Consider the following 144179-nt stretch of genomic DNA (forward strand, 5'->3'; position numbering starts at 1 on the left):
TCCGCATTGCTTTTCTTTGAAATAAGCGCTGGAGAGCTGCATTTCACAGAAAGCCAAGCACTTTTTAATTTTGCTTTTATCAGTTGTGATGTTCAGGCATTTAATAGACTTCTTTCGTTCAAGAAGTTGTGAGACCTACATTAGTTTCTTTTGTAGGCATCAGAGTTTGAAACACTACCATTTACTGTTGGCAATAATGAAAAAAAAACAACTATTTGAACAAAGTAAATGTTTATGCTTAACTTGCTTATGCTTCTTGAGGTTTAACAATTTATTGCAATGACAATTATAAAAACCTTTTTATTTAATGTATTTTAAAAATTGTGCCAGTTTATTTTGTATTTATATGGATTTCACTGATTAACTTGATTGCAAATATACATTTGGAGCTGAGAGGTGTTGCGCTGTCAAACATTCTTACTGTGAGAATTGGACATGTAATCTACAATGCAATAGTGTTTTGAATGTAAATCATTTATAAGAGGCTATTATTTTAGTTTGGTTTGTGAAATGTTTTGATTTTCCAGAGTCCAAACTGATGCTTTTGTATCTCCTGGAGTTTCTAATTAAAAGTTAGCATGAAATGAAAAAAGTTAGCATGAAATGAAAATAAACTCTATTTTGTAAATGCATCTTATTGATCATATTGTGTGAAAAATCATGTTTGTTTTGGCCTCATAATGATTCATTAAAATGTCATAACTGGATCTTCCGATGAGAATGACAGACTGGTGACACATGCAGGTCCCTTCCACATTCAAGTGCAAGCCTGCATTCATTTTTTCTTTTTTTTTTTTTTTTTTTTGATAATCCATTACACTCGGATGTACGTCACAATAAAGAAGAAAAGATTTGTTGCTACTTCAGTTTCATCGTGACTTTAACGCAGAAAACAAACACATCTTGTGCTTCCCTTATGAACACTGCCAAACAAATGAAACAAAATTTATGGATAAAATTCTTATGGCAGTTTACAGTGTTTTTGACAAGAAAAGTCTAAAGCCTGGAACACAGCAAGCTGATGGTCGGCCGACTTAGTTTTCTTCCGAAGTGTGTTCCGCACCATCGGCTGAAGTTGGTCCTCATCTGCTTTTTTTTCAGCCGATTTGATATGTTGAATTGTGTCGGAGCTCATTGGTCAGTCGGGCCATCTGATCATTCTGATTGGCTGTTCAGCTACTGCCACCTGCATGGAAAGGCATTTCTTCTTACGCAGGCGCAGAACGGAAGTGCTACTTGGCTGTCGAGTGTCGGTTTGGTGCGTCAGGGCAACTTTGGACCCAGACACTGCCGACGTGAGCCAACCCCAAAGTCTGCTTTCGTCGCCACTAGTTGGTGTGTTCCGGGCTTAAGAGAAATTTGCTTAGTTGTACCCTTTTAGCGGTCAAACTATCTGCCGACAGAGAATGGCCTGTGTCTGTAGTGAAGAATGAGTATCAGCATGTTTGTCTGTTCTGAATGTCAAGATGCAAAACATGTTCATTTCTTTTTCTTTTTTTACTTACAAAATATTCTATGAAATACAATACCATTTACTGCATCTCCTTTGTCAAAAAACAAACAGTATGACAAATTTTAGTTTTCTGAATTTCTATGAAAACACTGAAATATAAAACAGCGGGCAGAAGGGGAAATCTTCAGGTGACGAAATACATTGAGAGTGAGAGCTGAAGCTCTTCAGAAGTGAGCAGTTACTCTGTCAATCTCCAGAAGATCATCCAAGATCTGAAACAAATACAGAGCAGACAAGCTCAAGAACAGGAAGGATAGAAGCACATGATAAGATTATTGCTGTCACAGATGTTCAGTGCTACTCTTAAGGTAAATTAGTGTAGAATCTGTGTAAAGTATAATTAAATAATTGTTCTGGTTTATATTTATTTATTTACTTATCAAGGACAATGCACAGAAAAACAATCTCAAGTAGAGAGAAGATGCTCTGCACCAGATTTAGCTATTAGCTAATTTGCATCTGTAGTCCTTGGGCAGGTCACTAGATAAACAATTTCTCTAACAAAAATAACATACACAAATTTCATAAAAACAATACCCTCTAAAATTATCATGAGCACTTCAGTTCACCAATAATGACAATTTCATCAATAAGACTAAAAATACAAATTTGATCCGAGCGTAACTGAAAAAAACTCTTAATGGAGGGGCAGCAGTGTTATGCAAGATTTTAAACAGCAGACGCATTTCAGAATAATAGATCATATGATCAAAATTTAGCAATTTGTATCCATTTAATATATTACAATGATGGTAATTCAATGATCTTTTGTCAAATGATTTTAAAGAATGTTTAAAAAGTCTTTCCGGTTTCTTTCGTAATGTTTTAGCAGCCTGTGACCAGCGGGTAAGACAATATTGTAAATGTGAAAAAAATCATGGCATGGAGAAATACCTTTGAAGCCTCTATGTTTAGAGAGTTTCGAATATGTCTAAAATTGGCAATACTACATTTTAATACTTTACTTAGATGTTTAGCTTGTTTTGTTGAAGGTCAAGGTTGAGTCTAAATACATTCCCAAATACTTGACTTCCTTGACATTCTTAATAATTTGCCCTGATATGCTAAGCTGAGGGCCAAAAATTTGTTTCTTACTGAAATACATTGTCACTGTTTTTTAGTATTTAGCGGCATGAGTTTTGTATCCATTGAGCAATTTTATCAAGTGCTAATGAGAGCTTATCAGCCACTTCAGTCACATTTCTCCAATAGGTATATATGACGTGTTCTCTAATTGAACTGGCATTCAGCAAGTGCTGATATGAATAATTTGTTTCATTTATATAGTGCTTTTCTGGGTACTGAAAGCGCTTTACATAGGGATATTTGGATATAATATGGATATTTAATGCTGCCTTCATATGCTACCGAAATTATTGCAAGATTCTTAGTAGGAAACTGGATTTGGAAACTCTCGAGATAATTTTGATACTTAATTTTGTTACTATGGTTAACTAAAACCAGAAAAAAAAAGGAAAACTATTTTTAGATTAAAACTATTAACATATTTTTAAAAAATTCACAACCATAACTAAAATAAAATAAACAAAAAAATGACTGGCTGTATATTTATAAAATCAGAACACTCTAAATTTCAGTCTAAGTTTAAAATGAAAAGCATTTATTTGACTGAATTTCTAGAATTGACAGCAAGCTATCTAGAATTAGCGCTATATTTACAGTTGGGTACGGAAAGCATTCAGACTCCCTTAAATATTTCACTCTGTTATATTGCAGCCATTTGCTAAAATCATTTTAAGTTCATTTTTTTCTTAATGTACACACAGCACCCCATATTGACAGAAAAACACAGAATTGTTGACATTTTTGCAGATTTATTAAAAAAAAGAAAAACTGAAATATCACATGGTCCTAAGTATTCAGACCCTTTGCTGTGACACTCATATATTTAACTCAGATGCTGTCCATTTCTTCTGATCATCCTTGAGATGGTTCTACACCTTCATTTGAGTCCAGCTGTGTTTGATTATACTGACTGGACTTGATTAGGAAAGCCACACACCTGTCTATATAATACCTTACAGCTCACAGTGCATGTCAGAGCAAATGAGAATCATGAGGTCAAAGGAACTGCCTGAAGAGCTCAGAGACAGAATTGTGGCAAGGCACAGATCTGGCCAAGGTTACACAAAAAATTCTGCTGCACTTAAGGATCCTAAGAGCACAGTGGCCTCCATAATCCTTAAATGGAAGACGTTTGGGACAACCAGAACCCTTCCTAGAGCTAACTGTCCAGCCAAACTGAGCTATCAGGGGAGAAGAGCCTTGGGGAGAGGGGTAAAGAAGAACCCAAAGATCACTGTGGCTGAGCTCCAGAGATGCAGTCGGGAGATGGGAGAAAGTTGTAGAAAGTCAACCATCACTGCAGCCCTCCACCAGTCAGGGTTTTATGGCAGAGTGGCCCGACGGAAGCCTCTCCTCAGTGCAAGACACATGAAAGCCTGCATGGAGTTTGCCAAGATGGTGAGAAATAAGATTCTCTGGTCTGATGAGACCAAGATAGAACTTTTTGGCCTTAATTCTAAGCGGTATGTGTGGAGAAAACCAGGCACTGCTCATCACCTGTCCAATACAGTCCCAACAGTGAAGCATGGTGGTGGCAGCATCATGCTGTGGGGGTGTTTTTCAGCTGCAGGGACAGGACGGCTGGTTGCAATCAAGGGAAAGATGAATGCGGCCAAGTACAGGGATATCCTTGACGAAAACCTTCTCCAGCACACAGCTAAAATAACGAAGGAGTGGCTTCACAACAGCTCCGTGACTGTTCTTGAATGGCCCAGCCAGAGCCCTAACTTAAACCCAATTGAGCATCTCTGGACTGGAGAGACCTAAAAATGGCTGTCCACCAACGTTTACCATCCAACCTGACAGAACTGGAGAGGATCTGCAAGGAGGAATAGCAGAGGATTCCCAAATCCAGGTGTGAAAAACTTGTTGCATCTTTCCCAAAAAGACTCATGGCTGTATTAGATCAAAAGGGTGCTTCTACTAAATACTGAGCAAAGGGTCTGAATACTTAGGACCATGTGATATTTCAGTTTTTCTTTTTTAATAAATCTGCAAAAATGTCAACAATTGTGTTTTTCTGTCAATATGGGGTGCTGTGTGTACATTAATGAGGAAAAAAAATAAACTTAAATGATTTTAGCAAATGGCTGCAATATAACAAAGAGTTAAAATTTTAAGGGGGTCTGAATACTTTCCGTACCCACTGTATATTCAACTCTATTGAATATTGACTACACATTTTATATAAATTTTGACTTTAAATTTCCCCAAGAAATAGGCAAGAATGAACCTGCTGCCCTCCATAATTCCTATTCTTTCCAACAACAAAACACTTGAATGCGACAAACTCATAATTACGATCAGAAGTGGGAAGTAGGACAGTTCTGATAGCAAATGAAGACAGAATTAGTGTTTGTAACAGCATGGGACTGTTGTTTGTTTTTTGGCCAGGTTCAGCTGAGTGCTTTGGCTTCTTTTGGAACTATTTTCATTGCCAGAGGGGAAAAAAGCTGATTTTTTTTTTCTGAAGCAAGGGTTAATTTATATCAAGTTCTTGTAAATATATTCAATATATTTCCATAACTTATGTATAATTGTAATTTCCTCTGTCCAGCCCTGAGATAAAGTTTGACAATAAGTAACCGAGTTCAGCACTCACAATGTCTGCCGTTGTGCCAATCTTCTTGGCCAGTTCACTTCGCTCCATGGTGCTGAGGTACAGGTACTTATTCAGCAGCTCTCCATCCAGAATGTTCTTCACAGCGTTCTGCAACATCCGCCGATCATAGTGCAGCATCCTGAATTTTTAAAAATAGTTTTAATTTAAAAATAGACAGGAAATGCTGAGAGGGTGCAAAGAAGTGCACTATAATATGCAACAGAAATGTCAAATCTGGCCTGGAAATGTCTCTCACTAATTTTTTTGATATCCTCTGCTCTAAAATATTTTTTTGCCTTATGTAGAGTAAAATTTGCTCACACATCTGTCCATTGAGGGTCTCATTTGTACAATATTAAATATTTATTAATTAATATTAATTGTTTAAATCTGTTCCAAAGAAAAAGATGATTCCAGAATTGCAAACAAATTCCCTGAGATGCAACTGGAAATCTACACCTATCTCTAAAAACAATTCTTAAAAAGGTCATGGAAATTCATTGGTCATGAAAAAGTGGGGTAAAGCAATGACATGCTGGAATGTTTTAGGCAGGGCCTAAAACTTTTTGCCACACCTGCCAAGTGACTTAAAGAAAATGTATCGGCCGTAAATATTTTTTACCAGCCGTGAAACAGGTTAATCCTTATTAAAGTTACGAAAGTTATTCAGTCTAGAGCAGTGAGTGATTTTTCTTTGTCTTTTGTTGTTTTGATTGACATTAAAAACAGCAGGAATATTAGGTTTCTGTCACTTTAGGAGCTAATGCGCGGATCAAATTTACTGATACGCATGCGTTTTCTTTCGTTCTGTTTATGTTTACTTAAAGGTGATAAAGAGGATCTTTTCGTAGACTGAGAAACCAAAGATTGTTACTGAGTTTTTGAAATGAGCGCATGCGGAAGAACAACCCCCCTCCTTTTGAGGGAATGCCTCCCAATACTCGTGCACAAGTACTGGAACACGAATGTTTACCACCGGTATTCACTGTATCGTGTTAGTGGATTCATTATGTCGCACTCACCGCAGATAACTCATAATCTGCAGTTGTTACTCCTGTCTCCGGACAAAAACATTGCATGCGGCGCCTGTGGAGTGTGGAAAGTTACTGGAGCGTGCAGCCGCCTTCGTCTCTCACAAGGAACGTCACGGCAGTGACTGACAAGCCAGAGGGCCAATCCGCGCTCCTCTCTCACAAGGAACGTAATGGCGGTGATTGACAAGCCAGAGGGCCAATCGTTTACATGATGATGTAAACGAAGGGCCTTAAAAACATGATGTTTTTAAGGCCCTACCTCGTGCACAGATTATGTATATTAATATTATTCCTTTCAGTGCACCTAATAAATAGTCATTTATCAGTTAGTAAAGACAGTTTCAAGTAATATTGCAAAAATGTATAAAACAAAACATCCTCTTTAGCACCTTTAAGACGGAACTGACTATGTATACGAGTATATTTGCCAAGATGGACCTTTTTTGCCTGGCAAGTCCAGAATGATATATCTTTTACAAGATATATTAGTCTGGTCAGTCTGCTCTCCGTCGCGATTCGAGTCAACTCCAAACTGTAACGTGCAATCAGATTAGTTTATTTCAGTGACACAAACAGCATCACTCTAGTGCGGCAAAAGTCCCTTCAATATCAACAAAGATTGCACACGCGAGACCCGAGAGTTTGTTCTATTCAGCCGCGAATTCAGTTTTAAATGACCAAAAACACATTAATGATTTACTTTTCGCTGTTGACTCTCTTGTCGCTTTGCTAACGTCATATCTGCCCTTCTCTGATTGGTTTACTCCGCTTCCTGTTTGCTCTGCCCTAGAAATCGAATTGATTCAATGGCGACCAGACTTATCCGCTGGTACAGCGGTGAGGCTGGATTTTCCAGGCAAGAACATTTTGACAATTTTGTTAGATTATATCTGTTCAAGCGCAAGATGATGTGAAAGAGATCTCAATTCAGTATCGCGCACTGAGACGCAGATTTCTGGCTAATGAATTGAGTTCCCTTTCGCATCTTGTGCTTGAATATTTAAATGGCAAGGGTTAAACTTTCATGAAGATGCAGCACTGGCCTATAAACTGTCCCAAGCGTCGTTCACATTCTCAATATTGCATTGTTGGAATTCATAAAAATGTTACAGACCAACATAAAATTGTTACTCTGCAACATTTTTACTCGCATTTTACGCTTGGCGAGAGTTAATTTTAGGCCTAGGTTATAGGGTTTCTCTGATTTACGTCTCTCTGGATGTCTGCAGAACTAAGTTAGTACCTGAAGGCCTTTGGGTTGAGTCCAGCATGATGTGGCAGCATGGTGGTGAGGGCATTCTGCAACATCAACAGTCTGCGGTACGTCTTTTCCTGCATGGGCAGAAGCAGGCCAACGCCACCGTCCAACGTAGCTGCACAGACACAGAGAATCACAGTTAGGTTTCTCATGAACTGGTTTAACTAGTTGTAAAGTAACTATGGTTCAATGATCATGTTTCATGAATGTTGGTAGCTAGGGTGCGAAGGTGTTCAAAAGCCTCCAGAGAAGCTTGTAATAGGACCCACCGAACCAGGTGATGTGTTTGTTGTCCCAGGTGAGTGCCTTCTTGCTGGCCGTGTCCAGAGTGCCGCGGCACGGCATCCTCCAGAAGGCGTTCACGTGAGCGCCAACGTTAAAGTCTGCTCGCCGTAGCAAACGCATGCCCCCAAAACTCTCTTTGGCTAAAGATGGTAGAATGAAGGTCATACATATGATATCAGACACTGGGAAAGAGCAAAGTCTGAAGGTATTGCAGAAAGGATCAAATAATTAACTCACCTTCTGGCAGATACATGTAGACCAACAGGTTTTTGTCTCTGTCTGAAACTAAGCGAGGGTTTAAGAGGTCAAATGAGTGACGCCTACAAGTGTCAAACAATTTTTTTTAGCATAAAACTAATAAGACAGAAAAAGATTCTAGAAGAAGGTAAGTTACTTACCTAGAAAGCCAAGCTGGTTATTGTCCACCATAAATTCAATGCTATAAACCTCCAGGGGCTTTGCATCCTACGACGAAACAAAAACATGAAACAATGAGACCTGCCAACCTGTACACATTACACCTCATTTTCAAATGTATGAAAAATAACAGCATGAACATTCTGTTAAACTTACTTTGTATTTCACAAAAGAAACATATTTGTTTGGAATAAGTAAATCATGGCAGAATGTTCATTTTTGGGTGAACTACATCTTTAAATCCAACTACATCAAAAAAGGAATTGACTGATATTTGACTGCAAACTCATGGTACCCTGCTGACGAGCGAGAGTGTCTTGCTCTCTTCCTGGTAGCGCAGCAGAGAGATGCTCTTCATGACATCAGCAGCGAGGATGAAGTTCTTGATGCTGTACATCTGATGGATATAGAGCTGTGTGTCGATGAAGGCCATGCCAGTCAGATCATTATCCCTCAGGCTCCATAAGAAGATCTGCACAGAGACAACTCCATCATACAGAAGGAACAGAAATAGCATTCTATTTAATGTGACGCAGCACATCTGAAAGTGTGGTACCTTCTGTCCGATGGCAGACACCAGGTATCCACTGCAGTGACAGAGAGCCGTAACAGGCCCCTTCTGCTCCTTCTCATACAGCACTTTAAACTTATTCTTGGTGAGGGGCTGACCGGGCTCTGGCACTACCTCAATCACATCCACAATCAGGATCTGTCAGACAGAATGAACCCAGATCAGAAGTTGGATGAAAAGGATTTACAGAAGCAGGTTAAGACTTAAAAGAGACCAAAAGGTTGGGCTGCATGATTTGAAGAAAAAATTGAATTGCATTTTTTCTGATTGCAATTTTCTGTGGGGGACTCCAGGTTTGCTGTGATTGTTTGTGCTTGCTGTGCTTGCTTGCTGTGTTTGTTTGCTGTGCTTGTTTGTGCTTGCTGTGCTTGTTTGTGTTTGCTGTGCTTGTTTTGCACATTATTTTGTTTTGTTTTTGCGCACAAAAAGTATTCTTGTCGCTTCATAACACTAAGGTTAAACCATTGTAGTCACGTTGACTATTTTAACAATGTCTTTATTACTTTTCTAGACCTTGAATGTGGTAATTTCACTGCTTTCTATGGGGGATTAAAAAAACACATGAACGAAGGCCTTACAGGTTTGGAACGTCATGATGGTGAGTAATTAAGAATTTTCATTTTTGGGTGAACTAACCCTTTAACTGTCGTTAGATCTTGTGAATCTAACATGATCAGCAATATTACTTTCTTTATCTTTCAGTTGTGGAGTAAAGTCGTGTGCATCAAATGTGCCTGTAAACAAGATATTTCTTCAATGGAATTTTGTCAATCTATTCCATTAATGTACTACTACTAACTGCACCTGTCAGGAGTGTTTACGGATGTGTGTAAGTGAAGACTCACTCTGCCCCTACAGGTGACCTCCTCTCCCTGCATGAGGCACGTGCCCACTGCCACGTATCCCTTCAGTCCTGATACAGTCTCCTGACTCTTCAGAGCCACTGTCTTCATGCACGTCACATGCTCCCACTCCTCCAGGTCAATGCTGATGAAGACAGTGCAATAATGTTATACAAACAGTTCTATTTATTTTTTGTGATCGTCATCATTTACTCATGCCATTCCAACCTCATAAGACTTTAGTTTAACTTTGAAACAAAAATGAAGATATTTTATCATTTTAAAATTTCTGTCCTTCTAATGAAAGTCCATGCAACCAAAACTTTACGCTTAATAAACAAACATTAAATAAAGTAAACTGAAGCTCAGTTGTACTTGCTTGATGTATGAAAACCAATGAGGTTTGAGCTTCCGTTAACCATATTTGATTTGAACTTTTTATATGCATTGCATTGTAATGTTTAAATGTGAATAAAAGCCTAAATCAAATCTGTTTATGATATAAAGCGATCATGTCTCCTCAGAAGACTTTTATGAAATGAAGGGACATTAATCTCTCAGGTTTCAAAAACAATCTCTCCATTTAGGTTTCAAAGATGATCTAACCTCTCATGTCATTTCAAACTCATAAGAGTTGAGTAAATGCTGACAGAATTTTTATTTTTTGGGTGAACTAATCCTTTAAGTGAAACACGAAGGTGGTTCTCACCGTGTGTTTGGGATGGCCTCCCAGCTGACCGGAGAGATGAGCTGAATGGAGAATTTGTCCTGCTGAGGGTGTATGTACCGCTCATCTGAGAGAACAATCAAACTATTAAGACCACATTAAAGCAGACACATTCACTGTATCCACGTACACATCCGAACAAACAGTGTCACACCTCTTTCAATGGTCTCAAACTCTTTCTCTTCTCCAGTCATTCTGGGAATACGAGTGCACTGCTCTTTAACACTGCTGCAAACAGCATACACCTGAAACACACACGATTAATCACATATGAACACATGAATGCAAACACATAACACTAATTCAATGATGAAAACTATTTTTATTTATGCAAAGAACTTAGTCAATCATAACAAATCTCATTTGCATATGAAATCTTAAAGGTACAGAGGCAAAAACAACCAGCTTAATTCTAAAGATGCAGTCACAATAGCAAAATTTTGCAGCAAAAAAGCCCACTGTTCTTTGCCATTAGAGTAGCGATGCATAATAATATGCATTCATAGTTCACACAGAAATTACTTTCAAATGAAGCAGCTTTCTGTTAGTCAACCCAGCCAATTTTGTGTGACCAACTTGAACATGAGCAAAATATGCAAAAAATTTTAAACCTAACACGAAATTTCAGATCGCATTGTATTTTTGCCAATACAATGGAAGTCAATGTTCACCAAAAGTGTTTGGTTACCAACATTCTTTAAAACATCTTCTTCTATGTTCCACCAAAGAAAAACATGAGAGTTAGTAAATGATGACAGAATATAGATTTTTGCGTTAACTGTCCCTTTAAATGTCATAGAATAGTTTAAAGTTAAAAGTTTAAAAATGGTCAAGAAGAGCTAAATTATGACTACATTCAGTGAACTCCTCATCTACAGCCCACAGCATTTGCATTACCTTGGATTCCACGTGGTACGACACATAGTGGACGGTACACCTGAGTGGAATCTTGCGGACAGGCCAGGGAGCATCGTATGAGAGGTAAGTGGGTAACACACTAATCCTCAGTTCGCCCTAGAGGAGCAAATGCACTTCAGTTACACATTTAACCCGTCAAGATCATCTTCCCAAGATATCCAGATACATTGGAGGGTGAATAACACTTTTTACATTTTGAGAAGTCATTTAACATCCCATACCAAATGCTATTGTGCATTTTAGAGCTTGTTTGTACCTGTTTGTTGAAGTAGAGGAATCCTTTGGGGCAGTTGATATTATGAAAGGGAGAGAAGGACTCAATAGCTCCATCTATTGTCATGGGGTGGAGCCGCATCGCCCCACGAGATGTCACCAACATCCAGTGAGGAGACGGCCCACAGATAAACACCTGAAAAACAGTGCCGACATATATTTAATGCTTGTCTTACAAATTTAAGCTTGGCTTGAGGGGGACAAAATTGCGTAAACTGTTCAAATCGGTGTCAATGACTTATATGTCAGCTCTGATAACTTGCCAGCAGTTTTGTTATTGTTAACAAATCTATTGAAAATAATTTTTGGTAATTGAATCAATTTTAAACCAAGTCACAGACAGACGTACCCCTGCGTATCCTGAGATGTCCTGGAAGTATCTGAATCTGGCCACACGACCCTTGACCCCCAGAGTCTCCTCTCCCTGTCCCTCAGGCTTCTTGTCTTTTCTAATTTTGGACTTCTTCTCTCTAAAGTTAATATTATGAGGCATCTGACAGGAATAAAACAACACCATCAGTCATCATAGTTTACACATCATTAGAGTAAATGTCCTGAGGAGAGTATTTACTGTTGGCTTGTACCTTCTTAAAGCGCACTTTCAGGTTGCACTGAGCTTGCTGCTGGTCGTATGGAAAGGCCTCGTAAATGAGAAGCTCTTGATCGACATGTGCCTGTTAAAATTTAATTGATAAATTCAGTAAAATTAAACTTCAACTCCTCCAGAAGAGAAGATTCATGTGATAAACTCACCAGCAGGTAAGGACGGCTGTGGTTGTAGCCTAAAGACACAAGAGCAACTTCTTTGACCAATGGGATTTCTCCCTGTCTTGTCACTTCCTCCTTTTTAAGCTCCCCTTGAGTAGCCGATTGGCTAGCAGAGCTGTCAACCAAAACACGCTGACCAACAGGGAAATTTTTCACCAGGAAAACCAAGCGCCAGTCGGGAAGCTGGTAGATCTGATTAAGAAATGACAAAAGAATTTTAACAACTGATAATAAGAACAAAAAAACAGATTTTATGTTTTGTGCTATATGGAAGCTTATACCATGAAATAGCCCCTAATGACTAGATAGACTTTTCATTTTTGGTTAAGTTATATGGATTTTTAGAGTCATAAAAAAGGACATTTGAATATTTAATTAGGGCCCAAGCGAAAATTCGCGCAGGGCCCTCTTGTTTTTCTAAGGATTATTAGGGCCCAAGCGAAAATTCGCGCAGGGCCCTCTTGTTCCTCTGAGGATTATTATTATTTTATTTTTATTTATTTTTTTTTTTATTTTTTTTTTTTCGTCTTCCGGGGCTTTTTGGGGGCCTTAACATGCTCAAAAACTCACACACATTGGAATCCGCGGCCATTAGGACGCCGGAGAGGCTGGTACCCGGGCGTGGCAGGGGGGCTCGACAGCGCCCCCTTGAAAAAAGTCTGAAAATTTGGTCCATATATTAAACATGCTTGCACGTATTAGTATGAAACTCAGTACACATATAGACCTCATCGGGCCGAACAACTTTCGTGCTCTAAGTTAAACACCACGCCAACAGGAAGTCAGCTATTAAGGGTTGTTTGAAAAATGCATGCTCTGGAATTTGATATACTCCTCCTAGACGATTAATCCGATCGCCACCAAACTCGGTCAGCATGAAGTCAAGACACTGATGATTAAAAATTGCCAGGGGATTTTTGATATCTCGAACGGTTTGGCCGTGGCGAGGCAACGAATTTATGGCGAGAAAAAGGAAACAGGAAATGTGTTATAACATCTTAATACATATATTGATATATTGAAACTTCACGAGTGTGTTCGTTATAGGAGTCTGATCACATGGATGTGACTATTGTGAGTCAAAGTTATAGCGCCACCAACTGGCAGCAGGAAGTGTATCACTTTTTGAAATGTTTTGAGATCACCCTCTTATTTTTACCTGATTTGCTTCAAACTTCATCAGTGTAATGTCAATATTTGATATTTGAAATATTGTTGCCATGGCAACAGGTCAAACTGTAATAATATTCTTGATTGTTTTTGAGGCTCTTAACATGCTTCAAATTGCATGAAACTCGACACACACATCAATATTGTCAACCAGTAGACATGGACAAAGCCATAGAAATGGGCGTGGTGGAGGGGCTCAGTAGCGCCACCTTTTGACAAAAGTGGGGGGGTTAGTTTTTCCTACAGTCACCAAACTCGGTACACATATTATTCTCATCAAGCCGGACAATTTTCTAATTTACATTCATTAGCTAATTTACATTCATAAAATAAGAGGGTGATCTCAAAACATTTCAAAAAGTGATACACTTCCTGCTGCCAACAGGAAGTCAGCTATTTTGGTTTGAATGTTAATTTTTTGAAAAAACAGGCTATGAATTTTATACTACTACTCCTACAGGGTTTATCCAATTTACACCAAGCTTTTTTTAACTTGTTGCTAACACATTGAAGTTGTTTAATTGCAAACGGATTTTGGATATCTCAAACGGTTTGGCTGTGGCGAGGCAACAAATTTATGGCAAGAAAAGGGAAACAAAGTGTTATAACTTATGCATACATTAATTGATTTTGATGAAACTTTGGCTTAGTCTTCGTTGTACAAGGCTGATCACATGGATTTGACTATTGTGATTCAAAGTCATAGCGCCACCAACTGGAAGCAGAAAATGTGTCACTTTCAGCATACATTGAGATCACCCTCTTATTTTTACCTGATTTGCTTCAAAATTCATCAGAATAATGTTAAAACTTGGCACATGTAATCCTTTGAAAATGGGCAGGGAGGAGGGGCTCTATAACGGCACCTTGTAGTGCAGTAAATGTGGAGTGAATTTGACATAGTCCTTTGATGTTTAACCGTTTTAAGTGCCTATTGCCCGCTGTGCACAGTTGCCCTGAAGCCACCGGGGTGACGGTGCCACCGGGCTTGGGCCCGCCATCGCTGCTCGCAGCTATATTATTCAATTTGAAATAATAAAAACAGTAAAAAAAAAAAAATAATAATACATAAAAAAATACTTGTATTTCAATATTCAATATTACAAAACATTATTTTCACCATGAATACAACCTAAATCAATACAGCTCTTTTGAGGAAATCTCTGTAAATCAGTGTGTATGTTCGTTACCTCCATAACTCCATTCTCTCTGACCAGCAGGCACCAGTGTGACGGATCCTGTCTGCTCTGGCCGCCCTCTCTTCCTGTCTGAGTTGAGTTCACTCCTGCAGAACCACGGCTGGACTCTTCTTTATTAGGGCTCGTCAAAGGGTTCGACTCCCCATAAAGCATCTCCTCCTCATCATCCACCGCATTACTGACAGAGAACATGAGGGAAAGAAAGTAAAATAAGAGTAATTTTAGACAAAAGTCACAAGACTGGAAATAGGAGCATTTTTTTTTTCTAAATGAGTGAGTGGACACCTGATGTCCTGGATAATGGTCTCTGTCTCTGATTGGGTTCTGATGACAGTTTCCTCTTTGGCCAGGAAGTTGACCTTGTTCTCAGTGGTGAACATGCCACTGACGTCACGATATGCACATAACGTAATAACACGTGATTGCTGGAAAAAATTTGAGAAGACTTTAAAAAGTATTCAACAATGAAAAATGACTATTTCAGTAAAGAGAAACGTTCAAAAGTCTGGGGACAGTAGTTTTAAAGAAATGAATACTTTCATTCAGCAAATATGCATTAAACTGATCAAAAGTGATGGTAAAGACAATTATAATGTAATTTAAAAAAATCTATTATTTCAAACAAATGCAGTTCATTTGAACTTCCTATTCATTATAATTCTGCAAAAAAAAAAAAATTATCATCAAAGTTTCCACATAAATAAAACTGTTTTCAACACTGATAATAAAAAAATGTTTCTTAAGCAGCAAATCAGCATATTAGAATGATTTCCAAAGGATCATGTGATACTGAAGACCACTGAAGTAATGGCAGCTGAAAATTCAGCCTTGTCATCAAATTTTAAATATTTAAATAGAAAACAGTTATTTAAAACTGTAATAATATTTCACAATATTATTTAACTGTATTTTTGATCAAATAAATGCATCACTTTGGTGAGTACAAGAGACATATTTCAAAAACATTTTAAAAGTCTTAGTCTTGCCCAAACATTCGAACGGTAGTTTATAAGATGTCTGCATGGTCTGACCGTGTGGATTTGTGGTTTCTGCAGTGCCAGGCGGTGACTCTTCCCCATGTACGAGTCACTCTTCAACACAAACATGGTGACCACTCCCTCTGCTGTCATGATGACCACGTAAGGATCAGCCACAGCGCAGTGCACTATGGGAGAGCCCAGGTCCACAGGTATAAAGTGGAGCTGTGTCACTAAGTGCAAAGAGAAAAAGAGACCAGATGAAACACAGGCCATTCCTTATTTTGGTCATAGTTAGAAAAACACTGATGTGTTCCCTTACCTCCCTCTAGCAGTCTGATGCCCATAGGAGACACCTGGATGATATATTTATTGTCTCCGATGTTGCCCGCATACACAGTGGGACCCTGTGTGGCGAAACCACTAGTGTCCAGCTCCATAATCTCCTGACCAGTCTGCAGGATCTGAACACACAGAGAGCAAGAACAATGAAACACTGTAAAGCGAGGTTACATTGGCAAAATTATGGCGAGATTTTACAGGCAAGTGAATGCAAGCATTATGATTGTCTGAAGAGTATCAAATGAGCTTGAAGCACATATGAGATTAGTGATGGGAATATCTGTCTGCATGGAATGAATGACATACTAGCATACTGCTTACTACATATTATATAGTTTATTGAAAATAACTCTTGGCAGTCCAATAAAAAAATAGTCAATGAGAGGTTAAAAATTGTGGCTGATTACTTTCAGTACCTTATTAAGGGAAGGTCAAGTGCATTGTATTGTGGGTTACAATACTGCAGTGTGCTCTATTCTGTGCCCAATACAGTAAATTTGCATACTGTGCACTGCACTGTATATACTGCATACAGTATTATGCAGTATTATGGTTGTATGTTAGAATATAATCTGTGAATACCATGGTGGAGTCTTCTCTACTAAGGATGAGGAAGCCATGTTTGTTCTTGTCATCCTCCACTGTGGGCTCATGCTTCTCCTCCTCAGGACCCTCACTGTCGCCTTCTGCCGGAGACTATAGACATAGGGAGTTTCAAAGTAAAGCAGTTGCAATAAAACATCTAAACAAGACTATTGTGTGTGATTTATCAAATAGAAGAAAAGTGACAGGGGCTGTAACAAATCACCTTTTCAGGTTTCTCCTCACAGTATATGACTGTCCACATGTCATGGCATCCAGGAAGTTCAAACGTTGTGACCACCTGTGGTCTGATGCTTTTCTATAGACCAGCAAAATATATTACAAATTTAATATAATAAAGTAATAATGGATGGCCTATATGCACTTTTCAATTGCCAGAGGCCAATATATCGTCAACATATACAGTATGTGAGGCCTATAATGCCAAAACTGCAAAAAGTACTTTTCTTATTCAGTATTTTTCTTGTTTTGCAGTATAAATAAATAAACACTCTTAAATCAAGAGATATTTATTTGAAATGCAAAATGACGTTAGATAAGAATACATTAGATCCATTTCAAGACTTCTTGTCCTACATCTTACGTTACATTTTCCAAACTGTCTGTTGATTTAAGAATGTTTCGATTTTGACAAAAATCCTATTTAAGAAAATTTCTTTTTGCAGTGAAAGTATTTAGGCTAATAAAATGTAATTACAGCAAATTAGATGTACACATATACAATACAATTAAAGAAACATTTACCTGAAATTCACTAAAAATACTTAAAAACATAAATCATTATCCATTGACGTAGATATGAGAACTGGCACAATGGAAAGTTAACGCTTCTGTTAATTAGTCAAGCATCAAACATGATTATTGGGCAATGTTGACCATTTCAAAATTCCAAAATTATTAGCCGATTTATGTCTGGCACTAATAGTAAAACTAAGCATTTCGTTTAAATGTTACAAACACAAATATTTCACCACAATAAACATAAGCCTTATCCAATCATCAACATGATAAAAACAATAAGATTCATCATAATAAGCCAGGGGTGTCAATCCCAATCAACTTATATAAAAAAAATGATAGGGCAATATCTAACATATGTAAAACATCACATCAAACTGAAGTAATAAATCCCAAAAAACATACATTTGTAACTTCTCAAATCTGCTTCATCAGTCATGCTGAAAACTTGCATGACAAAAATGCAGTTGTACTTCATTCACACCAGAATCATTTGCTGTTGTGATCTAATTTCTGTGTGAATGAAAACTGTGTGAACTCTTTACTTGATCTGTGCCTGTACAGTAAGCAGATTCAGGCCATGTTCACACCTGATACTAACATCTGTCTTGTGAGAACAAAACTGGTCAGTTGAGACAGATCACCATTCTTCAGTTTTTATATGCATCTCCTGAGACTTGCCATCCGATTTTGAAGGATGGGTCTCTACCCTAGCAGACAAAAGTTTGGGCACAACTTTTCATTCTTTATTACCGTTTTCCACATTTAAAGAATAACAGTAAAGTCGTTAAAACTATTAAACATAAATCAGAAATTATGCAGTGACCAAAACTACTGTCTATTTTTTTCTTCGTCAAAGTCATTTTTTAAGTAATTTGAGATCAAACCACCTGAGATTCATGTTAATACCAGGTGTAAATGGGGCCTCATAATGAACAAATTTGCGCTTAGACAAATAACACTAGTTTCATGCATCCTGTGTGAAATGCATGAGCGGTGCATCAGCAGTGTGCCTCTGCTGTATCTCGGGTGTTTTAAAGGCCTCTCCAACCATCTCTGAGGCAGCCCTGGTAAAGCCCAGACGTCACTGTAGCACCGGCACCAACCTGCGGCAGATGAGCCTCACCGCCGCAGGACAGAGTGCTGTGCATTTCTGCTTCAAACAGATCCAGCTGCAGTGCATGCGCATGCAATTGAATGCAATTGCTGTCCACAATTACAAGAACAGAAGGTACACAGGTGGCAGTGTCGGCAGTGATAGTCATACCTGAAGTACAGAAAGAGCTCCATTCTTGCCATATCCTGAGCACACCACCACCTCCAGATCCGGCTCTGGATTATTTTGAAACTGATGGAAGAATTGATATTGCATCACAATTAATAATAAAAAACACAATATTTTTTCCCAACCTAACTGTTAAATGGAACTAATAATGTTTGAGATTAAATATGTCTCACTTTTTATGCTGTGTCTCAAAGTTCAGTATTAAATACCTCGCTGATCTCAACTGCAAGAGTGCCAAAATCAAGAAACGATTTGCATTTTAGCACTTCCGGTTCCATCATCCTGAAGTCAATGTTTTTTTTGAATGGGTTTTTAGTTAAATGCCTAATTTGAACAAACACAGTTCAGTATTTTACGGGTGTGACAGCCGCATTCTACAACCAAATTAACTCTCGAAAAATGCAGGTAGTGACAACAGCATTTACAATCAATCAATACAGTGTGTAATGCCGTATTTAAAGGTGCAACAGGTAATTCTCTACAGAAACATTTTTTGTTATACCGATGAAAGTCTCCTTAAATCCTGATAGCTATCTCTATGTTAAACGGTCTAAATGTATTTTTATAAATATATATCGTCTGTGGAAGGTGTAGGACCATAAAATGTTCATCCAATCATTATATTCGGTCCGAATGAAATAATATAATGTCCTACCTGCATTTCAATGTATGTTTTTACATACCTTCACGCACCGTTTGCACAGACATCATACGTCATCAGTCAGTTTCAAACTATGCAGTTTTTGTAGACAGACATCAGTCACGGAGCACCGCAAACAAACAACTGCCACTTTTTACAGTTCTTACTGCATCAAAACAATGAGCTTGCTCATGCCATAACTGCCGTAATTAGGAGATGGCAACCCGTGACATAACCGGAGCCGTTCACGTACTCAGACTTGGAATTATGGGTTTCCATGTCAACAGTATCAACGCCGAAACGAATCTGCAGCAGTCGGGTACAAGCTCTCTTAGTTGTTTATGTTCATTATTATTGTAATGTTATGTGCTTTGAGAAATTAAGTAGTTTAACATTGTCTTGTGACACTTTGCCGAGAGCAGCTGTGTGTGTGCCTTCATGTGTTTTAGAGGAGGCATGGCTTTGGAGAGCACTCTGAAGGGAGAGTGGGATGCTATGATTTGAAAGCTGGCTTGCTATTGCTAGCCTCTCTGAAAATGACCTATTGCACCTTTAAATGTCCACAGGGAAAGTGGTACAAGCTTTGACTCATTTATGTTGCCAGATCTTGCTAGAGAAAAAAAAGCTAACAAGAACAAGCCCATAATAACCAGAGATAAACCCAAATGTATTACATTGAAAACAAGATCAAAATATCACAATCTGCACCTGCTCATTTTAATATCCCAATAAACTTGATCGCTTTATGAACCAAACCCAAACAACAAGCCCCAAATCGCTTATAATAAGTGGACATGGCAACACTTTTAGAATGCAGTGTATGAAGAAGTCTTACAAAAAGAAACAATACAGAACATAACAAGTCTTTGGTAGCTTTAATATTAAGGCCTTTGTCCTGCAGAGTTCAGCTCCAACCCCAATTTAACTCACCTGAACCAGCTAATCAAGGTCTTACTAAGCATACTAGAAACTTAAAGGCACGTGTGCTGAGGCAAGTTGGAGCTAAACTCTGCAGGACAGGTTTGGAGTTTGGACACCCCTGATTTAGGGGATTATTAAAATGCGGTTGACGCTGAAGTAATGCAACCGTGGTGTAGTTCGTTTAGTAGTTTTGACTTACATTTAGCTTTTTACAACTGGTGACTGAATTTAAGCTTCAAAATCCATAAAAGTTGTGTTCATTTGTGAAGATTATCATGATAAAACAATCAAAAAATGTAGTTGGTCACGGAGCTTATTTTCTACAATAATCCAAATGACAATGGAAAAATCCTATTGGGATTTTGTCAAGGGAACCAGGGTGATGCAAACATGGGTAAGTTTACAAAAATACGTCACCACTGTATCGCGATATAGAGAAAATAAAAGGTACCTCTTCAGACAGGAAGGCCGGTTCTCCCATGGAGGCACTGGCACAAGGTCCAATGTTCAGTATGCTGTCACAAACCTGGACATAAACATATAAGCAGATAAGCCATCAAATCTAGTTCAATACATGCATTTCGCACAGGCAACAACATTTGAAATGTACATATTTGGTATTCACATTCCTTAATTTTGTAAATGAAATGTGTTATTGAGATAAGATTAAATAGGACCTCACCTCAAATGAGTATGTAGCCAACTGAGTGCCTGACTGAGCCTCACTCCCGTACACCTCAATTTCATCAAGCTCATCAGGTAGATTCGCCTTACCTGAACACAGCAACTCACACATATATACAAAACACACTAACACAAATATCTGTCCATGTACAACACTGCGATTAGTTACACTACCTGCCCAGTTAGCCACGGAATCCACACGCTTTTTTTTATTTGGAGGCTCTTCCTGGAAGATAGAGGCATTTAATATGAGAAAGATTTTTTACTTTTTTACAAAAGATTTTAAATGCTTAAAGGGAACATTTCATGAAAAAAATATTGTGACAGACAAAACTATTCTTTGGCTGGATCTCAGCTTTAGGAAAGAGTGTCTAAAGGTTATTTTAACAAGATATTTATCATTTTGGTGAAATCTTTTATGTGACTGGCAAAACCGGTAGTGTATGATGACAACTGCAGTGATGGGTAACTTACTGCTGCAGCATATATGCATTCATTCCTTTAAGAAAAAGAAGCACTGTACTCAATGTGTACTTCTAAATGCACTACAACAGTATATATTTTTATATATATATATATATATATATATATATATATATATATATATATATATATATATATATATATATATATATATATTATATATATATATATATATATATATATATATATTATATATTATATATATATTATATATATATATATATTATATATATATTATATATATATATATATATATATGCAGATAATATTATGTTAATTAAATAAAAGGCCACTTAAGTGTACTTAGAGAACACACTTTCCATGACTGTTTCACTTTCTAAGTGCACTTTCTAATAATGTAAAATTAAAAGATTGTTTTAAAGTACATTTTAAATCATTATGTCTTAATCTTATGTTGTGCTTTATTGAAATGTACACTTGTTTTGATGTTGACTAACATACTAAAGCTCATGTAAAGTACTTGATTATAATTTAACTGTTCTGTGTTATTCAATAACATTTTATTTAAAGTTAATATACTTTAAATGTAGTAAATTGTTATTACAAATGTGTAATTACAAATATATTTAAATATATTTTAGTTTACCATAACTGCTTATCAGTGTATTTGGCAGCGCACTTTAACCATATTTCAAAAAGAAAACAGAAGTAATTTTGAAATTACATATAAAGATGCAAGTCCAACTTAAGTAGGTCAAAAACACTCTAAAGTTCAGCTAATTGCATTTAATATAAATTTAAACGAATACATTTTCATTTAATTGCAATTGACATTAGATTACTTGTCAAACCTTGTTCTATTAACAATTAACCTGCAATTAAGTGTGTGAATTTATTTTGCACTGAAGTAAATTCTTTAAAAGTTCTCTTCACTGGCATTCGATCTGTCTTTTACAACAAACTTCTACTAGCTCCAGACAATGGAGAGAATTTGGCTGGAAGAACTTGGTGAGATGCTTTATTACACCCCACATTAAAAGTATAATTAAAATTAATTAAATTAAAAATCCCCCAACAGTGTTGGAGACTCTGCGGGGATGTCAATGTCAATCATTCCCATGTATTTCGGACATTCCCCTACTGGGAATCTATTGTAACAGAAATGGAGAAAATTTGGGGTTACAAAACACCGAATGATCCACAGACTCTGTATTTAGGCCTGTCAACTAAAGATGTTATTAGAGGGGAAGACATTTACCTATTCAAAGTGATGCTGATAACAAGTAAGAAAGCTATAACAAGGAATTGGTTGAAAAGTGAGCCTTTGAGTCTGGACCATTGGAGGAATATCATGGAGGAAATCTTTGCAATGGAAAAAATAACTCATGACCTGAGATAGGAAGCACATAAATGTAAACTACGATGGTGGAAATGGACCTGCTATGTAACTCACTGAAATGTATGAAACAAATGGTAGATTTGTATGTGTAGTACCCTACCAGTTGTTATTTTGTTCATTGTGAAAATTTAAAAAATGCAAAAAAAAAATGCAGAAAAAAAAAAAAAAAAAAAAAAAAAAAGGTTTTAAACACAAAAGTTCACACACACCTGTTTCTCTTTCTCCTCATTCTCTTTGCCCTCTTCCATTGGTGTTTCCTGAAGTTTCTCAGTGTACCTGAGCAGCAGTGAGTTGCCCAGACGAGAGCCCAAGAACAGATAACCTGGCTCCATTGTCATCATCTGAGAAGAGAGAGATGGAGGGAGCGTGTGAGTGTCTGTGACTGTGCAGTATATTTTGAGTGGATTTGACACAGCTAAACACTCACACATGTGGCCAGGACGCTGGCGGCAGCCTTATCAAAGTGGAACGCCCGCACACTCCTCATGCCATCTGTGATGAGCGTCAACACGTAACTGCACACACAACAAGACACTCAGTCCAGAAACACATGGACAAAACTCTGATACAAATGACCAGTTTACACCAATCCAGCTTGTATGTGACATAAAACATGGGAGATATTATGGTCATAAAAACAAAAGATCTCACATTTCTCCTCCTTTGAGTGAGATGACCATCTTATCAGAGGTAATGAAGGATGCTTGAGAACAATCCAGTGTGATCTTCACTTCCTCCTGTGACCCTGAAGAGCAAAAAAGATTGAATGGAAATATCAAAGTGAACAAAAATCATCTATTCGTAATCATAAATTTGACTCTGAGGACTGTATTTTTGGGCAAAGAGTCCCAGAAGAACTTACGCAAGGGGAACGCTGTGGTGCCGTTGGTCTGACTGTTGAGTGACACTCCAAACGGAGGAACACTCTGGTTTAGATAGAGCAAAGAATTCACCGCGAACACCACAACTCCACCTGAAGAAAAAACACAACATTATCATGCAAAGAGCTTCACGAGTTGGATGCTGGGATGCTGGGATGTTTTGAAGCAGCATTGAAGCAGTTTGCATGTACACTGGACACTTGACTGACTGCTCTTCCTTCATTTTTTGGTAAAAAATAAAATAAAAATCACTTAATTTATACATGTCTACAAACCTAATTTCATTTTATGCAAAAAATAAAACTAGGGCTTAGTTAATAAAACTAGGGCTCAAATACGGTTGTGGACAATGAGGATATCTGCAGGGTTTTTAAAATCAAATTTAAGGGTTTTTAAGACCTCCACAAATAATATTAATACCATATGGGTGGGATAGAGACCTCTTGAAATGATAATTAAGACTTTTATTGCTTTAAATTTGATACAACTGATATTAAGACTTTTAAAGGACCCATGGTGACATAAAACCAGAGATCAATGTCTATATGACGCTCTTGCAGGTGCAGTAACAGTAGATGTGAATATGGATGATATTTTACCAATGGGTTTGGGAACAGCCATGACCTGAGTGCAGTCAAAGGGCAGATTACTCAGTGACCAAATGACAGGATGAACCTTCTGCATGATGTTTAGAGAGATTGCCACGATACTGCACGTGTCCTGACGCACTGCTACACGCCTAAACACAACAAACAACACATCTGTTTATCAGCACGTGGAGAGGTGCCTTAATAAAACAAAGTGTAGATATTCAGATAAACAGTCATACCCTGGCCACGTCTGATTGGGCTCAAACAGAATAAGCAGTGTGGGCTCATAGTAACCATGAAGAAACTTCATATCGATGATGTTTAGGAGCTTCTCATCCAATTCACGAACATCAATTATGTAACTGGGTAGAAAACTCGATTTCTGCCTGAAAGAGGAGAAACATTTTAATTGAGAAATTGCAAAAAATTACTAGTTTACTTGTAATAGAGTCTAAAAGATACACTGCTGTTCAAAAGTTTGGGCTCTTTTTTGAAAGAAATGAACATCTTTATTCCAACAAAGATGCATTAAATAGATCAAAAGTGATAGTAAAGACATTTATATTATTACAAAAGAACCAAGAAATGTTCTTTTGTTCTTTTGAACTTTCTATTCCTCAAAGAATCCTGAAAAGAATCAGGGTTTCCACAAAATTATTAAGCAGCACAGCTGTTTGTAACATTGATAATAATAAGAAATGTTTATTGAGCAGTAAATCATCATATTACAATGATTTCTGAAGGATCATGTGGAGTAATAATGCTGAAAATTCAGCATTGCCATCACAGCAATACATTGCATTTTAACAATACATTAAAGCAGAAAACAGTTGTTATAATATTTCAGAATGTTACTGTGTTACTGTATTTTTGATCAGGTAAATGCAACTTCATACAGTAACATAAAAAACATAGCAAATTTTTGAACGGAAGTGTAATCATTTTACAACGTGTGTAAATATTTAGAAAATATTTGTTCATACCCCTCTCCCACAATCCCTTCTTGTTCATCGGTCAGCGTGTCCTTCCTGAAGGGCAGAACCACCAGGCATGTGCCGTACACCAGCATGACAGCGCAGCGGTTCTCTGGGTCCACTCGCACCATGGGAATGTGCACATTCTGAACAAACCCATCCTAAAATGATCCAAACATACAGCACAGATCTATCAAAACATACATCTTCACAAAACAGCAGTTCAACACATCCTCATGAACGCAGTACACACTCTCAACTCAGGTTCCTCAAAATAGTGCAGTGACAGAGTCTTGAGATCATGAGTGCCTGGATCATACTCCACAATTGAGAGCTGGAAGGGGGGGAAAAAAAACACACAAACATTAGCTTGACTTACTATTTAAACTTTTTTACTTTTTAGCTTTGATGTAGTGAAATGTACCTTGGCATCTTTGAAGCTTAGAAGCAAGGCATCTCTGTTGGTGCCCACGAGCTGAACGCTGGCCATGGACATCACATTTCCGAAGAGAGAGAAAGACGCCACCTGCTCCAGTTTCTCTTTACGGCTCTTGGCATCTGTAAGGTTTATTATTGAACATAATAATAATAAAATTAATCTTAATCTACAGAATACTTGATTATGGCTAATGAAAATTAAAAGTCCTACCTGATGACTTTTCTGATTTGGAAGTGCTCTAGAATGAAATTAGAACAAATGATTAATGACTCATATACTGTAAACCAAAGCAAACCGAACAAAACGGCATTCATTTTACAGTAAAATCACTTACACACACTTCAGGTTTAAAATTATAAAAACAAAAATTTGTATGTTTTTGAAAGAAGCCTTCTATGCTCACGAAGGCTACATTTATTTTGTCAGAAATACAGCAAAGACTTATTTTTGTGAAAACTCTGATACATGTTTTTTCATGATTTAATGATGAATACAAAGTTCAAAAGAAAAGCATTTATTAGAAATAGAAATATTTTGTAACAAATGTATTTACTGTCAATTTTGAATGGTATGATTTCCACACACAAAAAAAACATAAGGCCTTGGTGAAAATAAGAGACTTCTTTTAAAACAAACACACACACATACACATATACATACACATGCATACATATTTGTCGTTCCTCTGCTCGGGTACATGTGTTAACTGACTTCATACATTCACTTATTCACTTAAATGACATTTGTTGTATCTAAATATCTCCATACATTTCATTTCACAGTTTTACTTAAGCAGAGACATTAAAACACTTTCCATCCTCACCTCCACATCATAAATGATCCTGTAGACATACAGCTGAGATGTCCCTGCCACCACCAGGTTTTTCTCTTGGCTGGAAATGAAGTTACAGTACACGGCAAACTCCACAGCAGTGGGCGGATGAGCCTGACGGTAAACTGCATACATGATGAAGAGCAGCTCCTCTCAGCACCTTACGAAGAAAACACAGTGTGAATACTACTGTTTCATACTGATGCTGTTGGCTTCATCTGACTCTTTACAAACTGCACAGAGGGACTTTATATTCTCCGACTAATACACAACTTATAATGGGCTAAACACAAATTTGCTGATTTCTTGTATCGATTTATTGATTTCTACGCACATTTTAACGTTTTATTGACATTATTTGCATCTCAAGCCTATCCTGCTAATATGCTAGCTAGCTGTGTTTGATCATAATAAACATGATATGTAGATGCAAAATAAACTGTAACATACCAGCGAATTATTATGCAAATTCCCAAATGAGCCCTTTAACCACTGGGTCTCATGAATATAGATATTTAATACTGAACTCAGCACATTATCAGCACACTGGACAGCACTTTTTCATTCATTACACATCCCAGAACGACTCGCGCCAGCAGTGCAGCGCTGAAATGTGTCCGATATGCGCAATGTGCGCAAATTGAGTTCCTGCCACTACGAGGAATAATGCGCATTTTCAGAGATAGATAGATAGATAGATAGATAGATAGATAGATAGATAGATAGATAGATAGATAGATAGATAGATAGATAGATAGATAGATAGATAGATAGATAGATAGATAGATAGATAGATAGATAGATAGATAGATAGATAGATAGATAGATAGATAGATAGATAGATAGATAGATAGATAGATAGATAGATACTATAGTAATTTATAGTAAATACTAGTGTTTTTAACCATGCTATGGTAAATTACTTGAATTAATTTGTTGTGGTAATTCTATAGTTACTGTGGTAATATAACAACTATAGTAATATAAACAAATTACATTACCCAATATTGTACTGTTTTCTTTAATCTATAGGGTATATTATTCTACATATTATATTACACTACCGTTTACTGTAGTAAAAACTAAAGTATACTACAGTATTTATTAGTTTATCAGTTCAATATAATTAATATTACAGTATGCTGTAGCATTCATTAACAAAGTGTTGTTAATACTATAATATATACAATATACTACAAAGTTCAAAAACACTATAGTATTTACTATAAATTACTATAGTATTTTTTCACCTAGATAGATAGAACATTTATCAATTACATTATGCATACTGTTATTACAGTATATAATCATTGTAAAGATATTTACTTCATTCCAGCATTTTACTTTATTTATTGACATTCAAAACATATTAATGGGAGTGATGTAAATCTGACAGGCTTAAAGCAAAAAATATCATTTATGATTGAATACATTTGTTTAAAAACCAGCAATGACTAATTATTCACATATTATTCACAAAATAAAAAATAAAAAAGTGACAACACCCAACTGTTGTTCAGACAAGATCTTGTTTAAAGTAAAAACATCAACAGTAAAGTAAGTGCAGTCCATAAACCCCAGTTTAATGATTAGACATGACTGCCAGCAATATGAATGCATGCCAACATAAGATTTAGAAATGTATGTAATTAACTGTAGATCTTCTTGCAGGTGATAAGGTATTGTGGATAAGACTGTGTGTCATTGAAGATGACAAATAAAGTCGGGGTGTTGATATTATCCGTCACGCTGTGGTATCTGAACGGTATGGCAGAATTCTCCTTGAGCGGAGCCGTTTTCATCTCGTGTTTGCCCACGGTGAACTCTCCGGTGAGAACTTTGGCCACGAAAATAAACTTGTGCCCATCTGCATTGGGTGGGGAGTAGGTGTCTGACACAGAGAGCGCGGCATTTACCGCAAAGTACACACCCTGACCATACACAGTCGCTGTGAGGGAAAAGAGAAAATTCATTCGTTATTTTGAAAATTCATAGTGTTATTTCACAGAATTGATTTTATTTTTAGTTTTTCTGTTTTCCTTTACATTTTTAAGTTTTAGTCGTTTTGTTGCGTTTTTGTCATTTTTATTAGTTTTTCTTTATATATATATTTGTACGTTTTTTTTTTTTTTTTTTTGATTATTTAGATTTACCAATTTTAGTACTTCTACTTAAACTAAATGAGAAACGGAGCCCTGGTAACTAGCTGAAATAAAATGGAGCAATAAAAGAAATTACTTTTTTTGTTTTTCTCAGTTCATGTGTATTTTATTTCAAGTAATTGCTATTTTTCAAAAATGGCTGCCCACTGTTTTGCGTGTGTGTTCACTACTCACTACTCCTAATGTGTGTGTACTAATTGGATGGGTTAAGTGCAGAAGACGAATTCCTTCATCCTTGATATGTCACTTTCACTTTCACCAATGTGCTGCCAAGAGGTTGTTAGGATGTTTTCTTAAAAATAAAGGTTATATAAATGTTTATTGCCATTGATGGTTCCATGAAGAACCTTTAATATTCATGGAATCTTTCCATTCCACAAAAGGTTCCTTGTAGTGATAAATGTTCTTAAAATGTTCTTCACACTTAGCAAAAATGGTTCTTTTATGAACTGTTCACATGATGGTTCTCCCATGGAGACATGGAGGTTCTTCCGTGGTTCTTCCCCCCCTTTTAGAACCTTTATTTTTATGAGTGTAACAACTTTCTATGCATTTGGATGATTAGGATGTTCCTGGGCCGTTGCTCATTCAAATCCCAATGTACGAGTAATGTTAACAGTAATGCTTGGTTTAGCAAACACCAGCATATTTAACAGCATACCATTTTTTCCACAGAAGCTCCTGTTGAAGCCATGAATGCATATCTCCTTCACACTGGTTTCACTGGTGCCGTGGTAAAGGGTGCGTTCCACCTGCGGCTCTGAGGAGTTCCGTTCAATACTGGCCTTTTTCAGCCTGTACTGGTCATTCAGCAGTTTATTCTTGAGCTTCTCAACCTAAAAAAAAAAACATTATAGAGTCAGTGTGAGAATGAACAGTCAAGAAGATTTCCAAAGCAGTTCATTCCTAACCCATAATTCAATGAGCAAACATTTTGATTCTGAACATAATAGTAAATTCACAGGTTTTTACCTAGAAAACTGTCTTGTTTACAGAAAAAACCCTCTCAACTACACAATACCTAAGTGTGATTTGAGAAGGGGTGTGAGGGGATGGCATATCCCTTGTTGAAAAAAATGACAACAAGCATCCCCCCTGTAAAACCACCATCCCCCTTATCATCCCTATTAGATTAACAGTGTTTTTGTATAATGTAAACCTTATCATGCAGATTTAATATTAAAATTCTATACATATGATAATTAACGAACTATAAAGAACAGCAACTGACCAATCGGAATTCAATATTGTAATGAGATGCGCACTCTCAAACAAGCTTTCGTCATTTTTCGCACTGTTCAAAATGGCTAGGGAAACGGTTCAAGTGCATCTTTTGACATTATTTAATAATAAGGGAACAGAAGGTGTAATATTTCTTTGATTAGTGTTTAAGGACATTCCCCTGACACATTACAAAGAATAAGGAACAGAGCTAAAGTGCGTGGATTTAGTAAGGGATCGTTGTCAATGTTGCATTGATTTATTGCAACTTGGGGGTGTGTAATGCTATTTCATGCATTTGGACTTATTTGCACTGTTAAAGAGTTGGTTTTCCATGTTAAACATGGCCAAAGTTTCAAAACACAAGTTGAACGTATGACGGAGTATTTCTACTTACGGTTTCAGTACAGGATTCTGAGAGTTTTTTTCGAGTGTGTCCTGTATGACGTCAAAAGAGAGCGGAATTCCTTGTATAGGCACTTCTCCCCTGACACGCCCATCAACGCGCTTCATTAGGGATACGGAAGCTGAGAGATTTTGAAGTCTTTGGAGTCTCATTTAAGAAAAATAACCGTTAGATTGCAACGTTAGAACCCAACGTTCAGGGAACAGAGGATGAAGTTTGTTTTTCCGAGGCAGCAACGGAGTTGTGCATGTATGTTTGTTTGTTCCCGGGAATTCAGTGATGAATACTTTGTAAACAAGTCCCAGTTTGGCATTGGATTTGCAGATCGGGGGTGGTGAGTAAAGCTGCATCAAATGTCTGTTTTTTGTTGGCAATCAGCACGCAAGTGCATATAATGTGAACAACACGAACATTTTTGTTCCCTTTTTATTTATAATGATGTCGCAGCTAGCAGACAATCTCTACACAAAAGCTGCATGCGCTCATGACTCTTTAGCTCCGCCCACACCACTGACGGCAGACACAACTTCAGGATCTCTGCTTTTTTGGAAAGACTCAGTTTAGCGCATCTATCTTTTATAAAATACATGACAAAACTAAAGACTTTTCGGAGATATGAAGGATGCATTGTTACTCTATATGTACTCAAGATTAACATGAGATTTGCAGAAACTGTGTGTGATACCCCCACCTCCCCTTTAAAGTGAATGCAGTTACTGAGGTGATAATTTGGAACTCATTTATAGAGTTATTTTTATATATAAAAAAAAAATCTGATGGTAATGATTACACTATCAACATTTCAGTACCCTCAGAAGGCATCATTTAGGTAGTTTGGCATGCAAAATTGTGTGTGTGTGTGTGTGTGTGAGTCTGGTCCTCAGTAATACAATACTACAGTCATATAAATTATTTAATTCATAATGCCTATGAAGATTTTTATTCTACTCTTTAATCCTACAAGTAAAAATCATTAACCTTAACCAGTAATAATCACTGTGTAAGGTTAGCCCCCATCCACCACACCATCCCCCTTGAATTTTTTTACAATTAGGCTTCTGTGTATGACTATGTTAAATCGTACCTTAATGATTTTGATTTTGTTGTGGTTGTCCTGAAGGGTGTCATAGAACTCTTTGACCACCTCTTGAAATTCATCAGAATCTACATCCACTGTAGACACTTCAGGCATGCTGGACAGCAGACTGTAATCTTCATCTAAAAAATAAACTTCATAAACTAAATATACATTCATTCATTTAGATGACATTCATTTAGATGATTAATTACAACAACGACAAAAAAAAAAAAAAAATAGTCATGTACTAACAGTCCCCTGTAATGCTTCCACATAAAGCATTCTCCTTTTTAGGGATTTCATAGGGTTTATACAATTCGTACCTGTAGCATCCGTGTACAAGTCCTGTGTGCTTAGCATTTTCCGTTTAATAGGCACAGACTTTCCGGATGCCAAACTATGCTCTTCCATCTTCTCAAGGTCAATGCTGTATGGCTGATTGTTGAACAGAATATCAATCTTCTTCTGCTTCATCATCCAAGCATTCTCAATGAGGACAGTGGCTTCTGGTGGGTACGCTATCGCCTTAGAGGAGCCCTGCTCATACCACACCCACTGTATGGCCTTTAAGATTTCAGCATCGTTCATCATGTTCGCTGTCCTTCTCAGGACATTTTTTAGGTCAATCACGGCCTCAGAGACATAATCTTTAAAGCCAGAGACGATGGCGGTGGTTCCCTGGATGCTGATTTCTACAGCATGCTTCCTCTTAATGAGCTCTATGCATCGCTTCAGATGGGAGGAGAGTTTCCTCAGGTTTCTGTTCTCGACCTTCTCCTCACACTGCCTCAATCCAACCTTCTTTCCCAATGCAATGTCCACCCTTACAAGATCATGGGTGTAGTTAGCATATACGAAGATCTCGGCTGTGTTGGATGAATTGATGGTATCCTGCAACGACATTTCAAATGCTCTCTCTAGTTGTTTGTTCTCCTCGGCTGGCATGGAGTCGCTCCTGGAAAGTTCTAGAGCCTTCTGGATGTCCTCTATGTCCGATCTCTGGTTGCTCTCCATAGACAGCTGAATCGCCAACAAGAGGCTTGCGTCTTCATCTAGACTGCAGGGGTCCATCTGTGTAGAGGAGCTCTGGTGGTCAAGGGTCTGCAGTGTAAGAGGTGGGTCGGCCTCATCTTCTGCCACTGCTAAGGTATCTTGGCTCTGGTCTGAATACAGATCTTGAAATTCTATGTCAGTGGATCCTAAACTAGAAGGCTGGGGGTTCAAATCACTGCCAATAACTGCCAAGAATTTCTTAGCTTCTTCAATACGAGCTGAAAGATGGAAAACATTTAGTAACCATTGGGTTCAACAAAAACTAATGGAGTGGGTCTCGGCCCACTCATAATTCAAACACTAGTAAAGAATCAATCAGGACAATGATCCATAATGACCTGAAGTACGTGCATCAGTAGAGTTGCTGCTATTCGGTACTCCAGCATTGAAGTCCTGAATAAAATTTCCAGAGGAACTTCTCTGGTAGTTTTGACAGGGTGTCATTTTCGATGCCAGCTCCAATATGTCCTGCAGAAAACACAACCACAATTGACTATAAAGTATTACTGAGTATTTGAGATAGATACAGAAAAAGAATGAGGCTGAATACATTACATCGTCTTCTAGAGGCTCCCAGTGTACTTTCGCCATGTCTATGTAGACCTCGAATTTGGCTGTCATCTCTGCCAGTATGCTGACACCCTCCTCCTCCAGCAGGAAGCGAGAAATGCCAGGCTGCTTGACCACAATGTTCTTTGTAAGGACTGTGCCAATAATAGCACTTAATAGTTCCTCCGCTGACTGGCACACATTCGAATCTCCCTGAATCTGTGAAATTAAGAGATTACAATACACTATATGCATTTGTAAGGGATTATAGAAGACGCTCATATTGAATGTCAATTCATGGAATTCATTGAAAAATATAATATACATATAGGAATTATCACTAAACAACTATATTAAATATGAGTTGAATAAAATATATTTATATATTAAATATACATTTATATTATTATATATTTAATGGCTATACTTTAATTTTATATTTCATAATTTAACTTTATTATTTTATTTCTTTATTTTGTTTTTTAATGAATTTATTTTTATTTATTTATTAACAAATAAACAATTCATGATAAATGTTATTTATTGTATGTATTCAAAATTATTTTGTATTTACCTAAATTTTGGACATAATTTAAACATTTTCAAAGCATCTTTTAAAATTATTTTGTGAACAACCTGAATAAATTCTGCAATATACACTACAGTTCAAAAGTTTGGGATCAGTAAGTTTTTTTAATGTTTTTGAAGGAAGTCTCTTTTGCTCACCAAGGCTGCATTTATTTGATTAAAAATACAATAAAATAGTAATATCGTTAAATATTTTTACAACAGAACTGTATTGAATGTATTTCAAAATGTAATTTATCCATGTGATGGAACAGCTGAATTTTCAGTATCCAGTCTTCAGTGTCACCTGATCCTTCAGCGATCATTCTAGTATGCTGATTTGATTTGAAAGTTCAAAAGAACAGCATTTATTTGAAATAGAAAACTATTGTAACACTATAAATGTCTTTACAGTCACTTTTGATCAATTTAATGCACCCTTGCTTAATAAAAGTAAAAGAAAAAACTAAATCTTACTGACCCCAAACTTTTCAAAGTCAAACGAAAGCAAACTCAGTAACTAACACTCAATCCATCTCCAGTCTCCAGTGGGAATAAGATGACCTCTCCCATGTCTGCCAGTAGACCTTGATGATGAAGTTGCAGGAATTTGAGCATTCCTGGTTCCATAGACAGGACTATCTCCTTCTGATGTGGTGTGCTAAGAAACTCAACAATCTTCTCTTGTTTGTCCTTTTCCATCCCTGTCAGGGTAACCACAGTAATCACTCCATCAATGTCGGATACTTTGGCACAGCAGAAGTCCAGAGACACCAGAAAGTCAGACCAATCATTTGAGAAGAGCACACTCTCATATTCTTTGGCCATCGGCACAGTAAACTCTGCTATCTGGGACTCTATCAGGTCTCGGGCCTGTTTGACTGCGCTACGAGATGAAGATGTTACAGTGACCATACAGTCTGACACACTGTAGATTGATGGTAAATCTTTCAAAGACAAATTTAACCTCTTTTTAACATCCTCCCTTGTAAGAAACTCAGCTTTGAGTTTGTCATATGTCAGGTGGTCCTGCGCAACACCAGTCAGGAATTCCAGAACTTTGTTCTTAAGTCTTTCAACCTCAATTTGGTCAGGACCTTTGATTTGGATGCCATCTTTTGCTAGACTGACATCAAATTTGGGGTGAGCCTTTGTGAGGTTCTCAGGCAATTTACTCAAACTGAGCAGCTGATGTTTGGTGGCATCAGGCACTGATATAAAGCTAACACATTCCTTCTGGACAGCTGGCTCAGGAGCAGACACAGTAGTTTTATTCGCTAAACTTGTGTTGTTGACCGTGAGAGAAGCACTGTGTCCTGACGTGGTGTTCGCCGTTGGGTCAGAAACAGTAGGACTTTGGGATGAGACCGTGTCATTTTGGTTCATCCCATCTGTTAATGTTCCCTGTCCATCTTGAGCGCTCACAGTCGACTGATCCACCACAGCATGCAGGAAGTCAAAGTACGGCTCGACTACTAAATCTGTACCTTCCAAATTATGGGATTTTTGGAGAATGCAGTCCACATCTGTGAAAGACAAAGCTCAATTGAGATTCAGAACTGTAAAACAGAAACTTCAAGAAGGTTTTTAAAGAAAGACATGTTGGCTTACATTTCACATCCTTGAAAGAAACTTTAGCACATCCGTTAGCCAGCATGCTAACTCCGAGAACATCCGCCCCTCCGCCACGACTACTCCCAAAGTAGAGCTCCAGCACATCCTCAGTATGGGCAGGAGACAGATTGGACACCAAAACTGAGTCTGTAGATTCTACCTGCTCCAGAGTGACCTTTGCTCCATTTAGACACTTCTTGGAAACTTCATCACTAAGCATCTGAAAATCTATGGAATCACATAAACAATGATGAAGACAAAATATTTAAAACAGATTATTATTATTTTTTAATTATTATTATTATATAATTTAGTCATACTATTTATATATATTATATATCATTTTATAATAATTATTGTATGATTATTAATAATATTATACGTAATTACTACAGATTATTATAAGTTCTTGGGTGAATTTATTTGAAATGCTTCTAGGTGTTTCAGTGTCACAAGATCCTTGAGAAATCATTCTAATATGCTGATTTGCTGCTCAAGAAACATTTATTATCATTATCAATGTTAAAAAATAAGTTCAAAAGAAAAGCATTTTTTAACATTATAAATGTCCTATCATTTTTGATGAATTTAATACATCCTTGCTGAATTTATTTATTTTTTTTAAATCTGAGACAAATTATCAAACCAATAGTCTGAACTCAAATGCTACTCAAGCTGTTATCAAAACTAACTTCACTTTTCTTCATCGTTTTTACTCAATGGCTTTTAATCATCTAATTTTAATGAAAATTCTGTCATTAATTATTTACCCTCATGTTGTTCCACACCCGTAAGACCTAAAATTAAAATATTTTTGATGTTTTTTTTTTTTTAACCCCAAATAGAAAACAACATAATTACCATCATTTAAGGTCCAGAAAAGTAGTAAAAACATTCTTAAAATAGTCAATGTGGTTACATTGGTTCAACCTTAATGTTATGAAGCGACAAGAATACTTTTTGTGTGCAAAAACAAAACAAAAATAACAACTTTATTCAACAATTTCTTCTCTTCCCTGTCTGACTCGTACACATTTGACACAGTGAGCGCAGTTCAGTGCTATCGTGTTTACGTCCGAACGCCAGCTCAGTATTGGCCAAGCTGTTCACATTAGCACAATAACTCATGTGTGTGATGCTAATGCTGGAGCCAGCCAATAATAAGATTTCATCAAAAAATATCTTAATTTGTGTTCCCAAAATGAAAAAAGGTCTTATGGGTTTGGAACGACATGAGGGTAAGTAATTAATGACAGACACTTCATTTTTGGGTGAACTAACCCTTTAATGTGGCTAAAGTGTGCCTTTATACTGTATGTACAGTTAAAGTACAGATCAGCTACCAACCTTTAGACAAGGGATTTTTAAAGTGTACTAGAACCAGGTCCTTGTTTGGAGATGGATACAAGGTGAAGTCTGTTTCAAATTCCATTCTAGTAATGTTTTCCACAAAAAGTTCCACATGGTCCAGGGAAGTGTGTGGATTGAGCCCTCTTAGCAGCAGTTTTCCAGGGTCTTTTGGTGGTTTCCTTCGCAGTGTCAGTGTGATATTGTGGAGGACATGGGACTTGGAGACAACTCTCGCAGCAGCTAGTTTAAGAGAGACAAGTTCTTTACTGATATGCTGTAATACTGTAATTTTACAAAATCCAAACTGAGGATACTTAATATCTAAAACAGTATGGTGATGATATCTTACTCTCTGCATCTTCAAAAACTACCAACGCTTGGTTTCCACGTCTCTCCAAAGAGACCAAGTTCCCTCCTCCAGAGCGTCGCTTGTTCTCAAAGTAGAGAGATAGAAAGTCATCGTCCAAATCATCAGGAATATCAATAATTTCTAAACTCCGCTCCTCCAGGCTGTTATTATCCATCCTGACAAAACAGGAAGCACACGTGAAGTATGAAGTTGAGCAGGTTGAGGATAACTAACATTCTTGCCACAGTTACCAGCAAAACCTTATGTGAGGTTATAGAAATAAAAAGAACCTAATCACAAGATGAAAGGTTGTTGTTTTTTATTGTTGTTTTTGTTGTTTTTGAGTGAAATGGACAAATTTTGTAAGGTTAACCTACCTACCTATTGTGCAATGTCTATGATTTTTATTGTTTTGTGGTTTAATTTATTTCTACAGTGTGTTTACATAAGATAGATAGATAGATAGATAGATAGATAGATAGATAGATAGATAGATAGATAGATAGATAGATAGATAGATAGATAGATAGATAGATAGATACAAAGAAAGAAAGAAAGAAAGAAAGAAAGAAAGAAAGAAAGAAAGAAAGAAAGAAAGAGTTAGTATTAGATTAATATAAATAGTTTGTAACTGCATGTTGTAAACACGTTATAAATGGAAATCTTAAGTCGTGTAAACCCAATGCTGAGAAAGAGAAACTGAAAGGTTGACGCTGGATCACGACTGACAGTAACTCACATTATAATACGAATATGAATATAAACTGTGCACGAAAATGTTTGACCATACGTAACGTTACATAATAACAACACTGCATAATACTGACAGTTAAATTTAGAAGACTCACATGAGAGCTGAACATTCACAGGCCAACTGCTGCAACTCACTACTTCCTGCTTTGAGACGACAACACTGACACATAAAGTGACACTGTGAGAAAAACACTTTAGGGATACAAATACAAAAAATATAGAATAATAATAATACATTTCTATTTGTGAATAAATGTTTATCGGAATATTGTAAACAAATAAATAAATAAAAAAGTAACATAATTTCAGGACACTTTAATGACAGTACTATAGCCTTATGCTTAACAGTTAAACTTTAAAATAATTAATAAAATAAAAAAAAAATACTTCATCAGTATCTGCACGGTTACGTACGGTTGCCGATAAATGGACGCTTAAAGACGTCGCCGCGAGTTTTTCGCCGCCATCTGTATTATACTGGGAAATAAAATAAAAGTTCCCTGATAGACCAGTAACTGCGTAAAATTATAAGCTCCTCCCACCAGTTTATGACGAGCCCAGCTCAGGCGTTCAAATTTTTGTCAATCATCCGCTTCAACCAATAGTAGCGTGTGTTACTTTGATGTCGTTCTGTAAGTTATGCGCATGCGTGAACGCCAACAGCGTTTTGTAGCAAACTGAGAGCTCACGCGTGAAAGGTAATGCTTTTATGTGTACTTTTCATAATTGTATATTCTGCTAAGTGAAATGAATAACGATCTTGTGAATTTTTATCTAATATTCATATGAAAAATAATGCATCTAGCTTTGTGTATAATAGCAGAACGTGTTCGTATTCACACATTAGATCAGCACTGGATAGAATAAATGGTAAACTGTTGGACATATAATTTATAATACCTTACATTAAATTACTAAATAATAATTTATATCTAATATATTCATATTATTAAATCTGATAATACATAATGTAAGAAGTATGTGTGTGTGCGTGTTTCAGGCCATGGATCCCCAGAAAGACATTCAGCCTCCCAAACAACAGCCAATGATCTACATTTGTGGAGGTAATAATTCATGCATTTAGTTATGTCTGTCATGCGTTCTGTGTATTAGTCATTTATAAAATCATATCTTTCATAACTATGCAAACACAATCCCCATCATACAATCTGTCTTTGAGCTGTTGTGGATTTTTGCTCTTGTGTTTCAGAGTGTCACACAGAAAATGAGATCAAAGCGAGAGACCCCATCAGATGCAGAGAATGTGGATACAGGATCATGTACAAGAAAAGGACCAAAAGATGTATCCTTTATAAACTAAATAATGCTTAGTGGTTGAAATAATTGTTTACCCAAAAATGTAATTTACTTGCCTTGATGTTGTTCCAAACCATAACCCACATCATATGTGGTTTAATATGTTTATTTTCCCTTTTTAAAGGAGCATTTGTCTGCTCTTTTCTAAAATCATTGTTCTCCAGACATCATAAAAGTGGCCCATCTGACTCTTTTGCTATTTTCCACTCTCAAGTTATATTAACTTTTTGTGTGAAAAAGACTAATTAAATTATTATTCACTGATTCATTCATCAGCTGCAGCTTTCAAATCAAATACACAGTTTTAACATTATGATGTTTGATTACACAACCACTGGCAATTTCCATTAAAGCTAAAATATGGCAAATATGGTGCAGATGTCCTTTTTGGAGCTTTACATCTGTTGTCATGATGTATTGTATGGAGATTAAGTGTATAAACATTCTTAATTCTATTAATAATTTAAAAACAGAACCATGCCAAGAGTTCAATGAATCTGAAATGCATGCCATAATATTAAACTATAATATCAATATATTATATGTAAGGTGTGGTCTTGGTTTATGTCCCATGTTCTTTTATATTTCCCCTTAACTCCTGTTTCCAGTGGTCGTATTCGATGCCCGATGAGATGCATCCTGCTGTTTTTCCTGTTATAATTAGCTTTTTTTTTAAATGTTGGATTGTGTAAATACATGTTTACAATTTGAATAGGCAGTAATCAAAATTGAGTAAAAAAAATTTTGCCAAAAAAAATGTTTTCGCTTTATTTTTCACACATTTTCCAAAGTGTTTGTATGTACATGTTTGAATTATAAACCGTTATTTGGGGCTTAAACCACTGACTGAATCGTGTGTAGTGAGTTGTAAGGTTTAGGATATATGAACTTTTTTTTTTTTTTTTTTCCCATTACAAATAGAAATATTATTAATGAACCATCATTAAGGTGCGTTTACATTAGTGAAATAACGCAACCCAAAAAAGTTGCTAATAAAATACTATAGCGATATATGAAGTACAGCTCGTACAGAAGTCACTTCAGGTAGTTTTCTCTTAGTCAACAGGGCAAATTTGTGCGACCAAATCCCAATGAAATCTGTGTGGGGAAATTTTTCGCCCCCATACAAAATTCCTGATCATGTGGAATCCTACTGAAATTACTGGATTTTGCCAGCAAAACCAAAAAGATAAATGTGATTGCACCTTTATTAGATTGAAAATTAAATATGAATGAAAGAATGTAATAGTATTTTGTGTCATTGTAGTATTATTTTTAGTAGAGTTTGTGTAAAACATGATGATCATGTGATCCAGCATGATTTCAAAAAAGAGCATCTTGAGCTTCAGTGGATACAAAAACAACTGACCATCTGTACAAATGAATTCAGTTGATTAACATTTGGACAGTTAAATGTCTTGAAATTCTAAAACTTTATTTACATGCTCTTGATGTGACTGGGAAACTTTTACTATAGTTAGTTTAACTAAATGAAGATTCATGGTTTTTTGAGTTGTAAATAAAACAGATTATTGGAGTATGTTTTAAAAGAATGTGTTTCTGCCTTAGAATTTCATGTTTAATTCAATAACTGAAATTTATTAGGAATTATTTTAGGAAAATTGTTTCTATACCAATCTTTTTTTTCAGTGTGGTTGGAAAAAATGTGTTACTGTGATCAACATTTTTATGGCTGAACAGAATAACTTGTCTTGTATTTGAACTCATTCTTTATTAGAAACGGCATGTTCTAGCAGGTATACACAAAGACAAAGTTAAACATGCCAACGGGGTGCAAATACAAGGGACTATAAACAAATAAAAATAAAATAAGAATAAATAAAACAGAAACTTAAATCAAGCACAGAAGAGGAAACGATAACGATAGATTTGCATGTGATTATGCTCACATGTTTGCTCTCTCCTACGTGATTTGTTAGTCATTGTTGTGTAATATTCTTGAAACTGGGCTCTATCTTGCATCATAATTCAAGTATACACTTGAAGTCTAAGGGAGTAAGCTATTTATGTCTTGTTTGTAAGCACAAAATCGATATTTTAATTCTTCAGTGAGAATAAACAGCTATGAGCTTTATTAGCTTATGAATGACAGTATAAAGCACGGAAATTGCATCATAAGAACATTCGGGAGCCATGAAATGAAGCCAAGTCTTCAAGAGCACAGATCCCAAACTGTCGGCTGAAGGTCTCTGCAGCTGATTTTCTGCCCGGTGAAATCCAGCAGGGCCTTTTGAACTCCCCTGGCTGCTGTCTCACAGGAAACCACCCCCACTCTGCAGCAGGAGCGCAGCCCCTCCCCCTCGGTGATGTCACAGCTCAGTGCACCCGGCAGGAGGTGTGTCTTCCTACTTCTGGCTTAGCCTGTACAGTTTGCGCAGGGAACAGGAAGAGAGGGAGAGTGCGTATGAGTGTGTGTGTGAGGACAAGAGGACGCTTTACTCTGGTAGGGACTGAGGGCAGCCATGGGGAATTCACAGAAGAAGGCCCCCGGTCACGGAGAGGGAGGGGGCCCGCACTCTCAACCTGGGACCCCGGGGCGCAGGAGGAGCCATGGAAACAACACAGCCAACTCAAAGGAAGTCCAAGGGAAGAACACGGCAGTGAATGGCTCCCTTCCAGCCGACAAGAGCCAGGATGAGCCTCAGGGCTCTAGTCCTGCGATCAGTGGCACTGCCGGGGAGAGCTGTAATCTGGACGCCCCGTGTGGGGCCCTTCCTCCTCCACTGGCCAGGCTCAAAAATGAGGGCAATATGTTGTTCAAAAATGGACAGTTTGGGGACGCGCTGGAGAAATACACACAGGCCATCGATGGGTGTATAGAAGCTGGTAGAGTACAAATATTCTGTTTTGTTTTTTTATTAGAATCATACATGACATAAGTTTTAAAACAGTAGATATAACAGCCTTTGGTGTTACCAAGATTATATATGTGTATTTTGGTAAGGTGTTTGTTTTGGCAAGGTGATATTCTGGTATACAAACTTAAAAGTACTGGGTTTTAAAAGATGAAAGTATTTTGTGTTTAATTATCTTGAAATTATACTTGTTAAAATAATATATGTAACAGGTTTTGGTGTTACTAAACTGTCATTTATTGCATGCTAAGTTAAAGTACTGGATTCTAATTTCTAATTAACCAAAATATTTGAAACATTCTGGTGGGATAAAAGTATTTATCTTAAAATAATTTGTGTGTGTGTGTGTGTGTTAAAAAAAATATGTAACGTTTCTGGCGTCACCAAAATGCCATTTGTGGCAAGGTGACATTTTATATTATGTATTTTTTATGCTTTTTATAGTATACTGACTTAAAAGTGTTGGATTTTTCAAATTAATTAGCATATTTCAAAGATTCTGGTACGGTAAAAGTATTCTGACATGATATATGATGTGTTAAAATAGTATATTTAATGGGTTTTGATGTTACCAAGATTGTATTTTTTGGTAAGGTGATTGTTTTTAGCAAGGTCATTGTTGTTTTTATAGTGTACTGACTTTAAGTATACTGGGTTTTTCCAATTAACCAACATATTTTAATGAATCTGGCATGGTACATAAGTATTTATTGTGAAATAATATATTTGTGCATTGTTGGTGTTACCAAAATGCCATTTTTGGCCAGGTGACAGTTTATAGTGTGTATTTTTATACTTTTTAAAGTTTTAGATTTTTCAAATGAACCAGCACATTTTAATGAGTCATTTTGTAGTATGGACTAGTGCGCAAACATTACCTAGATCCTGTTCAGCAGCGCTGAGTAATGCAGGGGGAGGTATCCAATGCCAGTTCATAGAGAGGCTCGGCTGTCTAGATTTCCCACGGAAAAGGTTTTGAACTGGTGTTCGTCGCATGCATTTTAGGGACAGGAGCTGCATTTTTATATTAGAAGTGAAAGTGTTTCACAAGACTGCTGCTCACTTCCGCCACATTGCATTGTGGGTGTGCCCACTAAAGTTACGTAATGGGCCTTTTGAAAGATGGGATGTACCGTCTTTCTAAACTCAGCTTCCCCTGAGTGTTTTTTCTATGACTAGTTGGGTTTGTAACGTGATATTAGATGACTAAACAAAATGTTTTCCAAAATGAATGGCTTCCTGCACTATGAACCCTTCCTCCCACATGTATCCATGCAGAACTAAAGCTGCTTTCTCAGTCTATTTTCAGTGCTGTGCTTGTATTTGCAGGTATTGACAGCCCAGAGGATCTTTGTATTCTGTACTCCAACAGAGCTGCATGCTACCTCAAAGATGGAAACAGCACAGACTGCATTCAGGACTGCACCAGGTTAACCGCACATTTATATGCACACGCTGTTCACTGACCAATCAGTCAATGGCCAGACTTTCACCAAAGCCACAATGCTGCGTTTAGCTTGGATTTATGTGTGAGGTAATACTGCAAGTGCGTGTGATTGTCTCAGAAAGATTAACACCCAACGCAGTTAGTTGCACAGTAAGGAGCTTTACCAGCAGACTGGTTAACCGGCACAAAGAACCTCGGCAGTCTGTTACCATGTTCTGCTTCGTTAAAGGGAAATAATAAAATAATTTTCATTCTGTCAATGAGTCTTGTAATCATACTGTAGTTTCCATACAATCTTGTTTAGATTCATAATCCTACAGTACAACACAAAGGGAAAAACACAAGACATACACTGTTTCAAATTGATAAAGAAAAAAGACAATAATTGTTTTAGCTTATAAGTTATTTTAGCAGGAATATTTCAAAACACTCAGACACATGCAGCTTCATGAATGGCTTCCTATATAGAGTTAGAGAGTTCACTGTAGGGCACAGGATAAGAGAAGGATCTTGATCCTCTGTGTTTCATCCTGTTTATTTATAGGTCCCTCGAGCTCCACCCCTTCTCCCTGAAGCCCCTCCTCCGGCGAGCTATGGCGTATGAATCTCTGGAGCGTTACAGGATGGCGTATGTGGATTATAAGACAGTACTGCAGATAGACATCAGTGTGCAGTCGGCTCATGACAGTGTGCACAGGTATAATTCATAGGCCACAGGGAAACATACATTTTCTGAGTATTTTAATGATTAAAAATGCAGTTTATTACTGTCATTATGCTGTAAAATAAAGATCTAAACATCCTTAAAACATACTTAAGACAAATTGCATAATATGTTAAAGGGGTGGTTGATTATGATTTCAATTTTTTAACTTTAGTTAGTGTGTAATGTTGCTGTTTGAGCATAAATAATATCTGCAAAGTTACGACGCTCAAAGTTCAATGCAAAGGGAGATATTTTCTTTTAAAGAATTCGCTGTTTAAGGACTACAACAAACGGCTGGTAGGGATTACAACAAGCTTCTTCCCGGGCATCACTAACCCTACAATTTAGATAAACCCTGCCCCCGAGAACACACAACAAAGGGGGTGAGGCCATGTTTGGCTGTTTTAGAGAAGAGAAGGAGTTGTTGTATTAGAGTGTTGTTGCCATGCCGTCATTTTACGCCGGACTGCTTCATAAACAAGGGTCAATTCAACGCTGGATTTGCACAAAAGATTAACATTACGGCACATGCTAGTCGATGAGTTGAATCAACTCCACAACAACTACATAAATTTATCCACTAACCATTCAGAAACATCTAGATGTATTCTATTAATTGTAACTTCTTCCTGAGTCTCTTCATCAGCGCCTGACTCCGGTTTGAACAATGTAAGACTGAACACCTTTACTGTCAATCGTCATTTTGTCTGCGTGAGATTCTCCAGCTTTGTTGTTGTTGAGCTACGGAATCGTGAGCTGTTAAAGCTCCGCCCTCTTTTGGAAAGCAGGCCGGGAGCAGCAGCTCATTTGCATTTAAAGGAACACACACAAAAACACTGTGTTTTTGCTCACACCCAAATAGGGGCAAATTTGACAAGCTATAATAAATGATCTGTGGGGTATTTTGAGCTGAAACTTCAGACACATTCTGGGGACACTAGAGACTTATATTACATCTTGTAAAAGGGACATTATAGGTCCCCTTTAAGACCAAAATATATTTTTAATGTTTATGCTTCTTATCCCATTGATAGATTTTTATTCAGATCTCATTTCAAGGACATTTAAATATAAGGAAAATAAGTATCTTTTTTTTTTTTTTTTTTTTGAGGTGAAAAGGTAAAAATTTCAGTTATGTCTGATTGCGTGTGTGATATGTTTTCAGAATCACTAAAATGCTGATAGAACAGGACGGTCCCGATTGGCGAGAGAAGCTTCCAGAGATTCCAATGGTTCCGCTTTCTGCCCAGCAGCACCGTAAAGATGAACCCAGTGCAGAGGTTCTGCAGGCCCGCGCAGCCAGAGCAGAACAGGAGAAGGGTGAGTTAAAGCAGATCCTGCACCAGATCGTAACTCAAGAATGAGCAATAGTAATAGTGATGTTTCTCTTTTAGAAAGCACAACTAACTAATAAGTATAAACAGTACAGCTATTATAGTTTAAAATTGTTTATCAAAAGCGAAGATGTTAACAGCTTAATTAACAATCTATAAAGAAATTAGGTACAATACTGTCTTTCATAATTGATATGGCCCATTTTTGAACATATATCTTATTTGCAAAGGCTGATAAGAGTGGGTTTCACTCATTGATGAGTGAAACGTGCATACAAATGTTTTCACAATTCATGATTCAATAATGATTTATCAATAACTTTAATACTAAAAATTATTATTCTAAATTTCAGTTTTTATGAACAACTTAAATCACATGTTCGCAAAAATGACATACTCTGGATGGCTGTATGTGAGTGGGGATGATAGTTATTTAATCTTAAATATATTACATCATATAGTAAAAGAGTAAGAAAAGGTGCAGTACAGCTCGAGCTGCAAGGTTCCTCTGTGTAAATATGCAGATATGCGTAGCTGGCGAATTGAGAGGCCTGTATCTGGGTCTGTATAAAAAGTGTTTATTGTGTTTGAACTGGTTTTGAGACAGAGTGCAACGGTGGCCACCCCTTTTTCAGCAGCACTGGTTCCTGGAGGTTTTTTTTTTTTTTTTTTAAATAGTGTTCATTAAAAAGTTATAAGCCATGAACCAAGCCCATCAGCTAAGAGGTGAATCACAACACTACAAACTTTGTTTTGAAGCAAAAAAGTTTTGAAAATCTGACAAAAAGACAAAGACTGTGTACTAAACGATTTTAGTGAGGGAAAGAACTACAATCACATGAAGCATTACGAACAGCATTAATTGACAAAATAAAAAACGATGGAGAAATATAAAACTACTCATTTACAAATGTTAATTATACATATAAAAACAATATATTTTAAGTTTATTGCAAAATATGCATACATTTTTAGTATATATAAAGCATAGATATATAAACATAGACGGCTCATTAGCGGCTGTTTCTATGGGCCGCTATAATATCTATATATGCAATAGACTTAAGCAGATGATTTTGCTAAACTAACACACTACAACAAGACAAAGCTGTCAGCTAACACAACAATAAAAAATTAGAACCAGAAGATATTGTGGCATCATTGATTCCAAGATGGTGTGTAGGTCTACTGGAGCGGTCGAATGTGGCATCTACATATACAAATCTATGATAGGGAAATCGACTTGATTACATCATTTGAAGTGCTTCATGGGAGTGGGCGGAGCTAAAGAGCTATTTTGGAGCATGTTGCTTTTTTGAACTCTCTGATTGGTGTAATTTTCTTTACAGCATCATGGGGAATGTAGTTTTTCACCAGGAATTCCACTGTTAAACATGATTATTTTAAAAATAAGCTGAAATAATGCAGGCTGACTGCTTCAGTCGAAGCAAATACCATGGATTAACAACTTAAGTAACACTCAGTAGGTCTGTCTTTCAAGGGTTATAAGTTTGCAATCAAAATCAATTTTTTATGGAGAAAATGAGAGTTTTTACTTCCGGAACCCAAATGTTGCACTCTATTACTTGAGGATTTTGCTGTACATGCTTTTAGACAAGAGTATGTCTTTAGAGCGGCACATGTTTGCTGAGAGTGATGACAGGTTGAGAGAAAAACCTTTGTGTGGAGGTGTTTGGGAGTGTTTTATGCAAATTACTATCCTTGGGTTTGCAGTGGTTCATTTAAAAAAATTCAAATTCATTACCATTACAATAAGGTTAAAAACAAGTTCATTTGCATAGACGGAAAAGTTTCGTGAGAAGTTCTCCTGTAGGTCTAAATATGAATAATCCACGCAATTATCAGTGAATGAGACACACTGATTGGAAAAAGTACAGCATGTAACCAGCAGGATTTTAATAACTCACAGTGGTTCAAACGCTAACCAGCATAAACAAGTCTGGACCAGCTATGATATTCATACTGAGGTTTTGAAAGACGGATGCATTAAACATAATGCATTACAAAACAAAAATCCATGCTGGAACACTAAAGAACTGCAAATGCAGGCCAGCGCTGATAAATAATACAGTATGATGCTGAAAAAATTACACTGAACACCTTATAATAGACATTTGTTGGAAAGCCTTATTAGGTTTAGCATAGCGTGTAACGTTTAGGCCCACATTTTTGCTGTTTCCATGTTTACAATAATTATGCAAACCGTTTTAGTCACACGCTGTATCTAACAGCATTTGTCAGCATGGATGTACCACGCTTGATGGCAATCAATTATGTAAAGGTGTAACAAAGTCAGCTTTCATCGTAATGGAACCAGACGGCTCCGGTTTCATTCTGAGCTGAGAAAGGAAAACACACATGATCACACAGCCACACATCAGCGTCTGATCACATTAACAATGGGACAACCTTTGCTCTGTTGTCCTTTGAGCCAGATGATGTCATAATAATGGAAGTATGTTATTCCAAAAGCATTTGCTGCCTTTATTGGAAATGAGAAGAACTACTGCAAACATTCTGCCACAAGTCTGTGTAGTGTAGTGCGCCTCGTTTGTGTAACTCGTACGATAACATGTCCAAGTCTCATTTCACCCTAATATCAAAAAGAAAAATTACCAGTGTTGTTATTACTAAAACTAAAGCTATTAAAAATTATGTTTGTAACTGAAATAAAGCTAAAATAAAATATATATATTAGAAATGTTGCAATGGCAACTTTAAACTTTAAAATTAAAACAAAAATATACAAATAAAAGCTAGTTCAAAATATAAATTAATACTGTAATAGTATATAAATAATACTAAAATAACCCTGGAAATTACATTTTGAATAAAGAAAAATTAAGCCTGTTTGTATGACCCTTAAGATTTTAAACATTTTCATGTCAATTCTCACTACTGTAATACAATAATTTTGATCTTTGATTTGTTGTAAAAATGTTGTTGTTGCATTACGATAATGAGAATTTGACTGGGAAATGTGCTTAAAAGTCATGAAAATTTCAAAAAAAGAATTTCATTACATCTGCTTTTTTAGAGCAGAAAATTATAATTTAATGAAGAGGGACAAAACTTCCATCCCAAGACAGAGAGCCGTTGTCTTATTTTTTTTATAAGACAATGGCTCTCTGTCTTGGGATGGAAGTTTGAAGTTTAATTCTACTGTATTGACTTTTTCCACAGCCAGAAAAGCAGAGGCTCGATTCACATTGCTGAAGCAAGAAGGAAATGAACTGGTGAAGAACAGCCAGTTTCAAAGTGCTGTGGAGAAATACAGCGAGTGTCTGGCCATCAAACCCAACGAATCTGCCATCTACACCAACAGGTAAACGTGTCCAATTGATCAGGTGAAAACACGCTTTACAACTGTTTTTATTAGCCAAAACAGGCTGTGTTCAGAATAGCACACCATATTACACATACTGTTTCAGCAGTATGTATGTTGTACTGTGTGCAGTATGCACATCTTCAGTATGCATGGAAAAGTCAAATTACTAACTACTTACTTACTTAATGGTAAGTATATAACACAGCACATTGTGCAGAATATTGTATCCCACAATACAATGTGCATGACTCAACCTTGCACTTGACAAATATCCAGTCAGTGTGTGTTTATGAATGATCCGGTGTGACTAATTATCAAAAAACTGCAAAATAAATGTTTAATTTGAAAGAATAAACTTAGGTCATGTGACATTGTGATGTTATTGTTATAACTAAGGCCTAGTCCACACGTACATGGGTATTTTTATAAAATTAGTTTTTCCTCCTACTTTTTAAAAAAAACTGCATCCACATGAAAATGCAAAAACACTGTCAAGGGCATGCCAAACCAACAGGTGGCGATATAACCCTAATCGTAAAACCATGTTGGCCAATCAGAAGCCTTGAAAAAAGGTTATTACCGGTTCTGGTTCCGATGTCACAAGCCAAAATCTCCGGTTTCACCATCAACATGACAACACTGCAACCAGAGTTTCTAAAAATATTCACCCTTGCAGGAGTTTTCAAAAAAGTTTGGTTTCAGTGACCGGATACTGCATGTGGACAAATGGCCAAACCGCACAGAAAAGGCTGCGGTTTTGAAAATACCTGTGTTCGTGTGGACAGTGCCTAAAATTCAATACATTTTCATTAAATGAACTGAAGCTGAAATAAATATCAGAAGAAAAACTTAATGAAAAAAATGGGAAATGTTGCCTTGACAACTAACTGAAATAAAATAAGTTGAAGTACTTAAATTATTCAAGTCGGCATGAAACGGAAGTTAAGATAGTCTTGTGACATATATATGAGTGACACGGCTTCTTGAACAACAACAAAAAAAATGTAGGGCAGGACTTGATTTTGTCCTTCAGAAATTGATTGGATCATTGTGTGTGATCTCATGTGATTGACAAGTTGCCCTGCCCTCATACCAGTTAACAAATCGTGAGCGAGGGGAAGTTATTGTGATTAAAGATTATGAAGGCACAAGTTTTTTTTTTTGTTTTTTTTTAATGATGCTCATGGATAGATCATTTATTTAAAAAAAGACAATATTCCATAAAAAAAGAATTGTCAATTTCATGGTGATTTATTGCTGATTTTAAATCTAAAATAGATATTTAATAGAAAACATAAAAAATGTTGACAAAAAAATTACAAAAGCACATAAAATGACAACAAATTAAATATATGTAATAATAACAAACTATACAAATAAAATGTAATTAAAAATATAAAAGAATCTATAATAGTATATAAATAACATAAAATAACACTGGTGAAAACAGTAGCATATGAATGTTTGAAATGTTATATAATGCATACTGTTGACATGCGTTCGTATACACTGCGCAGTAAGAAGTAAGTCACATGCTAGTGTTTACAGCTGCAGTTTGGTGCTTTGCAGTTCACACTAAATACTTACAAAGTAGCAATGAATCTTGAATAGCTGTACATGTTGTCCTGTCTCTCATTTGATCGAGCCTTCTAGAAAGTGCTGAGACTGGAGCTGCTCATACGAAGCTATTCAGTCAGCAATCAGCTCTGACAACTCGAGCATAAAACACCCAAGGAGAGTCAGGCCGCATTGCTGAATGAGAAATGTCTGTTGTGTTTTCCAGAGCTCTGTGCTATCTCAAGCTGGATTGTTTCGCAGAAGCCAAACAGGACTGTGATTCTGCACTCCAGATCGAGCCAAACAATAAGAAAGCATTTTACAGACGGGCACTGGCACACAAAGGCTTGAAGGTTCATATTTTGTCATTATGCCATTAATGGTCAAAAGAGATTATCTCTCCTTTATTTATGTGCATTTTACAAGTGGTTAATCCATTTAAACATTGTAAATATTGATTTTGTATTCATATCAAGTGTGCAGTAGAGATAAAACTGACTAGCAGCACTACTGTTGAATTCAGTGCAGTCAGGCAGAGTTAACATGCTCTGTCTGTATGTTTTCTCACAGGACTACCTGTCAGCCAGCACTGATTTACAGGAAGTACTGCAGTTGGATCCAAACGTGCAGGAGGCCGAGCAGGAGCTGGAGCTGGTGACTAATCTGCTAAGAGAAAGTCTAGTGGCTAATGCCCAAGGTAAACTCTCACTAGCCAAAGAACCTGAAGACACGAATCTAACACAGACTATGTAGGAAATTAGTTCCTTGGTACAACACTGTTTCCTAACTATTTGCTATGCGATAATATTGCAGTGATGAAGAATTTGTCTGATTGTATCCAAAATCATTATAGAATGCTGCAGTTATGACTTATTATATGCAAACCAGGAAGTTTGCTGCACCATTGCTTCCTTGACCAAACCTAACATGATTTTTACATTGGCCTTTGGATTATTATAGAAATGAAAAAAGCTCTGTGACCAACAAAAGTTTGATTCTTAAACGTTTTGTTCATTATGATAATCTTCAGAAATGAACACATTCATGAATTGTGAAGCCTAAATACAACTGCTAGAAGTAAAAAGCTAAATCCAGACTATTGCTGTGTTCACTCCATGTCGAATTAGCGTACAATAAAGCTCTGTATGCTTTTGAAATGCTCTCATGTTACCTTGATACCACACTGCACAGAAATGCTTCAAATCGAACACACCTTAAATCTACAGCGGCCACGTAGCGCTCAGAAATTTACGAGTTTACAAGCATATACAAGTTCTAGAAGCATGTGAAGGCGTTTTACAGTTCAGAATCATTATGGTAATTATGACATGGCATGAACACACCTCATATACTAACTACACCATGGTCACATGACAACAACGACACCATTAGGCTTGCAACAACTGTTTCAGTCTTTATTTAAAAACATTTTCCCTGAGAGTTTGAGTTAGAATAGTTTGCAAGGGCGCGGTTATTAAAGGTTTAGTTCACCCAAAAATGAAAATAATGTCATTTATTACTTACCCTCATGCCGTTCCACACCCGTAAGACCTTCGTTAAACTTCGGAACACAAATTAAGATATTTTAGTTGAAATCCGATGACTCAGTGAGGCCTTCATAGCCAGCAATGACATTTCCTCTCTCAAGATCCATAAAGGTACTAAAAACATATTTAAATCAGTTCATGTGAGTACAGTGCTTCAATATTAATATTATAAAGTGATGAGAATATTTTTAGTGCGGCAAAAAAACAAAATAACGACTTATATAGTGATGGACGATTTCAAAACACTGCTTTAGAAAGCATCGGAGCATTATGAATCTGTGTGTCGAATCTGCTGTTCGGAGCGCCAAAGTCACGTGATTTCAGCAGTTTGGCGGTTTGACACACAATCCGAATCATGATTCGATACACTGATTCATTGTGCTCTGATGCTTCCTGAAGCAGTGTTTTGAAATCGGCCATCACTAAATAAGTCGTTATTTTGTTTTTTTGCCGCACCAAAAATATTCTCATCGCTTTATAATATTAATATTGAACCACTGTACTCACATGAACTGACTTAAATATGTTTTTACTACCTTTATGGATCTTGAGAGAGGAAATGTCATTGCTGGCTATGAAGGCCTCACTGAGCCATCGGATTTCAACAAAAATATCTTAATTTGTGTTCCGAAGTTTAACGAAGGTCTTACAGGTGTGGTACGGCATGAGGGTGAGTAATAAATGACATTATTCATTTTTGGGTGAACTAACCCTTTAACACAAAGGGACAGTGAAAGCAGACTAGTAAGTAGATTTAAGTAGACTTACAGACTAGTAAGAAGACTAAGTTTTATAGTCCCATTTAGACACTTGTTAGCAAATGCCTTAAAAAAAAAACTTTAAAAAAAAGCGCAAGGCAGTTTTACTGATGTATTTTATGTTGTATATCTTGAACTTGTGTTAAAGTCCTCCTGAGGTGAAAATCAAGTTTTTAATGTTGTTCATATATCTACCTGCTGTTTTAAACATGCTTTAAGACAAGCCATGTGCAAATTCATAAGTCAACATCATTGATGAGTATTTTCTCTTTAAAACTGCAGTAAACCAAAGACAAGCTGCGTCCAAAATCAAATACTCCTCTACTAAATAATACGCGAAAAACAGTATGCAAACAGAGTAGTATGTCCGAATTCATAGTATTCGAAAAACAGTAGGTGAAAAGTAACCGGATGACTTACTACTTCCGTCGAGATTCTGAAGTGCGCATATGATGCACACTTTACTATCCTATGAGGCCACTGGAGAGGATTTGTGAATGGAGTTGAAGGGTCGTAACTGACGCATGTAGGTTATGTGACAACAACATGGCGGATGTAGTACGTCCGAAATCATTCATACACGCATTCGTACTAGAACGTTCTTTTTCAATGGTCGTGAAGTAAATTAAAATTCAAATGTAGTACCTACTCAACAGTACGTGATTTTGGACGCAGCTAAAGTCTCAAACCCGTGGTTTTAAATCGCTATTATTTCTGATGTCACAAACTTTGTAACCAATCACGTCAACATGCTGGCGGGCTTTAGCATATCATTAACTGACCGTGCAAGGGAGTCTAAAAAGAAGGTTATCACGGTATATTTTTCTGTTGATATGAAAAATCGGGTAGATTTAACAGTAGGGCAGGTGTATGATGCATATTACGATGTTATGATTAACTATATGCCTTTATCAATCTCCACTGACTTGTTGAAAGTGTTTCAAAAGCAGAGTTCAGACTGCACGATTTTCAAAGTAGTCGGGTCACTGTTCTTTTCACACTGCATGACTATCTTGGCCAGCATTCAGTCGCTGCTGTGTTCACACTGCATGATGGATCGGCGACAGAAGGTTTCGCACTGCATGACTTTACAATAGGAAGAATCGCCAACAACTCTGTCTGGCACACTACGTTTCACAACCAAACACACGCGAGATGTGACAAGGAAACAACGCGATATCATGTGTGCAAGAACGGGGTTCTCACGTGGCATTATTATTAAAAATGGTAGCCCGCAAGAAGCTTGCAATATACGAATTGCCTGTGTGCTGATTTTCAGCGAAAACAAGAAAAAGAAAAGAAGAATATGGAGGAGGAAATGGTTGGGGAGAAGCAAGGAACAAGGATTGTTTGTTCTGCAACGAGAGTGGTCTATAACTCCTGCCCGAACTCCCCACTGCTCTGTATCCTGCTCTCTCATTGGCTGTCGGTCATCGCCGATGTAGTTTTCAGTCAGAACACTTTCACACAGCATGATTTTGAATTGCCGACAGGTCCAGATATTTAGCATGCCAAATATCTCACGGGCGTCGGCGACTCGTCTGTGATTCTCTAAAATCGCGTCTTTGCTCATTCACACTGCGTGATTGTCACTCGTGAGAACAAGCACCGATTTGCCTGTGATTTCGTGCATTTGTCGGCGACTTCTCAAAACCTGTCGGCGAGCCAAAATCGGGGCTAAAATTGTGCAGTCTGAACTCGGCTTAAGGATACTGATTGTTAGAAGGCAGCTGCCTGACTCTGAGGTGGCGAACGGGAACATGGTTTGTGTAACATTAGCAACACGTTATTAGTTGTTTGATAACGTAGTCAAGCAAAACGCTAATCATATTAATTTCCATTATGCGTCCTACGCACGTTGTAAAAAGCAATACCATTATGCAGTGTTTACCTCAGTAAGTTGACCGAGTGGATCTCGTCTGAGCCATAGACTGTAAAAAAAGATGGACGACGCGACGTCGCTTCCTTCCATTGTAATGAACTGAAGCCAAAATGGCCGACCGAATGGGCGCTGACATGTTACGCAATACGTCAAAAAAAAAAAGTTTGGAGCCTGGGCATGCGCAGAAGGAACCGTCAGTGGAGCCGGAGGCGGAGTCGCGATATCAAACTTCCGCCCAGACGACTGCGTCATCATTCATGTATTTTAAATAGACTATAAAAATTATATACAATTTAAAATTCTACCTATAAAATAATAGGCTATTCTATTTCTAGAGCAATAATACTTTTAAAACAGCAAATTCAGTAGATAAAATCAATATAATATGCCACTAGAAACAACTCTAAATCGTCAGAAACGGTCCTGCCATTTTAAATCAAGTTCAACTAATGTTACAGGAGATCGATTGCTGTAATTAGAGTAAGCTATCATTAGTTTTGTCCTGCTAATTATTATTTTATACCCATAAAAATAATAAGTCGATCACCTGCTTTTTCCCGACATTGTTAACATTAGGTGTGTTATCTTAACTAATAACATTTATTAATTAGCTTATAACACCCATATTTAATGTTACAGAAAAAGGTTCAGTGATCCGTCAGATCCTGTAGGTCGGTTAGTACAGTTTACTGCTGAACAACTCATTTTGTTGGTGTTAATGACAAAGAAATCGAAAATTAACAGTTAGTTAATACATCTTCAATCTCCCCTCGAAGCTCCGACAGTCCTCAGACAAGCTGTCAATCAAGTTCGAATCATGACGACATGCCCCGTTTTTATAGCATCAAATTGCTAGCTAAAATCTAAATCATCACAAAAACGAACAATTGAATATATATCTGTGTGATAACAACTCCCTTAAATGACCAAAACCATCTTTCAGAAAGTTTTATTTGAAGCAGAATTTATTTTTAAGTTTTCACTGAAGTCTCATTCGACTGCATTGAGAGGGCAGGGTTTATGACCTGTACTGCATCCAGCCTCCAGGGGGCGATCAAAGAGCCCGTGGCTTCACTTTTCAGAACGTATGAGACACACCCGGTCTGAGCTTGTGCGAGTGAGTGGAGGCGGGGCTAATATTCATACATCCATGTATATTAAATGAGGCAAAGGTGTATGGTTACATTCAAGCTTTTTTAATTCATTGAGAATTTTTTTCACAGGTAAAAACATTTAAATATGTAATTTTAGTTATCAAAAATTGAGTTTTAAGGCATAAAATCATTGACTACATGGGGAGTTTAAAAACAGACCTTTTTTCAGGCAATTATCCAAAAAACATTTAGAAAACCCATTGACTTTAAGAGGATGGAACTGGAAATGCTAAAATGTGACTCGTTTATGAGTTTTGGCCTACAAAAATATGTCATCCCTGCACCACTATATACCCTCATTCACTATTCACAGCATTACTCCACTAATATAGTCTGAATATACAATATACACTGAATGAGCAAATTAAAACCAGTGAGCAATTTCAGACACTGAGTGCACTTAAAGTGTTGCATATGGCTTCTTCTGACAAAATGCAGAAATTCATTCTGCATGACACTCACAGTGCATCAGCTAGCCATTAAGTGGGCATCACTTGGACTCCTTTTTGAGGTACATTATGGCAGTGGTTCCCAACCCTGGTCCTGGAGTACACCCAACACTGCACAATTTAGATGCCTCCTCACACCCATCTGAAGTCTTGGATTCTTTACTAACGAGCTAAAGATTTGAATCAGCTGTGTTTGATTAGGGAGACATCTAAGGGGCCATTCATTTACACGACAACAGCGTTTTGGGGGCCTGAAAACACAAACGTTTGAAAACGGGATTTGAAAACAATACCGTTATTGTCTCCATGTAAACTACAAAAATGCTAATTTGTGGCATCATGCGCATGTGTATTACGTTTTCAGTCTATAGGCGTGTAGTTTTTCTTTACAAAGTGACCTTGCCAGCTACTGGCCTGGCATGCATAATACAGCGTTTTAGATTCAAGTTACATGTCACCGCACAACTTACATATCCCAGCATAAACGCTCCTGATAAGTTATTTGTCAGTGGCTATGTCACAAACCACTGTTAATTTTAAAAGAAATGCAAGCATACTGTATGCAGGATTTGGCATGGCAGAAAGCACACTCCAATTATAACCAATGAAAAGTTGTCATTGAACTTCCGTTATAATCAATGAAGCTGAGTTCAAAATGAATTTCTTATTTACTTGTCTACACTTTGTTATAATGAGAGGATTTGTGAGCGTGCAGAACTCAGAATCTACTCACTGCTCAAAACGCTGGGGTTTTTGTTCAGTTCTAACTTAAACACCTCTGATTGGCCATTGCATTTTTGGCTATATTGCTCACCGCTGCAAAAACACAGAAACCTTTGCACTGGATCACTTACCAAATCTCTTTTGCCAATATATGCTACTGTTGCAGTGAAATGGGCATGGGCAGCTTAAAAGCAATCAGAAGCAACAGTCAGTGTTTTGAGTGAGAAAATTCCATGCTAGTCAGGGGAATTCCATTCTGTGGCCAGCCTTGTGCAGCCATACACACGGTCCGCCTCAACAACACTGACTGAATGAGTGGACTCGATTATGTTCACTGTTTCTAACGCTACTACAAATAACTGTCCCTTCAAATAGTGCATATATAAGGGTTTCAGACATATTCAATGGGTATTCTCTAGCTAGTGGTCTTTACTTCCTTATTAGGACATAAAATGTAGAGAGGATGAGGCCACTATTAGAGAAACGGGTGAGAAAAGAAAGACCCAATTGTGTGAAACTGAGGATGAATCTTAACAGAGAATTAAGTCACATGGTTATTGCGAAATAACAGATAAGAAAAGGGTAGCCTACAAGAAATTTGGCCAGAGACAAACTCAGATGTCCTGCAGGCATCTCGGCTTTGTTGCTTTGTACAATTAAGTCTTAATTTGAGTTCTGGAACTCTGCCTCTTGAGCTTCATTTGTAAGGAAGAGATTACTTTTTTCCACAACAAGGACAAGGTGCGACAAGCTACAAGACGCGACAAAATTAAAGGGATAGTTCACCCGAAAATAAAAAATTGATGTTTATCTGCTTACCCCCAGGGCATCCAAGATGTAGGTGACTTTGTTTCTTCAGTAGAACACAAATGATGATTTTTAACTCCAACCGTTGATGTCTGTCAGTCAAATAATGGGAGTGAATGGTCACACAATTTATAAGAGTCAATAAACATGCACAGACGAATCCAAATTAAACCCTGCGGCTCGTGACTGCACATTTATGTCGTAAGACACGAAACAATCGGTTTGTGCGAGAAACCGAACAGTATTTATATCATTTTTTACGTCTAAAACACCACTATGTCCAACTGCGTTCAGCATTCGCTTGGTGATGTCAGTTTTCATTTTTGGGTGAATTTTCATTTTTGGGTGAACTATTCCTTTAATCTCAATCTCGCATCAAAGCCTAACGTTATAAGAAGAGCGCGTGAAGGGATCTCTCTGCAAGCCCTGTTGCACTGGCAACAGCAAGTAGCTAATCAAATCATTTTTAATTTTTTTTATGACATAATTCAAAATATATACTCAGTGATTGATACAATCTTTGTCATGGAACACCCTTTGTTTACACAAAGTTAAAGTTTGAACGTTGCCTTTTAATTTATTTTCAAGATATTATGGCTATTAACTGAAGAAAATATGATATTTGAACTAAAAAAATTTTAGTATTGTACAAAACATATAGGCTACGTACCTGAGATAATCATTGAGCTGTCACAAAGTCCCTTTAAGACAAGTAATTTCACTCGGCGGCGATCTTTGAAACGCCTCTCGGGCATCCTGGGCATCATGCAGTCTCTTTGAAACATCAAATTCTCCAAAACTGTTCGCCAACTTTACGATTAAATTTCATATTTCAAATCACCAATGAATTCTGACAACAACCGTCTCATATTTTTTCCCCCCTAAATGCTCGAATCATGACAAAAAAAATATTTTTTTAGGCTGGATCAAGCTAATGCGTATGCGCAGATCTAAATGCGCGTCTCTTGTGCCTCATTTCGGAGGCGCGCGTCTGAAACCAGTGCTTCTAACGGCCGCTGCAGTGACGGGATGACTTTACCGGTCGGCGATTGGCTCGATTATTTTGAAGGCGGGACTTATTCCGCCATATTGCGCGTTACACTTTCTCCCATTCAAAACAAACGAGTGACATGTCTTGTGTTATTCTATAGTCTTTGGCTGTCAGCCACGACCTCACAGAAATAGAAACGATTCCAAAAAAAAAGAATCCACTGTTGCTTGTTGCTGTGTCTAGTCTGGTTAGTGCAACAGTTATTACAATTTTAGCCTACACATTTATTTTTAAGCAATATCACGACAGTAATTTAATGTAACGTACATGTTAGACACGGTTCCATTTTGTCTATTCTTGTTTGGTCAACGAAAATAATTCACACAGTAGTGCCAATCGGTTGACAGAATAATTCACTGACTCGCTGGCGTAACTGTGTAAACAAGCAAAAAGAGTCAGAAAAAAATCCCCACCACTAATGCATACTGGAACCAGAATTGTTTATATTAAGTTTATAAAAATATCTGATAACAGAATGCAGCAACTGACCAATCAGCAATGTAATAAAAACACCTACTATTTACCCAACAGCCTCTATAATCAGCCATCTTACCTCAGTGAACTTTAGGTTTAGCTGATTAGTGGTGTTTACTGAGGCAAGGCAAGGGTCATTATTACTATTGCTCATAACTGAACAATTCCCAGACCAAGTACTGAACTTTGGCCCGTAACTTGTCCCACATTTTTATGCAACAGAATGGTACCTCCAATTGATCAGGTTTTTGAAACTGACATCCACCCGCATATCATCATGGTGGCAGTGAATTTAAGAAGATAAATGTAACATGCTCAGTTGTGTTTTAGTCATCTTTTATATAACAAACAAATACTTTATCCCCCTGTCTCACAGACAAGGCTTAAGCCTAGTCCCAGATTAAAATGCATGTTTGAGCTGTTTTATCTTAAAATATGCCGGTGCCATTGTTTTGACTTTTTTTTTGTTTGTTTGTTTTTTGTACATGACAACAGTGCATGTTTATTTGACTTGTAAAGTATCATATATTCATATGAGAAAATAGACAAAAGCTAAGCCATATATTGAACAGTTAATAAACAAAACAATATGAACAATGTGGATCTACTTTTAAATTACTTTAGAAACCAAAAATGAAGAAAGACACATGAGGCACTTTTTTATTTGATTTATTGTAAATTGTAATTTACCCCAGTACAATTTTATTTTCATTAGTTTTCCTGTTCCTTTTTTGGCAACTTGTTGTTCGACGTATAGATCTATGCTCATTTTATACAGGTTTATTAAAAAAAATGGTGGCGAGTTTTGTATACGAAATAATAAAAAAATAAAGTTTGAATAATCGTTCTTATTAAGAATGGCGAAGTTGGCGCTATAACTATAACAATAATGACAGATCAATGCTAACACTGTAATCACTTTCAGAACATTGTTATCCAGATGATAAACAACAAAAACTGACAACCAGTCAGAATCCACCCGACTTTAAAGGTTGACAGACGACAAAACTGCAGCACTCGCTCATAATAAACAGAACATTATCGTGTGTTGGCGTGGACTCTGTTACTATTCTTGATGTGAATGTGCCTTTATTATAAATGATTAGAAAAAACTTTCACCATTTTGTGTATTAAGATTAATTCTTGTCTTTCGAGGTTCAGCATACGCACCAAATCGAGCATTTAAAGTCAGCATGAAATGGAAGTTGTGATAGTCTTATCTTCCTTATTGTGACGTATATCAGAGTAAACCGGTGTAGTGACAAATTGGATCCCCCTCCGAAATTGGGTCTCCTTTATGACCCCAAGCGATCTCATTGGTTCAAATTGCTTTTAAAGGGTTAGTTCACCTAAAAATGAAAATAATGTCATTAATCCGTAAGAACTTCATTCATCTTCGGAACACAAATTAAGATTTTTTTTGATTAAATCCAATGGCTCAGTGAGGCCTGCATTCACAGCAATGACATTTCCTCTCTCAAGATCCATAAAGGTACTAAAAACATATTTGAAACAATTCATGTGCGTTCAGTGGTTCTATCTTAATATTACAAAGCGACAAGAATACTTTTTGTGTGCCAAAAAGAAATAAACTTCTCAACAATATAGTGATGGGCCAATTTTAAAACATTTTAAAACCGCTCCGAGTCACTGATTCGATTCATAAAGCTCCGAAGCAGTGTTTTGAAATCAGCCCATCACTCTATTGTTGAAAAGTCGTTATTTTGTTTTTTTTGGCACACAAAAAGTATTCTCGTCGCTTTATAATATTAAGGTAGAACTACTAAACTCGCATGAATCAAAATATCTTAATTTGTGTTCCGAAGATGAACGAAGGCCTTACAGGTGTAGAAGGACATGAAGGTGAGTCATAAATGACATTATTTTCATTTTTGGGTGAACTAACCCTTTAATAGGTACTCTTTAGTGCCTGATTACAATTACAGTTATGATAAATGCTGTTTCAAATACGTTATAATGACCATTTATGTCTGTAATAGTTAGCTTATTTACTAGCATAGCATACAGATAAGTGATTAGCCTAATAGTTTATACACATATTTGCACTAGTCTCATCCTCAGACGTCACGCCTACGGACCGTTGGCTGAACGTCTGATGCATATGGCACACTTAACCGGAAACACTTCAGGACTTTCAAAGTCGTCATCTGGTTGGTTGAATTCTACAGGATGTCCGGGAGATGCGCGTGTCGCATTCTATAACGGTCTGCCTGGAAACAAATGCTGTGACGCCAAAAAACATAAAGTTATGTTTACCACAGACCTTATTTTACTCATAAATTGAAAAACCCCCATAGGAAAATCTCAAGGAAACCATTGGTGAATAAGTCTTCCAGGTTTTGATGCCACTATTGCTGTGATGTCATGTGAGTGACAGGTTGTCCCGCCCTCGTGCCTGTAAACACGTCATCGGAGAAGAAATGCCATTTGGGTCAGAGGGACGGGAAGTTATTCTGATTAAAGATTGAGGGCATATGAATTAAAAAAAATGATGTGCACAGATATCATGGCTTCAATATGACTGACTATGATTGTTTCCTCTCTGTAGGCTGACATCAAAACAATAATGAAATGAACAGAGAGCTACAGGAAGAACAGAGCCTCCTTCATTAAAGCCAGATACAGCGGATCCAACGAGCCTGAGAATCCCAGAGATCCCACAGTCCCGCCACAAGGGTCCATTCATCTTTGTGTAGACTGTCATGCGCCGCAACTAAAGTTTCCCTCCCAACAAACACTCATCTCACGTTCTTCTAGGAATATTGTGTCTGATGCAATGCTGACAATGCAAAGCATGCAAAACGGTTCATAATCTCTAACTCTGGCTTCAATAGGCACGTGTGAGCATGGCACGGCTGGGAAGCGTGTAACAAACGGGATTCTTGGGTTGTGATGTGATGGTTGTCGTGTGTATGAGAGAATGTGCCTTTTATAAGAAGCTGTGGCTCACATATGGAGTGATTTAACACTCTCAAACGAAATTGTATAGGAACATTTAATTTGCTACATTTAAAATGTATCATTTCTCAGGATTTAATATATTTTTAATAGCTATTCCATTGTACTGTGTAATTTAAGAATACATGTAGGCCTAGCTCATGTAGTGTATTTTATTTTATTATTTTTTTGACATCTTCCAGCCTTCAGCCCAACTATTGTCTCAATGCATAAATAAAACAAGATCTCACAAGGTATGAATGTACAATAACATTAGATGTAGTTTTTCTTTGGGAATGGGATGTCAACAAAAGAATGTTTCAGATAAACCAATTTGCATCAGCTAAATAAATTGCTTTATGAACTTCTAGGTGAAATATGTTTGCTATTAGACATGATTATGTTTTGTGATTATAAAACAATTGTTTCATAATTGCAAAAGCACTGCAAATATAAAGCAAAAAAGCAGCCCCTGTGATTTTAAAGAAAGAAGTCTTTTAAAATAGTCAAAAATACAGTAAAACATGTAATACTGTGAAATATTACTACAATATTTGCTAATTGAATATATTTTAAAATGTAACTTATCCCTGTATTTAAAGCTGAAATTTCAGCAGCCATTGCTCCAATCATGATCCTTCAGACACAATTTTAATATGCTGATGATTTGCTGATCAAAAAAACTTTTTTATTATTAATGTTAAAAATAGTTGTGCTGCTTAACTTTTGTGAAACACATTACAGCTTTGAGATTAATCGCTAAAAGATCGTGATTATTTCGTGGTTATTTCTTCACATTGGAACATTCAAATCTGCATTGGTGTGTTGGATCAGTTTTCATGTATGAAACAGCTTCATAGTATCATTATTTTTATGTTACAAGTGATCAAATTATCACAGAGATACTGAGATAAAGGTTTATAGCTTGAATATAAACACTGATGTGTATGGAACCGATCAAAATAGAGCGAATCCATTCAAAAGTAACTTGGCGCTTCAAATAACGATTGCATCGTTTACATCGTTACAAGTGAATTAAAATGTCTATCATTGAATCAGTCATTCAATTGATTCATTCAAACCTTGATTCATCCAGTATGAAGCACGTGAAGTATTTACGAGCGAGTCATTACATCATTCAACCAAACAGATTTTTTTTTTTTTAATAATTACGTTAATTCAAATAATTTAAACATTTTAAAGGTGCTACAGAGGATCTTTTCGTCGACTGAGAAACCAAAGCCTGTTACTGAGTTTTTGAAATGAGCGCATGCGTAAGAACAACCCCCCTCCTTCACAGCTCATTTCAAGGGAACGCCTCCCAAAACTCGTGCACGAGTATTGGAACACAAGTGTTTACCACCGGCATTCGCTGTGTCGTGTTAGTGGATTCATTATGTCGGACTCACCGCAGGTAACTCATGATCTGCAGTTGTTACTCCTGTCTCCTGACAAAAACATTGCATGCAGCGCCTGTGGAGTGTGGAAAGTTACCGGAGCGCAGGTCTCTCACATGGATCGTCACGGCAGTGATTGACAAGCCAGAGGGCCAATCGTTTACGCGTTGATCACGTAAACGATTGGCTGATGTTTTTAAGGCCCTACCTCGTGCACAGATGATGTATATTAATATTATTCCTTTCAGTGCACCTAATAAATAGTCTTTTATCAGTTAGTAAAGACAGTTTCAAGTAATATTGCAAAAATGTATAAAACAAAACATCCTCTTTAGCACCTTTTATTAGACTGCACCAATTAACATTTCATCAGAATGTCTAGTAAATTACATGTCAATGACATCCTTGCTAAATAAAGGTATCGATTTCTTTAAAGAAAAATATATTAACAAGCCTACACTTTTGAACAGTCGTGTAAATATAAGCATATATATATATATATATATATATATATATATATATATATAACGTTTTACATGTTCATTATGATATGAATATTTTAATTCAGTAACATTAATCTAAATTTCACAGCATTTATTAATCTTAGATTCTGAACAATAAAGCATTGTTTTTCCACTTAAACATGTAAATTCATTAATCAAATTTGGTCATTAATCAAATTTGTGACATTAACCATGCACACAAAAAGTGAAAAAGTTGTCACTTTGACACCTGCTGTCTCTAGAGTAGAAATGCAACCCCGATTATATTAACCAAACTAATATTGAGTGAATTATTTTTAATATTTCACTCATATAACGCTAATATTTTATACCTCACTGTGTATAAGTAATTATATCCATTCATCTAAACACACCACCACCATTATAATTCCATTATGCATCTGAAGATTGAAGTTGAGCAAACACAAACAGAACACCTCTGGATTCATGTTTTTATTTTCATTTAGATATGCATTTACACGCATATTATAAAGCAAATATACAAATATCAAGCTGTTCTGAACAAGTTAGAAATCAATCAGCCCTAGCCTCTGAAGTAATAATCGTACAGATACGGGCAGGAAGGCTCAAAACATAAGAAAAAAAAAAAAAAAAACACTAAAGAAATAGAAGGAACAAAAAACAAAAGAAAAACAAAAGCAGCTTGTGGCATTGGATCAGTCCCGGGAGATTTACTGAGCAGCACCAGAACGGCAGCGAGAAAGACAAACAGAAATCAACTCTTGAACTAGACCCGTGCGCTCACGGCACGGCTGTACACGCAGACAGGACCAGGATTAACAGTGCAAACACACGGGTCAGAGCCTCGAGTCCGAGGAGGCGTCCGTAAACTGTGAGTGCGTCGAAGTGTGCAGGGGTCACAGGGGTGACGAGTCATCGTCGGTGAGCCTGAGTGCTGTCTTTGGTAGGCGGTCGGTTGTGTAGTCCCTGACCGTTTAACACAGGGACGATAGGAAACGATGTCACGCCGCCTCGCTAACATTCAGCCTCATCCAATACATTTGAATTCATAAGACACAAACCGGAGGAACAAACATAGTTTTTCGATGATCAAAAAGGCACCATGAGTCGATACAAGAGAAAGAAATAAATCAGGTTGAAGACCTAAATGTGATTACCATCATAGCCTTTACAATGCATGTAGTTTGACAAAAAATATTTTTTTTAACAGGATGCAAATCCTTCTGATTCATAAATACAAACCCTTTGCACCCATAACAGTTCTATAAAGAATTATCAGTGGACTTGGCTTTGCAAGGACATTTTTTTTTATTTTTTTTTATTTTTTTAAACATGCCAGACTTGCTTCCTCCCCAAAATGGGTTTGGTCAAGGGTCCCCATCCTACCAGCAGGGGGCGCGACGCAGCTTTATTCAGCTTCTCACTGGCTTTTCAAATCAGAAGCAGCACCCTGCACAGGGCTTGAACATCTTTTCCCAAAAATGGAAAATAAGCTGTGACACTAGATGAGAGAAATGAAAAGAACCCCAAAAAAATTAAAAACACAATCATGTACAAGAATCATTGCTGTGAAAAGGGAAATCTACTACTGCCTGGTCCCTCATTGGCTCATCTTGTATGAATGATCTCAAAAAGAGCATCAGATTCCCCCCTGACTTCCTTGGTGCCTTTGAATAGTTGCAGATTTCTTCAACTAAAGCTATATGTTGGGTAACTGAGAGTATATGTGTGTATATGTGTGGTGAAGGTGCCTGAATACACGGGTCAATCACATGGAATCTGTCAAAAAAATGTCATGGTCATATTTCATCCCAAAATCACAAAGCAAGAAATTATATTTAAAGAAAATGAAGCCAATTTAAGAACAATAAGCTTAACTTTTATTATTATTTTAAAAAAAAAAAAAGTAAATTAAATGCATCTCTCCTTTCAATTCTCATGTCCATAATGAAAAGAAAAATCCCATTCTTATTACTTCAAAAATTATATATTTAAATTACAGTTGTATTTGAAGAAATGTGCTAAAAAGGGATAGTCCACCCAAAAATTATTTTGCCATCATTTACTCACCCTGGGTGGCTGTACAACTTTCATCTGTGGAATACAAAAGAAGACATATTGAAGAATGTTTGTAACCAAACAGTTTCGGTTCCCATTGACTTCCATTATCAATTCAATTCTTCAAAACATCTTTTGTGTTTTGCAGTAAAAACAAGTCATGCAGGTTTGGAACATGAGGGCGAGTAACAATAGCAATTTTCATCTTTGGATGGACTATGCCTTTACCTTGAAATTGTCAAAATACAAACTAAAATTGCCATAATACTAAGTTGTCCTAAACAGAGGCTTCATTTCATGCATGAAAGGAATGTTTTTTTTCATTTTGTTCCTTTTTAAAAATTTTGGGATGAACAATGAGCCGGACACATTTTGCAAGATTCCTCCACACACACGTGTTCCTCATTGGAGAGGTTATTCATCCCAGCGACCCTGAACACTGAAATAGAGGCATGTGTGATTGACAGCTACATCATCACCATTATCGGTGCATCACTTGCCACCCTACATTCATCTGTTGCCTTTCTGAATCTTATCTGATCTGTCGTCCATCTCTATGCACAGACTGACAGGCCTTTACGCAATCTGTCAATCAAATGGTAACCTTTGGTCACGGTGAGCTTTCTGAAACCTCGAGGCACATCCTGCCCTTGACTAGTGTAAAAATATTGGCGTTCCATCTCCAACATTCGAATTATCAACCGACCGGGACGTTAAACCTCCATGAAACCCTTACAGACTTTAACATTTTTAATTCAGTGTGCAATCCTTGGTAATAAAGTGGGTGTTGAGGTTAGCTGTGAAAGCATTTGGGTTAACTCAACCCGTCTGGTTATATCTCTGTTTGAATGCAGGCGTTGCGAACGGGACTAGCCGGCTGAGGAAGGTTGTTATTGTGTTCTTTAGGCGAGCTCTGACCCGCGTCAGCCGCACAGATTAAACTCACATTCTCCTCTGCAATGTAGCACAGGGGACGTTCTGCTGCTCCGTCAGGGGTAAGAGGGGCTACCGCAGCTTGTGGGAGAGTCCCAGAGGTGGGACAATTTTCCAGCCGGTCGTTCTCGACCTCAGGAAGGGGGCTGACCGCTCCGCCCGTGTTGGGATGTCGGATGTGAGACTCATAGCAAGGGGGTCTGCAGGCGTCCAGGTCGGAGCAGCTGAACTCTGAGAAGTGGCTGGAGTGCGAGTCGGCCACAGACGGCAGGCTGCCGCTCAGAGAGGGCGAGTCCAACTCACTGGAGTTGGTGCTGCGGCGCTCTAGCAGCTGGGCATCCATGTCTTCGCGCGTCTCGTTGATCTTGGTGCCACCGCTCTTTTTGCGCAGCTTGCCTTTACTTTTCTTTCCGGAGGAAGAGGACGAGGTGGAGGATGGCTCCTTGGCCCAGCGAGACGTAACGCATTTGCCCTCGTGCGGACAGCCAGCGGGGCAAATGCTGACTCCGGGCCCTCCGCTGCTGCCGTCGTCCATACTGCTGCTGCCGCTGTGGTGCCTGAGCTTCCCTCGTTTAGATTCCACATCCACCTGCACCTCCATACTGTTCCCATCTCTGCTCCACAACGACAGAACATTATTAATTACAGCTCAACTTCCTACAGTCCCTGATGCTACATTATTATTACATAAACAGATGTGTTAAGCAGTCTCAAAGTGCTTGTAAACTAAATTCTTTCAGTTATATAAACACAGACCTGTCCAGAGGCAAGTAGGCATTGAGAATGGATCCAGCCATTGCTTTGGTACTAGCGTTGTCACTGATTGTCCCCAGACTGACAGTACCAGACTCCCCACTCAGACTGCAACGCTCCTTTTGAACATCAGCTTGAACCTCCAACCTGAGACACATAAACAGCAAATTTCAGTCTTGTTCACACCAACCTTCATGTCTGGCATAATTTTTTTTTACCAAAAGCCAATGCATTTTTCCATTGGCTTTTGGATTATTGCGACTAGGCTCTGTGAGCAAGTAAAATTTATGATTCTTATATGTTGTTCATCATGATAATCTTCACAAATAAACAACTATGAATTTTGAAGCCTAAATACAAATCAGCAGAAGTAAACGGTTATAAACAGAAGTAGGCTATAAACAATTTCACTGAGCTTCCGTCTTCAAGAAACATTTTCCCTGAATATTTGAGTTAGAATAGTTTGCAGGGCCGTGATTATGAGAATAAGTGTTCAGCATGAAGATGTTTAATGTTCCAGACAACCTCTGTTACAGTTAAAGCATCAAAATGTACTCACATCCTTGCCAAAACTATGTATAATGGTCTTTTTGGACTGGGTCTTTTAAATTTGAGTTCACTTTGCACTTTGACTTCAAAAGACATGCCCCTTTAAGTTTTTTTTTTTTTTTTTGGCCAATAATTGTGCACGGCTTGACCTGTAAACAAGGTGTCACTGACCTGTTAAAGCAGTTGACCATGGCACTTCCTGACAAGCTGCCAGTGATGCTGGCCCCAGCAAGTGCCATAGTGCTGGCGTTCTCACTCAGGTTGTCTCTCATTGCTCCAATGCGTTCCATGTGGCTCCCGCTGGCACTCAGGCTGCCCGTCAGACCCCCTACACTGCCCTCACCAATGCTGGGGTTATGCCTTGTCTCTGCTACTGATGTGGTGTCTGTTGAGGCAGAAGGGGGACATTACAGCCGTTTATAAAAGTTTGAAGCAAACTATGACAGAAATATATTACTATTATACAATATTTTTAATGGAATATCAGTTTCATAAGATTTTTCATGCACGTTTTAATTTAAACAGTAAACCTCTTGTTCATCACTTTCTTTGCCAAAAAATAAAAGAATTGGTAAAATTTAATTTGATTACATTTTACAAGATAAATTAGATAGAAGTTTTAAGCATTCATTTGATAATACAATTGTATCAAATCATAAAACACAAAATCCAGAAAAATGCAATTTAATTACCACTTTCAAGGCCCAGAAAGGTAGCAAAGACATTGTTAAAATGGTCCATGTGACTGCAGTGGTTCAAACTTAATTTTATGAAGCGACGAGAATACTTTTTGTGCACATGAGCAAAACAAAAATAACAATTCAACAATTTCTTCTCTTCCCTGTCATTCCCCTACACCAGGGGTGTCCAAACTACGGCCCGCGGGCCAACTGCGGTCCGGGGATGAATTTAAGCGGCCCGCGGCTTGTCTATTAAAATATATAATGTGTGGCCAAGGGAAACATTAACGCACCAAAAGCGGAACGAAACGGTGCTAATTGTGCGCACCGCTCACAAATGTGTTTTCTTGCTGAGTGTCTCGATCACACGACAACTAAACAGTCAGCGAGAAGTGTTCAAGTTCGGCGTAAATGTTTCAGGTACAAGCTGCAAATCTCTCTGTGATTTAATTCAGTTTAAAGCCAGTTGAAAGCGCTGACTGAATCCACAACACTAACAGTTTTGTGCATTCCTATTTATATTAAATGTGTTCATAGACTAAATACCTTAAAGCCATTCTAGATATAAAAACAATATTTTTACTTTTTACCATGTAGTGAAGTGCCATATGTGGTTTAACCTACGGTGATCTAATTAGAGTACTTTTCATTTAAATAAGAATAAAGTTCTAACTCAGTAATAATATTTAAATTTCAACATTTAAAAAAAGAGGTTAAGTTTTATAGATATTGTGTATTAAATTTGCACCTGTGTCCTATCTCAAACTACTCTATCAGCTCAAGCTTTTGTCAAATCTGTTATGTTTTGAAGAAACAAAACATGTAGGCCTTAGAATTTATATATATATATAAATATATATATATATATATATATATATATATATATATATATATATATATATATATATATATATATATATATATATATATATATATATATATATATATATGACCCACTTTATATTAAGTGGCCTTAACTACTATGTACTTATATTTAAATTAATCATTTGATACAATGCACTTTGTGTACACACGTTTTTACATTGTACTTATATTTTAAAAACACCTGCATGTAATTACATCTGTAATTAATTTCTGTAATTACATTTATAATTACACTGTTGACCCATCCCTTAACCCTTACCCCACCCTTAAACCTACCCATACCACCAAACCTGTCCCTAATCTTACCCGTATCCCACCTCAATAGCTGCAAATGTGTTTTGCAATTCAATATGACCCCAATAACTACATTGTACTTATTTTTTGATGCAAGTACATAGTAGTTAAGGCCACTTAATATAAAGTGGGACCGAATAATATATATATATCTCCTGATATCTCTTACATATATTTCAAGTTGTCCTAAACCTCTCTGTCTCTAGCTTACACTGCACATCAGGACAAAAGTTATTTGTTCCCAGCGTTACCTAAGCTTCACGGGAATTATCTGGTGTTTGAGGAAAAAAACAACAACTTGATCCTTGAATATCAGTAGTTGTGTCTAGAAAAGGATAAACTCAAGGTCCCTAAATATGGCTCACCTTCAATACATTTCTAGTGGGACCCGTTTTACCCTGTAAAGCCTACACATCCTAGCACACTCCAGGAGGAGCACTTTAAACTAGAACACAATTCACACATTTGCATTAAGCCTGAGCAAGGAGGAGAGAAACTGTGAAATCCTGGGGGAGAGACAACCAAGACAGAGACTGTGAATGAGAGAATGACAGGGAGGAGGACAGATTCTGAAGGCTTTTTTTGTGTGTTTGCCTTCAGTTAGGTTCACTCACCAGTCACAGCAGCTCCGGTGCCCACGTTCATGTCGTTCTCATCATCAAACTCGATCCGCACTCCTTTTCCATTCCCCGCAGACACACCACAACCACCGCTACGGCACAGAGAGATGGGCACCACACCATAGACATATGCCAACATGATGGGCACTCCTATCCCTATGCAGACAAAAAAAAAATATATATATAATGGTTACACAATACTGCTACACAAGAAGTACAGCCACCTTTAAAATAGGGGTGTAAAAAATATCGATACACATGAATATCGCGGTATGTTTGGTGATACTGTCTAAATTATCAAAAACACTATCGATAGAATATGTAATATGTACTGCACGTTTTCCTCTCAGTAACAAAATAAACAACAAAAAAATGACAGCGGTGACAGCATAAAGAAAGCATGTGATCATAGCAATGTGGATATGTTTGCATCAGCTCTGTTCAGCACTTCAGTGAATTCTCGTTTATTAAGATAGCACTTTATACAATAGACTGCTTTAAAGCAAGCAGCTTTACAGTATTAAATATAAAAACAAACAGATATTCAGTCATGAAATGGACAATGCACAAGTTGTTAAATAGTTTAGAAATTAAAAACTGCTATACTGTGAACCTTTAAAATACATTCCAAAAGAATCCTGCAGTCACTTTACTACAAAATAGTGATTGTGATATAAATGCTAATTATACTGTATTGATTAAACAAAATAAAGTTGTTTGTAAGGTTTTGTGCATATGGTGGTGTGTTCTTTATTACTTTTTTTTCTAAAATTACATCCTTTTTCTAAAAAAAAAAAAAGCAATATATCACCTTTCTTACAGTATCGCAATATATCACAAAATATTTATATCGTAACCCCTGTATACGCATCATATCGCCAGATTCTTGGCAATACACAGCTCGACTTTAAACCAGAGATTATCAATTAAATTAGCATTTTCTGAAAGAAATACCTGGACAAGACCGCAAAAGAAGTCAATAACTATAAATGTTTAATAACCGTTCTAATTCTATGAGAATAAGGAATGCCTATATAATGATAACAAAACAGAGGAACAATATCGTCACAATTATTTTGTACATTTTTTCAAGCTGATCAATAAAAACACTGAATCAGCCAACAGCCAATCTGAATCTACCAGCCTTTAAAAAGTGTGATTCAAAATTCAATCTAGTTATAGTTATTATTTTTGGTTAAACAGGCCTTTAGTATTAAATTTGTAGTTAAGATTAATTTTAGGCTTTGGCTGTGCAGTGTAAAGACAGCTATAATTAGTTAATATAGCCAAGAAAGGCCAATAACAATTCAGCATACAAACATTACAATGACATCACTGTTGGTTACATTTTAAATGATGAAAAGGTCAACAGGATATTATACATTGTCTAATCTTTAATCTAAAAAACAAATTAAATCAAGTCTCTGTGTTTAGAAGGTGGGGCTGAATAAACTTATGCCACAGTCTGTGAAAACCCAACTAAAAGTAATTTTTTGTGATTCACTGTTTTCTACATAAAAATATCCTATATAATGTAAAGAACATTCTGTGAAAACATAACCTTGATATCTTTAATATTGACTGAGTAAGGCTATGTCAAAGATTTGAATTTCAGGCTTAGAAAATGCTTTTTGGAAATGTCCAAAAAGCATTAAAACATTTAAATGAATGGGGGTACCATAAGAGCAAGCTTTCAATGTTTTAATTGTAGAAACAATTACCAAATAAATTTACTGGAATGACTTGTATAACTTTATTTTATTAATAATCAGTAGAAAATCTCAATCTATTTCTGGGCTATTGTGTAACATTTGGAGAAAAACTGGGATGACGCAAAAAAAAAAAAAAAAAAAAAGTTAACCGGTCAGTTAAAAAAAACAAAACAAAACAAAAACTGCTTCAGTATATTCATTACAAATAAATTTATTATTATTATTATTGTTACAAAAGTTGTTCAGTCAAGAGCAGTGAGTGATTCCCTCTTTTCTTTTAACATTAATGATACAGACAGCAGGTTTATTAGCCCATATGTGACCCGTGCTGGCAAAATGAGTTGCAATGAGCAAATTTTAAAAAATGAGTTATTTTCACATTATCTATAAAAAAAACAAAAAAAACATTCAAAATGATGTATGATTTGTTAGAATCGAACAAAATTGTTTTTGTTCGATTCTAACACCTGTTTAAAGTCAAAAAAGTCAAAAATCGAGTTAAAGTTATCTGAAAAATGTGTCAATCAGTGATCAGTGAGATTGTTTTGTTTACATCAGCATGAGTTTGAAAATGACATTTCATTGGTTCAGATTCATGCCATCTAGAATTCGCTATGTATATTCACAAAGTTGGAATGCTGCACTTTACAAACACCAAACTAAAAACTGTATTTTTCATGGACCAAAATGATATTCACAGTTCTAGTCATCATCATCCTCCAGAAAGTTATCTTCTATAAGACCTGTTATTTCATAATTTGGGGGCAATTCCACAGAGATTTATAGCATTCAAGTAGTTTAAACAATCAGCTATCTTCCGTTCCTCGCGCTTCATAGGTGCTGCCCTGTCAGATCTGGAAATTTATCAACCCAAGCATCAGCATCCAAAGACCAAATTATTTTGACATGTAGCAGGCCAGGCATAAAAGGTCTTTAAAATAAGATGCTTATTTTGGCAGGATGTTCCTGAAATTTCTTTGCTGACATGAAAAAAATCTACACAGAAATCGAAACCCGGCTTAAGTTGCAATTTCATTGCCTTTCCCGGTACTGACCTGATTGTCGCTTGTGCAGATTGATATTAAAGTTTGTTTGCACTTTCTAATGGTAGAAAAGAACTGAGTGATACAAGAATCAGCAGGTATTTCTGTGTTGAAATAAAACCCAGAGACAAATGAAAACAAATTGTTAAGGAAGCCAACTTCCGGTATTTTAGTGCAAAATAATTCAATGTAGTATCAATAAAATCATTAATTTCAGTATTTTTCATTTATAAATGAAAATTTAAGTACTGCATCTCAAATCCCTTGGTATAATCTATCATTTACAGCAAAAATGCACTTTACCCATTTTCATCATTTTTATGGCTATGACTACTTTGTAAAAATAAACAAAGTAGTTAGATTATGCGACTTTAGCTGGGGTTTCACAGACAGGGTCACAATTGCAGCCATTTAATACTTAGGGTTATGGGTTCAGAACAAACAAAGTTCTTTAATAATAGTACAAAAGCAAACTGCTGTTAATTAAAGTGACTCAATAGGCAGAAAAAAAAAAAAAAAAAAAAAAAGAGTTGAGTCTGCTTACCGACAGTGACAGCGGCAACCACTGGAGACACAATCACTGACAATGTCACCCCGCCGGCTATGACAAGGTTCCTCTTGTGCTTAGAGATGTCCTTTCCCTCATAACGATTATGAATCTGAAGTAGATGGATTCAAATATTGAGTGAATAAACATCTGTCTGCCGTCACACTGCTCATTCATTATTCTCAATTAAATTACGCTTTGGTTACTCATAATGCTAGCATAATTTCCAACTTGATAACCTAACAAGAGCCTCTTGAAGATCAAACAAGGCTGATAATTGTGTGATAAGACATGTAGGTCATCATATTTCACAGTCTGTTTATCTGACCTGAATTCTAACTGAGATGTGCACGGTTATGGAAATCACTTCATAATGAAATTCAGATTGAACAGCACATATCTGAAGTGCTATTAATCATTATAAAAAGTGACCCAGTTTGCAGTGGTTTCATCTGGTTCAGAGAGAAGCTGCATATTAACTCAAACATGAAACCAAATCTTAAATGTAGTACACAAATTATACTACATGACTCATTTGCTAGACATAAATCTCAAATCTATTAATACAGATGTAAGAATAGCACTTGCCAAACTGATTTCAACATGCTGGCACCATTCTAACAGGGTTTATAATAAGCAACAATGTTTTTCTAGTCAGATAAAATGAAAGCCCTTATCATGTAGTCACGACAAAGGAATTTGAAGAAACTGGTTCACAAAAGGAGCTGTCAGAAGAAAAAGCTCTCAAATTAAAAAAAAAAAAAAATCAAATATGTCTTGGTGCAGTTGCTTTTATGTCTTAAAAGCAACTGCACTGCAGGTTTGCCGAAAAATCACCAAAATAAAAGCTTATGGTTTAAAAAAAAAAAAAAAAAAAAAAAAAATTACGATTACTGTATTTTTTACAGTTGTACTATATAATTTATTAAATTTGTTTACAGTATAATAGCATTATTATTATTTTTTTACTTTGTTTGATGTTTTTATTTATTTTTCCATTTCATCATAAAAAGAAAATCTATTTTTATAGTCCTTCTTAAGTGGCCAAAAACTAGGAATGGCCTATGAAAACTCAATTGGAAAGAGATTAAGAACATTTTTTTAGCATTAAATTGTTTATTTTCTATGCCAATGCACTCACCTACAAAATAACCCCAATGTTTCTAGAATCACTTCTTTCCTAATAGAACTATTTAAGTCATATATATATATATATATATATCTCAAAATATTTTTCTGAATTTGTTTTCAGTCCACTTATTTCACATTGACAGCTACTCTCAGTTGTAGAAGAAAGACTCTTGGCACCATGCTGACATTAATTACTACTATGGCAACCAAATATGATTAGACTGTCTGGGGAAAAAAGGATCTGATTTCATAACTTGCGAAAATGTGCAGACAATCAATGCAAAAGATTGGGTTTTAAAAAACAAAACAAAACTGAATCGGGTACAGCTGAATGAAATCTTTTCATTTTTTCATTCTCAACATTCAAAGAGTATTTGGATTAGCCACCCACCTTTCTACCAACATACACAGGAATCCCAATGATCATTGCTGGTATGGCAATGCCAGCAATCAGTGCAATGCCAACTGGAGCACCCACAAGTGTCCCCAACTGCCAAAGGATTTTCTTCTTCCTGCTCCAGGGCTTCTTACCCCAGAATGTGCATCCTGAAGGACTGTGTCAGAAACAGAGAAATTAAACCTAGAAATGTAACATTAGCACAAAAAAAAAATTCTTACCACTCCAACTTTGACCTTCATCCATTCTCACAGTTTCAATAATGCAGTTACGTCTGATTTATGTCATTTGGCTTTATATTGTGAACATTGCAGTGGTCTTCAGTACACTGACCTTAAGTAGTGCAGGTCAGAGATCTCCTTCATACAGAGCCAGCAGAACTCACAGCCACACACAGCACAGGTCATGTGATTACAGCTGCCATCATTCATCTTAATGATGTAGGCTGCACAGCGGGGACATGGCTTTATGTCATCGGCTTTGGGGACACAGAAACAGCGGTTAAAACAACTCCTTGTTGACATGATGTCCGAGATTTTGAACGTTTTCACATTAGGTTTGATCATTTTGTACAAACCACAGTATTTGATTTCATAAGGGAGAGATGGCATTCTTATTCTAGAGAGAATTTGATTGGTTTTAGAGCAGTGATTCTCAGCATTCGTGAATCTGAGGCCCCCCACTGTTCAAGACAATTGTTTTTCTGCTGGGAACAATTTATTAAATTGTAATAATTTATTTTGAAAAATGCATTATTCCAGAAGTTTCAAGAGCTGAATATTAGTAATGGTTCACAGTCTTTATTAGAAATGAATTTACATGACTTTCAGGTCCAGATTTACTAACAGCTTGCAACAGCGCAAAACCTCTTTTGGCATTCAAAAACTACTGTCAGGATTTACTAAAGACATACGGTGTCCAAGGCTTTTCATTGCTAATTTCTCACAGTTATTTATGTTGTTGACCTTATTGCATAAGCATTTGTAAAAGTTTCCCTTTCAGATGCAAAATATATGGAAGAAGAGTATTTAAATAAATCATGGAACGTAATTTACCAATGTTTGCGGTAGTCAATTTACTGGTAATTGCACCATTATTTAACACCTAATAAAGGCATTTCTTAACTCATTTTGCACTAGACATGTTATGAAAGTTGTCGCAAGAAGGAGAAATGGCAGAAAACAGACAGTGTGGTAGAAGAGAGAGAATTTTCTCCACTCATGTTCATTTATCGTTCATTTTTCGTTATCCAAACATATAGTTTGCCAAGCCACGTTATTTCTAATTTTCTGCACCAGATTATCATTGGCTCTGTTTGTTTGTGACCCTATAATAATTTGTGTTGTGGTCTTTACTTTGCACACTGACAGTAGATGTGGTCTCATGCTAATTTGTCCTGTTTAGTAAATCTGGCCTTCAGTCATTTCTGATTATGGGATTTTTATTTATTTATTTTGATCGACAAATAGCAGTTTCTACCCAATAAAAACATATGCAAACCAAACTGCTGTTCATTTGAATCATATCCCAGACTTTGGTAAGGCCCACATCTGACATAACAGATATCACACCAATTAAACAGACCAAACTTTGATGTTAAGTGGCCATGGTTCTTCACCAAAAGCCCTAAAGGAAAAATATTTTTAGGCGCGTGTTAGTTTGTGTTTTGTGGGCTTACCAGCAGCGCCACTCTCCTGGCTGTAGCTGAGTGACGACGATCTGAAGGGCCTCAGCCGGAGGCTCTGAGCTCTCTGCTGTCGTGCGGCGTCACAGGTCTGATTTGGGTGCCACAGCTGTTTACAGTGGTAACAGAACTCCGTTCCGCAGCCCTCACGACCACACGTGATCTTTGGACAGCTGGCACAACCGAAGGCAATGACTGCATACCTGTCAAATCAAACAGACAAATACTTTCACAGCTATACACAAGCATACTACAAAAGATGCATTAGCTCATACACATCTGAGGACACCCATCAAGTCAGAAAAAAAAAAAATCAAGATTTATATATTAGTACGATTACAGGAAACTAATTGTTTACTAATAATTCATGTTTGTTCATTATCTAAAACAAACATGCCATGTTATATAACTGCAGCTATCTGGTAACAGCATAAATGGCGGGTCTTTTTGATCAATCTAGATTAACAGCCCTGCTAATTTAAACTGATGGCATCATCAGTTACCATAGGCAATGGTCATCATGACCCAACCTTTATTAATGAGAGCCAATCAAATGTAAGATGTGCTTTCCTGCAGGGATAATGGTTGTTGGAAAGTCACAAGAGGGCAGATGCTACAGGATCAGTCAGTTGTTCCAGCAACACAGACATGTTCTCAAAACCTCATGAAAGAGTCTTATGTTTGCATGTGGACTGACAAAATTACAATTTAATTTGATACAAAAGAAGCTACAACTCTGTGGCGCAAACCAGATGCCATTTTTCTGAACTGTCTGTTTTCAGCCTGAGAAAAGCCTCCATGACCTCCACCAACAATGTGGCCTTTGTTATTAGAGTTGCCCATATTTCTAGAGGAGTCTGAGAGAGTAAGAGTAAAGTGTAAGACCCCCCCCCCCGTCTGATCTACAATCAACCCTAACAAAAGACAGTAATGTCAAAATAAGGATAGTGACAGCACAAGAACAAAAGTCAAATGAGTTTTCCAGTCCACAGCACAAAGAAAGCACTGCATGTAACACAGCATGAAACCTGACACATAGCCTTTCCACTAAACCGAAAATATGTGCAAATCTTTAAACATTGCATATGTTTGTCTTCCAAGAGTGTAACCTCATTTGCCCTGCAGTGCAACAATGCAGAATCAATGCAACTCACTCCGACTGCTATTCACATCAACTATGAACATGCTCTACTAATGTCTGGTAGCCAAAAAGTGTCCAAATACTTTATCTTCATTATGAACAGTAAGGCTATAAAGTATTTTTTTAAAACCCAAAATACTTTTTGCAAAATGTCTGCTTAAAGCATGCTTGTGCAACCTTTATTTCAATATTAGGGTCGCTTGCTTTTATCCTATTATCTAATACAGAGTTTTATAACCTGGGGGCCACCTGAGTTCTCTTGTAGCTCTTTTCACCAGAATAGTTCACGGTGAAGTGAACTGGAGCCTGTTGAGAACTGGCAGCATATTTCCACAGACACGAGGAACGAACAGTGACGTATTGCTGCTACATGTTTACCTGACGATAAACAGTCTAAAATCTAACGGTGCGCATCCTGGTGTTTGTGCAGGCACTTCTGTTTTGCTGTCCACAGTATTGGGAGTGATCCTAGCATATCGGCAGCTCGCATAAACTCCCGGTACTATCATTTGTACGTTCTCAAACAAGTTTAAATTTATCTTTAAATAGGACAAGGGCTGGGAACTTGCACTAGAACTGTTGAAAAGGGGTATTGGAGAGAGTCAAGTCCACATTATTTTGAGGCTATTCACACAGTCTGGAGCTTTTTTATTGTCTATGTACATGCAATAAATGTTTTATGCTCACCAAGGCAGCATTTATTTAATAAATTTTGTTGTCTTCACTGACTGCATGCAAAAACAAACATACAGTCCAACGAGTATAGTCCGATTTAAGAACACTTTTCATGAAATGGCCAAGACGACTCATGAAATCAGATAAAAGTTTGTATAAATCTAATAAACTGAATCTCCTGAAACCAGAGCAGTAAACATCTGACTCCCTAATTAGATATATTATATTTAGTTAATATTTATACACCACCATTCAAAAGTTAAAAAATTGTAATGTTTTTGAAAGTCTCTTATGCTCACAAAGGCTGCATTTATGTAATCAAAACTACAATAAAAACAGTAATATTGTGAAATATTATAATTTAAATTAGCTCTTTTTTATTTGAATATATTTACAATTTAGTTTTTTCCTGTGAAGGCAAAGCTGAATGTTCAGTCAATGTTTTTCAGTGTCATGTTTTTCAGTGTCCTTCAGAAATCATTCTAATATGCTGATTTGGTGCTCAAGAAACATTTCTTATCAATGTTGAAAATAGTTGTTATTGAAATGTTATAACCAGGGGTGCACATAACTGGTACGCAGGTACGCATGCGCGACAAATCAGGAATGCGTAATGCCACCTGTGTTACTCCGCGCCTTTGCATACGGACTGATTTTGTCATCTAGACTTACAATTTACATGTTACTTGTCATCCGCGATGTCCAAAAAGCAACAGACATTAAGCAGCTTCTTTGGCGTTTCGCCACTTACAAAGAAACGTCAACTGGAGCCAGAGTCGAAAAAAAGATTTTTTTCGGAAAAGGGGCTCAAAGATGTGCCGTGGCTTGAAGCTAACGACGAGCACACTGAAATGTGGTGCAAGATTTGCCGCTCAAATCCACATCTAGCAGACAAAACAGGTGTGTTTTATAAAGGCTCAAAGAATTTCAACCATCCTTTATTTGACAAACATGAAAAGAGCAAGGAGCACATGAATGTGGTGCAAGCCATTGCTAATAAACATGCTAGCCAAGAAGAAATGTCCAGTCGCCCACTTGCCAGATGGCGAGACAAGCTGAATGAAGAACAGCGGAAAGCTCTGTTTAACATTTTTCTTCTCGCCTTACATAAAGCTAAACATGCACGTCCCGTGTCTTCTTATGAGGATATTCAGTTACTGAAGCGGCTAGGAATAAATGTCGGAGGTGCTTATTCACGTGAAGGGGGCACACGGATCATGCAAAGCATCGCCTACGCCATCAGCGGGGATTTACGAGCCAAGTTGCAGTCTGCTGAATTTTGGGGGCTGCTTTTTGATGGATCTGAGGACATCACAAAAACTGAGCAGGAAATCGTTTACATTGTGTCCGTGTCCAGTAACGGAGAGTTTACCTCAGACTTTATTGGACTGATTGAATTGGGTGCTGACCGAACTGCGCAGGCCATAACAGACAGACTTGTGAGACTTTTCCAGGACACAGGCTTGGATGACTGGACAACAAAGTTGGTCGCTGTGTGCACAGACAGGGCTGCTGTCAACGTCGGTATGTACAACGGCGTTGTGCCAAAACTCCGGCGACTTGCTGTGGTTGGAGAATCACGCACACACACTGGAGAATTGCGCAAAATCAGCCGATCGCAACGCTCCTTACTGTTTCACATTTAATCGCTCTGTGGTCAAGCTGCTGCAGTTTTATTTACAAAAAGGTGGAGCAAAAAAAACTGCTGAACTGAAGAAGCTGTGTGAAGAAAATGGGATCTCCTTTGTGAAACTGGGTAAGTTTCATAATAGGGGTGTAACGGTACACGTATTTGGTACCGAACCGTTTCGGTACAGGGCTTTCGGTACGGTGCACGTGTGTACTGAAGCATTACATTGCAACCAATATTCACCACCAATAACCGCAATAAGCTCTTCGTTTTGTTACTTTCGATAAGAAACAAAGTGTCATCCTTCAAATTCTGTACACGAAATCATGAAGTTTAAACAGAAAATGCCATTTTGACGTGCTTTGATGTGGGGTGACAGATCACTGTACAGGCGCCTCAGTTCAACCAGCAGCGCGAGCGCGGAGCGCAAGTGAAAGTGTTAATCTCTTCCTCAATACTAGTTACAGAATAAACATGAAAGAACATCTGAAGGTATGTTGCAAGATTCAGTACAACTTACTGAAACGGTCATCTCTCATGTAAACGCTCATTCAGTGTTTCAATGGTGGAAAGACATCAATGAAAGCGTCCGTATTCAACAATATGTCATGATGCATTTACCTCAGAAAAGCCATTCAGTGTTCACAGCTTGTTAGTTCGCTAGAGAAATGAACTCTTTCGCTTAATATATGCACTCTATTAGCCAATATATTCATTATTTTACTTAATCTTTCAGTGATATCCTGATTAGGCTATTTAATGTATGTTTAAATAAATCTGATGTTAAAATAACAGCCACTGTGTAGAAATGATTATATTTCAACAACAAATTGGAGTAAAAACATTTAGAAGTTAATGCAAAAACTGCCTTAGGTGCAGCTTACAGGTTTGCATACAATTTGTTATTTGAGTGTTGATTATTTTATCTAAAAATAAAAAGCAATTGAATTTAGGCTAATAGTTTGGGCTTCTTTCAAGTTAGGGCTCCCTACATAGTTTATAGCATTAGCAGAGATCATTTTTTTTATCCTTAAGAAACTTTTAGTTTTAATTTAATTTAATATATTTAAAGACAAAAACACAATTTGTTCAGTAAACCTCTGTTTAATAATAAAAAAAAAAGCAATTTTATGTTTAGTTTTCTCTCCACCTGCTGTACCGAAAACTGTACCGAACCGTGACTTCAAAACCGAGGTACGTACCGAACCATGAGTTTTGTGTACCGTTACACCCCTATTTCATAATATCGTATGGTCTGCATGGAGGCATGAAACACTGTTAAAAATATCAAGACTATTGCCAGCCCTTAAAATGCAACTGGCTACAAGTGATAACAGTGACTTGCAGCATATCTGCACTGAGCGTTTTCAGTGCTTTCTGTCAAATATGCTTGACATTGGTAGCATTTTGAAGACCACATCCAGTAAGTTTCAGAAGGAAAATCTGACCATTGGAGAATGTAAGGATGAACTCATGGTTGCCATTGGACAGTTCACACTTCTGTTTGATGGTGAAGGCCACAGGGCACACACTGTTTCTAATGCTGACGCTGACAGAGACTAGACAAACTTACTGAGAGGATTAATTGAAGAGTTTGAAATCAGATATGACTCATGAGATAATTTCTTAGTATTTGATCCTTCAACATGGCCTCAGGAAATGCAAGACCTCCACAGTTTTAAGAAACAAGTTTGCAGCATTCTCAAGAAATATGAGGCCACATTGAAACTTGACAAAGACACCACTGTGACAGAATGGATGCGCTTAAAGCAGGCAGGAAAATGCCTGGGAGCCTCTTCTGTGTATGACTTGGTCCAAATAGTAAATACAAGTAACCCAGTTGCTTACTCCTACATCGACAAGGTGGTTAAGCTGTCCCTTACACTGCCTTTAAGCAGTGCAGCTTGTGAGAGGATTCTCACATCTCAAGATAATAAAAAACCAAGTACAGATCCCGTCTGTCACATGCTCGTCTCTCAGCCCTGATGCAGACCTGTCAAAGCAGACCACAGAGACATTTGACCCAAAGCAAGCTGTTGACCTGTGGATGGAGACAGCTAATCGTACGCTAAACCAAGGACAGGGAAGTGCATCTGCAGCATCTTCATCATCTACCATGCAGGAAGCTGAAGAAGAGGACAGTGGGGGTGACACTGAGGAGGGCAGTGAGGAAGACTGCACTTAAGACCACACTACATATGGGGTGAGTACCAAACACCATCTCCTGGTCCTCACTTGAGTAACTGACCGAAAAAGTTATGTGCACCCCTGATTATAACACTTTTCTCTGGTTCACCTGTATCTGATGTTTGGCCCTCGAGCACAAATGCTTTTGGACAATACACAAGAGTAAACAAATACATGCAAACTTTCTTGATAGGAGGTGCACTTATCCATTTCCAGAAATCTCTTTATGATCACCCCTCAAAGCATACCACAAAATGGCAACCTGCCATGATGACACATTGACTAGTTCTTGTTTTCTTACATTCTTGTTAATGCTTTGATGCTTGTTTAAAAAGTACCTAGCAAAAGTACCTAATTTATCAACCTGCTTCAGCACACCTGCCTTTGTATTTTCAAGTGACCCTGAAGAGCATGGTTGAAGACTTCAGCACTAAAGTGACAGTTATAGTAGTGCCCATTGAGAAAATAAACAAGTGTAAACGATTATCAAAAAGGACAAGGGAAAAAGGCAGCTCAAAAAGTCATATCATTTAAACAGGGCACAGCTGGATGCAAATCTGTGCAGAGACAAGTGCTTAGCATGACAAGACATGTTGCCAGGCTCTCCACTGGCCTGATAAAAGACTCCATTCAAAGTGACAGTGTCACCAGTGTCAGGCCTTCAAAAGCGCTGATCACAACACAATACAGTGCCTTTGGCTTGTGTAAACTTCAGATGACGTCCCAGACAGATTTGGCTCAGAGTCCAAGCTGAGCAAAAAGAGAAAAGCTGAATCCCTGCCCATTATCACAGTGTTCATTGTAACAAAATTACCAATTAATAGGGCTGTGACGGTGGCAAATTTTTACTACCGCCGGTGTTGCGGTGGTGGGGTCCAAAGGGGGGCGGGGTTTGGTTGTGTGTATATATGTATATATCTGATTATATAAAATCAGAGGTTGTGTTAGACTTGCGTTTCACCGTCATTTTGATGGACAGAATCGTAAAAAAATCCATCATAATCAATTACCCGTCATTTGAATTTTGTATATTTTGATAAGTCATTTAATAGCTTCTGATTTAGTCAACATTTTCATTTTTATTCATGAACTTATAAGATAAGCAAATAGGCATAGGCTATGCATTTATTTATACTATGAAAAGAAAGTTGATCAAATACTGCGTCACTTTTCAGTTATCCTGAACACTTGTCACGGATTGTGGGTGAATGCGATCACCATTTCCTCTTTAACACTGTACAGAACGAAATAAACATGAAGGAAAATCGAAAAATATGTTGAAAGATGTAGCTTACCGAAATCTGTATCACATCAATCATCAGTGTTGCAAACAATTTCACATAACAATATACCTCAGAAAAGCCATTCATTGACCATAAACTTATAGTCAGTAAAAAAAAAATAACAAAACTTAATTATGCAAGTAAGCATAAGTAACTTTATTATTATAAAATTGACTTAAACTATGGTGCTCGTCTGTTTTCATTTTATTCTGGAGACTGAACTCGCGCTCTGCTGCCACACTGGAGCGCGCTCACCACCTACTGGACAGGGGTGGGAATTACATTTACAAGCTACATAATCTGTCAAAAAGACGGACGGGCTGCAGATTTTTTCCGCCACTGCTAAAAAAATAAAATAAATCAATCATTAATGACGGAAAATTTTCGGTTAACGCGACCTCATATTATATATATATAAAAAAAAAAACACTACCGCCGGTGACACTCCACGACGGCAACTTCACCACCGCGGTGGCGCGGTTGTCATGCCTACCGTCACAGCCCTACCAATTAAAACTCTCTGGGGCCTTTAATAAGAACATTTATACTACTTTTCAAAATTTTGGAATCAATACTGTTATTTTTAACTTTCTATTCAAAGAATCCTTAAAAAAAAGAAAAAGAAACGTAAAACAAATAATGTATATCAGTTTCTACAAAAATGTTAAACAGCAGAACTGTTTTATATTAGTTTTTTTTCTGTAGCTTACGATACTCCTACATCAGCGCCAGGGGTTACTTTTGTGCTGGAAGCTAGTCATTTTAGTGTATAAAGTTTTAAATATGGAAATTTTTCTTACAAAAGCCCATCGCTTCACTTCAGAAGGCCTTTATTAACCCCCTGGAGCCGTATGGATTATTTTTAGAATAGATAGATGCATTTTTTGGGGCTTCAAAATCGCATCCCCCATTTACTAGCATTATAAAGCTTGGAAGAGTCAGGATATTTTTAAATAATACATCTCCGATTATGTTTGCCTGAAAGAAGACACCTAGGATGGCCTGAGAGTGAGTAATTTTTGGGTGAATTAACCCTTTAAGACTGTAGCTCGACTATGTTAAACCTAGGGTAGCTTAGCTCAATTATAACTGTGCATGTAAATGTATATATTGACACTTCTAAAGTCAATTTAGGTAAGAGGCTGTTTATAAATGCTCTCACACAGACACACACAAAATGACCTCAACTTTTTCCTAAGACTCGCGTGTCAAAACAAACAGCCCACAAATAAGCAAATACACACAACATGCAGACATAGCAGCTGTGGCAACACAAAGGCAGCTGTAGCAACATCACAGCCATGCAGTTAAACCAAAGCAACATAATCAAGAAAAAAAATGTCATGGAAACCCCGACTCCAATCATGCTGCTATAGCAACAGTATAGCATAGTGCTGTACTGGTGATGACAATCCAACAGTATCACATAGGGTGTAGAGTGCAGAGATGTTACATCAACATCATAATTAGGGCTGTCACAATTGCTCAAAATTATAGCACTCGATTTTGAGAAAAAAAAAAAAAAAAAAACTATTTCACAGACTAGAATCCATTAACCGCATTATTAGAAAGTTGTCAATGGCTGCACGATATATTAAAACCATTTAAAATCATAATATAGCATAGTGCCATTGCGAAATCACAAATGCTGCGATTCAGTTAAATGAATATACATGCTACGGGTTTCAGGGTGTCACTTTATTTACGTGTGCAGGCTACGAGTTTATTCTGTCTCAGAGCGACTCCATTCTCAGTAAATGCTGCTCCACACAAACTCACTCTCTGCGTATGCTGTTTGCTTGGGTTTCCAATAGCATGCATTTGGGAATGCATAAAGTCTGACGCGCTTTGCGTTTCATGCTAAGTGTTGTGGTGTTATTTAAATGCATGGAGTGTCTCTCTGCAGCTCTCCATATCTGCACATGCTGTGAGTTTGGGTTGCTCATAACATTCATCTGGCATTCTACGCAATATGTGCCAATTCACCAGATTTGTAACATAAATCTGTTATAAACCTAAGCTAACACAGAAGAATACATCAGTGTTACTAAATATGCAAACTGTTCATCACAATTTTAAAATAAGTTTAAACCCTCTCTGAGTTTGCATGTTTTGATGTCCATATCTTGTTCACGAAATTACTGTGGCTGCTACTTTTTTATTGTAAAGACGTGACCAAATATTAAAGATTAAGTGGACATTTGAATTAATGAATTAATGACATTTGACTTGATCATGCTGTAAAGTGCAACAACAATCAGCTGGCATTTGGCGCCATATGCAGCAGTTGTTATAAAATGTAATATACACAAATTGACTTTATTTTAGACTATGTATATTACATTATGTATTTTAAGTGTTGTTCAATAAAACCATACAATTACTTGCTTTTTACGCTTTATTTGAACCAATTATTATTGCCACATTGTTGTTATACCCATGTATTTTAAGTCACTTTAAAGGTTATTGTTCACTTAGGTCTATTTTATTACCACAAAAAAAAAAAAATGTACTTGATTAATCACAAATTTGCAAAACAATCATTAGTGACAGCCCTAATTGAAAATTTAATATGCTAATTTTTAATTAATTATAATTTAAATATAGATGCCAATTACAACAGTTTTAAAAAGTTATACATTTCTCATCCAAAATACGATTCTTGACCAGGGCTATTATAATCTAAAACCATTGAAAAAAATTTAATAAAATTGTTACTTAAATTAAAATATATATAAAAAATCATAGTATTTCAACAATGCTTAAAGAACACTGCTAATTTTTTGACCTGGCACTGGTTTCATGTGTGCCTGAGCTTGGACAGCTATGATCTGCCACTGGTCCATGCTACAAATGTATGCAGAAAGTCTGCATATGAATGTTCAAATGTTTTTGGTCAGTAAGATATTTTTTGAAAGAAATTAATACTTTATTAAAAAACATGTCGCATTGATTAAAATTGGCAGACATTTATAATGTTACAAAAGATATTTATTTCAAATAAATGTTTTTTTTTTTCTTTTCTTTTTTTAAAGCGCACTTACCCGCAGTCCGGAGCAGGGCACCAGCGGCAGTCAGGGTCCGCCACCAGCCAGCGGCGCAGCATGAACTCCTCGTACTTCTCCATGAGTACACGGTCATTGAGTATCATGCGGATGTCGTGAGGGTTGAATCGCTCCGAGCACTCTGGGCAGCTGATGTTGACCCTACTCTCAGATATCTCGATGCGTAGATACTGTCGGAGGCAGTCGGCACACGAGCGGTGGTGGCATGTCATGATGTCAGGGAAACGGTCTCTGGTGTGGCGCAGCAGGCACAATGGGCACTCCAGCAGCTCAGAGGTGGAGGCTGAGGATGAGGAAGATGAAGATGAGGTGGAGGCCACACCGGGTGCAGACAGTGCAGAGGCATGGTCCTGCTGCTGGCACATTTCCGAGTGCACGCTCTCCACACTGGCGATGCCATCCACTCCAGCGGCTAGTGCCCGTGATTTGCGGGATTTGGGGTCCCCACAGCGACGACGGAACAGTGAGCGCAGCGAGATGCGGCGCTTTTTAGGAGTCTTCCGTACAGAGGGTAGACTGACGGATGAGGCGGCAGAGGCAAGGTCCCTCTCGGACCCCTGCTGCTGCTGATGCAGACTCATTTCTCCAGAGGAGGCACTGTGGTTTCCAAAGGACTGGGAAGCTTCTACAGGAAGGGAAGGGGAGGAAGAGGAGGAGGGGGAGGGAGGGGAGAGAGAGGGAAGGGGGGACAGGGTTTTCAGAGGGGAGTGCGAGGTGTTAAGACATGGTGGTGAACTCTCAGCAAGCTGCTCCCTTGAGCCAGGCAGCTGAAGTTGGGACACACGTGTCAGTTTGGAGTCACCAGGCTGGATCTCGACCTGATCTGTGAGAGAAACAGAGACAGAAACTAAGTTAGACAGATTGCACATCTAACACAATGGAAGACAGACCATCTCATTTGAAATATATTTTGTTGATGATTCTACATAATTTTCAGATGTCAAAGCATTTATGACTACAATTTTTATAATATTTGCAACCATTTACAATTTAAAAATAAGTAGTATGAGGAAAGATTATTTGTGGTAGTGAAGATACAAGGGATACAAGAAGATACAAGAAAAGAGATGTGGAGTGAAAGCAATAAATTTGAAAATTAAATAAATTAAACATGTCATTTCAAAACTATAAGATTTTCTTATAACCAAAGATATTTTGATTTTTTTTATGTCAATGTGCACTAAATCGGTTTAGTTATCAACATTCTTCAAAATATCTTTTTATGTTCCACAGAAGAAATAAAGTTAAACAAGTTTGGAACGACATGCACATGAATAAATTTCACTTTTGTCTTCCTTTAATGCTGAATAAAATTTTACAGAAAGTCGCTGGTTACTAAACATCTGACTCACTATAAATAATATATTTACACAAACAATATAAAACAATGTGTTGAAAAAGAGAATTGTGTATAGAAATACAAGTATACAATATGCAATAAGTATGCATAGTAATTGTTTGGTTCACAAATTTCATGTGAACAGCAAGTTTAAAGGTTGAAATTGATTCCTGCTGTCTGAAAACTCTTTAAAACACTGCCAAGATGAGAAGAACTGACTCAGTGGAAAAGTTGATGAAAGGCTGAAAACGGCAAGTTCACAGTAATGAAACAATTACAAAAAGACTGCAGAACCACTTTTGAACGGGACATGACATCACTGATACTGTAAAAGGACATAAACTATTGCCACATAAACCATGTTAAGGAACCTGAGACAGCAGAACAGAATGTGACAGAAGAGAATGAGTATACGTTTTGTCATTCAGAGATAAGTTCTCGCCCTGCCTGCAGGCCTTTCACAAACACACCAGTGAAGCTGTGGTCTATAACGCATCTGCTCTGCCTCAAGAGTTCTGAGCTCACGTTTCAGACTTCAACAGTAGTGATGAATCAAAGTGTGAGATGAAGAGTATCAGTCTCAATTGATTAGCACAAAGACTTAATACAAAATAAGGAAGAGACTCATCTGAGCTTCCCAAAAATGCAGCAGTCTGTCACATGAGAGGTCATGGGAATAACTGGACATTTACTTAATGACTCACAAAAATAAGGTGTTTTCCACAGTCTCTTTGACAGTATGCATTAGCTGTTTCTCCCTCTTATGATCCAAGACTCTCTGCTGCACCTAAGCCATACCAGAAATACTTCAACCTATGTCTGCATACAAACACACACTTTCCAGCTGGGTTTTTTTCTTCTTTTTTCACACCCTCCATTCAAAACACACTAGAGTATTTGCTCATGTGCTTGAAGGAAGCAGATAGTCTGCCAAATTAGTCCCATTTTACAATCAATGTCACCTTTGTTTTCAGGCACTGCACAATGTTTGATTGTTATTGTGGGAATGTGCATCACAATTCCTATCGTTCTAAGCAATATTCTAAAATTTTCAAAAACATATGCTGCGTTCCAATTAGGGCTGGGCGATATATCGCATGCGATTCTCACGCGCATTTCGTCAGTAAAGCCGGTTCCCTGATTACCGCGAAATCGCCATCACCTGCTTTCAAATGGAGCGCCATTTAATAGACAGAGCCGTAGTTCACGGACAAGCTGCGCAATATATCGCGTTCATTATCGCAGATGAATCGCCTTCGATTATGAACACGATATTGCGTAGCTTGTCCGCGAACTACGGCTCTGTATATTAAGTGCCGCTCCATTTGAAAGCAGGTGATGGACATTTACCGCTAATCACAGAACCGGCTTTACTGATGAGACACTCTCATCAATATCATGCGATTAATCGTGCAGCCCTAAAACCTTTGTTATTTCATAGCCAGCTGATGAATCTCAACATTCAGTCAGTTGACCTGAGCAAGTTTTAGCAATTATTATTAACAGCAGATGCCAAGAGCTTCATCTGTGTTTATGTAATACAAGGAAACCGAGATGGATGATTGTTCCAGCATGTTCCCAAATAACAACTAAAAGAAAAAGGAAAACTTAAAATTATTAAACATATATATTTGGCCTAACATATGCTTTTATACGTGTTCAAGGCAGATTCCTTGTGTGCACCTAAAATACACCTAATACCACTCGGATAACCTGTCAAAACACACGTAAAGACACGTATGAACCCTTAATACAAATGCCATGGCAAGCTGATAACATTCAAGAAAGATAAGATACCATTAACCACAGTGAAGATGAACATTACTCTCATTTGGGGTGCATCATATTCCTAAACACAAAACAAGTACAGGTAACATCTGCAATGTTCTGCTCTATGGGTTTAGTCTCGTCCTGATAGCACTGACTGGTATGTGCAAACAGATCTCGCTCATTTTATACAACATTTGCTTGTTGAGCTGATAAAAAAAATAAAGAGCAAAGAAAGAAGTGAAACAGCTGACGCTGTTGAACACATTGCCAAGACACACCTTCATTGTCTAACCAGTGTGGCATGCTGTTTAGACACATATCAACATTACTCAAATTTTTCCATTTAAATTAAGGACAATTTTCCCATGCTCGATTTTCCCCAAGGCTGTAACAACTGTAAACATGTTTCTTGTTTTTAGATCTGGTTCTTTTCAAAAACGATTTCATCATAAAACTAGAGTTAGGAATATTAATGGCATATTAGAACCCAAGTGAGACATCTTTCCATGGCACTGGTATATGTCTATGGATGAAACGGCAATAAAAGACATCAAAAGCATTAGCGTTTTAGTTAGAGTTCCGACTCCAATTCCGATACTAGTATCGGTAATACCACCTATACTAGAAAAAAATTCTAGCATCGGTATCGGTGAGTAATTAAACTCATGTACCGATCCGATACCATTTTCTTAAACAATATCTAGTTGTGCCCGCTATCTTTGCTTAACGCAGCAAATCGGAAATCAATTCTTCACGGCTCAGAATGCAAAGACAGGAAGTTGTGCTGGGTTGCCATAAGCAACCACTGTTTAGAGCAGCGAAGAAGTGAAAAACGGTTATTAGAAATAAAACTAAAGATGCTAAACCAATTAATTTAAAGTGAATCTGAAGCCTACCTCTCTCATTCGGCACGGTTTCCATTTTCGAGACGAATGCTAAACTATTAGGCTATTTATTATGTAAGCTTTGTACTTCACTCGCATTATCGACAACATCCTTCACATAACAGCACAGTCAGGCGGTGGTCACAGGACGGCAGATTGTATTACAGAATTGAATTGAGCAGTGTAAAGTTTTATATGTTTGGTTGATTGTATTTTATTTTAATATTTAACAGCTGCGATATGAAGTAAGCATTGCAAGAATTTGTGCGCGCGCATGAGGCGCCATCGCGACCACTGGAACATTTTTTTCCTAAACTGTACTCCGTATTTTATGGTTTATGGTCGTAATTTAAAAGCCAGACATAATTCATACATTTACAAAAGACATTTAAATAACGAAAACAAGCAGAATGTCTGTTTCCTTTCCTAGATCATTGGAGTGCGCCACAATGAACCACTTTCGATTTGTTAATATGTAGACCTAATTATATGGTGAAATATTTTGCGTAGCCTATAGGCCTAAATATTCCCTTTTATTGTATATGTGTTATGTAAGCCTACAGTTTTATTCTGTTTTCTCCGTTCACCGAACCGCTGCATGTGCGTAAATAAATGTTATTAACCGGTTAAAGGCCATTTCAAATGAGCGTTTCTGTTCAAAATGATTAAATCTGATTCAGTTTCCATTTCTGGTTACGTTCCGGTCAAAATCTCGTTCATTTTCGTTCCTTGAACCGGTTCAGAGCCCTGTACCCAGGTATCGGATCAGTACTCTGTATCGGCCGATACCCTGAGCTCAGGTATCGGAATCGGTATCGGGAATGGAAAAGGGGTATCGGAACATCTCTAATTTTAGTCCGGGTGCATTTATGAAGAAAAATTTTACAATGTTACAGTAAAATAAAAAGCAGCCATGTTCCAGTGAAGGATCTTTGTTTACCAAAAGGGTCTTGGGGAGTTCATGTAAACACTGGAGGAGCGTCACAGAATTTCATTTACTGGGTGTAAATGCTTTTACAGTAAACAAACACACACACTGTGTCCCCAGAGACAACTTACAAACAATCCCACAGGACAAGCCAGGGCAAAGGAAAACCATTTTCTGAACATTGTTTTCTTATCATAACCACAATCTTTAACTACTCAGAATCTGTTTATATGCGTCATAAAGAGGTTTTAGGTGGAGCTTAGCATGGCACACCCTAAGAAATGTGAACTATCAAAAGCAAACTAGCAATGCACCAGAGTTGTTGTTGTTTTTTTAATTCCATGACTAGGGGTGGGTGATATGAGCTCAAATTCATATCACGATATTTTGCACTTTCCAGACGATAATCAATGTATATAATGACAAAAACATTATTAATAATTCTAATAACATACCAGTTGAAACATGCAATAAAATACAATATTTTGTTTGTTATATTCCAATATTCCAGAGAATATCATTCAGTTATTTAACATTATCCAGTGAATTATTTTTCACTCTTTAGCCTATTAAACAGCTTATAAATCTACTAAAACTGTAGTTTAAAATGAAGTATTACATTTCTGCAAAGTTGATATGACTCTTGTCTTTAATTTATTTTCTCCATTTGAAAACAAAATGGAGAAAATGGAGACATTCTACATTTATTTTGCTTAGGCTATTGTTAACATTAGTGTTGTTGCTGATGCTTTTTATAAAAATTATTTTTGTAATGTGAAGATTAAAATTAACATGAAAGACTACTAATTTTCAACAAAAACAGCAGTAGCAGTGCACTTTTATTTCTTTGCACTTTCAGACCCCTCCATTTATTGGTGTATAAATAAGATTTGTTTTGTTTTCTATGCAAGGAGGGAGTGATTGTTATAAATAAAATGGTTTGTTCAGTTCAGTGGTGTTGTAATTGTGTCAGTATTACAGTAAATAAATATTGGTTCTGCATATTAGTTATCGGGCACAAACACAAATTATTTTCATCGGTTCTAAAACAAATCAATATCGGTCAATCACTAGTTAAAACTTGTAAAGAGTACAAAATTGAACAAAACAATATAAATGTAAAATTAGAATTCATGAATATTTAACGGTATCCACGGTATAGCAAAATCTATGTCATGGCACATCATAATACCGGTAGTCAATTTCATACCGGTATAGTGCCCACCCCTAACAGAGACCAGTTTCCATTTACCCAAAAACAAAAATTTTACTGATTAAATTTCTGTTTAGAATGTTGTCTTCTCAGGTAATAAATTAAACCAGTCACAGTTCTAGGACAATGAGTTGCCTCACAATATTTCAGCTGAACAAATTTTACATAATCGCTACACTGTAAAAATATTTTTTGATTTTAGTAATCTAAACTTAATTTACTGTTTATCTAATGGATTTTTTCCAATGTATTTGAACTGACAAAATGAAAAAGCGATCTCCACTTTTGGAACGAAGTAAAACAAAAAAGCCCATGCAAAAAATGAGTTGAGTTTTTTTTACGGTGAACTCTAGCATTTTGGTTCTGATGAAGTGTGACCACACCGCTGACATTGTAGCATGTTGTGTGCATGAAATAGATGCTTTCATGGTCAAAACGCACCACAGGAGTGCCAAGCCCTCCAAAACCATGCAGAAACCAAAAGTTTGTTTATATTTTGCCATTTCCACCAATTTAATTTACAGTTTCTGACATTACAGTGCATCACTAAAGCAAACCCAAAAAGTTAAGGGGGTTAATTAATAGGGCTGGGCCATAGGACCAAAATTATTATCACAATATTTTTTTCCATCTTACGATATTGACTTTTATCAAGTTATTCAATTACCATTAATGGGGAAGAAAATGCTTTCCACATATTTGTTAGACCTATATAAACATGTAAACTTGTTTGTTCACAATTAAACTGCACAATGGAATCCATTTTATTTTTCCCTAAATTCTGTCTTTTCCATTTTATTTTCTGGGGATTATGATTTAATACAAATTTATACAAATTTTAATTAATTCAAGCTTTTTGAAAATATAACAATTTACAACAAAACTGACTTTTTATTGTTTATCAAATAAGATGTTACACAACAAAACTGTATAAATTTAAAACGAAAACAAACAAAACTTTGTTGTATGATTTTCGAAATATTAATATTATTATTACTTTGAGAAGAACATTTCAGTATACAGTAGTGATACATTTCTGTCATAATTTCTTGAAGTTAAAGCGAACTTATTTTCAGAGTTTGTCGTGAAGATCTTTTAGTTTTAGTGTGTATTTGATGGTAGTTTTTTTCTCAAATTCAACTGTGAAAAGCTTGTGAAGTGACCCTCAAAGCAGTGTCACGTGTGTAGATTTGTAACAGATGAAATAGGGATGGACGATTAATCGAAAAGTAATCGAAACCGAAATTTTCCACATGGCGGTTATTTTGTTTTTTTAAATCCCGTTATACTTCCCACTTCAAAACACACTAGCGTGCGTTGCCACGTGACTCCGCCCCATCAAGTCAACACGCAGGTGAATGCAGAGTCAACTATGTGTATTACGGTTTGCCAGTTTAGACATTCAAGTCATTAGACGATTGGATGTATATTATTATATAGAGCTACCGTGCTCGCGCAGCGGCATTGTGGCACGAACACTCATACAAACAGTAGCTGCACAAAACATGAAGATCGCGCGCACTGAGGAGCAGAAACTAGTTGTCAGCGCTGTCCTGTGATTTATCACTAAAGTAGCTTAGAAACTCAGTAGTTATTATAGCATATATTTTTCTACTTTTGAAGTAACTATTTACAACCCACAGCTTCACAATTAATATAGAGACGGTATGACTAAATCACACACGCAATCACTCTCGTTACATACTGGTAACTTCCAAATAACTGTGCTAATTTGTTTTTATCTGATTTACAACGAGCAGAAATCTGTAAGAAATGTTACGATCCATGGATAAAATAACTGCTGATAATGAGCTGTTATGTCAGATCACTCTTTTAATAGGAAAAAAAATGTCCCACCTTAGAAGTCCCAGAGAGCAGCCATTTGGCTTTTCTACCTATAAAACCCGCAGGACAGCCGATGGGCTGGATGTCTTTAGGCTAATATCCTTAATCAGCTGTGAACAGTTGCTTTTGTTATGTAAACAATGTGGGGCCATGCTGAGCCACTTCAAGGAAACTTGTGTTTCACTTTGCCATCTTAGGGAGAAATCAACAAACATGTTTTTTTTTTTCCTTTGTTGCTGAGATCTATTGATAAAAATAGTACAAAATAAAATAAAGAAACCAACCATTTGTACACATATTTACAAATAATATTAAAAAGTGAGTACATTTCAGCAATCCTGGCACTGCCTGGCAATATATTATAAATACATTTTGTATATATTAATTATATATTAATCTTATATTTGAAATACATCATAAGTCCATTTTTAAAAGTGTTTGAAAGATGGGTTCAAGTGTACTACAAGTGGTAACTAAATACATTTTTCTATACAGAGATAGTATGTTAAAAGCACATTTTAGTTCAAATTCATGGTGTCTCAAAATAGCACAGTTGAGTACACTTAGATGTTCTTAATATACTAAAAGCTCTTCTTGATTACTTCTTAAGATAACCTTAAGTACAAAATAAGTGCACGGAAATAGAGCACTGTACATTATGGAATTGTAAAAGTGTACTAAAATAAAGAGTATTTTACTGCACTTTTTTTTCACCTGGGTAGACACTCCAACACTTTCCGTTTGCATTAAGATTATTTTTATTACCACACTGGCAGATATTGATCATTTTACTTAAGTAAAATGCACTTAATTTAGATCCCCCCAGGAAACAAGACAAAATATCATATATAATTTTCTCATATAGAAAATCCATCTTGATTTAAGATTTTTTTTTTTTTAATTTACTTGAAATAGGATAAAAAAATACTTCGTATGAAAAGCATTTTTGCAGTGTGAATGAGTGAGTTAACTTTTTAAACATCACTTGCACTCCCTCATTTCAGGGTTAACATACTCAGAGTTTTCACTTAACCTCCTTTCTGAAACCGGCCCATGGTCAATCAAGTTCTCTGCTTTTAGCAGCCCTCCCTCCCCCACACATACAAACAAGCCACCAGCAACCATTCACACACACACCCTCAACCCCCCTGCAGATTGCTCAGGTAATGACCATATTTACACATGAATTGATGCTAATGATAGCCAAAAGACTAGCCAGTTAGCATCCACTTGGCTAAAGGAGGGTTACAAATCTCTGGGACTTCTAGTGTTAATAGTCAATCATATTTACAGTAAACTTTATAAGTGAACTATGAGGGCAATAAATAAATAAATAAATAATCGTTCATTAATCGTAATCGAGGTAAAATGTTCAATTAATCGACGTTTTGATCTTAGGTAGGGCTGCACGATTAATCCCATGAGATTGTCATGCGTGTCTCATCAGTAAAGCCGGTTCTGTGATTAGCGGTAACCTGCTTTCAAATGGAGCGGCACTTAATATACAGAGCCGTAGTTCGCAGACAAGCTACGCAATATCGCATTCATAATCGCAGATGAATCGCCTTCGATTATGAATGCGATATTGCGTAGCATGTCCGGTCCGCTGTCAGGTGATAGACATTTACCGCTAATCACAGAACCGGCTTTACTGATGAGACACGCGTGACAAACACATGCGATTAATCGTGCAGCCCTAATCTTAGGTCATAATTGTCCAGCCCTAAGATGAAACCACGATGTTCATTTACACAGGGCAAACAGGAATCACTTTTTAGCGACATGCACTGACTGGCTGTTGTCCCGTTTATTTCTGCTGTATGGTAGGCTGTTAGATTAATCCATATAGAGTAAAAATGTCCAGCGCTTACCATCATTATCAACAAATTTTATCGCAATGTCGATATATTGTTTATCGCCCAGCCCTACTATTTAGATTGTTTTTCATTAAGAGAGCAAATATCTAAAGACTATAAATCAAATAGAAATTATGAAAACTAACCAAAAAAATAAAAAAGGTCAGAATAAAGTGAAATCCATAAAACCTGAAATCCTTCCTGCTGAATGTACCATTCAAATTTGCAACTCCATTTCTCACATATGGAAGCCATTTGGCTCATATAAAACAACAGCCAGCATCATAAAGAGCAGCTCACATAAGAAAGACATTTTAAGATTTATAGGGCCACTATAGTAACGTCTGACTCCATGGAAGCATGTAAACCACCTTAGTTGCTAAGAAGTTACCCTCTACCCAAAGCGACTGAAAAAAAAAAAAAAAAAAAAAAAGGCAAAGCAACAGCCAGGGCGGAGACACCAGCACAGTATAAAACTTTCTACCCTTCTTTTTTCTCCATTTTTCTGCCTTCCGCTCCCTTTTCCAGTCAGCTGAGGGCCGGGAGGAAATGATGTAATCAGCTAAGCATTTTGTGAGGCTAAGTTCATCTGCTCTTGGTTTGTGTGTTCACATAGGCTTTCCTTCATCAGCACAATTGCTGATTATGCCAGCAGGAGAGAGCTTGCTACTGTCCCAGCTGCTTCAGGATGGACGGATACACACACACAAACACACACACTCAGAAGCATACTATGTGCAGCTCAGGAGAAGCAGGCATGTGTACAGAATGCAGTGGGATTTCTGTAATGAGCTTATTAAAGCAATTTCCGAGAGCATTCTTCACTGAGGACAGACTTCCTCACCGTGACAACGTACATTCGGTCTACTCCTAATGCCTGCCCTGTTACTTCCTGATCACTCACTATGTTTCACCTTGTGTGATCACACTGATATTTATACTGGACACAGAGCTTTGATCAGATATTAAGTGTGACACACCAAATCCAAAAGCCCTGAGCTTTCTAAACTGCTGTCAGCTGAGCAGCTAAAATAAAAGGCTTATTCAGGTTTGGTATAATCCGTCTCCATTCCAATCTAACCGTAGAAAGTACACAGGATACTTAACAAGGACAGGTGGAGCTACAACTAGTGTTCAATGGCCCTTATACAATATTTACCAAGCAAAATTACCTCTGGCTCTGCTTGTGCCAAGAGACATAATAAAACCAAAATAGCTCAGTATCCTGTGCATTTTCATACGAAACAGAATGAACAGTTAAACTTCAATATTTTTTCTGGCATTGTTAGGGAGTTAAAAAAGTAGCTGCAACTAAACTTTTCAGTAATTTTATTTATTTATTTTATTTTTATTTTTTTTCCCAGTAACAAGCTCCTTTTTCCAACAAGTACTAGAGTATTGTGATAAATGTCACCCTTTATTGCCCAGGCTGTACACAAGATGAACTAAAGCAATAATCTTCCTAAAAAGTTTTCACACTCAAAAATTGATTTTGAATTTAAGGCCTGTAAACTTTAATAGTATATTTTTATTTAAAAAAAAAAAAAACAGGCAAGAAAGAATATTTTGTTAAAATGCTCTTTTTTTGTTTCAAGATGCTCTTGATGATTGCATGGTTACATGTGAATAAAAAAGTAATGTTTGAGAGTAATGCGCTTTTTTTGTGTTTGCAGGTCTATGGTAACAGCAAACAAGAAATCAGAATATGTGCTGAGGTTTTCAGTCATTCATAGTGTTTTAAAGTCTAAATGTTTGCACCTTGACAGTTATAAAAAAATAAATAAATAAATAAATAAAAACAGATTTTAAGAAGTCAGATGGGGATTTAATTGCCTTTGTTCACAGTGCATTTAATTAGATCAGAAGATTATCTATTACCTTTATATTTATTTTAGTATGATCATTACATTACAATTTTTTAAATAGCTAATAAATCTAGCATTTCTCTAGGGAAATGTGATATCGCAAGAAATATCGTTATCGCAATATTCAACAACAATATTGCATATCGCACATTTTCCCAATATCGTGCAGCCTTACTCAAAATGGTATTTGAAGGTATAAGTCGTTCATATGGTTGGTTCGTTTGTCAAGTAAACTCAATATTTAGCTAAAAAATAAAAATTTAAAAATTAAAAATAAATAAAGTATGAAAATACACATTCATTACTACATTTTCAACTCCGTTATATCCACCTTATTTCACAACACAAAAGTAAGCTACTTTCCGTGAATGATTAGTAAGTGAATGCTTACTTCCAATTTATTAGCCACTATAAGTGAATAACTAATAATTACAAAATGCAGTTAAACTGCAAAACTAATGACCGGAAGCCTTGCACATTCAAGCAGATTACGGCTGTTTCTAAAGCACACAGTGCCATCTACTGTTGAAAACTAAGCTCAGAATAGATGAGAGAAAATCATGATACATACAGAAAATATCAGAATCAATCCAGATTCAATTCTCAATTCATGATGCATCAATGTAATGTCCCAGCTAGAGCTGCACGATTAATCGTAAAAAGATCACGATCTCAATTCACACACCCACGCAATCTTATTTTATTAATGACAACGATTCGCCTGCTTCTATTAAACCTTTGACAAAATCATACAGATACAATCAAATCTTTGTTAGTGTTGTCACGTTGAGCCAGAGAGAGCAGTTTTGAATCACACAGTAGTTACTTGTTTTACAAATATTCAAATTATCACAGAAGTACGGAGAAAAGTTTAAAAATAGGGTATAAACACTGTCTATGGTAGCAATCAAAATAGAGCAAATCACCTTTTGAAACTAACTTGGCGCTTTAAATAACAATTCTATCAATTACATATGCCACTAGGCGGCGACAAGTGCCTGTTAAAAAAACGTATTTGCCATTGAATCATTCATTCAAAAGATTCATTCAAAAACACTGATTCATCCAGTAATTAAACAAGTATTTATTAATGAGTCAATTAATTAATTCAAAACCATTTAATTTAATTAAATTTTTTTCCAGCAATTAGTGTGCAGCAATTAATATTTTGTCAGAACCTAAATAAATTGTGCGTTTTTGTTTAGTTGTATATTCAGAATCATGGGAAAATCATGATCTCTATTTGAAACAAAAAATTGTTTCTCATTTTATCCAGAATGATGCAGCTCTAGTCTAATCCCTACTGTCCACACCACAGATATAATGATAATGATACAGAAAAATAACATCATTGGGATCACTCTCAGAATGTTTTTTTTTTCCAGCTGTTGAATGATAAAACACTAAGGCCTCGCACATTTAAAATGGCAGACGACGTTGCAGAGAAGTTAATTGCTGAGGTCCAGAAAAAAGCAACCACTGTTTGAAAAGTCAAACCCAATTTTCAAGGATACTTTAAAGAAATTGGATATGGAAAACAATTGGTCATACCCTCAGAATAAATGGTGAGAAGTATTAAGGATATATGCCAGACTAGCAAACAGTGTAACATAAAATTACCTCAGGTATCCAGCACTAGTTTCGACAACATTGTCTTGCTTCCTTTGAATTTGCAGTGAAAAAGACTAGACTTTTTTTCCTGCCACTATATTGACTTTTTCAGCTAAATTCACTCTTAGATTAGATTGATTACACTAGCTATTCATTCGAAACATACCATGCTGATGACATCTTGCAACAACAACAGCAAAAACATGTTTTATACACTTTAAAACCACAGCGCATGAGCTTAGAATAAACAGACCGTTATCTTTCCTTGGTGTGGACAGGCCTTAACTTCTTGTGCCAGAAAAATCAGACTCTGACTGCAAAAAGATCCCCAGAAATAGCTACAATGTATTTTAGCAGCTTATTACTAACTTATTAAATCATCAGAATGGCTTGATTGTAGTGAAACTTAACGTACGAACTAGGGATGCACCAATATGATTTTTTTGGGGCCAATACCAACTTTAACAAACAATTATTGTCCTATACGGATATTTGTCACTTCCTCTCTTATTTGAAATTTGTCATCAAAATTGATAGTATTTTGATTGTGTTTTAAATAAGCAAAGTTCAAAAACACCTGCATTAAAATCTACTAGCAGGTTTATTGCTGCATCAAATATTTTTTAATGAACATGGATTGGATCCATTTAACATTCAGCAGGCCTGCATAAAGACAACAGAACAAAGATACATATGAAATAAACAGTGCTTCTTAGGTAATTTTAATAGTTTTCATCGACCAAAATAAAGTAAACAAATGTAAAATAGCACTGCATATTCTTCACTGTATAAATTATATACATATTAATCCTTCTTTATTGTGATTAATCTTCCAATTTGTTTTTGATTACATTTTAATGTTTTTTTTGTAAGTTTAAATATGTATGAGATCTCCTTTACTAAATCAGGGGAGGGAGAGAGAGAGAGAGAGAGAGAGAGAGAGAGTAATGCGCATTTGTGCTCTGTAATGTTTAGCTTGTGTGGCAATTTGTTTGGAGTGAAAACGGACGCAATAAACTTTATAAAACATCAGTAAAAGTTTGGTCATCGTTCGGATGGGGTCCGCTACACTTATGAAAGTTACAGAAGTTATTTAGTCAAGAATAGTGTGCGATCTTTTGTTATTTGATTAACATTAAAGCACAGACAGCAGCGCTAGGATTACGCAACAGTCATTATAAAGCTCAGCGCCTTCACACAGTTAATTAATAAACCATCGGTTTGTTATATCTGCCTTTTTCCTCCTACAGCCGATATGCCGATAATTGAACAAAAATCAACCGATAAATATCGGCGGCCAATACATCGGTGCATTCCCAGTACGAACTGAAATTATGATTGGGAAGCGACAGATTTCAAGTAACTTCTTCCACAACTTTCCCATTATAATATGAAGATACACAGCAAGATTAATAAACTCTAGCTGGTGAATGATATAGTATAGTAATACTGCTGTAGGTTGAGTGGCTAATCTAAAAAGGAGCTTCACTCTCAGATCCTGAATGAAGGACGAGATTAAGACGTCACCACCAGATCCAGACGCTGCCAGTTCAGCTGGCCTCCCCAGGTCATTCAGCAGTAAGATTTATCTTCAATTAATGAGAGCTAAACAGAGACTTTCTATATATGGCTGCTGTACACAATGTCTGCTGGGGAAAGTGAAGCTGAAAATAATCAACTGTGTGTGTTAGCATGACAATTTCAAATTTAACTTCACTGGCAACTGTATAACAAACAAAATGAAACAATGTAAACGCAGTCATGCCTCCGCATCGAAAGAACTGCATTCATGTGGCTTTCAAAACAGCACGTTGCTTGCAGTCATTTTCACCTTCATCTCCAGATATATAGCGCTTTTATGAAAGTGAAAGTGTTCGGGTCAGATTTATCTGTAGCTTTTAGGAAATTACGGCTTTCATGCAAAATGACGTAAATGCACAAGTGGCTTACATGGAGAAATTCAGTATATTATTTATTTATTTATTTATATATATATATATATATATATATATATATATATATATATATATATATTATATATATATTATATATATATTATATATATATTATATATATATATATATATATTATATATAATATATATATATATATATATATATATATATATATATATATATATATATATATATATATATATTTATATATATATATATATATGCTGGGCAACGATTAAATATTTTAATCGCGATTAATCGCATGGTTTTTCTGCGATTAATCGCAGCATGCGCAAAATTCAATAATGAAATCAAAAGTAGTGTATTGCGTAATTTTATTCTTTCAAAGTATTGCTATATGAACAAAAGTGCAATAGATAATACGAACCAACGTCACACCTCGTTGCATGCCGGGGCGGCGCCGCCATTTTGACAGGGTCGCCCTCCATTACTCGTACTGAAATTAATACGGATTCTTGCTTACCTTTTGTTTTGTTTCTGCCATTAAGTGGAACGTTAACATTTTTAATGGTATCGTTTGCATGGAATAGAAGCTATTTTATCGCATCGCATGATCATTTTATTTATTTTTTCACTGAAGTTTTGTAGAATTTCGTTTACAGTGTTGATCTGTTTACCGTGTCGCACGCTGGACGCTCACTGCTGCGTCAGCCATCGTATGAATATCATCGTATGAATATCCAAATAAATCTATGTAATTAACACACTGAGAAAAGTCGATTCATTTATTTGTTGGAAACGTTTAAATGATGCTTAAACGAGCATATTGAGTAGGCCTACTTATTGTAATTCCCCTTTTCCATGATCACAGATGAGGAGAATCAGAGATTATGGGTCAAATTCAGCGGACAGACGGACACGAACACACTGTATTTTTATATTTATTTTAACAAATGACAACCACACTAAGCCTTTATAAAACCGTTATGAAGAAAATTTATAAAATGGTTACATTTTAAGTGATACTGAAAGTTTATATTTTGGTGTCATCCGTTTTTCTGCATGTGCTTTATTTGTAAATAGAATTTGGTATCTTTAATATCAGTCTAAGTGCATTAAGCATTTTCTTGAGATGACATGAGAGGAAACCGTTTAAGATATAAACGTGTTGCATTCATATTTTGGGCTCATTTGTTTATCTCCACACAGTATGCTTTAATAAACATGTACAGAATTGTTGGTCACATGAAGCGTTTTGTTAAGCATTTGAATGTCCCCGTCAAGTTCTGCTAATTCACGAGCGCAGTGAGAGTCAGACTCGCAAAGGTAATGTTAATTATTAAACCAAACGAAATCAAAACGTTCAAAAACACTTAGCAATGTGATTCTTTTATTGAGTGATAAGCAGTGGGTACCTTTTTCCATTTTTCTGTCCGCACCAGATATTTTCTTTTTCGCGCTGTAGCTCTCTTAGGCACACAACAAATGCTTTCACTGGTTGAGACGCGTGATGACGCTCATCCCAAGCAGCCAGTAGCCTACTGATAAACATCCCACCCCTCCTGTGACCCATGGTTTGTGTTGTATTCGGTTGTAGTCTATTTATGTGTATTCAAACGCAGTGAGCAACGGACTTTCAAAATAAAAAGTACGTTAACGCGCGATAAACTAATTGTCGGCGTTAATTAATGCGTTAACGCGATAAAAACGCATTAACTTGCCCAGCCCTAATAAATAATATATTATATATATATATATATATATATATATATATATATATATATATATATATATATATATATATATATATATATATATATATATATAGTGTTTATTCTTCTACATGAACGCCAGGTGATTCATGTTCATTGTCCTTTTCAAAAGGGCAGATTCTGTTTACAGTACATAGTACTAAAGCCCTGCCAGATTAAAATTCATAGAAATGGCGTTACATAGACACTATGTACACACTTCCTTTAAAAAACACGTGTCTCCCTAGATTTCCTGAACACTGTTTCACAAGACGCAGTCACCACAGCAGTAGAGGAAACACTCCCATACAGAAATGCTGGCAAAGAACAGAAAAGCATTTTCATACAACGTACAGAAAACATTGGCACATGGGTAAAAGTAAACTTAACAAACAAAGTAAAATGCTATTACAGCACTATTTAGACAAATATAAATATAAATAGAACTATATTAGCATCCACACCAATGCACAATAACTTTAACCATACAACGCAGTCATCTTGTATGCAAATGTAAACGTTTGAGCTCTTTAAAGTCGGGTAGATTCTGATTGGCTGTTTTTATTGTTAATCAGCTAGAAAAAAATTATTCTGATAAGTGATTCCACTGATATAGTATAGGCCTAGTTCCTCAGTATTGTTATGGTTATAGTTGTAGTGTGGACTTCTTTATTCTCAAAAATTCTCAGCTCAAAAGCAAGTCATAAGAGAAATTAAAAAGTAACTAGTCATTAGATAAGTGTCTGCAGCACAGATCACTGTCAATAATGTCTTTGAAACCGTTGCATTGTGGGGGCTTTTGATGAGCGCAAACATAAATGCTGTGGTCACTTATGAGGCCCTGACCTCTGCACACAAAAAAATTCATCAACTACATTACAAAATGAGAACCATTGCTTGAACTCTCATACCTGAGGCAGCAGGCAAAAACATTTGTTTCTACAGCAAAGACTCGGTACATTAATTCTTGTAGGAAAAAGTTTTCCATGACATTAAACTCTGTGAACACACATTGGCCATAGATGTACTACAACAACATCCCTTGCCATTTTAAGGCCTTCAACATACACAAACTCTTATTAGCTCAGTTTGGTGTGTGTTTAGTAAGCCACCTGACTGCAAGGCACTTCCAGCTCAGGCATAAAGCCCCCATTGTTCTCCCACTACGCAGAGAGAAACAAGCCCAAGACTTTGATTAAGGTCAAGAACAAGACCATGGGGAATTTGTAAACAAGATAAATACACACGGATCTCAACGTCAGACTGGTTTGCTCCCAAAGAACTTCTTCATAACCTTCTCAGCAGATCCTCTCCTCATTTGTGGTCATCCAACTAGCCAAAACTGGTCTAATAACCTGGGGCAGAGTGAGGTCATCTAGATTGAGGAAATCTGAATCCTGATCCTACAAAAGACTGCTTTGCATTAAATAGCACATAATGGTATCTGTAACTTTTAATGTGACGATGCCTTCCGTTCTACTTTAAAATGCTCCCGCAAGTGTTTGAGTAAGTGCTTCAAAGGTTTCTATTTACAGAGTGTTTTATCAGCATGGAGCAATGTAGCCAATCACAGACATATCTGCTGAGCGTGTGAACGCGATGACCATTCAAATGTGTTTTGTTAGTTAGACAGAATCTGCTCAACACTGCTGAGTTTTTGCCGTTTTGCAAACTCCTTTTATAATGAATAATTTCATTATAACCAACAAAGTATAAATACGATGTCAATAAGAGTCGCTGCACAGCTTAATTAATTAACACAGGAGTTTTCGCAAGAGCTGAACTTCGTGTATCTTATGTTATAAGGATATGGATTATGGTTAGTATATGGATTGACAACTGTATTTAAATGTGTGACTGACAGACAGTGATAACCATAGCAATGGACGGACTGTCAACCACTATGACAAATGTATGTGGTCAGCCGCTGCTTCTCTGGGGCTCAATATGATGTCGCCCTGTTGGTTTCAGATCAAAATCAGACCACATTGGTAGACATTGAAGATAAGCTGCTTTCATACAGGGTTTACACCAAAATCCTCTATTTCGCCACTGCCAGAATGATGTAATTAGACCAAACTTGAGATCTTTATTGTTTTGGGATTTGTGACACACAAGTATGTTCACCCACAACTCTACATTTCTTTATCTGAAATCTCTAACAGCGACCCAGACTAATACGTCAAAGTGGGCGCTGAATCAACATTTACACCAGACACAGGTCAACACCTCTCAACCCACAGTTTCCATAGTTCTGAGATTAACACTAGTTTTAGCTAAAACAGTTGCGGGAATCCTACAACTATGATCCTAGAAACTAATTTTACTCATTTTCACTATTACTATAACTCTCTTGGGGAAGTTGGGGAACAAACCTTACACTAAATCAGCCTTTGAACTCACTCTGGATGACGTAAGACTGCCATTTATCAACATATATCTGAATTCTCATTTACAGCAAAACGCACTCGATTTCTACCGAAGTGTACTGTTTCGGGCGAGATAAGATAGCTATTACAGGAAATAATCCAACGTACAACAAGTAACAGCAACAGTCACTGAGAAAATGACTACAATTTGGCGTAACGTACATTAAATATTAGGCGTGCAATCTGTTGCAAAATAAACCACTAAGCCATTAACAATGAGTCGAAAAACAATCTCCGTGTATAACGCAATCAAATGTTTAGTGACATCTAACCGCAGTGATAAAGCAGATAAATGTTTTATTTTAACAGACTTCCTGGTTACAAATGAGTGAATTTAAACTGAGCAAACAGAAACAAATGGACAATGCGATAACTGGCTACATGCCTACGGTAGGTCCATCTAATGTCGGACGCACCACAGGCCCCTTTAAAGCGATTTTACTTCCCTACACACCAGCTAGCGGGCGTACAACATCAAATAGTCGCTTATTTGTTGTAAAAGGACAAATGCGAGCATCGACTTTGTGTAATGTAAGTGTAAATGTTCGCTTTCACATTCGCCAGCGAGAGCGAACTGTGAAAGCGAACACACGACCGTTAGCCTAACCGTCAAACTAGCCTTTTATATCATGAAATACAACGGCGACTCACCTTTCAAGTCATCCACGTAAAAGCATTTCATTCCAGGTAACAAATAAAAGCAAAAAACTCCGAGTGTGGTGTAAGAAGAAGGCTACTTTAGGGAGTTGTTTTGTCGGGCTGAAGTCGGGCCGTTCTGTGTCCCGTCCTCCGCTCGCTCACTCGCTCTGACTCACTGGCATCCGTCTCGCTCTCTTCTCACATATCAGTTCAAACTCAAATCTCGCGAGAGTCGACGTGCATTCCTCAAAGTAACAATTAAATATTCTAGTGTTTACATGAACCCATTTCCCTAGACTCGAGGTGTTTGTACAATGTTTTAATCCAACGTGTTTCTTTGCTCGTTTCTTTATTTGTCACAAAAAAACTGACATCTATGCGTTTATAAATGAGGAAATTAATTGATGTCATTTTGTTTAAGATACGTTTGTTTTTGTAATATTTTTTACAAGTTTATTTAATATTTTAATTAGGCCTAGCTACTTAATATTTTTTTAGTAAGAATTGTACTGAATGTACGTTTTCTGTACATTTTTGAAAAATACAAAATAAAATCAAATGCTTTATTTCATGTTTATTTCAGAAAAGACACAAATCAATCAAACATAAATGTAGAAAAGTAAATATAACAATTTGTGACAAGTATGATAGTTGAAGTACAGTAGTTTTATACCATTTCACAACTTTTTTTAATTAAATTTTTATCTTTTTTTTAAATACCTGGACATATGGTAATCATTCTTGACCATATATCAAATATCATATGGTATAATTTGTTCACTTTCCTGTATAATACATAAATAAAGCTTTAAAAATGTAAAGACTATTTATTAAAGTACCATCACTGTACCAGACAGTCTTTTTTTTGTAAGGGTATATTATTTATATAGTCAAATAAATGGTTTCATGTGTCCAGTAATGTTACAAGCCGGGAAACCCTGGTAATTTGGATCGTTGTGGTCAAAACTCACACAGTTAAATGGCAAAAGCACTTAAGAACTTATTTCCATATGGAGCAATTCAGCAGCTGCCTGACGGTGCCCAAACCAGGGGTCTAATTATAGAGAGTTTAAACACAAAACTGTCCTCATATGAAGTTAATCAGAGCCAAGCAAAATATTAAATTTTGTTGGATACTGGTTAATGATGACAGGGCACATGGTTCTAGTGTTTTAGCTTTTGTGGCGTCCCCTATTTACAAATGTGATGTGATCTGCAATCCTGTATCGGAGTAATGTTTTCCAAAAGGAATTTTCCAGATCTCAAAACAATTTGGAATACACCAGAAGACAACTCTCCTCACATAAAGGAATGATGTGCCTTGTGTAATGAGAGCTAGATGTCTCATCGCACACGCCCAGTTACTCACGCAAACAATAGCACCTTACAAAGCAATCACAGGGCCATTTGCATCTCAGTGTTGTATGCATCACAGCTCATGTGCATATGTATGTGTTCTCTTTGAGAGTCCTTTTTAATTCTAATGTGAAAGAGAGTGGGGAAACAGCTTTTACCTCGATTTACACAATATACATCCCTTCTAAAGCTGCTAAAACCTGGCAGAAACCAAAAACGGGCCACGACATCAAGGTTTAAATATGAATGTGAAGACAATGGGTGCATCTCAATCAGCTCCATAGCTTCCTTTGTCGTGAATCAGCATATCGTGTACCCGAATATGGGCACAGGTAAGTACGGTAAGGACCCTGCTCACTACACATTGGGACACTGATGACTTTAGTTCCAGCGACATATCAACATCCTCATTGTACAAGGTATCACTACAGGTATTTCTGAACAACAGCAGAACTGATATCTTCCTGACATTATTTTTTAATGTTACATTATGATAAATACCTGGATTGTTACATATACGTGCAGCATTTAAGAAGACAAAATCCTTAGCGTTGTGCCCTGATTTTATCAAAGGACTGGATTTAAACAGTTAAAAAGAATGATTTCTGATTGAATATTCATAATAAATATATATTTTTGGCATAACAAATAAGAAAATAAACATCGTAAATGTTCTTTATCACTAGAATAAAAATGAAATAACCTGTTAAACATTAAAGTATTATGCATTTCCTTATACAGAACCCTTTTTGGCATTCAGTGTTCTTTAAAACGGAGTCAAGAATCCTATAGGGATCTATATTAAACCCCACTGAACCTTTTCTTGTGTGCATCCTCAAATCAATGTTGTTGTTTTTTCTGGCAGAAGGGACACACATTCTTTAACAAAATCAGTATTGTCAGCTGAGTCCATCATGAGACACAACAGGATGTAGAAAAAACCTGAATCGTTGATAAATGATTTACAAGGATCAATCACAACTCATTTTATTCCGTCTGAGAGAGGAACCAGGGAGTTTCTATTATGTCTGAAAGGTTTCCTTGCCTATTTTGCTGTGTTTGTTGACAAAGATAATGAATAAAATGAACTAACTCATGATCAATAGGTAACATGAATGCATTTAGTGTATGTTACTATTCCTCAAGGACTGCAGTAAGGAACCCTAAAACACATGAAATTCAATTCTGCTCACATGTAAAAGTCAAGCATTTTAGCATTATATACAAAGAGAATCATCAAGCTTAAAAGGTTAGTTCACCCAAAAATGAAAATTCTGTCATTTATTACTTACCCTCATGCCGTTCCACACCCATAAGGCCTTTCTTAATCTTCAGAACTCAAATTAAGATATTTTAGTTGAAATCCAATAGCTCCCTGAGGCCTCCATAGGGAGCAATGGACACTTCCTCTTTCAAGATCCACAAAGGTACTAAAAACATATTTAAATCAGTTCATGTGAGTACAGTGGTTCAATATTAATATTATAAAGCGACGAGAATATTTTTGGAGCACCAAAAAAACGAAATAACGACTTACTTAGTGATGGCCGATTTCAAAACACTGCTTCTGGAAGATTCGGAGCATAAATGAATCAGTGTGTCGAATCATGATTCAGATCGCGTGTCAAACTGCCAACGGCTGAAATCACGTGACTTTGGCGCTCCGAACAGCAGATTCGACACACTGATTCATCTGTGCTCTGATGCTTTCTGAAGCATTGTTTTTAAATCGAACATCACTAAATAAGTCGTTATTTCGTTTTTTTGGCGCTGCAAAAATATTCTCGTCACTTTATAATATTAATATTGAACCACTGTACTCACATGAACTGATTTAAATATGTTTTAGGGAGGAGCCAAGGTGGACACTTGAGCCCAACCGACAGTGCTGACGCTGATTCCGGCTGATTCCAAAGGCCTGAGAGAACCAGTGACATCAGACTAGGAGACTAAGGCGGAATCATGGTGACACGTGGCTGAGGTGGAGTCAGGGTGCCATAAAACTGCGGCGATGATGGTGTGAGTGAACCCTTAGATCAGGGGTTGGCAAGTAAATTTGGCATTGGGCCAAAAAAATGTTTGCTACTAGATGGTGGGCCAGAACAAATTCAAAGGATAACAGTCTGTGACAGACTGTTACAGTCTCTTTTGTAACTGGTAGTGAGCTGTTACTCTGTGTTAAATCCTGTAGTAGGACAGTCATTAACAAAAAGCAACATTTGTGTGGCGGTGTCCGGGTTTTACACTGGATAAATTAATAAAGCAGAGTAGTGACACGCAACCTGGCAAGTATCTTCATTCATTAACTTTCAACAGACTGTCTTGCTAAAACACACATATGTTGGAGATGCGGAATGGATAAAAATAACTCAAAAAATAAAAGAGGACTTAAATAAGCCCGTTAATGGCATGTTTGAGTCACACTCTAAACGAACTATGTTTTATTTCCTCTTTCCATGTTGTGAATAATAAATGTGTATCGTTTTAATTTGCTTGTTACACAATGGAGCCAAACTTTTTGTAATAATTATTTGGCATAGCCTATTTTACACTCAGAATTATTCCTTGGCATTCTCACGTACTAAACTGCGTTTTTGTTTTTTTGTTTTTTAATTGTTTGCATACTGGAGGTACGCTATTATGTCTTGTGCAGGGTGATGTTAACATTTTAAGCTAGCTGGTGAGAGAAAATGGCACTATCAAAGAGTCTAATGAGGAAAGTTGACAGCGAAAATAGGGCTTACAAAGAAGAATGGAAAGACAACTAAACGTCAAGACTATAGAATAACACAAGACATGTCACTCATAGGCTGCGTCCGAAAACTGGAAAATGCTGCCTTCCGAGGACACATTTCAAGGTAAGAAGGCATCAAGGCATGTCCGAATCCAATGTTAGCTTCACTTCCTCTCTGATGAGATACCTTCCTCAGATCGATTTTTGTAGGAAGCATAGATGTATCCTTAGCTGCCTTTGATATCCCACAATCCTGTGCTTTCCATTCTGTGACAGTTGAACTAGAAAAATAAAGATGGCGTCCGAAGGTTGCGTTTGCTGCTCAGTTTGTGTATAAATGTACGATTCTGATCAACATATTTCAATTTTGATATCATTTCTATCGAGAAATTACTACTGTAGTAATTAAATATTTGTTTAGTTCTCACCAAAGCTCGTGCTATATTGCTGTAGATCATTAAACTGTTACACTGCCTCAGAAGTCTGTCCGAAATCAATTTCGTGAGGTACCTTCATTCACAAATGCTGCCGTACAAGTCATTCTCTTATAAGATAGCGAGGCAGCAAGACAGCTACCTAGGTTTTCGGACGCAGCCATTGTTTTGAATGGGAGAAAGTGTAACGCGCAATATGGCAGAATAAGTCCCGCCTTCAAAATAAGAGCCAATCGCCGACTGGTAAAGTCATCGCGTCACTGCAGCGGCCGTTAGAAGCACTGGTTTCTACAGAAACAGTCAGACGCGTGCCTCAGAAATGAGGCACAAGCAAGACCGGGGCTGCGTCCGAAAACTTAGGACTTGCACGGCAGTGTTTGTGCATGAAGGCACCTCACGAAACTGATTATGGACAGACTTCTGAAGCAGTGTAACAGTTTAATGATCGACAGCAATATAGCGTGAGCTTTGGTGAGAACTAAACAAATATTTAATTATTACAGTAGTAATTTCTCGATAGAAATGATGGCTGCGTCCGAAAACTGAAAAATGCTGCCGTCCGAGGACACATTTCAAGGTAAGAAGGCATCAAGGCCCGTCCGAATCCAATGTTAGCTTCACTCCCTCTCTCATGAGATACCTTCATCTGATCGATTTTTGAAGGAAGCATAAGTTAGATGTATCCTTAGCTGCCTTTGATATCCCACAATCCTGTGCTTTCCATTCTGTGACAGCTGAACTAGAAAAATAAAGATGGCGTCCGAAGGTTGCGTTTGCTGCTCAGTTTGTGTATAAATGTACGATTCTGATCAACATATTTCAATTTTGATATCATTTCTATCGAGAAATTACTACTGTAGTAATTAAATATTTGTTTAGTTCTCACCAAAGCTCACGCTATATTGCTGTAGATCATTAAACTGTTACGCTGCCTCAGAAGTCTGTCCGAAATCAATTTCGTGAGGTACCTTCATGCACAAACACTGCCATACAAGTCATTCTCTTATAAGATAGCGAGGCAGCAAGACAGCTACCTAGGTTTTCGGGCGCAGCCTAAATCAAAATTGAAATATGTTGGTCAAAATAGTACATTTATACACAAACTGAGCAGCAAACGCATTTGTCATCATTTGAGCGTTTGAAAAACAAAATTATGAGACAGTTGTTGTCAGATTTCATTGGTGATTTCAAATATGAAATTTAATCGAAAGCTTGGCAAACAGCTTTAGAGAATTTGATGTTTCCCTATTCAAAGAGATAGGAGCTGCATGATGCCCAGGATGCCCAAGAGGCATTTCAAAGATGGCCGCCGAGTGAAATGACTTGTCTTAAAGGGACTTTGCTATACATTCATCCTACCTAGTTTTGTGAATGCAGAGCTATGTGTCTTACCTGCAACGAAGTTGTCGCTGTTTGCAAATAATATAATATTAGTGATAATATCAAGGTCCCGCCCACACTCCAGCAGAATCGTTTAATACTGTCGAACAACTCATTATGTCAGTGTGAAATAAACAGTTCTGGAAATGCAGAAATTAAAGTGACATCCCCGTAGAATGACCAAAAAAATCTTGTCTGCCAGTCTGCTCCGGAATCCCTTTATTTTTGTCAGGTTGCATGTGGCGAGATGGCAGAAGCTGACCAACGCCACCACATATTCTTCTAGGTCTTTGCCACTTTAAAAAAAATAAAAATCACAGGCCCTCAGGGCGCCCATCAGGGCAAATTCCACATCAGGGCAATATTTATAGAGGCAATCTCCATCTTTACTTTAGGTCTGGTATTCTGTCACGTTTAGAGTCCGATGATGATGAGCAGAGGCAAAGAAGATCAAATTTAAGTGCTTTTATTAACACTCTGAGGTCTGACGGTATCGCCGGCGATACCACCGTGGTTTTTTTCTTATCAGTGTGAAAGAGACTCAAAATACTCCGTCAATGTTGCACATACAATTAAGAGTTATACACCATTTTAATCTGTGGACTATCTTCTTTCATTTGTGTACACTCAGAGTAAAAACAGAATGTTGTGCTTTTTGTAAAATAAAGAAAACTAACATGATGCGTGATCTCTCATCTCCCTCTGAACGAACTCCAATCTGATAGTTCTCAGAAAATGAACTGTAACTTAGTGAATACTAATGACAAAAAAATTACACTTATGTCTAAAAAAACGTTAAGATGTCAGGTTTTAAATCATGTAAGTCAAATCGAAAACAAACCTTCTGTGTTTATGTAATCTGTATGAAAAGAGAGCCATGTCAGAAATCCGTGATTCAGCTCATTATCTGCTAATGCGGCCACGCCCACGGAGCCAGCTCTATTCAGACGCTAATTCAGTCAATACATGCATTCAGTATCTCAATCGTGTATTTATTGTCTTGAAAAGTGTTTATCTGGATGTAAAAGTCATGGTTAGCGATCTCTAGAAGACATGCAGTTACTTCCTGTTTACTTGTCTTCTACAGATGAAGTTTAGATGAGTTTTTGTTTCTTTAGCGCCCTCCTGCTGCTGTATGAATTGGAAACTCCATTCATGGAATAGCCTCTTCTTCTTTTAGATGAATTTGTGGACTAAAAATGCATAGAGCGCCCTCCGACTTCAAGGATGAATTGAAAACACCAGCGCTCATAGTAATGACAGTGAATATTAAATAAATATAACTCCTCTGTATAGAAAATTGACATAAGCATATGAGAATCCAATATTTCTCCAAATGTGCATGCTTTTAAACTAAAAGTCTATATTCAGACTATTTGCATCACAGAAATACATTAAATTTTAAAGTATAATATAAAACCATTACTTTATATTGTAATAATATTTTTCTGTATGTTTCATATATCATAATGAGCTTGAGACATCACAGAAGTTTTTTTCACAGCCTACCTGACTGAAATGCCTCATTAATATGCAAGTCATTTCAGCTCATTACTATCCAATTCTTTTGTCTTCTCAGGTGAGAATGGCCCATTTTCAGTGGTGATTCACGCCTCCTCGCATACTGTGTTTCTTGGCAAAAAGTGTCTTACAAAAACTAAATCAATATATTGTTTTATATGAAGGAGTAGGCAGCATCATTTTTACATAATTTTGAAGCAAAAACTCTAGTCTACAACCTCCAATACCCTAAAGTCTTATGAACACAGATTTATTATACTTTTTTTGGCCTTATTTCAGTGACTTAAGTTTTTTGTTTTTTCAATAACCACGCATAAATGTCATTCCTTCAAAAACACAAACATGTACATACATGTTCCTCACATATTATTGTAGCCTAGTTTGTGCTGAATACAGTGTAATGACACTTTTTCCATTAATATGTTTATGAACAACTGAAAAAAGCACAAATGTCAGGGCATGTCAAAAGTTCTCCAGGCCCCAAATCAGCCTCAGACTCCAGAGGGTTAAACAAAGTAAACTCAGGTAATCCAATAGAGAGAAACATAAACAAAAGTGTGTGTAGTAGAACACTACAATACCAGATAATGAACTAAAGACACTGAAGAGCTTAAATACACAGGGCGATGAACTCAATGACGAACAGGTGAGAAATAATGAAAGAATTAACATACCAACAAATGAAGATTAGGAAAAAATGGAACAAAGGAAAACAGGTAACCAAGGAAATACAAACTAAAAGTTCATGAAAACAAAACAAACAAGCAGACCATGAAGAAAATGTCTCGCTAATTCTCATTAATACTCAAAAATAGCCTTCATTTTCATTCAGCAGTATATAGTTTTTCATTTTTATATACATATATTTCTTTTCTTTTTTAAGTGCGGGTAAGGAACTCAAATGCAGCTACTTCTAGCTGTACACTCTGTTTAATGATTTTAGAGTATCTGTAACAGCAGGGCCATAATGGGCATGTTCATTCATGTGTACCAGGTAAACCGCATGATCTTACAGTATTGCCCTGCGCATAGCAACTGGTGTCAATAGAAATCATGCTCTTCTTTTTGAAGATCACTTCTGTTTTTCAAATCTATATCTAAGAGGCTTTATTAACTTTATTTATTTACTCTAATGCGCCAATAGGTTTTCTAGCACTGTATTACACCATTTCAACTGCAGTGTACATGTAAAAACAGGCTGTAGGCATTCATTTTGCAAGGTACATTTATCAAAAGTGACTTACATTGCATTCAGTGCATATCAGTGTTTCCTGTGAAACAAAACCATGACCTTTACACCACCAGTACCACACTCTCCCAGCTGAGATACAAGAACATTTCTGATGCCCGAGGCATTTCATGGAACAACTGTTGAGACAACATGTTATGTTCACCTGGTTGGGAGGGAAAATCAGTGAGTAATTGTAATGACTGGCCCTAGGAGAGTTGTTAAGGGTTCAAGCACTCAAGCGTGAGCAAGCACTTGTGGCCAGGTAGATACAAACATGCGCATTTGGTTTCAGCCTTATGGAGACAAACCAGTGATTGAATGCATGGTTTCAATTCTATATTTGCAAAGAGGTGCTGGGATTATAGAGGCATTACTAAGCTTAGGGTTAAATGATTAGTTCACTTTAAAATGAAAATTACCCCAAGATTTACTCACCCTCAAGCCATCCTAGGTGTATTTGAACGCAACACAATCGGAGTTATGTTAATAAATATCCTGACGCATCCAAGCTTTATAATGGCAGTGAATGGGACCAACGAGTATGAAGCATGAGAAAGTGTATCCATCGATCATAAATGTACTCCACATGGCTCTGGGGTGGTGGGGGTTGGGGGGGTTCAATAAAGGCCTTCTGAAGCGAAACGGAATTGACGCAACATCCTGCAAACCCTGCAATTTCACAGTCTAGACTACAAACACTAGCACTACGTTTTGTAACAACAAGCTTTAACTCAGTATCTCTCAAAGCTCACACACCTGTGAGGATTGTGGCCCACATTGATGTATCCTGACACAATGAGTTGTGCAAGAGAAAAACCTCTGAGATCAATGACAGACAGGCGATTAAATGTTTAAACATTTAAGATAAACAATTTTGAGATTGTTTGACTCAGTGTTTTTTACTCATATCAATAAATCAATAGAATTCTGGGGTAGGCAAGGCCATTAAGGATCCATCTGTTGTATTTTTCATTGCTCGGGAAACGAAGGACGCATTTCGAGGTCACATTTGAAGGAGCCTTCGAATTGGGACAGCCTTCGTCTCGTCGCTGTGATGCAATCGGCCTTCGATTGTGGCCTTCAAAGGATGCAGCCTCTGAATTGAGACACAGCTACTTCTTTTTTTTAAAGCGGAACTCTGTAAGATTTGCGAAGCTCCCCCTACAGGTTTCTTCAGTGAATCACACTGTCGTAAATACGCAAGCACAGCTCTGGACTACAACGACTACAACGCTCACCAGCGCAGTAGTTTTGCAAATACAGTACAAGAAATCTCGATGGAGGTGGGTAATTTTCGAAACTGTCTTATAAAGTCATAATATATCCATTGTTTTTGAATTACCGTAAAGTATTTTGTCACTCTCGCTTGAACGTGAACATGAGGCGAGATTGTGTCGGGTCGGCGCAGCTCAACTTGCAAGTGCTGTATTCTGGCGTAGACGTGCCAGAGGGGGTTAGTGCTGGCCTCAAACACACCACTACAAGTCAATTAACCATCGGAAGGACTTAGAAAACTATTTATGAAGGTAAAAAAGTTACTTAGTTCTGCTTTAATGGTATACAATAACATTAGAAATATGCTGCAATGTTTAACCCTTACAAAAAATAAGTATACTTCAAGTTCATTATATTAAGTATACTTAAGTAAAATTCAAGATTTTTTTAAAAAGTATTCTTGGCCTGGTTTCACAGACAGGGCTTAGATTAAGCCAGGATTAGGCCTCAGTTCAATAAGGACATTTAAGTAGCTTTTTTAAACATGTCTTAGAAAAAAAAAATTACTAATGTGCATCATGAGTCAAAACAATGATACTAACAAATTTTAAAATATGTCAGCGCAAGTTGCTTCCAGTTAAAGTCTGGGACTAGGCTTAAGCCTTGTCTCTGAAACCGAAGGAATATCATATGTAAGTAATATCAATGTACTAGTAGTATACTTGTAAGTGTACTATTTCAATACTACTTGAGACTAAATTAGACCACTTTTTAGTGTATAAAAGTATACTTTTAAGTATACTTTACATGTTACAGAAGTAACTTTCAGTACACAACTAGTTTACAACTATGTTTTTGATTTGCATTGCAATTACACACAAGAACTTATAGGTATACTGAAAGTTTACTAGTTGTAGCACATTTTTTAGTTTATAAAAGTACACTTTGAAATATACTAGTATACCACTAGTTTTGAAGTTTTATACTACAAGTATGCTTGTAAGTTTTCTTAAAGTGAACTTAACATCATTCTTATAGTTTACTACTTATATATTATTTTTGCTACAATGTTCCGATTTAGGTATTCATTTTTGTACTTGAAATATACCTATTGACTGTACTTTAACTTTTTTCCCGTCAGTGTTTTTAAAAAAAATCTTTTAAGTTTTTTCAAACATTTTCATGGCCCCCAGAATATTTTGTTGTATACACATGCAATATATCAAAAGAAAGAACAGAGGATCTGCTTTAAATTTATACGTTTTTCTAGCTTTGTGCATCATTTTTTTAACATTTGAATGTGGGTGTTTTTTTGTTGTTGGTTTTTTTTTTTAAAGCAACATTTTAACTTTTGAATGAAAAGCTTATGCAAAATCAACAAAATTTTCCTTATGCAGATGACGAAGTAAGTACAGTGAAGTCTTCCGTGTTTATGTCCGAATTTCGGCTCAGTATTGGCCAAAGCTGCACGATGTGTGATCTGACGCAGGAGCGTACAAACTGTAGCGCTGGACGTAAACAGCGTATGAGAATGACACAGAAGAGAAGATATTGTTGAATAAAGTCGTTATTTTTGTTTTTGTGCACAAAAGTGTTCTCGTCGCTTCATAAAATGAAGGTTGAATCACTGCAGTCATGTCGATAGTTTTAAAAATGACTTTACTACCTTTCTGGACCATGAAAGTGTTATATTACTGTCTATGGACTAGTCATAGCCCTCTCGGATTTCATCAAAAATATCTTAATTTGTGTTCCGAAGATGAATGAAGGTTCATTCATCCTTTGTTTCCTTTGTTTCCTCAGTTTGGTTCGGTTGTAGTTTGTGTATCATGCACACTGTTACATCCTTAATGGATTACCCTGTGTATATTCTTTTATTAAATACCTATTAGAACTTTCTGCCTCATCTTTGTCTTTGGGACTTTTAAGGCTGTGACAAGTACACTTCAATAAACTTTGTTGTTGTTGCTGTTGTAAAGGAATCCATTAAGTGGTGTGATCTTGAATATAAAAATGTCACATCCACCACCAGAGGGCACTCCTCCCTAGTCCTCCCGAATCACAAATAGGCTATACATTCCCCATAAACTTTTGCCTGCACTCAGTATTGTGTGATTACATCCACCTGTGCATCATTACCTTGTTAACCCGGCCTATAAAAGCCATGTGTATTTTAATCAGTCTTTGTCAGTTATTGTCTTTGTGAGGATGTGACATATTTTTTTCACCCTAGTGTCCTGGATTTCTTGTTTATGTTTGGATTATCTTTTGTTTTATTAAATTTCTGTTTGCATTTGGATTCAGCTTGTCCTCTTCCCTGAACAAACTATGTTACCAAAGACTTCTGGTTATTTGAAAATGTGATATTTTAACTCTGGTTTCACAGACAAGGCTTAAGCTAGTCCTAGACTAAAATGCATGTTTAAGCTGTTTTAACTAAAAAGCAACATATATTGACATACCGTATCTTAAAATATGTCAATGCCATTGTTTTGTCTCAATACGCACACCATTAATTCTTCTAGTGATCTGTGATATTCCTAGTGGTGGATGAAGTAAACAAATCGAGTATCTACTGGAGTACAGATACCCTAATAACATATTACTCCAGTAAAAGTATTTACTCATTTCAATATGAGTAAACGTACAAAAGTAATTGATTTTTAATGTACTTAGGCTAAGTATTAAAAGTAAAAGTGCTGATCGATGAACCATGTTTATTGTTTGTTCTAGCCTGTACTAGTCAGTAGGCTAATAAAAAAAGATTTCTGCATTGCAGACATTCTATGTGTTGATCTGCAAATAGGCCTAAGCACACCTTTAATTTTATAACCAAATCTTATTATACAAATTATTATACTCAATATACACTTTTAATGCAGATTTAGTTCACAAATAACTGCAGTCATCATGTATGATTTTCATTAATGATGAAAATTGAATTTACCTCGGCATAGTTGAATAACAAGAGTTCAGTACATGGAAATGACATACAGTGAATCTCAAACTCCATTGTTTCCTCCTTCTTATATAAATGTAATTTGTTTAAAAGATCTCCGAAGAACAGGTGAATCTCAACATAACACGACTGTTACGTAACAGTCGGGATCATTATTATGTACGCCCCCAATATTTGCATATATCAGCCCATGTTGAAGCCATTACACAAGGGCAGCCAGTATTAACGTCTGGATCTGTGCACATCTGGATCATCAGACTAGGTAAGCAAGCAAGAACAATAGCTTAAAATGGCAGATGGAGCTATAATAACTCATCCATGATAACATGATATTTTTAGTGATATTTGTAAATTGTCTGTCTAAATGTTTTGTTAGCATGTTGCTAATGTACTGTTAAATGTGGTTAAAGTTACCATTGTTTCTTACTGTAGTCACTGAGACAAGAGCCGTCGCTATATTCATTTTTAAACACTTGCAGTCTGTATAATTCATAAACACAACTTCATTCTTTATAAATCTCTCCAACAGTGTAGCATTAGCTTTAGCCACGGAGCATAGCCTCAAACTCATTCAGAATCAAATGTAAACATCCAAATAAATACCATACTTACGCGATTAGACATGCTGCATGACGAACACTTTGTAAAGATCCATTTTGAGGGTTATATTAGCTGTGTGAACTTTGTTTATGCAATGATAGAGTCGAGAGCTCGGGAGGGGGCGGAGAGCGCGAGCAAATTAAAGGGGCCGCAGCCTGAATTGGCGCATTTCTAATTATGCCTCAAAATATCTCAAAAATCTATGAGGTATTTTGAGCTGCAACTTCACAGACACATTCAGGGGACACCTTAGACTTATATTACATCTTATAAAAAAAAAAACGTTTGACGGCACCTTTAAAATTTGGCATTAGTAACTTACTTTTCCCGCCCTTCAACAACTATATCCACTTCATTTTGACCCAAACCCTGAATCAGTGGGTTTTTACCCAGTGATTGGGTATCGGATGGCGATTTTTTTAGCTCAAAATAACGAGGAACGATATTATGAATTGCAAGTGGAGTAGGCTTCTGCTTTAGAATGTAGTGAAGTAAAAGTTCCCCTCAAGGGTACATTTTTTTTTTTGTCAATTAAGGGATTTTTTTTCAAAATTTTTCAGAATTTCCATCACTCGTTTTTGATGCGATACTTCAAAATGCACATAAAAACAGTGTGATGGAAACACTTGATGTTCCTGAAATTACTGAAATTATTTTTTTTCAGTGGGAACATGACAAGCAATGTGTGTATGGCAAAATACATGTGTACACTACAGCATGTGATAACAACACTCTTGTGACACTGAAGAACTGAACAGAGATTTCAACACTTGCTCATTTTAAAACAGATCACATCAAACACAAAGTGCATCTTGATATAAAAGGTTCATCAAAGGGTGCCCACCTTTCCCTTTAAGAGTCTGATTGTGTCAAGTTAGTGTGGCCTTTGTATGAGACCTAAGAACATTTTAATTGCGTTAGGCTTGTGTTAAGATCTATCAATCTATCTATGGAATGACATGAGAGTGAGTAAATGATGACAGAATTTTCATTTTTAGATAAGCTATCCCTTTAATGCACCAGTTGTAGCATTATCAACACTAAATCAGTGTTGTTTCAATGTACATTAAGATGTTTTATCACATTCATCTCAGAGTTTCCATGGAAAAACTGCTCAAACAATCAATTTGATGGAACAACTGCTTTGTTTATGACTTTTATGCAGTAAGTGCACTAATAAAGCTGGTGTCAACCAATCACATGCATTTCTGCTGTTAGCAGTATTTCAGCACTCAGCAAACAAAGGTCCTCTGTTCATCCACAGGTCAGGTGACTGTGAACTGCATCAAACGCTCCTCTATTCCTCTCCTTCCTACAGCACCAACTGGCATATATAGCACATTTGAAGACATGTACAGTATAGTGGCCAAAAGTGATGTTCGAATGGAATATTTGCACAATACTTGCTTTTAATGACACTTCAGGTTCAATTAAACAATCAAAATATTAAGGAGTATGTTACATTGGAAAAAACTGGTGAGGTATTAAAATCACAACATTATTTGGCAAGAAAAGCAAACTCCATAATATAATTAAAAATGGGTTTTATTGTGTTTTGCAAAAAAGGCATAAAAAACACAAAAAGCTCACAGGAAATAAGCATACAGTGACTACAATGTAATCAGTTATTAATATTATGTTGGTTCTCCTTTGTTTTTGATTACAACAGCCATTTTGTTGCATGCACATGTGGGTTTGGGATTGTTATGTTTAGCACGATTCCCAAATATTGGCCCACTTTCAGAATGCCAACACCTGCTGCAGATATACACTGATCAGGCATAACATTATGACCACCTTCCTAATACTGTGTTGGTCCCCCTTTTGCTGCAAAAACAGCGCTGACCCATCAAGGCATGGACTCCACTAGACCCCTGAAGGTGTGCTGTGGTATCTGGCACCAAGATGTTAGCAGCAGATCCTTTAGGTCCTGTAAGTTGTGAGGTAGGGCCTCCATGGATCGTCTTGTTTGTTCAGCACATCCCACAGATGCTCGATTGGATCAAGATCTGGGGAATTTGGAGGCCAAGTCAACACCTCACTCATTGTTGTGCTTCTCAGACCATTCCACGTGATGTAAAAGAAAACACGATTCATCGGACCAGGCCACCTTCTTCCATTGCTCCGTGGTGCATGGACACCCTGACTGGTCTGCGGCTATGCAGCCCCATATGCAACAAACTGTGATGCACTGTGTATTCTGACACCTTTCTATCAGAACCAGCATTAACTTCATGAGCAATTTGAGCTACAGTAGCTCGTCTGTTGGATCGGAGCGCACGAGCCAGCCTTCGCTCCCCACGTGCATCAATGAGCATTGGCCACCCATGACCCTGTCACCGGTTCACCACTGTTTCTTCCTTGGACCACTTTTGATAGATATTGACCACTGCAGACCGGGAACACCCCACAAGAGCTGCAGTTTTGGAGATACTCTGACCTAGTCGTCTGGATATCACAGTTTGGCTTTTGTCAAACTCGCTCAAATCCTTATACTTCCCCATTTTTCCTGCTTCTAACACATCAAATTTGAGGACAAAATGTTCTATTGCTGCCTAATACATCCCACCAACAGGTGCCGTGATGAAGAGATAATCAGTGTTATTCACTTCACCTGTTACTGGTCATAATTTTATGTCTGATCGGTGTAAATCCCCAATACCATTATTTTACCCTTGCCGGCACCACAGATGCATTTGGTAATAAAACACTCTAGTCATCTCTTACTAACATCCCAGACACCACTCAGTGCTAAGCTGTTAAACGTTGACTTGTCAGACTGCAAAACACGGTTCAAATGTTCTATACAATCCTTATGTTCTTTGGCAAATGCAAGGTGTTTTATGCTGTAAATATTGCTAATAAATGGTTTCTTTACTGGCACACAACCTCTCAATCCAGCCTCTTATGGCCATTAGCTTGCACTTGAAATTGAGATGAAATTGGAGGTTGGAGGTCTCATCCAGGTCTTTAGCAGTTTTCAGGTGGCTCCACATTCAGGTGATTTTCATCCTTGTGTCAAAATGCTCACTTGTCTTCCTTGACCAGCCACAACACTTTACATTCTGCATGGTAGTGGTCTCACAGTGCTTTGACATCGATTTGTGACCATTCACATTTTGTACATGAGCAATATCCAAAACTTTAGCCATATTAACAATATCCTCCTTGGTTGCAGAGGACAGCTCCTTCCATCTGCTATTTTCACTAAAACCCACAAATTAACATCTAATAATATAACTAATACTTGCCATAGTGATTTGTTGAATTATAGGCTGGGAAAAATAAATGCAAGAATGTTAAGACCACTTGGCCAAAAATGACATCCACACAATTCAATGTTGAACTGCGGCATGGCATATACAATTGAAAAGTGGAATATACATTAGTTTTACACTCAAGGCATAACTTCACAGCATGTGTACAAAATATTCAATACTTTTTTTATTTAATGTATTTTACTAGGTCGGACATCACTTTTGGGCACTACTTTATATGTAAGTGAAAAAATTAAGTGTATGTGATATGTGAAGGCCAAGTACTCATACTCAGAATTTGTCCTCTGCATTTAACCCATCCAAGTTAGTGCACACACAGTAGTGAGTAGTGAACACTCACACATTCGGAACAGTGGGCAGCCATTTTGTGTGGCGCTTGGGAATTACGCCTTGCTCAAGGGAACTTGTCATTTCCTGCTGGTACTGAGAATCGAACCCGCATCCTCCAGGTTACCAGTCTGACTCTCTAACCATTAGGCCATGACTGTATAAAACAGTCCTGCAATAAAGATGGAATCACAGTCTTGATCAGCCTTCAAGCAGAATTTGGCATCATGATGATAATGATGTGTGATGATAATGTTTTCCCTTTTTTGGAGAAAAAGTTATAGGCCTTAAACTTGCTAACACAATTTAGCTAGCAGGAGAAAACTAATTTGTCCTGATTGCTCTTAATTGTTAAGTGTTTTTTTCTAAGGTACAGTGATTGTTTTTATGTGAAAATGATGGCATTGATTTTACAAATAATTAACAATATGTTTTATTTAATTTGGTAACGTTCAGGGCCAGAACAGGGTTGCAGGATGCAGGGGATATATATATATATAATGTATTTATATTAATTTTTTTAATATTATTTTTTTTGTTAAAATGACACAAGTTAATTACAATGCTAAAAAACAAACAAAAAAAAAAACTATATTTTTAATTTATATATATATATATATAAAAACGTGAAAGATCACCCATACAAGGCAAATAATCTTTAGTATTATGGCCATGTCATTACTCCACAACCTAATGACTACCTAGAACTCTAAACTATGTTAACTATTCTGACATCAGAAAAAGCATATCAGTGACCTACGTCTGAAATGAATGTTTAGGCATACAGTAATTCAAGAAACATGACAGTGTGCACTTTTTGACATGAAAATAACCAAAAATAAATGCAAATGTAAGGGTACATCCAAATGGACCAAAAAAAAAACAAAACAAACAACTCACCAAGAGCTTAATAGCAGATCAACTGAACTCTTATCCTACTTGTATGAAAACCACCATGATACTCACATGGAATCTTAAATTCTCCAAAATTTAAAAAAAAAAAAAAAAAAAAAAAAAAAAATTAGCTATTACACAAATGGACATGTGGTTTAAAGTTTCACATAAATTGTTCCCTTATCACACCTTATCTCTTATCACATATTTGTTCTCCATTTTTGTGCAGTTATACTGCCTTTCTGGCATTCATCTTCCCCTTTCATTCCAACATTCTCAACTTTTGTTGTCACACACACACACACACACACACACACACACACACACACACACACACACACACACACACACACACACACACACACACACACACACACACACACACACACACACACACACACACACACACACACACACACACACACACACACACACACACACACACACACACACACACACACACACACACACACACACACACACACACACACACACACACACACACACACACACACACACACACACACACACACACGTTAAAAAAGCAGTGTTATAAGACTGAATCCAACACTTCAATCTAAGACGACCAAATTAAAACATGATTGTGTCATCCCAGTTCTCTGTCGAAAGATTCTGTGTACAAATGAAGACACTCACACATTTTAATGAACTTTATTTGAGCAAGCATATTGTCAATTTAAGAGAACACCACATTGCTGGTTCTGTCAGTTCTCACCTCCCTTCTAAGAACATGACAGCCAGGCATTAAAAGAAATAAAACAAGGCAGGAATGCTTTACGGCTGTTTACTCCCTGTACTGTGGATTTTTTTTTAAACCCCCAACATAATTTTTGTCTGTTTTTCCTTTTTTATTCATTTTTTAAATACCTTAACTAGGCCTAGAATGCTTGTCTCTAGACCTGGCTCTTTCTAGTTTCTTTTTTAAATATGGTTTTAGAGGTTTTGCGATGTTTTCTGTGTTTTAGTTTTTTTTTCCGATGTTTACTTTCCCCCCTCTCTGAAGATTCAAGGTTGCGCACCCCTGTAAAACAGAGATATCATGACCTCAGTTCACCAACAGACTGAACATTTGATGTGAGTGGAGAAACAGACAAGAACAAAAGGAACATTTTACCTTGGCTTAAACACTTGGCACACCAGCAGAGTTGGTCACAGTTTTTTGAGCAGCTTCTTTAGCCTGGTGAGCCTGGAGCACGGCCACCGCCTCGTCAACCTGTCAGACATTTGACAAAACATTTATGCTTTTCAAATACTTTCCATTCCATAGAGTTCACAAAAACAACCATTCAGCAAGTCCAACCTTGGAGCGCAGAGACTCCGGAGACTCCAGCATGTGGAGGAGCTCAGAGTTGTCGATTTCCAGCAGCATACCAGTGATCTTGCCAGCCAGGCTGGGATGCATATTCTGGATAAGTGGGAAGAGACGCTCACCTGGGAGAGAAAAAGAGGAAAATTAAGCATTAACCTAATTTTATAGTGTGGTGGGAGGAACAAATAATCAAAATCCGAAAACTCAGAAATCTTTACCCAGCATCTGCTTCTGTTCCTGTGGAGGAGCAGCGGCAAGCATGGAGGCCGTCAGTGGTTCCTGTCCTTGCACATGCACAGCAGGCTAACGAAAAGAGTAAATCAGAAGAGTAAACACAAAAATCACATATTTCAGATGTGATGGGATGTATGTTGCACAGAGTCTTACCTGCTGCATAGTAACCTGAGGCGGAGTGTTCATGTGCTGCTGAGGGTTGCGGACACTGGGTGCGTATTTGTACTGAGGCACGCCGCGTACTGGAGGGGCAGAAGCTGCAGCCGCTGCAGTGGAGGGCCGTGGACCCATAGTCTGAGCAGCTGAGAGAGCAACAGGATCAAAAGCAATTGAAATCAAATGGATTTAATTAAAATCATCTCAACTTGTCTGCTCAAAACAGTGCACATTTATGAAACCTACTTTTTCCCCCTAACAAAACAACAGGCTATATATTCTCAACTGAGACAAATCTAACTCAGATGTAGACTCAAAATAAATTTTCAGTTGATACCAGAATCAAAATGAACCAGAATACAAAAAGTGTAACTTTTTTTCCTTTTTTTAAGTTCTATTTCTCAAACATTATTTAAAAAATAAAATAAAAATAAATAAAGTGTATAGTGATAGTCTTGGCTCATTTGCAAAGTTTGTTACATATACTAAACGCTGTGCATAAAAAAAAAAAGAAAAAAAAGCATCTGATCTGGGTCAAAAAAGAAAAGAATGCATTATGGGGGTGTTTTTAGAAGAACCGTCATTTAAACCAATGGTCATTGCAGCCAAGAAAGTTTAATAGTAAAAAGTAGAGAGTTTTGACTGTCTGACTTGAATTCAACCAAAAACCTTAATTTGATTCAGGCATGTTTGATTAAGGTTGGATATAAACTAGGGATGTGCGAGGCTAGTCGATTAAACATATCCCTAATATAAACCAGCCAGGGGTGCAAAACTTAGTTCCTGGAGGGCCACAGCCCTGCAGAGTTTAGCTACCACCCTAATTAAATGCACTTGATCCAGCTCATCAAGTCCTTCAGGCTTTCCAAAACTACGGCTGTGTCTGAAAGCTTAGGCAGCTGACTTGCTGCATTATCAGGCAATGACTCTGCAGACAGCGTTTGCACATGAAGGTACTTCATACCTTCAGAGGCAGCGTAACAGTTTAATTATCTACAGCAAAATAAAGAGAGCTTTTGTGATAACCAAGCAAATATGTAATTACTATAATAGTAATTTCTTGCTAGAAATAACATCAAAAGTGGAAAAAGTTGATTAAAAACATACATTTACACACAACCTCAACTTTCAGACGTTATCTTTATGTTTTAGGCTGTTCAACTGTCACAGAATGGAACAGGATTGTGGGATAAAGGCAGAGAAGGATGCATCTATGCGGCCTTAAAAATCAGATGAAGGTATCTCAGGAGACAGGAAGTGAAACTAACATTGGATTCGGACCTTCCTACCTTGAATGCATCCTCCAAAGACAGCATTTTTTAGCTTTCAGACGCAATCTATAGGTCTGTGTTGGAGCAGGGTTGGAACTAAACTCTGCTGTGGCCCTCCAGGAACTGAGTTTTCCATCCCTGATCTAAACTTTGCAGGAAGGTAGATCCCAATATACTTAAAATATCAAAGAACAAACTGGTTTAAAGTCAAAATGAAGTTTTTTTGGAATTTGATTCAGGGGTTCGAAAGAGCTTGTCAAAGCAAGCTTTCTAGAAAAGACTCACCAACACGCTGAGTGGACATCATGCGGGGAACCTGTGATGCAGGACGCATGGTGCTGAAGGTCTGAGGTCTAGGGGCAGATGGGCGCATTGTGCCTGGCATGTTTTGGAAGTCTGTAGGAAATGTTAAATATCTATATTAGTATGAATCAGTACTTCACGAATCAGTGACATTCAATTAATTTATTACTGCAGGTTTCTGGTATAAAGAGTTGACTTACGCTGAGGCCGGACGCCTTGTGTGGTCCAGCGAGGACTGGGTCTGAGCTGGGCGAGCTGACTTGTAGGGTAATATGCAGCTCTGTTCTGGGCCTGTGATGCAAGAAATTCATTAAATGGAGTAGAAATATGTCACTTTGGAGAAAAGCGTCTGCTAAATGATTAAATGTAGAAATAAGAAGTAATGCTAATCTAAGCAATATGACAACCAACTAAGTGACTTACCTGCGGAATGGCAGCCATGAAGTATCCTGATGGAGGTGCAGGTTGGTAGGGGTTGATAACTGGGTTTGGCACTGCACGGACACTGGCCATCCTCTGCATGTACTGGTTGGTGAGATGGGCCTGCCGTTCCTCTTTGCGCTGAGCAAGAGCCACATACAGTGGCTTAGTAGCCACAATACGGCCATTCATCTCAGTCACTGCTTTAGTGGCTTCCTCAGGGGAAGAGAAACAAACAAAACCGAAGCCTTTACTGCGACCACCGTCCATCATGACCTGGGAAAGAAGAGGGAGAATATTTCAATTTTTGTCCAAAAGGCAACATACCACTTAAAAATTAACATGAAATTGTATTTGCAACCCATTTTACTTCAGTAATATAAATTTTTCAGAGTCAAACTCCATCAAATGATAGAGAAAAATTAGAATGGAACATTTTATAAATTTTTTAAAGACCATCATTGCGTACATTTAGAGCTTATAGAACATGTATGTTCTGTTATATATATAAAAAACTAGGTCAGTTCAAAATCATACCTTGGCACTGGTGATTGTTCCAAAGGGAGAGAACTCTTTACGAAGACGCTCATCATCAATACCATCATCCAAGTTCTTAACATAGAGATTGACACCCTGTAAAGAGATCAAATGGCGATGAAGACCTGCATCTTTGAGGGCCCTTACAATGCACTAGATTTAATAAACTAGTAAATACAAATATAGCTGCAAGCAGCGATGATGGGTTCTATATACACAGAGACTGAGGGAGTGAGAAGGAGGGGAATGACAGAGAGATTGAGATTGAGAAGATTTAACATTTTAGACAAAAAATAAAATCTAAACTGTGACAAAGTAGTCTTTTGTAATGTCTAAATATATATCCAAATGCTATACCTGATAAAATTGTTCAGACATAATCCTTTTATCAGTCTGAACATTGAATATTTTTTTCTAATCTGTTTTTTTAAAAATAGGCCTATGCTGCCATCTAGTGTTTATTCTATATTAAATTTTATTTTCTTTCAACCAGATCTAAGCACTAATCTGCCTATTTTAACGTCATCATACTGCTTTAATTGAGGGGGGGGGGGTTCTCTGATATTTGTATTATTTTATGTAGAAATAAAGGGTGCATAATTTATTGGTAAGAAGATAGACTCTTCCGGTTTCCCTTTTTGTCCTTATTTTAATCCCTCGCCATGGCAACACCATTTGAGAAATCCAATATCCGTTCACAGTTTAGCATCTTCAATATACTGGCATCAGGTTGAGAAATTTTGGTGTGAATCAAATGACAGCCATTGGAACAGTAGTTAAAAATTCAGAGCTTGATTAAGAAATAAAATAATAACATTCAAACTAAAATATTTGACTTCCTGTTGTTCAGAGCTAATGACTGTAAATTATAAAGTTGTCCGGCTCAATGAAATCATTATGTACTGATTTTGGTGACACTACGTAAAACTAACCCCAAGTGGCACTTTAGAGCCCCTCCTCCACACCCATTTCTAAGGGTTTGCCCATGTCTTCTGGCTGACAACTATGATGTTTATGTCGAGATTCATGCAATTTGTAGCATGCTAAGAGTCTCAAACACCAAAAAAGAAAGTTTGACATGTTGCCATGACAACAGTATTCTAGATATCAAGAATTCTTTTACAGATGTACATCTGCAGTGTCTTAACATTGAAGCAAATTGGGTAAAAATAAGGGTGATTTAGCATTTTGGACTTGCTGCCAGTTGGTGGTGCTATGACTTTGATGGCTTCCTACAACGAACACAGCTGAAGTTGTGTCAAAATCAGTTAATGTATGCAGAAGTAACACTGCCCGTTTCCCTTATTTTACCATAATTTGTTGCCAAACTGTTTGAGATATCAAAAAATCTGCTCACAATTTAACATCCTCAGTGTCTTGGCTTCATGTTGACAGAGTTTGGTTGCGATCGGATGAATCCCCAAAGAGGAATATATCAAACTCCAAAGAATGCTTTTTTCAAACAACCCATAATAGCTAACTTCCTGTTGGGTGGCGTACGACTTCGAGTGAGTTCAAGTTGTTCGGCCCGATGAGATCTATAACTGTATGAAGTTTGGTTCCAAAGTGTGTGCAAAGTTTCAAGAGTTTTTGAGCGTGTTAAGGGCCCAAAAAGTGCCTGAAAGTTAAAAAAAAAAAAAAAAAAAAAAGAAGAAATAATAATAATAATAATAATAAAATTAACCAAGGAAAACAATAGGGCCCTCCACTTGGGCCCTAATTAAGAACCAAATGCGGTTACACAGTCTAATTTAGGTTCATAAAGAAACTATTGTACATAGCCACTACTGCCCCCAGTATTCACCATAAAAAGAACATGGGGCCCATGAACTAAAAAGTCACTGTTGCAGCCATTTTGGCCAGTGCGGTCCACTGAAAAGGAAACACTGAATTTGACAAGGCTGCAGCAGTCAGAGTTCAACTTCACTGACCTGGTAGCGAGTCATGCGGTCCTGCTTCATCTGTTCAAATTTGCGCTTGAGCTCAGTTTGGCGCTCCACTTTTTTCTGAGCACGACCCACATAGATGAGTTTCCCATTCAGTTCTTTTCCATTCATCTCATCCACAGCCTGTACCAAGAGATCCAAAGGTTGTTCGGTACCGGTTTATCCTATGATTACATTTACTCCAGGAAGTCAAGTATGTTAGTTTGGCCACATTTAAAACTGAACTGACCCTTTGCGCGTCTTCGTGCCTCTCAAAACTCACAAATCCAAAGCCTCTGGACTTCCCATTTTCATCGGTCATGACACGGATGCTCATAGCATTACCTTACCAAATCAGAAAAAAAAAAATATAGTTTTTGAAATATATAAACCAAGAGAGAAATTGTAGTTTTGTGGTTTTATATAGTTTAAAAGAACTTACCATATTTGCTGAAGATGTCCTTGAGCTTTTCATCATCCATATCTTCTCCAAAGTTTTTTATGTACACGTTAGTAAATTCTTTGGCTCTTGCACCAAGCTCAGCCTCCCTCTCCTTGCGAGATTTGAAGCGCCCCACAAACCTGATGGCAAAGAGGAGTTTTATTACAATAGGAGGATTTAGTGTATCTCAACATTTATTTCAAGGGGCTGGGAAATGGAACTTAAATTTCATCTACACATTTAGCATCCTTTTCAACAATATACAATATCTTTGTAATTAGGTACGGGCACTAGTACTCAAGTACTCGGAAGTGACAGGGACAATCAATCGTGAAAATTATCAAGTGACTGGTTATGGCATTATGGGTGGTACCTTGAGGTCTGATTAGTTAGCATTAGGACAGCATGCCATCCAAAATGAAGAACAGTTATTAGAAAATACAGTTAAATGTAGCGGCAATCTTTCATATACATGACAATATAATGGAAACACTATTGTAACACTAGTGTTGTGAATTCTTTGAGCTTTAGTGCATTGTTACAGAAAGAGCGCACAATCGGGAGCTACACATTCTGACTAGAAAGTAACTTAGTTCAGATTCACATCATTTCATGAATAAATATACAAGAGATAATACACTTAGGCTCTGTATATATCTGAATCTCCTATGCATTTGTTTGAGTTAATTAACCCACTATAGCCAAGTGCTTCAGTTTATCTGTTCATTCACTGTTCAGCTTCAGCTCACACAGCTCAAATCGCTTAGGGATGTAGGCATATTCAAATGCAGCCATAGATTTTAGGTGTCTGTGAATGCACCAATACTCAAATACAATCTTTGAGCAGATTTATAAGCAATATAAAATGAATCTTAATTTTCAGAATGTTGCGTAAAGGTTTAGTTTACCGAAAAATACAATTTCTGTCATTAATTACTCACCCTCAGGTCTTTCCACACTCGTAAGACCTTCGTTCATCTTGGGAACACAAATGCACAGTGAAGGCTTCCGTGTTTATGTCCGAACGCCGGCTCAGTACAGGCCAAAGCTGCACACGTGAGCAGCACGACGCACGCGTGTGATGCTGACGCAGGAGCTGGCCAATAATGAGTCGGTGTTCTGATAGAACCTGAAAGCACTGGACATAAACAAAAGGGCTGGGAGATTAAATCGATTTACCTTCCTTTGTGGATCAATTCTAAGATTTTCCGAACGCATCGCGATTCTCTCTTGAATCGATTCTGAGCTTAGTTTTTCACAGCAGATGGCTCTCTAGGCTAGTCTTTAACCACGCGCTCAAATGCTGACAAAGAAGATCGCTCGTGCGTTCGGCTGAGTCTGACAATGTATTTGCACCTCAGAATGCTTTTATGACGCAAGATTAATGTTAACAGTCCACTGCAAACAACCCTGTAATTCGCTTCAACCTTTTTTAACTTTATGAATGATTATTTTATAGAAGGTTCGAGTGGTAGTATAGCTGTTTCTAAAGCATGTAGTGCCATCTGCTGTTAAAAACTAAGCTCAGAATCGATTTGAGAGAGAATCACAACGGATTCGGAAAATCTCAGAATCCATCAAGAATCATTTCTTGATTTGCGATTCAACGATTTATTATCCCAGCCCTAATAAAACAACATATGAGAATGACACAGAAGAGAAGATATTGTTGAATAAAGTCATTATTTTTGTTTTGTTTTTGTGCACAAAAAGTATTCTCATCACTTCACAAAATTAAAGTTGAACCACTGCAGTCATGTCAACTGTTTTAACATTTCTGGACCTTGAAATTGGGGATTATATTTCAGTCTCGGATTTCATCAAAAATGTCTTAATTTGCGTTCTGAAGATGAACGAAGGTCTTACTGGTGTGGAACGACACGAGGGCGAGTAATCAATGACATTTTTGGGTGAACTAACCCTTTAATTTTATATCACCAGCAAATCATATTTTATATTAACAGGAATATATTGTAAAAATTCACAATTCAAATCCAAATCAAGTCTGCTTATCAAGTCACTCCCCATGTTAGTTAGCAAGTTCTTTTAGCAATTTTCCTTCAACCTTAATGCTCAAGTTTGGGAAAACACAAATCTCACTTACACTTTTCTGTCATTCAGCAACATGCCGTTCATTTTCTCAATGGCTCTTTCAGCAGCCTCCTGGGTCTCAAAGTGCACAAAGCCGTAGCCCTTTGAGCCATTCTCATCACAAACCACCTTAAGGAAGGATATCAGGCATAAAATCATGCACCCACTGACCAACAGAAGCACTCATGCACAAAAATTACAACATTCACAATCAGATCACTGCAAAGCACCTTCTAGAGCATGTATGTGCCTTACCTTGCACGACAGGATGTTGCCAAAAGCAGAGAAAGTGTCATAAAGGGCTTTGTTATCAATAGACTTATCCAAGTTTTTAATAAAGATGTTTCCAACACCACTTTTCCTCAGAGAGGGGTCACGCTGAGACCACATGATGCGGACAGGTCTACCCTTGATGACGTCAAAGTTCATTGTGTCTAAAGCCCGTTCAGCTGGAAGCGAAAACAATTATTAATTCACTAAATCAAAATGAATTTCTTCTCCTGCACTGAGCCAGAAATCTCTTCAGTAGCATTTACATTCAGAAAACTTCTCAGATTTATTCCCATCTATATTCTAAAACTTTTTTACAGAGGGGTTTATGTATGTATATTAATAAAATATGGTGAGTTTTTTTTTTTTTTCTCTTCTCTGATTTATGGAGTGATAAAAACTTCCAGATTTCAATTCTGGAAATGTAAGAAAATTAGTGCATATTTAATTAGATAATAAATATTTAATCATTTGTTTATTTAAACAGCATTTCGGAAAACGTATAATACAAAATTGTCTCAATGTACTTTGATTAACTGGGGAAGTATTTGGTCAAATCTACTAGGTCATGTTCACCTGTGGCATCTTACCTTAAAGGATTAGTTCACTTTCAAATGAAAATTACCCCAAGCCATCCCAGGTCTATATGGCTTTCTTCTTTCTGATGAACACAATCGGAGATATATTAATAAATATCCTCACGCATCCAAGCTTTATAATGAAAGTGAGCGAGACAAACGAGTATGAATCTGATGAAAGTGCATCCATCCACATTCATCCATCATAATCCACAGGACTCCGGGGGGTTAATAAAGGCCTTCTGAAGCAAAGTAATGCATTTGTGGAAAAAAAAAAAAAATCTATATTAAACAAGTTAAGTAAAATATCAAGCTTCAGCCAGACTGCCTTCCATAATCAACTTACAAAGAAAGTGTAAAACTCTTGCAGTTCAAAAAGCTTATGCTATGTCCTACACCTTCCTTATTCAACTTACAGAAAAAGCTTAACTGACACAACGCCAGTTCCATTTTTTGAATACTTAAGGTGGTCTGGAAGAAGCTAGATATTTTACTTAATAGTTCACTATTGCTATGGCTCACTGCCATTATAAAGCCTGGATGTGTCAGGATATTTATTAATATATCTCTGATTGTGTTTATCAGAAAGAAGAAAGTAATATACACCTAGGACGGCTTGAGAGTGAGTAAATCTTGGGGTAATTCTCATTTGAAAGTGAACTAATCCTTTAAATTTAGACTAGTTACTGAAATTGACTGAAAATGTGAGCATATTTATATCTCATGTAAAACTTCAATCTAAAACTAAAACTAAATAAATGATCAATCAATCTGAATAAAGCTAGACTAATTAGGACAAGAATAAAAAAGTGAGAAATTCAATACATGGACATTGCTTGGTCCCTAGTTTTATGGCATTATTCATGATAACCACATTCATTTCTGAACTTCTGAACAAACAAGCATAATCAATGCGATGAAGACACGATCCCAACTAGACAGTTGTATGGGGATTTATCTCTGCTGCACACTCTGCCCCACCCACGCCTTAAATATGACAATCATGCAAGTCATTGCTGTCATGCTACATCACGCGGTGCAACCCTCATCTTAAACCCTTTATAATCAACCGACAACACATCGATTCATAACAGTGTTGCATATGGTCACTAAAAAAAGATATTCAAATAGGGACTACATTGATGAACCCCCATATTTATTTTTCAGTGTGTCATTCGCGTAAAAGGCATCTTTTACACCACACTCACCATCTGCAGGCTGCTGGAAGTTGACATAGGCATAGCCGAGCGACCTGCGGGTGATCATGTCCCTGCACACGCGGATGGAGAGGATGGCACCGGCCGGGCTGAACTTCTCGTAGAGCATGGCTTCAGTCACGTCCTGGTGCAGGTCCCCAACATACAGCGAGGCCATGGGGTAACTAGGAGCGCTGGGGTTCATTTTCTCTTCGGTCGCAGTTGTGAACTTGCAGAATTTTACCTTTTTCGCGGCACTAGCGCGAGAGCTCAACTACGTCAGAATATAGTTAGCTGTCAAGCTAATCTAAACACGCCAATTTTAACAATTTAAAACCGTCGACTAAAAGATTATTTCTGGAACGTTTGGTGCTTCGTTTAAAATGACTAATAAGGGCAACAAAAAAATTAAAACGCGAAAAAATCCAAACCAGCGAATCAAGCAAACCGCTAGGCCTTTGCAAGCTCACAGACTATAACGTTATCGTTATTTTTTCAGATTTGTTGCGATGTTTCAAGGTCTCCAGCTCCCACTTCACCAAATTTTATTTATAAAAAGAAAAAAAAAGGATTTTTTGGAGTTTTTAAAAGTTTTTAAATTTTTTTGTATTTTTTTATTTTTTATATAATGTGTGCCGAGGCAAGCTCCGGAGCACACACGCACTCACACAGCACTAACAGCCGGGGGTTTCGGGAGGGAAGGGGCGGACTGAGCCGTCACATATATACCGGTCGGTACGTCATCCACCGTGCACGCGCATGTAAAAAACGCAATTTGACGCAACAGTCGCTCACCGGTTTGGATGACCATTGGATGAAAAATGCCAGACCCCTCAGATATGTCCAATAAACAGAGCGACGAATAGTTGACTTTTGTCAGAGCAAGAGCCGTATCAAAGAATATACACTAACTATACTCTTTGGCTAAATAGAGACGTCTTGCCCTGTCCAAATACCCACACTTGCTTGCACTAGACCTACTTGCATGACATATTTGCAAAACTTTAGATGTGTTTTTTTGCATTGCTAAGAACATAAGGTGAATTAAGGTTGATTGGGACACTTTTTCCAATTCATCTCAATGGCAAAAAGTGTTCCAATCACCCTTAATTCACCCTACATAAACAATGCCAGGGGTAAATACAGTAGAGTGTACAATTGCAGGTTACAAAATCAAGAAAATATCATACAAATGACACAGTGAGTCTGCTGGATGTAAGGAGAGTGTCCAAATAAGATTTAAGTCCTTTGTGAAAAATAAAAAGTAAGGCTTAGCACTCTGAAATTTACATTTATGTAAGAAAAAATTAGCTAGAAAGATAAACAAATGTATCAAAAAGTATTGGTCCTTTGCATCTTTATCGAAATTGTGCTGACCAATTAATATAACATCTTTGTATAACAAAGAAAAACTTTGTGATGAAAATGTACCTACAAAAATACAAAAATCCTTCCAGAACAGACTTGTATATGAGCATTCCCTGAAGAGATGAGAAATAGATTTATCTTCAGCACCACAAAAAGAACATAAAGAGTCAATATCAGGAAACATTTTTTTAAGTAAAGCTTCACAGGATAAAAAAGATGAAGCAATTTGTAGGACACATCCTTGACCTTATTGGTTATTAAATATTTAGTCCACACTTCCTTCCATGGCATGTTGATAAACTGGCCATTCCAGTAGGACACAGTGTACAGGAGAGAAGCAATCTCATTCTGAAATAGCTGTCTAATTCTCCTGCTCCGACCAGAAGAGTTAGATAAAAAACAAATATTTCTAATCATTGTATCAAAAGGATGAGCAACTGACAAAGAAATCTGGGATCTAGCTGAGAAGAGCATCCATTACTATAGCAAACTCTCGTGGAGTGACAGGTTTGTACTTGTTCAAAACTGAATATGAATACGTGTCCATCAGCATTGCTTAATTGAGAGACCAAAATAAAATTATTATTCACCCAATCTAGGAAAAACAATGACTTATCTTTATAAAGAATATATTCCAAATAAAGTACCGGTGAGGACTAAAATTGTGTTTATTAATAAGGTGCCAGACCAAAAATGCTTGTTTTTAGATAAGTGTTCAATTGGGTTTGAAGACCGCAAGTGTGTGTACAACTTTTGATTACCCAATGGTACACCCTTATAGTGCTTTATTTTGATTTTCAGTACTGATTTTCAAAATGCAGTGCATTTTTATTTTGCATATTAAGGGCACTGCACTTTGAATTTTTAAGACATAGGACAGTCTTGCTCACTTACCTCCTGTCGCATGCATGCGCTCTAATACCGCAAATGTGGGTATATGGACAGGGCAAACGGCTCTGACTTTTGTGACAATGATGGAAGTGAAAATTAATAACTGCATATTATTATACTTTTTTAATATATTTTTAATATTATTATTACTATTATAGTTTGTTAATTTAATTTAGAATCAAAAATTGTCTTGATTAAATATTCAAAATTATTTAGATATAGTATTATTAAGATATTAAATTGTGAATAGGCTACATCAACGACCAAAGGAAGCATCGAGATTTGTGTAGTTTATTCTGAAGTCATTAAAAATTTCCATTTTTTTTTTGTCTTGCAGAGACTAATTCCATTGCCAACATTTTATGTATCTTAAACATATACAATTAAATAACATTTCCATGCTATTTGCAGTTTGACAAACTTATAGATTTACTGGAAATAAAACACAATTAAAATGACACTGTTTTCTCCATGGTAAACAAGTACTGTAACTTTTTGAAGAAAACAAATTATTAGGGGCAAATTTGTTGTATTTGTGATTTTTGAAAGAATTATACACAATAAATATGAAAATAGTTTATGTTTATTTGATTCTTTGTTATAATTAATTTATTACGATTATTATTTAGTTTATGATTGAAAGTCTGGGTCTGGGGCAAGGGAAGTACAATAAAATCTACAAAAAGCATTTAAAAAAGTAAAATCTTTCCAATACAGTTTTAATTTGACCTTTATATAACAAAAATAGTCCTGTTAATTATGTTAGTCTGTTAGTTAAAAACCTGAGACCTAAAATTGCCAAATCAAAGAAATGCTCAATTATCAAAAAGTAATTTATCAAAAATTGACTGCACTTCAGCCCCAATACTAATGGGTCTTTGTATATATTAGTGGTAGTTAGCCTAATTGCTTTGATCGAATAGGACATGATGCTGAAGGGGATATTGTCTTTGATCAGTGTTGCCTTTTATTTACTTTCATAATCCTAACTGTTTACTTGTTTAGTTATCAGTCATCATAGTTCATGAGTGAGTATTACCAAAGACTATAGATAGGATTATAGATAGATAGCATGTAGATGACTGTGCTGAAGATCACCAATAGGGGGAGTAACAGGCCTTGAAGAACTACTGACTGTGCAGATATCCGCAGTGCTGAGCTACACTCATTTAATCTGATCGGTATTTTCTACAGAGACATTCTTTGTTCTTAATTATAACATCACATGAACAAATGTCTAAGCTGGATGTAGTAAAATTGTATTTGATTCTTTATATCTATATCTCTATCTATCTAAAATGACGTAACGTTACATTTCAACAGCTCTGGTGGTGCTCGTTTCAAAGTTGCCTTCTGAACTGCTGAAGTGTTTAATGATCCACATGTATAGTCTCGCATGACAGTGTGCTTTGTCATTACTCAGAGAAGTTTCTGTCTCCCATCCCTTCCTGCTGGTTACTCATTCTCTTTCCACATAAGTTCTGTTGTTCAGTGCAGTCTGTCCATCTCCATGGCAACAGGGGCCCATCCCACAGCCGTAGCCCGAGGCTCTTCACTGACACACCCAAACTGAGAGGAACAATGCCTTTCCAAGGAGCTTTCCAGACATACAGGGACACAGTGATGCTTGGAGTTCATTTTAATTGGATGGAGAACAGGAAAAAAAGAAAAGAAAAAAAAGGCCTGGAAATTACAATTTTAAAATTCCCTGATATTTCCAGGTTTTCTATATTTATAATCCATCTATCCTCTGCAGTGTCACGGGGACACCGGAGCCCATCCCAGCGTGTCGAGCCACAGCGTGGGCAGATGACTGGTCCATCACAGGGCTCTTCTCACACATTCTCACACCTACTTTAGTGTCTAATTCACCTATGCTGCATGTTTTTGGATTGTGATGAAAACTGGAGCACCCAGAGGAATTATATTATAATCATAAACCTGAGTTCCCACACATTTTTCTCAGTAAAAAAATATTATTTGGACTATTGGATCAAGATTTGTTATTATCAGGATATAATTATATTAATTGTATCATATTATATGTGTCATACATATACACACCACACATTTTGACAACTGAATTACTATACAGACTACTGGATAAGGATTTTTTTTTATATATATAAATTATTCCATTTTCAAAAAGCAATTTCTAGCCACTGAAATTCACAAATGTTCATGACTTTATTAATCTACATACATTTTCAAGGACTTACAATTCAAAATTGCCCATATTTGTCCAGGTTTTCCACGAGCAGGTTATCACATGCTCAGTACTGTAGAGGCATCATGATATGAACAAGTAATGTTGATTTGTTGTTCATGACTAGAGGTTACTGGTGAGATCAGGTCATGGAAGTTAGTCAGCATTTGCCAGTCACCTGTCCTGAAAGTCACCTCTCCTCGGTTAACTGAATCTGGTGCAGGACTCATAGGCCTTTATAAACTAAAATGACTGCAGCTTCCACTGAGATTATATGACCCATTTCCTGCTCTGAATGTAAACCAGGTCTTAGAAGACAACCGTTTGACCACTAAGTAACACCACTCAAAGCCAAAGAAGAGGTTTTCTATTATAGTGTCCCAGATTAGAAGGAAAAAGGAATCTTTACTGCCCCTCGTGTTATTCCAAACTTACTTTCTTCTGTGGAGTTAATGGTGGCTCTTTTCAATACAATAAAAATGAATTGGGACAGAAAAAAAAAAATCCAACTTGTGATTTTTTTTTTTTTTTTTACATGCTCTGCAGAAGCTCTCTATTCTTGTTTGTATTAATGTACATTCAAAAACGATTAGTTTGACATCAGTGATGTCCACAAAGCCACTTTTGTTTGAAATCACAGACATCACGCTTAGCTATTTTTCAAGTTCGAGACCCCCAGTTCCCATTCCTTTTTGTTGTACAAGAAAAAAAATGCAGACAGCAGAACATCTCCTTTTGTGTCCCAAGAAAGGTGTGGAACAACACGAGGTCGAGTGAACGAAGCAGATTTTAAATTTTGGGTATCGTCGTCATCATTGTGTCACAGAAACAAACCCCATTTCCCAAGCAAGGATTAAACTAAAACGAATATCTGAAGTCCAGAAATAGGATCTTTCTGGAACAGCCAGTTTTCGAAAACACCACAGACTGAATGCAAGGCAAAAAGAACAAGAGATCATGTGGTTTGTGTTTTATCTGTTTTAATTCCACTAACATGAAATCCAGATCCCTCCGCCCACCCTCCATAACAAATAACAATAATGCTGAGTGTTCTGTATGAAAATTCAAAGACAGTTTCTAGGCAGCCCAATCAGCCAACTCCAGTCACCCTGATTAACTAAAGCCACATGCATTTTAGGCAAGTATCAAAAGAGTAAACAAAACAAACTAAAAACAGATTTAGTAAGTAGTAGTACAAATAAAACGAAACCAAAAATCCTAATAGAAAACAGTATTAATCAGATAAGCACATGAAAAGCATTACTTGCTGTTCCGGTAACAAGACTTTTATATCAAAGTTACAGTATAAGCCATGTGTCAAGTCTTTTTGATCTTAGGTCTGGTTGACAAAGAGATTGTATGCGTTATTCACCAATGAGAAATCAAACACTTGACAACTGAAGTAGAATGTCTTGCACAAGCCCAATCTGACACAAGTATTCGTTCATACTGACTTTTGGTTTATTTCCCATGATTCTTTAGGAAAATGAAGAATTCAGTCTAAGCCACAAGAAACCCATCACTAAATGCTCCCCTAGCAAACTCAGAAAAGGTTTCATACTCGCTCTCTTTCTCTCTCACATATGCACCTACAACAAAGTTGATGTCGGCTTCATGTTGACTCACATCAGTGATGCAGAAGCATCCCAGTGAGCATATGGGAGCCAACAAACTATATTGCGTTCTCAAATCCACAATTAACACATTTTAAAGACAAACAACTGCTGTTTGCCCCCCCCCCCCCCTCCTCCCCCCCCTCCCCTAAACAAACAAACAAACGTACACAAACACAGTCTTTCCTTCACACGCTCAAATCCAAACACACACATAAATGACGGGCTGGTGAGTATGAAGCTGGAACTGTAAAAGCGTCAGCGTTGTCTCTCGCTGTGCTGACTGAAAAGGTTCTTTGTAGAGTTGGCTTTAGTTTTCCCGGCCCTCCTCTGTGTCCTCACCGTCTGCCTGATTGTCAGAGGTCCACAGCTGAAAATCACAGAGAACACATTAAAATGTGCACATTCATCCACTGAAATGTGTGTGCGAATGGAAAGATAGAGGCAAGTAACGTCACGTTGCTCTCTGAGAATTATTTCAAGATCTACATGCAGTTAACTTGTGTTTGAGCTTTACAATCAGGATTATCTCCAAGTAATATGGCATTTTACATATTTTGATTTTGATGTTCCATTAAGCGAAATTTGAAAAAAAAAAAAGAAAAAGAAAAAGAAAAAAAGCTATGTGTGTATATGATTTAAGGCTGTGCTGTGGCACATGATGTGTTTTTTTTTTTTTCATGTTTCACATCATAAGCTCTGTATTTTTAAGTTTAAATCATGAAATGCATTTTCAGATCTTTATATTGCTGGAGCTTAGCTCAGATATTTGTAAAAATTATATTTTTCTTCCTCATTTTCACCGTCAAAACACTTAGTTTCAAGGGGCAATACCTCTTTCAGAAAGTAAGAACTACTGTAATTGGCAAACTTCACACCAATTTCAGGCATTTTGAGAGAGTGGAAAAAAATTGTATTTTAAACTGGGGAGCTTTGAGATACAGTAACCTCTTATAAGTGTAAATATCAAGGACATTTTGATTTTCTATTTCATTAGCCCTTTAAAAGTAGTTCAACTCTAAAAAGCATGTCTCTAAACATTACTGCTTTCCATTCCATTGAACAACACCTAGCTGAGTATATCACATATCAACGCCTCTAGCATGCATTTGAGGATTTTCACACTTGAATACATGCATAGATTGTACAAGTAAAACCAATAAACTTAATGTATTCTACTAATTGCGACCTGTTCAGTTTTTACTGATTCCTATTATGATTACAGTGATATTTTAATGAGTGGTTTTTAGGGTTAAACGGCAGCAAAATCAGTTATCTGTATAATTATCAAGCAAGAAAGCAACAAAACAGAACTCACTGTCAGATTGTCTCTAAGTAGCTGCATGATGAGTGTGCTGTCTTTATAAGAGTCTTCAGTTAACTGGTCCAGTTCAGCAATGGCATCATCGAAAGCCTACATAAAAACAGATACATGGACAAATAAATAATTTGAAGCATTACATTCAATCAACACAATAGGTCAAGGGGCATTATTCTGTGTATGAGCTTTGAGTTTCATGAGCACCCATTCTAACCTTCTTGGCCAGTTCACAGGCCTGCTCTGGAGAGTTCAGGATCTCATAATAAAAGACTGAAAAATTGAGAGCCAGGCCCAGGCGGATGGGATGAGTGGGCTGCATGTTGTCTTTGCTGATGTCAAAGGCGGCCTGGTATCCTTCCTGAGACTTCTGGATGATATCTGTTTACAAAGGACAAACAATTAGTCATGCAAGAATCATTTCATACTTTCCTACCAAACAGAACAAATTAAGCCCAACAATATACACTACCACTCAAAAGTTTGGAGTCAGTAGGGTTTTCATTTAGAAATTAATTTTCTAAGGTAACAGACAGTAAAGATATTTATGATGTTACAATTGATAAATAGTTCAAAAGAACAGCTTTTATTTGAAATGGATATCTAATTTGAAGATATCTAAGAATCCTAAAAAAAAATAGCAGTTTACACAAACATATTGAGCAGCATGACAATTTTCAACATTGATAAGAAATGTTTCCTGAGCAGCAAATCATATTAGAATGATTTCTGAAGGATCATGTAAGTCTGAAGACTGGAGTAATGATGCTGAAAAATTCAGCTTTGCCAGGAATAAATTACATTTTAAAATATATTAAAATAGAAAACATTTATTTTAAACTGTAATTTGTACTGTAAACTGTATTTCACAATATCAAATAAATACATCCTTGGTGATCATGAGACTTCTTTCAAAAACAATAATCTTACCCACCACAAACCTTTAAATAATAGTGCATGTAAAAGATTTACAATTTATTATCAAGGATTTGCTGAAGCTGAT

The 144179-nt window shown here is 36.9% G+C and overlaps 7 protein-coding genes and 1 non-coding gene across 16 annotated transcripts in view; 2 read left to right on the forward strand and 6 right to left on the reverse strand.

Annotated features, from left to right (window-relative positions):
* Positions 1 to 1585: 1585 nt before the first annotated feature.
* cpsf1 (cleavage and polyadenylation specific factor 1) lies at positions 1586 to 26998 on the reverse strand. The gene is made up of 38 exons (XM_067411910.1): positions 26863 to 26998; positions 26404 to 26572; positions 25791 to 25818; positions 25566 to 25699; positions 25395 to 25475; positions 25151 to 25302; positions 24407 to 24553; positions 24177 to 24316; positions 23559 to 23669; positions 23348 to 23441; positions 23124 to 23211; positions 22906 to 23037; positions 21028 to 21079; positions 20852 to 20943; positions 20621 to 20695; positions 18591 to 18671; positions 16791 to 16883; positions 16565 to 16678; positions 15963 to 16104; positions 15695 to 15873; positions 14949 to 15088; positions 14655 to 14841; positions 12280 to 12486; positions 12111 to 12200; positions 11876 to 12019; positions 11510 to 11662; positions 11233 to 11349; positions 10490 to 10580; positions 10318 to 10402; positions 9612 to 9753; positions 8752 to 8904; positions 8491 to 8667; positions 8177 to 8243; positions 8016 to 8063; positions 7763 to 7918; positions 7479 to 7608; positions 5202 to 5340; positions 1586 to 1725 (listed from the first exon to the last, which is right to left on the reverse strand). The coding sequence occupies exons 2-38, from the start codon at positions 26545 to 26547 to the stop codon at positions 1678 to 1680; spliced, it is 4353 nt and encodes a 1450-aa protein (XP_067268011.1). The 5' UTR covers positions 26548 to 26572; positions 26863 to 26998; the 3' UTR covers positions 1586 to 1677.
* Positions 26999 to 27748: 750 nt separating this feature from the next.
* Positions 27749 to 37993, reverse strand: parp10 (poly(ADP-ribose) polymerase family member 10). Of its 5 annotated transcripts, none has more exons than XM_067361420.1 (12): positions 37929 to 37993; positions 37610 to 37674; positions 36762 to 36937; positions 36410 to 36652; positions 35060 to 35290; positions 33974 to 34974; positions 32888 to 33100; positions 32671 to 32800; positions 31603 to 32550; positions 31286 to 31419; positions 29236 to 29410; positions 27749 to 28360 (listed from the first exon to the last, which is right to left on the reverse strand). In XM_067361420.1, coding segments are annotated over exons 2-12 (3552 nt in total). In that variant the 5' UTR covers positions 37612 to 37674; positions 37929 to 37993; the 3' UTR covers positions 27749 to 28061. The 5 variants fall into 5 exon arrangements, with proteins under 5 accessions (XP_067217521.1, XP_067217520.1, XP_067217523.1 ...); XM_067361419.1 differs by having other exon boundaries at positions 36762 to 36922; positions 37610 to 37706; positions 37929 to 37968; XM_067361422.1 differs by having other exon boundaries at positions 37902 to 37965.
* A 119-nt stretch (positions 37994 to 38112) lies between these two features.
* polr2k (RNA polymerase II, I and III subunit K) lies at positions 38113 to 39659 on the forward strand. Its single transcript, XM_067412283.1, has 4 exons — positions 38113 to 38212; positions 38515 to 38578; positions 38725 to 38817; positions 39440 to 39659. The coding sequence occupies exons 2-4, from the start codon at positions 38518 to 38520 to the stop codon at positions 39460 to 39462; spliced, it is 177 nt and encodes a 58-aa protein (XP_067268384.1). The 5' UTR covers positions 38113 to 38212; positions 38515 to 38517; the 3' UTR covers positions 39463 to 39659.
* A 1554-nt stretch (positions 39660 to 41213) lies between these two features.
* Positions 41214 to 62547, forward strand: spag1a (sperm associated antigen 1a). Its single transcript, XM_067411253.1, has 8 exons — positions 41214 to 41678; positions 43037 to 43136; positions 43699 to 43851; positions 45026 to 45180; positions 48399 to 48540; positions 50327 to 50453; positions 50671 to 50797; positions 61515 to 62547. The coding sequence occupies exons 1-8, from the start codon at positions 41315 to 41317 to the stop codon at positions 61517 to 61519; spliced, it is 1173 nt and encodes a 390-aa protein (XP_067267354.1). The 5' UTR covers positions 41214 to 41314; the 3' UTR covers positions 61520 to 62547.
* Positions 62548 to 64224: 1677 nt separating this feature from the next.
* Positions 64225 to 107260, reverse strand: rnf19a (ring finger protein 19A, RBR E3 ubiquitin protein ligase). Of its 5 annotated transcripts, none has more exons than XM_067411087.1 (12): positions 107111 to 107260; positions 87032 to 87875; positions 77066 to 77274; positions 75721 to 75865; positions 75382 to 75544; positions 73857 to 73971; positions 70552 to 70713; positions 68250 to 68463; positions 67533 to 67676; positions 66790 to 67390; positions 65856 to 65879; positions 64227 to 65286 (listed from the first exon to the last, which is right to left on the reverse strand). In XM_067411087.1, the coding sequence occupies exons 1-12, from the start codon at positions 107139 to 107141 to the stop codon at positions 65206 to 65208; spliced, it is 2733 nt and encodes a 910-aa protein (XP_067267188.1). In that variant the 5' UTR covers positions 107142 to 107260; the 3' UTR covers positions 64227 to 65205. The 5 variants fall into 5 exon arrangements, 4 of the variants coding, with proteins under 4 accessions (XP_067267186.1, XP_067267188.1, XP_067267190.1 ...); XM_067411089.1 differs by having other exon boundaries at positions 64227 to 65564; XR_010897271.1 differs by having other exon boundaries at positions 64225 to 65564; positions 65856 to 67390.
* An 18421-nt stretch (positions 107261 to 125681) lies between these two features.
* pabpc1b (poly A binding protein, cytoplasmic 1 b) lies at positions 125682 to 136462 on the reverse strand. Its single transcript, XM_067411388.1, has 15 exons — positions 135793 to 136462; positions 133992 to 134185; positions 133750 to 133865; positions 131646 to 131785; positions 131454 to 131548; positions 131210 to 131347; positions 129279 to 129374; positions 128745 to 129017; positions 128522 to 128612; positions 128304 to 128414; positions 126745 to 126893; positions 126576 to 126660; positions 126349 to 126479; positions 126163 to 126261; positions 125682 to 126069 (listed from the first exon to the last, which is right to left on the reverse strand). Exons 1-14 carry the CDS (start codon positions 135983 to 135985, stop codon positions 126169 to 126171), a joined length of 1905 nt encoding a protein of 634 aa, XP_067267489.1. The 5' UTR covers positions 135986 to 136462; the 3' UTR covers positions 125682 to 126069; positions 126163 to 126168.
* Positions 131048 to 131184, reverse strand: LOC137002294 (small nucleolar RNA SNORA5). The gene has a single exon (XR_010891824.1). It is a non-coding gene; the product is annotated as a small nucleolar RNA SNORA5 (small nucleolar RNA).
* A 5527-nt stretch (positions 136463 to 141989) lies between the features above and the next one.
* Positions 141990 to 144179, reverse strand: part of ywhaz (tyrosine 3-monooxygenase/tryptophan 5-monooxygenase activation protein, zeta polypeptide) — a 14307-nt gene continuing 12117 nt past the window's right edge. Inside the window, exons 4-6 of the mRNA XM_067410891.1 lie at positions 143394 to 143557; positions 143177 to 143272; positions 141990 to 142228 (exon numbers count right to left, since the gene is read on the reverse strand). Of these exons, the coding sequence (XP_067266992.1) occupies positions 142169 to 142228; positions 143177 to 143272; positions 143394 to 143557 (320 nt within the window). The 3' untranslated portion in view covers positions 141990 to 142168. The remainder of the gene's footprint in view (positions 142229 to 143176; positions 143273 to 143393; positions 143558 to 144179) is intronic.

This window comes from Chanodichthys erythropterus, chromosome 15 (genome assembly GCF_024489055.1).
Source record: "Chanodichthys erythropterus isolate Z2021 chromosome 15, ASM2448905v1, whole genome shotgun sequence".
Classification (NCBI taxonomy): Eukaryota; Metazoa; Chordata; class Actinopteri; order Cypriniformes; family Xenocyprididae; genus Chanodichthys; species Chanodichthys erythropterus.

What these genes read in the sequence shown, in the direction of transcription:
- spag1a (XM_067411253.1), top strand. Translation starts at nt 41,315, where the DNA reads ATGGGGAATTCACAGAAGAAGGCCCCCGGTCACGGAGAGGGAGGGGGC. An exon ending in CGATGGGTGTATAGAAGCTG is followed by an intron (nt 41,679 to 43,036) that starts GTAGAGTACAAA and finishes TTGTATTTGCAG; the next exon opens with GTATTGACAGCCCAGAGGAT. An exon ending in GCTCATGACAGTGTGCACAG is followed by an intron (nt 43,852 to 45,025) that starts GTATAATTCATA and finishes ATATGTTTTCAG; the next exon opens with AATCACTAAAATGCTGATAG.
- cpsf1 (XM_067411910.1), bottom strand. Translation starts at nt 26,547, where the DNA reads ATGTATGCAGTTTACCGTCAGGCTCATCCGCCCACTGCTGTGGAGTTT. An exon ending in CGTACCACGTGGAATCCAAG is followed by an intron (nt 10,581 to 11,232) that starts GTAATGCAAATG and finishes TGTGTGTTTCAG; the next exon opens with GTGTATGCTGTTTGCAGCAG. An exon ending in TTGGCACAACGGCAGACATT is followed by an intron (nt 1,726 to 5,201) that starts GTGAGTGCTGAA and finishes TATTTGTTTCAG; the next exon opens with ATCTTGGATGATCTTCTGGA.
- polr2k (XM_067412283.1), top strand. Translation starts at nt 38,518, where the DNA reads ATGGATCCCCAGAAAGACATTCAGCCTCCCAAACAACAGCCAATGATC. An exon ending in AATGATCTACATTTGTGGAG is followed by an intron (nt 38,579 to 38,724) that starts GTAATAATTCAT and finishes CTTGTGTTTCAG; the next exon opens with AGTGTCACACAGAAAATGAG. An exon ending in CAAGAAAAGGACCAAAAGAT is followed by an intron (nt 38,818 to 39,439) that starts GTATCCTTTATA and finishes TCCTGTTTCCAG; the next exon opens with TGGTCGTATTCGATGCCCGA.
- parp10 (XM_067361418.1), bottom strand. Translation starts at nt 37,683, where the DNA reads ATGTGTCAGTGTTGTCGTCTCAAAGCAGGAAGTAGTGAGTTGCAGCAG. An exon ending in TTCTTTCAAGGATGTGAAAT is followed by an intron (nt 34,975 to 35,059) that starts GTAAGCCAACAT and finishes TGTCTTTCACAG; the next exon opens with ATGTGGACTGCATTCTCCAA. An exon ending in AGACTGGAGATGGATTGAGT is followed by an intron (nt 33,101 to 33,973) that starts GTTAGTTACTGA and finishes TTAATTTCACAG; the next exon opens with ATTCAGGGAGATTCGAATGT.
- rnf19a (XM_067411085.1), bottom strand. Translation starts at nt 107,141, where the DNA reads ATGAAATGCTTTTACGTGGATGACTTGAAAG. An exon ending in TCTGACCTGCACTACTTAAG is followed by an intron (nt 75,545 to 75,720) that starts GTCAGTGTACTG and finishes TTTCTGACACAG; the next exon opens with TCCTTCAGGATGCACATTCT. An exon ending in CTGTGTATGTTGGTAGAAAG is followed by an intron (nt 73,972 to 75,381) that starts GTGGGTGGCTAA and finishes CATCTACTTCAG; the next exon opens with ATTCATAATCGTTATGAGGG.
- pabpc1b (XM_067411388.1), bottom strand. Translation starts at nt 135,985, where the DNA reads ATGAACCCCAGCGCTCCTAGTTACCCCATGGCCTCGCTGTATGTTGGG. An exon ending in TCATGGCTGCCATTCCGCAG is followed by an intron (nt 128,613 to 128,744) that starts GTAAGTCACTTA and finishes CTTGCATCACAG; the next exon opens with GCCCAGAACAGAGCTGCATA. An exon ending in GGAACAGAAGCAGATGCTGG is followed by an intron (nt 126,480 to 126,575) that starts GTAAAGATTTCT and finishes TTTCTCTCCCAG; the next exon opens with GTGAGCGTCTCTTCCCACTT.